The following is a 144,179-nucleotide window of genomic DNA, read 5'->3' as shown; positions in this document are numbered from 1 at the left end:
GCTTAAAGCTCAGTGATGCTTTAACGTATGCTAGCGATTCTGAGATTGTTTTTTCGTCACATATGCCACTTTATATTAGTGGCAAAATTTGGTCACTACTTTGTGTGTTTTTTGTGAAAAACATCAAAATATCATGAAAAATTTAAAAAATTAGCATTTTATGAACTTTGAAATTCTCTGCTTCTAAAAAAAGAAAGTCGTAGCACATAAACTAGTTACTAAGTCACATTACCAATATGTCCTCTTTATTCTGGCTTCATTTCATAAACATATTTTACTTTTTTAGGGTGTTACGGGGCTTAGAAATTTATCAGCAAATTACCACATTTTCGTGAAAGTTTCCAAAACTGATTTTTTTAGGGACCAGTTCTTTTTTTTAAGTTGATTTAGGAGGCTTGTATACTGGAAACCCCCATAAGTGACCCCATTTTGGAAACTACACACCTTAAAGAATTAATCTAGGGGTATAATGAGCATTTTAACCCTACAGGGGCTGGAGCAAAGTATTCACCATTAGGCCGTAAAAAAATGGAAAATTAAAATTTTCCAATAATATATACATTTAGATTAAAGTTTCTCATTTTAAAAAGGAACATGATAGAAAAAGCATCCCAAAATTTGTAACGCAGGTTCTCATGAGTACAACGGTACCCCATATGTGGGCATAAACCACTGCATGGGCACACAGCGGGGCTCAGAAGGAAGGGAGCGCCAATTAGCTTTTTCAATGCAGATTTTGCTGTAGAAGTTTCTGAGCGCCAGGTGCGTTTGCAGAGCCCCTGTAGTGTCAGCGGAGTAAAATCTCTCCTTAAGTCACCCCATTTTGGAAAGAAAACCCCTCAGAGAATTCATCTTGGGGTAAGATGAGCATTTTGACCCCACAGATATTAGAGGAAAGTATTCAAAATTAGACAGTAAAAATGAAAAACTCGAATTTTTCCAATAATATGTTCGTTAAGTTTGAAATTTCTCAATTTCACAAGGAACAAGGAAAAAAAAAGTACCCCAAAATCTGTAACGCAGGTTCTCCTGAGTAGAACGGTACCCCATATGTGGGCATAAACCACTGTATGGGCACACAGCCGGGCTCAGAAGGAAGGGAGCGCCAATTAGCCTTTTCAATGCAGATTTTGCTAAAAAAGTTTCTGAGTGCCAGGTGCGTTTGCAGAGCCCCTGTAGTGCCAGCGGAGTAAAATCTCCCCATAAGTCACCCCATTTTGGAAAGTGCACCCCTCAGAGAATTTATCTTGGGGTGTAATGACCATTTTGACCCCATAGGTATTAGAGGAAAGTATTCAAAAGTAGACAGTAAAAATGAAAAACTCGAATTTTTCCAATAATATGTTCGTTTAGTTTGAAATTTCTCAATTTTACGAGAAACAAGAGAAAAAAATTACCCCAAAATTTATAACGCAGGTTCTCCTGAGTAGAACGGTACATGATATGTGGGTATAAACCACTGCATGGGCACACAGCGGGGCTCAGAAGGGAAGGAGCGCCAATTAGCTTTTTCAATGCAGATTTTGCTAAAGAAGTTTCTGAGCGCCAGGTTCGTTTGCAGCGCCCCTGTAATGCCAGCGGAGTAAAATCTCCCCATAAGTCACCCCATTTTGTAAAGTGCACCCCTCAGAGAATTCATTTTGGGGTGTGGTGACCATTTTGACCCCACAGCTATTAGAGGAAAGTATTCAAAAGTAGACAGTAAAAATAAAAAACACGAATTTTTCCAATAATATATTCCTTTAGTTTGAAATTTCTCAATTTATTGAGGAGCAGGAGAGAAAGTTCACCCCAAAATCTGTAACGCAGGTTCTCCTGAGTACAACGGTACCCCATATGTGGGCATAAACCCCTGTATGGGCACACAGCCGGGCTCAGAAGGAAAGGAGCGCCAATTAGCATTTTCAGTGCAGATTTTTCTGAAGAGGTTTCTGAGAGCCAGGTGCGTTTGCAGAGCCCCTGTAGTGCCAGCGGAGTGAACCCCCCCCCCCCCCCCATAAGACACCCCATTTTGGAAAGTGCACCCCTCAAAGAATTCATCTTGGGGTATGATGAGCATTTTGACCCCACAGGTATTGGAGGAAAGTATTCAAAACTGGCCAGTAAAAATGAAAAACTCGAATTTTTCCAATAATATGTTCATTTAGTTTGAAATTTCAAAATTTCACAAGGAACAGGAGAAAAAATGTACCCCGAAATCTGTAACGCAGGTTCTCCTGAGTAGAACAGTACCCCATATGTGGGCATAAACCACTGTATGGGCACACAGCGGGGCTCAGAAGGGAAGGAGCGCCAATTTGCTGGAGCAAACCGCAGCTAGTAATAGTTATTAGAATAGCGCAGTTACTAAAATACAATAAAGAAAATGAGATTACAGGTAACGTGGGGTGGTTACGGACAGTCTGGGGTGGTTCCGGGTAATCTGGAGGTGGTTACGGGCAACCTGGGGTGGTTACGGGTAATCTGGGGTGGTTACGGTGAACATGGGGTGGTTACGGGTAATCTGGGGTGGATACGGACAACCTGGGGTGGTAACGGTGAACATGGGGTAGTCACAGGCAACCTGGGGTGGCTACGGGCAACGTGGCTTGCATACGGACAACCTGCTGTGGTTACAGACAACCTGCTGTGGTTACAGACAATCTGGGGTGGATATGGTCAACATGGGGTGGTTACGGGCAACGTGGGGTGGATACGGACAACCTGCTGTGGTTACAGACAACCTGGGGTGGTTACGGGCAACGTGGGGTGGATACGGACAACCTGCTGTGGTTACAGACAACCTGGGGTGGTTACAGGCAACCTGGGGTGGTTACAGGCAACGTGGCGTGGATACGGACAACCTGCTGTGGTTACAGACAACCTGGGGTGGTTACAGGCAACCTGACGTGGATACGGACAACCTGGGGTGGTTACAGGCAACCTGGGGTGGTTACAGACAACCTGGGATGGTTACAGGCAACCTGACGTGGATACGGACAACCTGCTGTGGTTACAGGCAACCTGGGGTGGTTACAGCCAACCTGACAAGGATACGGACAAACGGCTGTGGTTACAGGCAACCTGGGGTGGTTACAGGCAACCTGACGTGGATACGGACAACATGCTGTGGTTACAGGCAACCTGGGGTGGTTACAGGCAACCTGACGTGGATACGGACAACCTGGGGTGGTTACAGGCAACCTGGGGTGGTTACAGGCAACGTGACGTGGATACGGACAACCTGCTGTGGTTACAGGCAACCTGACGTGGATACGGACAACCTGGGGTGGTTACAGGCAACCTGACAAGGATACGGACAACCAGATGTGGTTACAGACAACCTGCTGTGGTTACAGGCAATCTAGGGTGGTTACAGGCAACCTGCTGTAGTTACGGTAAACATGAGGTGGTTACGGGCAACGTGGGGTGGTTACGGACAATCTGGGGTGGTTACGGGCAATCTGGGGTGGTTACAGATAAACTGAAATGCTCATAGGTAATCTGAGGTGGGTACCTGTAATCTGGCGTGGTTACGGGCAATCTGGAGGGGGTCATTGGCAATTTGGGGTGGTCAGTGGCAAGGTGCGGTGGTCAGAGGCGACCTGCGGTGGTTGCGTGCAATCTGGGGGGGTTACATGTAATCTGGCATGATTACGGCAACCTGCGGTGGTTAGGGCAACCTGGGGGGGGGGTTACAGACAATCTAGATTTGTTACGGATAAACTGAAGTGCTTATAGGTAATCTGGGGTGGGTACATGTAATTTGGGGTGATTACGGACAATCTGGAGGGAGTCACGGGCAACGTGCGGTGGTTACGGGCAACGTGTGGTGGTTACGGGCAACGTGCGGTGGTTACGTGTAATCTGGGGGGTTACGTGCAATCTGACGTGATTACGGACAACCTGGGGGGGTTACGGGCAACCTGCGGTAGTTACGGGTAATCTGGGGGGTTAGGGGTAATTTAGGAGTAAACTGCAATTATTACTATAATAAAAAGTGTGTGTTTTATTTTTTTGTATGTTTGTCACTTTTTGTACTTTACACATTCATTTTCACTGTATTACTATGATTACTGTGATATTTTCTATCACGGTAATCATAGTTCAGTGACAGAGACCAAATTGGTCTCTGTCACTTAAAATTTTCAGAGTTGGCTGGTTATGTAGCGCATGCGCACTTCATAACCAGCCAGGACGTCGAGGAGGAAGGAGCTCCAGGATCAGGTAACGTATAAGGGGTAGGGGGGGTGACTGGGGGACGGGGGGTTACTGGGGGGCGACTTGGGGGACGGACCCTGACACTTTTTATCCCCTGTCACCAATCATTGATGGTGACAGGGGATAAAAAGTGCATCCCTGCACTGTGACCAGGCGATCGGCGGTATATAGTATATACCGCCGATCGCCTGTTCCGGGACCCCACAGGGGGGTCCCCGATTACTGCCCCATGCTCTCCGCTACCTCCGGTGGCGGAGAGCATGGGTGTTTCATTCATTTTTATTTTCTGATCACTGTGAACAGACATTAGTCTGTTCACAGTGATTGCGGCGGCCATCTTGGATCCGATGGCCGCCGCGGGGAGGGAGAGGGTTAGTGACCAGCCCACTAGGGGGGCTGATCTGGGGTCTGATTGACTTATTTCATCTCCCCCCGCCGTGGATTCACGGTGGGGGGAGATGAAATGCAGTACAGCGCGGTCACTAAGGGGTTAACTGCCGGGATCCGGGCTCGGCGCGGATCTCGGCAGTTGCGGCGGGTGCCCGGCTATCACTGATAGCCGGGCCCCGCCGGGGATGACAGGAGTGCAGCTCCTGCGCCCCTGTCATCCCGTGGACGTACCGGCACGTCCATTTGCAGGAACTGTATGCAGATTTGGACGTGCCGGTACGTCCATATGCGGCAAGGGGTTAATGTAGCCAGCATTAAGTCAGATACGGCTAGATTTGCGGCCTATGATTATTTTGCCCACGTTAATGCTGACATTTTCTTTTTGCAGGAGACCAGGCTAACAGACATGTCATCTATATTTAAAGCCAGAAGAGAATGGAGGAATGGGCCCTCCTACTGGTCTCTTGTGGCCGAGCCGTATAGCGGGGTGGCGGTACTTTTTGCCGCACCGGTAGAATGCCGATGGGTTATTGAGTTAGAAATGGGGAGGTGCCTGATTCTAGATGTCCTCATGAAGGGACAAGAACTTCGCCTTATTAACATCTATGGTCCACAGTCCAAGTGGGATCGGAAGTGTCTCTTTATGAGGATCAAGCCCTATCTTTTTACAAGTCGGCAGGTGGTCTTTGGAGGGGACTTCAATGCTGTCACGAGGCCCCAGGATAGGGGAGGTTCCAGAGACAAGCTGACTTATGATTGCGTCGCCCTAAATAGTATAGCTAGTGAGGCTCGCCTGGTGGATGTTCACATCCGGCATACACCAGACCACGCGGAATTCACCTATCATAGGGGTAGTTGTAGGTCCAGGATAGACAGGTTTTATTTAAAGGAGGAAGCCGTCTCTTCAGCGGTGTCCGTTGTTGAGGTGGAGTTCTCCGACCACTGTTTAATTTTGTTTTCTCTGAATGTTACAGAGACCCCTCGGATAGGTAGAGGCTACTGGAAGCTCAATTCGTCTCTCTTGGAAGAAGCGGAAATAAGACAGTCCTTTGAGGATTTTCTTCAGAGCCAGGTACCATTGCTGGGCCTTTGTAGCAGTAAGTCAGAGTGGTGGGAGATGTTCAAAAAAAGGGTTGCGAGATTCTTCCGCCAGCTCTCGAGCCTCAGGAGTCTGGACAGGTATCGCCTGTACCAGGGCCTGAGGAAGAAACTTGAACGTCTTGTCTCGACTGGAGGTAGTCGTGATGATATCTCCAGAGTGAAAGCCTTGCTAATGAAGTGCCAGTACGATAGACACGCATCTTTGGTTTTTGAAAGGGACTACGGGAAGTACCGCTCGCCCGACCCCTACAGAAACTGCAAGATGTCAGTGAATAGTAAAATCGTCTCAGGACTGATTGATAGTACAGGATCCCTGAAAAGGTCCAGATCAGGGATCCTGGAGGTCGTCAGATCCTTTTACTCACACCTCTTGGGGAGGAAGGATCTAGATCGGGATAGGGCCTCAGCTTTCTTGACTGAAACCGTCCCTGAACCAGGGGTAGACCCCTCTCTTGACGTTTTGACAGAGATGATCCAAGAAGAGGAAGTCAGGGTGGCTATTGATGGCCTTGCCCTCAAGAAGTCACCCGGTCCAGATGGCTTAACATCTGAGTTCTATAAGACCTTTAAGGACACTTTGGTACCCCTCTTGACTGAGGTATTTAATGAGTGTCTCTCCTCGGGCACTCTGCCGAGGTCAATGAGGAGGTCAGCCTTGATCATCTTGTCAAAGGGTAAAGACCCGTCCCGCATTGAGAATTGGCGTCCCATAGGGCTTCTCAATGTCAGGTAGAGTAGTGTGTGTGTGGAAGGGTCAGGTAGGGTAGTGTATGGGGAGGGATGGGGGTCAAGTGGGGTAATGTGTGTGTGTGGAACGGTCAGGTAGGGTAGTGTATGGGGAGGGATGGGGGTCAGGTGAAGTAATGTGTGTGTGTGGGGGGTGGGGAACGGTCAGGTAGGGTAGTGTATGGGGAGGGATGGGGGTCAGGTGGCGTATTTGTGTGTGTATGTGGAACGGACAGGTAGGGTCGTGAATGGGGAGGGATGGGGGTCAGGTGGGGTAGTGTGTGTTTGTGGTTTTTAGTTTACTTGACACAATAAAAGTTTCTTTGTACATAAGTACAGTTATGTATTACAGTTACGTATTTTTGTTATTTAAACTACAAATAATGCAAAATTATGGTGTTTTTTCTCGAAGTGACACACCACTCGAATTATACTCGAGAACATTCCTTCCCGACTCCAATGGCGACCAGAACAATCCCTGGATCAACGTAAATCTAATGCCCATAACTTGTAATATATTTATAGAGAGAAGCATTGAGGCCTCCCTTGTACTTATATAATTAATCGGCCATGACAGCATCATGTGGCAGAGAGTTCCACAGTCTCACTGCTCTGACAGTAAAAAATCTGCATCTGTGCTGATGGTGAAACCTTTTTTCCCCTAGACGTAGAGGATGCCCCCTTGTCATGTTTACAGACCTAGGAGTAAGGAGACCACTAGAAAGATCTCTGTACTGTCCATTTATATATTTGTACATTGTAATCAAATCGCCCCTAAGACGTCTTTTTTCTAGCGTAAATAACCCCAAGCTTGATAACCTGTCCTGGTACTGTAACCCACCCATTCCCTTAATGACCTTTGTTGCCCTCCTCTGCACCCGCTACAGTTCAGCTGTGTCCTTCTTATATACCAGTGCCCAAAACTGTACACCGCAAAACTATGTTCTTCCTTAGCAGCTGAGGTTACTGTCCACCAATACCCCCAGGTCCTTTTCGGAAGTGGTTTTACCCAGTGTTATATTATTTAGCACATAACTGTATTTATTATTTCTACAGCCCAAATTAATAACTTACATTTATCCACATTAAACTTCATTTGCCATTTCACTGCCCAAGCCTCCAGCTTCTCCAAATCCCTCTGTAATTTGATATTATCCTCTTCTGTGGCAATTACTTTACCCAATTAAGTATCATCTGCAAAAATGGACATTCTACTCTGTAGCCCCTCTACTAGTCAGTGTTAGTCAGAGCAAGCACCAGTGGTTCCTGCTAGAAGACTTTCCTGGGCCTGGCCAGCCAGCCAGCCAGCCAGCCAAGGCCCCATGCCAGGTTGCTTTACAATCCAAGTGCCTTTTCCAGAGTGTTCCTGTATGGTAGCCATGCTGGGCTAGTAAACCTCTGGGGAGGCTACAAAGGGGACTATAACATCCTATTAATGTCAAGGGGTTATCTTGATTCTTCTCTTCAAAGCCCTGCAACGTCACCAGGAGATAGTCTAGTCAGTGGTCTGGGAAAGAGTAACTAAAGCCGACTTACCTCACTGCAACTGGCCAGGACCTATCGGAACCCCAGTGGCTGGACAACCCTTAAAGGGGTTGTCTGGGCTAAAATAACATTTTACAATGCTGCCGGGCTGCGGAGGACATGTGAGTGTTTTGAAATCATTGACAGTGGTGGGGCCTGTACGCCTGTTTGTGCCACTCAGTGTTCTCATCCAACAATAGGCAGATTCATCAAAGCTGTGAGTACAGGTTGTTTTTCAAGTATAGCGCTATTGACTCCAAAGTGGTTAGAGCCCCTCCAGCGGAGCACAGTACTTTATGGATAGGACCAGGGCCGTTTTTACCACTAGGCACCCGTGGTCCGGTGCCTAGGGCAGCACCTTGCAGGGGGCAGCACCAGGGAGCAGGGGGACATAATTTTTTTTTATTTTGTTTTTATTTTTTTAGTTTCCCTCCTCCCGTTCAGACTTGCCAGTAAATCTGGTATCTTTTCCAGGGGGTGGGGGGTATGGTGGTATTGGTCAGGTCTGGTATCGCCAATAGGTGCGTGAAGGTGGGGTGTCTTCAGGTTTAGTGCCTAGGGCAGCAGCAGCTGTTAATACAGCCCTAGATAGGACCCCAACCTCACAGTAGCATTACTAGTTCTTAAGTCAAGTCTTAACTAAACCGATAACCCTCCTCTAAGAGAATTTGTAAAACTCCAAATTCTCCCTAAAACCCAGTATTACAGGGATCTTGCCAAGCCAACTCTCCTGCTACTAGCTATAACTGGCTTAGGCTGGGTTTTTGTTTTTGCAATCAGTTTTTTTCATTTGTTTATGCAAAAAACTTCCCCTGTAAAAAAAAATGGATCAAAGCACATCCTTTTTTTTTAAAATGAGTTCCTTGTACGTTAAATAAAAAGGATGCGTTTTGATCCTTCTTTTATAAAGGAAGTCAATGGAAAAATAGATCAAAACAGATGCACACAAATGCATTCATTTGAAAAAAAAAATGGATTGCAAAAGTGTAGTGTGAACCCAGCCAAGGAATTATATATTTACTGTACTGCAGCTTTCAGAGAGTTATCAGTAAACCTGTTAACCTGTCTAAGTCCCTGGACCTGCACACCACAGGGACACAGAGACTACACCTTTAACGGGTGTGTGTTGGGATTCAGGGAGGGCATATACCACTATGAGCCCCATGACAAGTACCACAGCGCTACTGCTACACCTCCCCTGCAAGTTCCAAACAGCGACGGTGTAACTCACCAGCGCCAAGTGTGCTAAATACTTACAAACTTTTCTCTTTAGTCTGGGTTCACACTACGTATATTTCAGACAGTATTGTGGTCCTCATATTGCAACCAAAACCAGGAGTGGATTAAAAACACAGAAAGGATCTGGTCACACAATGGTGAAATTGAGTGGATGGCCGCCGTATAACAGTAAATAACGGCCATTATTTCAATATAACAGCCGTTGTTTTAAAATAACAGCAAATATTTGCCATTAAATGGCGGCCATCCACTCAATTACAACATTGTGTGAACAGAGCCTTTGTGTTTTTAATCCACTCCTGGTTTTGGTTGCAATACTGACTAAAATATACGTAGTGTGAACGCAGCCTCAGGCTATGTTCACACTACGTAAGTTTCCGGCCGTAGCGCGTTCCGTGAATAAGCGGCCGGAGACTTACGAAGTTTGCGAATAATGGAAAGTATACGAAGTACGGCTGCACAGTTCACACTACGTACGAACTTACGCCCGGATCGTACGCGGCGGCGTAAAAAATGAACCAGACCATTGTTTGCGTACGAAAATGCCGTAACTTACGCCCGTAGCGTTACATGCGGTCCCGTACGTAGTGGTGATTTCTTCATTTTTGCAGCTTTTTGTGCCGATCCAAAAGGTTCTGTCGGGTGTCCGGGGCTAGGCGAAGATTTCCAAGTAAAAGACCGCTGTCAGATCGCTACGTAGGGGCTCGTAAGTAGAGTTCGGGCGTAAGTTCTCGGTCTGTACGTAGCCGGCCGCAAGTAGCGTAAATCTCCGGACGGAGTTTACCGCGTATATGTCCGGCCGTGAAAATATGCGGCCGGACATATACGCAGTGTGAACATAGCCTTAGGCTGCGTTCACACTAGGTATATTTCAGTCAGTATTGTGGTCCTCATATTGCAACCAAAACCAGGAGTAGATTGAAAACACAGAAAGGATCTGTTCACACAATGTTGAAATTGAGTAGATGGCCGCCATATAACAGTAAATAACGGCCATTATTTCAATAATGTTTTAAAATAACAGCAAATATTTGCCATTATATGGCGGCCATCCACTCAATTACAACATTGTGTGAACAGAGCCTTTCTGTGTTTTCAATCAACTCCTGGTTTTGGTTGCAATATGAGGACCACAATACTGACTGAAATATACGTAGTGTGAACCCAGCCTTATACTTTAACCCCTTGCCTCTAAAGCCTGTTTTGGCCTTAATGACCAGGCTCATTTTTCAAAATCTGACCTGTCTCACTTGCGCTTATAGCTCAGTGATGCTTTAACGTATGCTAGCGATTCTGAGATTGTTTTTTCGTCACATATGACACTTTATATTAGTAGCAAAATTTGGTCACTACTTTGTGTATTTTTTGTGAGAAACATCAAAATATCAAGAAAAATTTGAAAATTTAGCATTTTATGAACTTCTGAAATTCGCTGCTTCTAAAAAAGGAAGTCATAGCACATAAATTAGTTACTAAATCACATTACCAATATGTCCTCTTTATTCTGGCATAATTTGGGAAACATATTTTACTTTTTTAGGCTGTTATGGGGCTTAGAAATTTATTAGCAAATTATCACATTTTGTGAAAATTTCCAAAACTGATTTTTTTAGGGACCAGTTCTTTTTTTAAATGGATTTAGAAGGCTTGTATGCTGGAAACCCCCATAAGTGACCCCATTTTGGAAACTAGACACCTTAAAGAATTAATCTAGGGGTATAATGAGCATTTTAACCCTACAGGGGCTGGAGGAAAGTATTCACAATTAGGCCGTAAAAAAATCTAAAATTTAAATTTTCAAATAATATATATGTTTAGATTAAAGTTTCTCATTTTCAAAAGGAACATGAGAAAAAAGGCATGCCAAAATTTGTAACGCAGGTTCCCCTGAATACAACGGTACCCCATATGTGGGCATAAACCACTGTATGGGCACCCAGCCGGACTCAGAAGGGAAGGAGCGCCAATTAGCTTTTTTAATGCAGATTTTGCTGAAGAAGTTTCTGAGCGCCAGGTGCATTTGCAGAGCCCCTGTAGTGTCCGCAGAATAGAATCCCCCCAAAAGTCACCCCATTTTCGAAAGTACACCCCTCAAAGAAATCATCTTTGGGTAGGATGACCATTTTGACCCCACAGGTATTAGAGGAAAGTATTTAAAATTAGACAGTAAAAATGAAAAACTTGAATTTTTCCTATAATATGTTCGTTTAGTTTGAAATTTCTCAATTTCACAAGGAACAAGAGAGAATCTGCACCCCAAAATTTGTAACGCATGTTCTCCTGAGTACAACGGTACCCCATATTTGGGCATAAACCACTGTATGGGCACACAGGAGGGCTCAGAAGGAAGGGAGCGCCAATTAGCATTTTCAGTTCAGATTTTGCTGAAGAAGTTTCTGAGCGCCAGGTGCGTTTGCAGTGCCCCTGTAGTGTCCGCAGAAGAGAACCCCCCCAAAAGTCACCCCATTTTGGAAAGTACACCCCTCAAAGAATTCATCTTGGGGTGTGGTGACCATTTTGACCGCACAGGTATTAGAGGAAAGTATTTAAAATAAGACAGTAAAATTGAAAAACTAGAATTTTTCCAATAATATGTTTGTTTAGTTTGAAATTTCTCAATTTCACTAGGAACAGGGGAGAAGCTGCATGCCCAAATCTGTAACGCAGGTTCCCCTGAGTAAAACGGTACCCCATATGTGGGCATAAACCACTGTATGGGCACACAGCCGGGCTCAGAAGGAAGGGAGCGCCAATTTGCTGGAGCAAAACCGCAGCTAGTAATAGTTATTAGAATAGCGCAGTTACTAAAATACAATAAAAAATGAGATTACAGGTAATGTGGGGTGGTCACGGGCAACCTGGGGTGGTCACAGGCAACCTGGCGTGGTCACGGGCAACTTGGGGTGGTCACAGGCAACCTGGGGTGGTCACGGGCAACCTGGGGTGGTCACGGGCAACCTGGGGTGGTCACGGGCAACCTGGTGTGGTTATGGTCAACCTGGGGTGGTTATGGGCAACCTGTGGTGGTTACAGAGAATCTGGGGTGGTTACGGGCAACGTGGGGTGGTTACGGGCAACGTGGGGTGGTTACGGGCAACGTGGGGTGGTTACGGGCAACGTGGGGTGGTTACGGATAAACTGAAGTGCTTATAGGTAATCTGGGATGGATATCTGTAATTTGGGGTCGTTACAGGCAATCTGGCGTGGTTACGGGCAATCTGGAGAGGGTCACTGGCAATTTGGGGTGGTTAGAGGCAACATGCGGTGGTCAGAGGCAACGTGCGGTGGTCAGAGGCAACATGCGGTGGTTACGGGCAATCGGGGCTGATTACGCACCATCTGGAGGGGGTCACTGGCAATTCGGGGTGATTACGGTCAACATGTGGTGGTTAGGGGCAACGTGCGGTGGTTAGGGGCAACGTGCGGTGGTTAGGGGCAACGTGCGGTGGTTAGGGGCAACGTGCGGTGGTTAGGGGCAACGTGCGGTGGTCAGGGGCAACCTGCGGTGGTCAGGGGCAACGTGCGGTGGTCAGAGGCAACGTGCGGTGGTCAGAGGCAACGTGCGGTGGTCAGAGGCAACGTGCGGTGGTCAGAGGCAACGTGCGGTGGTCAGAGGCAGCGTGCGGTGGTCAGAGGCAGCGTGCGGTGGTCAATGGCAACGTGCGGTGGTCAGAGGCAGCGTGCGGTGGTCAATGGCAACGTGCGGTGGTCAGGGGCAACGTGCGGTGGTCAGAGGCAGCGTGCGGTAGTTACGGGCAATCTGGAGGGGGTCACTGGCAATTTCGGGTGGTTACGGTCAAGATGTGGTGGTTATGGGCAACGTGCGGTGGTTACATGTAATCTGGCGTGTTTACGGGCAACATGCGGCGGTTTCGGGCAAACTGGGGCGGATACGGGCAACCTGCAGCGGTTTCGGGCAAACTGGGGCGGATACGGGCAACCTGCAGTGGTTAGGGGTAATATGGGAGTAAACCGCAATTATTACTATAATAAAAAGTGTGTTTTATTTTGTTTGTATGTTTTTCACTTTTTCACATTTACACTTTTTCACATTTACACTTTTTCACTTGTACTTTTTTCACTTGTACTTTCACTGTATTACTATGATTACTGTGATATTTTCTATCACAGTAATCATAGTTTAGTGACAGAGACCAAATTGGTCTCTGTCACTTTAAATTTTCAGAGCTAACTGCTTCTGACGCGCATGCGCACATCAGAAGCAGTCAGGAGGTCGAGGAGGACGGAGCTCCAGGATCAGGTAACGTATGTGGGGAAGGGGGGGGGGTGACTGGGGGACGGGGTTGACTGGGGGGTGGGGGGCGACTTGGGGGGGGGGGGCACGGTGACACTTTTTATCCCCTGTCACCAATGATTTATGGTGACAGGGGATAAAAAGTGCCGGCAGCACTGGGAACAGGCGATCGGCGGTATATAGTATATACCGCCGATCGCCTGCTCCGGGACCACACGGGGGGGGGTCCCCGATCACTGCCCCATGCTCTCCGCTACCTCCGGTGGCGGAGAGCATGGGGCTTTGATCATTCTTTCATTTCCATCCCTGCGAACAAACATCGTTTGTTCGCAGGGATGGGGGCGGCCATCTTGGATCTGATGGCCGCCCGGGGAGGGAGCGGGTTAGTGATCGGGGCACTAGGGGGGCTGATCTGGGGTCTGATTATTACATTTTCATCTCCCCCCACCGTGGATTCACGGTGGGGGGAGATGAAAGCTGTCGGCGGCGCCGGTACCGGAGATTGCCGGTATAACGTTGATATCAGCGATCTCCGGTACCGGCGGCAGTGAAAGGGGGGCCGGGGGACACAGTGACAGTGGCGGCGGGAGGAGGCAACGTGCTGCAGCCTCCTCCCGCCGCCCGATCGGCGGAAAACACCACATCTCCCCCATAGACGCTGCGGTCGCATCGACCGCGGCGTTTATGGGGTTAACTGCCCGGGGGGAGCGCGGCTCCCCTCCGGGCAGAGGCAGCGGGAGGATGTGGTGTGATACTGCCTCCTCCCGCTGCCCGATCTCACTTACGGGCTGCGGGGGGAGGCAGGAACAACATGACGTTTGGGGAACGTCATGTTGCATTAACTACCTACTTTACATGACGTTCCCCAAACGTCATTTTGCGGCAAGGGGTTAATATAGTTTTGTTTTGTGTTCTATTCATATATAAATTATACAGAAGTGGACAGAACTGTTTAGGAAGGTTACTTACCTTTTTTCTCCAGTTTCCAAGAAGCAGTGTTTGTGTATTCTCCGTATTTCACCTTGCACTTGAACATTTTCCCATTATTGTCTTCCCCTGTAATAGTGTACTTCAGGATACTTGTATGATCATAGAATCCATTTTCATCTTCTTCAGGTTTAGTATTATCTGATAAAATCACTTTATCACCTTTGTACCATGTCACTTTTATCTCTTCTTTTGTATCTGAATAAAAGGAGTGAATTCTGCACTTCAGCTCCAACTCGTTACCGACACGGAAAGATTGAATGTGATCCATTTCAGGTTTAGCTGCAGAATAATACAGAACATATAAAAAATAAAATATAGCATAATGTGAAAAAGCTTAAATGCATCACAGTCCATCATATATCTATAACCTCTGGTCTCCTAGGATTCATCCTGTACTAAGCTAGTGAATTTAAAAAAAACAAAAAAACTTGTTGGATGCTCAGCTACCTCCGCCCAGCCTCTTTGTGGGTCCCAGCAGTGAGACACCCACTGATCTAATATGTAACACCACCGCTAGGAACATACTGAAAGTAGATTATTAACCCTTTAAGGACCGGGCCTGAAATGGCCTTAAGGACCGGAGCAAATTTTATGAATATAACCAGTTTAACTTTATTCATTAATAACTTCGGGATGCTTTTACCTATCCGGCTGATTCTGAGACTGTTTTCTCGTGACATATTCTACTTTACATTTCCTGTAAATTGGAGTCGATACTTATAACGAATCTTTATGGAAAAAAAACAAAATAACGTGAAAAATTGTGAAAAAATGCATTTTTCCAACGCTAAAACTTTTCTGCTTATACAGAAAATGGTTATACCACATAAATTATATATTAAATAGCATTAGCAACATGTCTACTTTATGTTGGCAGCATTTATTAAACTATATTTCCTTTATTTTAGACAATACAAAGCGTAAAACATTAGCAGCAAATTTCCAAATTTTTTTGTAAAATTTCTAAATCAGATATTTTTAGGGACCTGTTCAGGCTATGTTCACACTATGTATGTGTGCGGCTGTATTTTTTATGCGGCTGTAAATGTGCGGGTGTAACTCCGGCCGTGGGAAAAAATAGACATGCGGCTGAAAACATACGGTCATTTACTTGGAAATCTGGTTCAACTAAAAATAACAAATAAAATCTTTAGAAAGTGATGCAAACACCTCTGGATGCATCTGGGAAAGCAGGGAACACAGTTTACATGAATTGCTATTACCGGGGTTTGCGATCCTCTGCACTATAGCCGATGTCTCTCATGGTTAATATATTTAATTAATAAAACACATTTTCGTTGTAATAAAGTCCCTTTCATTGTTCAATAATTAAATGTAAACGATTCCATCATTTTGCAATTAAATATACTGTTAAAATAAATATATATATAAATAAATGTATATTTATATATATATTTATTTTTTGACAGTATATTTAATTGCACAATGATGGATTCGTTTAAATTAAATTATTGAACAACGAAACTTTTATTACAACGAAAATGTGTTTTATTAATTAAATATTAATTAATACAGGAAGCTCCAGTAAGCCGTTAATTCATATTGCCGGCAATAGAGCTTTCTGTACTAATCATCACTTTACTTTAATTAAAACATCAAATGTTTCTTCTAGTTATGTTATGACAATAGCATTATTAGAAGAAACATTTAGAATTATATGTGCGCTCAGCTGATTGGCTGATCGGCTCAGCGCACATATAATGAGCCGGTCCGCAGTACAGTGACTTCATTGTGCTGCGGACCAGTGAAGAGGTACTGGTGAAGGCTGCATACTGTAAGGAGCACAACACCGCTCACAATGATGGGTGTTGTGCTCCTGTTTGTGTTTTTTTTATGTGTTTCTCCCTTTTTGTTTTTCAGATATCGGTATCCTGGGGATTACGTCGGATTCGGTGGACTACGTCGATGACCAGCGGTTGTTTGGTGTTTTTTTTTATAAAATGGTCAATGAGGGGTGTGGGGGTGTTTTTATTTGAATAAAAAAAAAATTTCACTTGTGTCTTGTCTTTATTTCTTTACTTTATAGACTTAGTAGTGGAAGCCGTCTAATAGACGGAATCCATTACTAAGTCGGGGCCTAATATTAGACGGTATAAAATGGCTAACACTAACCCCCCATTATTACCCCAGTACCCAATGCCACCAGGGGTACTGGGAAGAGCCGGGTGCCAGTGGTCCCGGAGCGTCAAAATTGGCGCTCCTGGACCGGGCGGCAGCAGGCTGGTTATAAAAATAGGGGGGACCCTATGCGGTTTTTTTAAATTATTTATTTATTTTAAAAAAACGCTCCTTACAGTATGCAGCATCTTTACAGATCGCTGCTTATAGTCTGGCCCCCAAGGGGTTAAGGGAGGATTTATTGCTTCCCCCTTAACCCCTTGGGAGCCAGACTGATGTCAGACTGCACCCATCCCAGCAAGGAAGGGGTTAAGTGACCCCCCTTCCTTGCTGGGAGGGGTGCAGTGCTGGGGAAGGGGTGGGGAGAGCTCTATACTCACCCCGATGTGTCCTCTTCGCTGGTCCGCAGCACAATGAAGTCACTGTACTGCGGATCGGCTCTTTATATGTGCGATCAGCCAATCAGCTGAGCGCACATATAATTCTAAATGTTTCTTCTAATAATGCTATTGTCACAACATAATTAGAAGAAACATTTGATGTTTTAATTAAAGTAAAGTGATGATTAGTACAGAAAGCTCTATTGCCGGCAATATGAATTACCGGCTTATAGAGCTTCCTGTACTAATTAATAATTAATTAATAAAATACATTTTCGTTGTAATAAAATTAGTTTCGTTGTTTAATAATTTAATTTAAACGAATCCATTATTGTGCAATTAAATATACTGTCAAAAAATAAATATATATATAAATATACATTTATTTATATATATATATATTTATTTTAACAGTATATTTAATTGCACAATGATGGATTCGTTAGAATTAAATTATTGAACAAAGAAAGGGACTTTATTACAAAGAAAATGTGTTTTATTAATTTAATATATTAACTATTAGAGGCATCGGCATTCGGCATCATTGCCGGCTATTTTTGAAGTACTCTGTACGGACCGCCTGTCAATCCACGGCGGTGAATTTGCACATTTCCAGCCGCAAACAATGGTCTTGTTCAGTTTTTACGGGTCCGTTTACGATAGGGCCGTAGATTCATACATAGTGTGCACTGTGCAGCCGTATATCGTATACTTTCCAGCGTACGCATGAACCGGAAAAATCCAGCCGATGATTTACCGCCCGCAATACAGCCGCACAGATACATAGTGTGAACCTAGCCTCAAAGTGTATTTGAGGGGACTGTTTGTTAGAAAACCCCACAAAGCACCCCATTTCAGAAACTGCATTCCCCAAACTCTGCAAAAGCACATCCAGAAAGTGTTTTAACCCTTTAGGGGAGTCACAGAAATAAAAGCTAAGTGTGTAAGAAATTTGAAAATTTTAATTTTCCGTGCAGAGATTTGACGCAACAAGCCAACCCCCCCCCCCCCCCCCCCCCCCCTACATACACACACATACAGACTACCTCATACTACCAGCTGAGGCTAGGCAGTTAGGGAAGGGCCTAGTGTACCCTCCAGGACTTAGTGGAGCTGGTTCCCTTGCATATCTTGATAGGGTATTCTAGGGCGCATCAGGTTAGGTTCCAGTGTGGGACCGCCCTTTTTAGGGCGGCCACCCCACCTAGACCATAGGGACCCCAACCTAGGGTATACTAGGGAATGATAGAGCCCTATCTGGCAATAAGTGCTTCCATTGGCACTCATTCACCACACTACCCCTTCATCTGCGTGGGGGGGCTAGAAGGGTCTTCACATTACCATTATACACATTATACATTTACATTCATTTAGAGTCTCAAATATGTAGCATATTTATTCAAACTCATTTAATCACTTATTCCTTTATGGTATCGGTACATTATCCCATCCTTTCCTTGCTTCTTAAACACATGACCTTATACAATATAGGTCTCTGCACTAACACCTGCCCAGAATTGCCAGTGTATACCCTCCAGAAGCCGTTAACATGCAGCACAGGATCACATTACTCCTGTGCACTGCATGTATCTCGGGCACGTGGGAGCGCTGACTACCAGGCGCATCACTACTATGTTTACCAACATAGAGTGATCACTCCCCGATAGGCGTGCACGGAGAGGAGCGGCGGCTTGGCGCGCTCCCAAACGGCCCAATGACGTCAGACGCGCCGTGACCGCGCGGCCCTTTAACTTGAGTGCACGGCCGCGAGCACTCCCGTCTATCTGCCACTGCAGGACCGCGGGAGGATAACTTTATACTGACACAGGACAACCATGTAAGTTCCCGACATACTCTGCTACTACTATGCAACTATGATGTTTATGGGGTACTTACTACTGCACAGCATTTTTTTCCTTCGGATAGATACCCGGAGGGATACTGGGCACTCACTAAAAACACATTAGCATAGAGGGAAAACTGTGAGTATACTGATCTTTCAATCTCATATTCCAAAGGTGGCAATAACACACTTATAATGATAGCCACATATTTATTTTCCACAGGGTCTATTGTAGCCACTGCCACTGAAGACCTTCCCTCCCACAAACAGTCCTCCTCTGATATGTGTTTAGTGAATTGACTTGCACTGTCAAAATTATTGATAGCCTCGACGCCCCTGATGAGGTCACGATCACTAGTGACTGAAACGCGTTGGGAGAGGCATATGTTTATGATTTTCTGGACTTACACCACTTAATACGTGACTGGTTGGACTTACTGCCATACTCATCCGTTTTCAATAGATAGAGTAATTTACTGGCATTACCATCACGGTGTAGAGTGGCCTCTGGTTACAGCTAAAATAGACCACTACTGGTTCTGGACTGTACTGGACAATCCCGACATAGGGAAAGAATGGCACAACAACGTGCTTTATTGCCTAAAACGGAACTTCTTTGTAAATATTTGTATATATTGGTGAAGGTGTCACCTGAATAAATACCCTTTGATTAAGCATATCCTTTTCTTGTTATTGTTACGCAAGCCTCAGATACAAAGGAGCGCCTAGGGAATTTCAGCGCCTCCGCTATATTTGGTCATTTCTGACTGTACCACTTCAGGTTGGCAGAGGCTCTGGGGTTCCAAAACCTAAAAAACACCCCTAAAGGGACACCATTTAGAAAACTACACCCCTCAAGGAATGTAACAAGGGGTGCGGTGAGCATCTGGACCCCATAGGTGCTTCACAGATTTTCTGAACAATATGGCGTGAAAAAAGACAAAAGTATTTTTTACACTAAAACGTTGTTCTAGCCTTCAATTTTTCATTTCATTTCAAGAGTGCGGCTGTATGTGCGGCTGTAATTGTGCGGCGGTATTTTTGATGGTTCGTGTGTATGCTGGAAAGTATAGGATATGCGGCTGCACAGTGCACACTATCTCTGAATCTACGGCCCTATCGTAAACGGACCCGTAAAAAATGAACAAGACCATTGTTTGCGGCTGGAAATGCGGCCGAGGATTGACAGGCGGTCCGTACGGAGTACTTCAAAAATAGCCGGCAATGATGCCGAATGCCGATGCCTCTAATAGTTAATATATTAAATTAATCAAAGAGATTTTATTTGTAATCAAGACACTTTCGTTGATCAATAATTTATTTCTAACGAATCCATCATTTTGCAATTAAATATACTGTTAAAAAAAATAGATATATAAATAAATGTATATTTATCTATATATTTATTTTTTAACAGTATATTTAATTGCACAATGATGGATTCGTTAGAATTAAATTATTGACCAACGAAACTGCATTTATTTCCAAGAAAATGTGTTTTATTCATTAAATATTAATTAGTACAGGAAGCTCTATAAGCCGTTAATTCATATGCCGGCAATAGAGCATTCTGTACTAATCATCACTTTACTTTAATGAAAACATCAAATGTTTCTTCTAATTATGTTATGACAATAGCATTATTAGAAGAAACATTTAGAATTATATGTGCGCTCAGCTGATTGGCTGATCGGCTGAGCGCACATATAATGAGCCGGTCCGCAGTACAGTGACTTCATTGTGCTGCGGACCAGCGAAGAGGACACATCGGGGTGAGTATAGAGCTCTCCCCACCCCCTCCCCAGCACTGCACCCCTCCCAGCAAGGAAGGGGGGGGTCAGTTAACCCCTTCCTTGCTGGGATGGGTGCAGTCTGACATCAGTCTGGCCCCCCGGGGGTTAAGGGGGATGCAATACATCCTCCCTTAACCCCTTGGGGGTCAGACTGTAAGCAGCGATCTGTAAAGATGCTGCATACTGTAAGGAGCACAACACCGCTCACAATGATGGGTGTTGTGCTCCTGTTTGTGTGTTTTTTGTGTGTTTCTCCCTTTTTGTTTTTCAGATATCGGTATCCTGGGGATTACGTCGGATTCCATGGACTACGTCGATGACCAGCGGTTGTTCTTTGAATTTTTTAAATAAAATGGTCAATGAGGGGTGTGGGGGTGTTTTTATTTGAATAAAATATTTTTTAAACTTGTGTCTTGTCTTTATTTCTTTACTTTTTAGACTTAGTAGTGGAAGCCGTCTTATAGACGGAATCCATTACTAAGTTGGGGCCTAGTGTTAGCCGGTATAAAATGGCTAACACTAACCCCCTATTATTACCCCAGTACCCAATGCCACCAGGGGTACTGGGAAGAGCCGGGTGCCAGTGGTCCCGGAGCGTCAAAATTGGCGCTCCTGGACCGGGCGGCAGCAGGCTGGTAAGATTTAGGCTGGGGAGGGCCTAAAACAATGGCTCTTCCCACCCTGCTGTTACCAGGCTGCTGTCGTTTGGTTTTTAACCCGGCTGGTTATAAAAATAGGGGGGACCCTATGCGTTTTTTTTTTTAAATAAATAAATAATAAAAAAAAAACGCATAGGGTCCCCCCTATTTTTATAACCAGCCGGGTTAAAAACCAAACGACAGCAGCCTGGTAACACCAGGGTGGGAAGAGCCATTGTTTTAGGCCCTCCCCAGCCTAAATCTTACCAGCCTGCTGCCGCCCGGTCCAGGAGCGCCAATTTTGACGCTCCGGGACCACTGGCACCCGGCTCTTCCCAGTACCCCTGGTGGCATTGGGTACTGGGGTAATAATAGGGGGTTAGTGTTAGCCATTTTATACCGGCTAACACTAGGCCCCAACTTAGTAATGGATTCCGTCTATTAGACGGCTTCCACTACTAAGTCTAAAAAGTAAAGAAATAAAGACAAGACACAAGTTTAAAAAATATTTTATTCAAATAAAAACACCCCCACACCCCTCATTGACCATTTTATTTTAAAAAAATTCAAAGAACAACCGCTGGTCATCGACGTAGTCCATGGAATCCGACGTAATCCCCAGGATACCGATATCTGAAAAACAAAAAAGGGAGAAACACACAAAAAAAACACAAACAGGAGCACAACACCCATCATTGTGAGCGGTGTTGTGCTCCTTACAGTATGCAGCATCTTTACAGATTGCTGCCTACAGTCTGACCCCCAAGGGGTTAAGGGAGGATGTATTGCATCCCCCTTAACCCCCGGGGGGCCAGACTGATGTGAGACTGCACCCATCCCAGCAAGGAAGGGGTTAACTGACCCCCCCTTCCTTGCTGGGAGGGGTGCAGTGCTGGGGAGGGGGTGGGGAGAGCTCTATACTCACCCCGATGTGTCCTCTTCGCTGGTCCGCAGCACAATGAAGTCACTGTACTGCGGACCGGCTCATTATATGTGCGCTCAGCCGAACAGCCAATCAGCTGAGCGCACATATAATTCTAAATGTTTCTTCTAATAATGTTATTGTGATAACATAATTAGAAGAAACATTTGATGTTTTCATTAAAGTAAAGTGATGATTAGTACAGAAAGCTCTATTGCCGGGAATATGAATTACCGGCTTATAGAGCTTCCTGTACTAATTAATATTTAATTAAGAAAACACATTTTCGTTGAAATAAAATCAGTTTCGTTGTTCAATAATTTAATTCTAACGAATCCATCATTGTGCAATTAAATATACTGTCAAAAAATAAATATATATATAAATATACATTTATTTATATATATATTTATTTTAACTGTATATTTAATTGCAAAATGATGGAATCGTTTACATTTAATTATTGAACAATAAAAGGGACTTTATTAGACAGAAAATGTGTTTTAATAATTTTAATAGATTAACCATGAGAGACATCGGCTATAGTGCAGAGGATCGCAAACCCCGGTAGTAGCGATTCATGTAAACTGTTTCCCTGCTTTCCCAGATGCATCCAGAGGTGTTTCCATCACTTTCTTAACATTTTATTTGTTATTTTTAGTTGAACCAGATTTCCAAGTAAATGACCGTATGTTTTGAGCCGCATGTCTACTTTTTCCCACGGCCGGAGTTTCACCCGCACATTTACAGCCGCATAAAAAATACAGCCGCACAGTTACAGCGTGTGAACCCAGCCTAAATCTGTAAGTGTACCCTGAGGTACTGTCACAGAGTTTGTAGAATTTCACGCCATACCGTGATCTCTTATTGGGACGGTACTGGCGGAAAAGACGTGTCTGGGGGGCAGCGTACGCTACGCTACCCCCAGACACGTCACTGGATGATGATGAGGATGATGAGGAATAATGGAGGAAAGAAGGATCCCCCCATTCATTCTCACTGGCTGTTTCGGTGTTGGAGGCAATAATAGCATATGCGTCCGACGCCGAAAACACCCTGGGGGCCATCTTTATACGGGGACTAGTATATGGGGTATGTAAATGTTTATTGTAAAACTTTATTTCATGTAGTGTAATGTAGTGTTTTTTGAGTTTTTTTGACAGTAAGAAAATAATATCCCTACGCCAAGAAAGGAGCTGCTGATAAATGCCGCACTTACGTGCGGCACTTATCAGCAGACAGTGGTGGTAGGATATAGGGGGGAAAAACGCTCCTACGCCAAAAAGGAGTAGTTGCTGATCAGTGGCGCACTTACGTGCGATGCTGATCAGTACTCAGCGGCGTTAGGGCGCAAAAAAGTAAAAAAAAAAAAAATTGGGGGAAAAAAAAAAAAAAAAATCTTTTTAACCCAAAGCAACTGATCAGTGAATGATATTCACTGATCAGCTGCTAGGGGGCAGTAGAGAGAAGATTGCCGGAGATTACCGAGGCCAGCCGAAAATGAAGACCCGAGTGTTTTCGAAGATTTCCGACGCTGGACGAACGAACCCGGAAGCGACGCGAAGAAGACGCAAGGATGGCGCGGACCGCAGATCTTGGCTCCGGACGGCCAGATCAGGTGAGTATGGTACACCTGCACCACACACACCTGTTCTGCACCTCTCAGCTACCTAGCTGGGGGGTGCAGAACACGGCAAAACTGTTTTTTACAGTATGATCGCCGTGATGGGCCGGCCGGTACTGGCCGGCCTATCACGGCAATCGTGGGGGTGGCATCGGCGCCATCTTTGTTGGGGACACTAATGGCGATTGGTGCTATCTCGGACAGCACCAATCGCCATTGCTTTCCGGGCCACCGGGTCACCGATGACCCGGAAAGCTGTTTTCAGCTGCTATATGCTGATCTGTATTGATCAGCATATAGCAGCGATCGTCGGCACGGGAGGGGTTAATCACCCCCCGTGCCGACGAGCAGAGATGGCCTGCTATACATTATAGCAGGCCATCTTCCCCGACCGCTGTGTGTGAACACACAGCGATCGGGGAAACATCGGGCGTACCTATACGCCCGTTTGCGTTAAAGCCCACCCTGCGGGGGCGTATAGGTACGCCCGATGTCGTTAAGGGGTTAATATGCCATGTTTGTATAAAATACAGTTTTTTGCATTTGTTCGGGTGTAAAGCTGCACTGTCAGCAGGTTGAGCCCAATGAACTTGCTGATATGCCACAGAAGATCTTTACCAGCACAGCTTTAGACAGCACAGCTGGTACTGAATCTTCTCTTCTTCCCCGCGTTCTTACGATAGCCCCTAATTGCCCCTAAGCTAAAGAGGGGCTTAGGAGCATTTGTGGTGTCACCCGACGGCCCGGTGCACCAGCTCAGCCCACCCAGTCTGCCCCCTCCCGTGTCGCTCACTATGCATATATGAATATGCATAGTGGGCGATCCGGAGCAACCTCCTCCTGCGCTGCCCATCCCGCCCCCTCCCGTGCCGCTCACTATGCATATATGAATATGCATAGTGGGTGGCATGGGAGGGGGCGTGCTGGGCAGGCCGAGTGGGTTGATCGGGGCCGCCTACTATTCATATATGCACAGTGAGCGGCATGGGAGGGGGTTGCTCCGGGTTGTCACTTGCTAGGTGGTGAGGTGTAACACCACTCTGGTGGTGGTTGGCCGAGATACAGCCGGGCCTTAGGATGTTATGTTGTTATTCCAGTGCCGGTTGGGCACACAGGTATGATGGCACATCTATTTAGTTTATAAGGCCGGTTGTACCCTTTTCCCCTGTGGACAGTGTCCTGCCAGGTTTCTACGGGGTCCCTTGGGTTGATATCACGGTGGGCCGGAGTGGTGTAGTGACCCTCCTAGACTATCAGAACTGCTACCCACAGAAAGGGGAAATGTCCCGAGGCTGTAGTGTACACTGTGTCGGTGTGAGTTGAAGAATAACAGAATCTCTTTATCATAAATAAGTGAATAAAATAAAAAGGAATTAAGGTACTCACTGTCAGCGCTGTCCACATAGAGCAGTGGCCGAAAGCTTAAATAAATGAATTTAATATAGTAAAAAAATATTTAATATAGCAAAAACATGACGCGTTTCGAAGACCTACGTCCTCTTCATCAGATAAAACAGTGCATGAAGAGGACGTAAGTCTTCGAAACGCGTCATGTTTGTGCTATATTATATATATTTTTTTATGTGGACAGCGCTGACCGTGAGTACCTTAATTCCTTTTTATTTTATTCACTCACTCTCTCCACGGGCCCCTTTACTTTGGGAGTATCCTGTGTTTTTGGTACAGTCAGCTTAGCAGTCCCTAGAGGTAGTAGGCCCCTGTACAGTGGACTGTTACCTAACAAGACCCTGGATTCGGATTTGTACCCTATTGAGGGGTGATATGCACAAAGCCCAAGTGGCGTCCAGGTGAGCTCCTTCTCACATAATCCTTATCCTTGGTGTATTGAGGTATCACACGAGGCGCCGGTGCCCGCTTTTTTCTTCTTTTTCTCTCCCTTGTTTATCATAAATAGACTTGTTTTTAAATGAAAAGTACTTGTGTGCAGCAAGTTATACAGTTGTGCCTGGACAGTATAGGTTTCTCTTGAGAAAGCACTCGATAATAAACTTGATAATACTTGTGGACAAACACTTCACAATACAGCAACCAGATCTGTGATAGGAATGTAGTAGAGAGTACAGTCGTGCTAACTGAGTAGGGTGTTGAGAGATACAAGAAGAAGAGTAGCAGAGAGGAGGATGTCGTGAGAGTCCCAACCCAAGTAGTACTGTGCTCTGCCGGGATGTTGGAGGATGAGGTAGAAGAATACGAAGAAGAAGAAGAATATGAAGAAGAAAAATACGAAGAAGACGAAGAAGAGAATCCCTGTGCCCGTGTATTGACCTTTGGGTCTTCGCACTACCTTATGCCCACTAAATGTGGGGGACCAGTCCTTGAGGGTGACACAGGGCCCAGACAATGTTACCTGGGATGAGTGGAATCCTGAGGATTTACTGCTGACAACCGCACTGCGAGATAGAGTTCCTAGGCTTATCGCAACTTTGCTCTATCGGGATCAGTTCCTAGCTTAATACTGTGCTGCTCAGTGCCTCTCCTAGTCCACGGCGTAGGTTGAGGTTATCTCTGATTTGTCCTCTCTTGAAAGGGGTTTAACACTGCATAGCGTTGTGTAGCGTTACTGAAAAGAAACTGTGAGCTGTGTCTTGTCTCCTACCCATACGGGGATCTGACTAAGGGCCCTATTCCACAGTAACGATATTCGGCCGGATCAGCCCCATTTGGCCCGATTCGTCCAATTATCGTTCAGTGAAATAGAGAGAACGATCAGCCGATGATCGTGTCATCGGCTGATCGTTCATTTAGGGCCAGACCTAAAATCATCGTTCCCCCACCGCGCATTGCTACGGTTGAATAGCGGTGCGTGGTGGGCAACCGACGATTTGACAAGCAGCAGCAGCATCATACATTACCTGTCCAGGCTTCTTCTCCGCGCTGTCTTCATCCCCGGGTCCCGCGCACTCTATCTTCAGAATGGCCGGTCAGCTGACGGAGCGTTCAGCCAATCACAGGCCGGGACCGCCGTGCCGAGTGTGGCCTGTCAGCTGACCGGCCATTCTGAAGATAGAGCGCGCGGGACCAAGGGACGAAGACAGCGTGGAGAAGAAGCCTGGACAGGTAATGCATGATGCTGCAAGGACATCGGTAACGATGTCCCTGCAGCCCTCGCTCAACGATCATCGGCCAGTGGAATAGGCCCAGTAAACGAGCGGCGATCTAACAGATCGCTGCTCGTTTACATCGTTGATCGGGCCCTCCTCGGCCCGTGGAATAGGACCCTAAGACTTGAGTAGGGGACCTGGCAGAGGGCCAGGGCCCAGGGAGGATCACTGCAGAGAGCTGTCTAGCTTACGTCCTTCCTCTACAATGTCCAACATGAAAGACCTTTAGGGCAGGTTCACACTACGGAATTCTCGCGGACAATGTCCGCGGAATTCCGTCAGCTGTCTGCCCGCACGGGCACGCGCTTTTCCGCCGGCTCCATAGACACCATTCTATGGGCCGGCGTATACACTTCTTTCAGCGTATAGCGGAATACGCCTGCCCATAGAATGGTGTCTATGGGGCCGGCGGAAAGGCGCCCAGATGTGCGGGCGGACATCTTACGGAATTCCGCGGACATTGTCCGCGAGAATTCCGTAGTGTGAACCCGCCCTTACACTTCTTCTACCCATGTGACTTCCTTCCTCAGCCAACTAAAGTGTGCTGTGAGTAGGTGAAGAGTGCAATCATAGTAAAGAGAGAGAGAGATGATAGTACAGAAGAAGAACAGATTACTATAGATTCACAGATCCATATGTCAAACAAACAAACAAACAATAACCGTTCACACACTTCAGCAGGGCCGTATTAATAGCTGCTGCTGCCCTAGGCACTAAACCCGAAGACGCCCCATCTTCACGCACCAGTTAGCATCATGAAGAAATTGGAGCGTGGTTTTGGCCATATGCATTTTTCTACATGTGAAATTATTGTCTGAATCATGTTTTTCATGATTTTTAACTGCTTAAAACATATGCAAATTTCACCACAGAATTGGTAGATTGGTAGGTGATAGCTCCAGGCATCTTATTTAACACCGCAACACCAGACCTGACCATCACCATACCCCAAACCCCCACCCCCACCCCAGATTTACTGGCAAGTCTCAATGGGAGGTGGAAGACAAAAAAAAAAAAAGTTTTCTTCCCCCTGCTCCCTGGTGCTGCCCCCCTGCAAGGTGCTGCCCTAGGCACCGGACCACGTTTGCCTAGTGGTAAATTACGACACGTTTGCCGTATCGTAAATACGGCCCTGCACTTCAGCTGTGCAGCATCTGAATCACTACCTTCATCACCACTTAAACACATTAAGTACAGGCTTTTACGAAGTGTGTATCCAATAAAAACACTCGTGGTGGGACACCACATATGCATAGTGAGCGGCGCGGGAGGGGTGGATTGGGTGAGCCGAGCTAGTGCTCTGGGCTGTCAGGTGACACCCCATATGCTCTTAAGTCCCTCCATAGCATAAGGGCAATTAGCGGCTATCGTAAGAATGCGGGGGAGAAGAGAAGATTGAGTACCAGCTGTGCTGTCTTCAGGTAAAGATCTTCTGCAGCATATTAGCAGGCAGCAGACCATAGCTCTCTTGAATGGGCCAATGGGCTCCCCGTGGCTCCCCGTTCGCTGCCTGTGCGTGTAATGAGGAAGTGAGAGCTGAGCTGACAGGTCGGCACTTGCTTCCTCCTCTAGATCGTGCCATGTAATACTGCTCTTATTTTAAGACTAAAAAGCTACCTTTAGGAGACTTAACCTGGATAGAAGTAAGTAAAACTTTGTTTTACAGCATGATAACAAAAAAAAATAATGTAAATTGCAAACTTTGTTTATATCACATCTACTGTCGATTGAGATTTTGAAACTTATAATGACAGTAACACTTTAACATTTTAAAAAAATGTTCCAAATACCAAAAAATTTGGCCCATATATATCAGTCTGTAGGACAAAAAAAAAAATCAGCCACATTTTTATCTCAGCTAAATAGCAATCAATCACCGCTCAACTTACATGGACTTTGATTGGTTGCCACCTGTAACAGACAGCGAGTGTGGACCCGCTATGCTACTCAACAGCTTTGGCTTTGGGACACACAAGGTAACAGAGTCTAGGTGCCCTCTATGTCTTCACCCTTTATACCACTCCAGGATGTGGAAGCTGAGCTCCACATGTGTGTTTCCAGTGTGCGCAGTAGCTGGCCCTCAGGGACCAGACAGAGTTGGGACTAGGCACAGAGGAACAGGCTGAGGATTTGAGGTCAGCAGGCTAAGTAGTCAGCGAGAGTCAGAACAGTACCAAGGAAGAGGCAGGAATCATAGTCAGACAGGCAAAGGATTAGGGCAGGCGGCTTCAGAGGTACTGTAGGTCAGACAATCCGAGTCAGCAACAGGAGAGACAAACAATACAGACAGGAGTCAGGCAAAAATTGTAATCCGAAGAACAGACACGGGTCAGGGTACGTGGGAATTCAGCAGAAACAGACAGACACCTTCACTTTATATGCAGGAATGCAACAACGCTCAGGCAGGAAGGGACAGTTGGAGCTGGTTCACATAGGTGCAGCTAGATCTGGATTAACAGACAGAAGTAGCAGGTGGAGACAAACTGCCCCAATAACTCCAGAGCAGTTGGAAGCATGAACAACCTAGTGGTCAAATGTGTCACTACAGCAAGAATCAGAAAGAGGAAGACAATGCTGGAAGACACAAGGATGGACAGCCCCAGAATCATCTAGGAATACAACAGAGGAGTGGAAAGAAGCACTGTGGAGAGTAGGAACTGAACAGCACCACCGGGGGTAAGGCCAGATCAGTACAGTACGGCTATCTTAGTATAGTAGCATGGGGATTAAAAGGAATTGGCCACTTTATAGCAAAATTCTTTTGTATACAGTATTAGTAAGTGTACTCACTGCACTTACTGACAGCAGCTCCCTGTGTACTCACAGTATATACTGACAGTGGCCCCCTGTGTACTCACTGTATATACTGACAGCAGCTCCCTGTACTCACTGTATATACTGACAGCAGCTCCTTGTACTCACTGTATATACACTGACAGCAGCTCCCTGTGTACTCACTGTATATACTGACAGCAGCTCCCTGTACTCACTGTATATACTGACAGCAGCTCCCTGTGTACTCACTGTATATACTGACAGCAGCTCCCCGTACTCACTGTATATACTGACAGCAGCTCCCTGTGTACTCACTGTATATACTGACAGCAGTTCCCCGTACTTTATATACTGACAGCAGCTCCCTGTGTACTCACTGCATATACTGACAGCAGCTCCCTGTGTACTCACTGTATATACTGACAGCAGCTCCCTGTACTCACTGTATATACTGACAGCAACTCCTTGTACTCACTGTATATACTGACAGCAGCTCTCTGTGAACTCACTGTGTATACTGACAGCAGCTCCCTGTGTACTCACTGTATATACTGACAGCAGCTCCCTGTGTACTCACTGTATATACTGACAGCAGCTCCCTGTGTACTCACGATATACACTGACAGCAGCTCCCTGTGTACTCACTGTATATACTGACAGCAGCTCACTGTATATACTGACAGCAGCTCCCTGTGTACTCACTGTACTTAAAATCAGTCAGGTAGGTGCTGTAAGTATATACAGTAAGTAAAGGGAGCTGCTGTCAGTATATACAATGAGTACACAGGGAGCTGCAGTCTGTATATAATGTCAGCAGCTCCCTGTGTACTCACTGTATATACTGACTGCAGCTTCCTGTGTACTCACTGTATATACTGACAGCAGCTCCCTGTGTACTCACTGTATATACTGACAGCAGCTCCTTGTGTACTCACTGTATATACTGACAGCGGCCCCCTGTGTACTCACTGTATATACTGACAGCAGCTCCCTGTACTCACTGTATATACTGACAGCAGCTCCCTGTGTACTCACTGTATATACTGACAGCAGCTCCCTGTGTACTCACTGTATATACTGACAGCAGCTCCCTGTGTATTTACTGTATATACTGACAGCAGCTCCCTATGTACTCACTGTATATACTGACAGCAGCTCCCTGTACTCACTGTATATACTGACAGCAGCTCCCTGTGTACTCCCTGTATATATTGACAGCAGCTCCCTGTGTACTCCCTGTATATACTGATAAAAGCTCCCTGTACTCACTGTATATACTGATAGCAGCTCCCTGTGTACTCACTGTATATACTGACAGCAGCTCCCTGTGTACTCACTGTATATACTGACAGCAGCTCCCTGTACTCACTGTATATACTGACAGCAGCACCCTGTGTACTCACTGTATATACTGACAGCAGCTCCCTGTGTACTCACTGTATATACTGACAGCAGCACCCTGTGTACTCACTGTATATACAGACAGCAGCTCCCTGTACTCACTGTATATACTGACAGCAGCACCCTGTGTACTCACTGTATATACTGACAGCAGCACCCTGTGTACTCACTGTATATACTGACAGCAGCTTCCTGTGTACTCACTGTATATACTGACAGCAGCTCCCTGTACTCACTGTATATACTGACAGCAGCTCCCTGTACTCACTGTATATACTGACAGCAGCTCCCTGTGTACTTACTGTATATACTGACAGCAGCTCTCTGTGTACTCACTGTATATACTGACAACGGCTCCCTGTGTACTCACTGCATATACTGACAGCAGCTCCCTGTGTACTCACTGCATATACTGACAGCAGCTCCCTGTGTACTCACTGTATATATACTGACAGCAGCTCCCTGTGTACTCACTGTATATACACTGACAGCAGCTCCCTGTACTCACTGTATATACACTGACAGCAGCTCCCTGTGTACTCACTGTATATACTGACAGCAGCTCCCTGTACTCACTGTATATACTGACAGCAGCTCCCTGTACTTACTGTATATACTGACAGCAGCTCCCTGTGTACTCACTGTATATACTGAAAGCAGCTTCCCGTACTTACTGTATATACTGACAGCAGCTCCCTGTGTACTCACTGTATATACTGACAGCAGTTCCCCGTACTTTATATACTGACAGCAGCTCCCTGTGTACTCACTGCATATACTGACAGCAGCTCCCTGTGTACTCACTGTATATACTGACAGCAGCTCCCTGTACTCACTGTATATACTGACAGCAGCTCCCTGTACTCACTGTATATACTGACAGCAGCTCCCTCTGTACTCACTGTATATACTGACAGCAGCTCCCCGTACTCACTGTATATACTGACAGTAGCTTCCTGTGTACTCACTGTATATACTGACTGCAGCTCCCTGTACTCACTGTGTATACTGACAGCAGCTCCCTTTACTCACTGTATATACTGACAGCAGCTGCTTGTACTCACTGTATATACTGACAGCAGCTCTCTGTACTCACTGTGTATACTGACAGCAACTCCTTGTACTCACTGTATATACTGACAGCAGCTCTCTGTGTACTCACTGTGTATACTGACAGCAGCTCCCTGTGTACTCACTGTATATACTGACAGCAGCTCCCTGTGTACTCACTGTATACACTGACAGCAGCTCCCTGTGTACTCACTGTATATACTGACAGCAGCTCCCTGTACTCACTGTATATACTGACAGCAGCTCCCTGTGTACTCACTGTACTTAAAATCAGTCAGGTAGGTGCTGTAAGTATATACAGTGAGTAAAGGGAGCTGCTGTCAGTATATACAATGAGTACACAGGGAGCTGCAGTCTGTATATAATGTCAGCAGCTCCCTGTGTACTCACTGTATATACTGACTGCAGCTCCCTGTGTACTCACTGTATATAATGTCAGCAGCTCCCTGTGTACTCACTGTATATACTGTGAGTACACAGGGAGCTGCTGTCAGTGTATACAGTGAGTACACAGGGAGCTGCTGTCAGTATATACAGTGAGTACAGGGAGCTGCTGTCAGTATATACAGTGAGTACACAGGGAGCTGCTGTCAATATATACAGTGAGTACACAGGGAGCTGCTGTTAGTATATACAGTGAGTACAGGGAGCTGCTGTCATTATATACAGTGAGTACACAGGGAGCTGCTGTCAGTATATACAGTGAGTAGACAGGGGGCTGCTGTCAGTATATACAATGAGTAGACAGGGAGCTGCTGTCAGTATATACAGTGAGTACACAGGGAAGCTGCTGTCAGTATATACAGGGAGCTGCCGATAGTATATACAGTGAGTACACAGGAAGCTGCTGTCAGTATATACAGTGAGTAGACAGGGGGCTGCTGTCAGTATATACAGTGAGTACAGGGAGCTGCTGTCAGTATATACCATGAGTACACAGGGAAGCTGCTGTCAGTATATACAGGGAGCTGCCGATAGTATATACAGTGAGTACACAGGAAGCTGCTGTCAGTATATACAGTGAGTACAGGGAGCTGCTGTCAGTATATACAGTGAGTAGAAAGGGAGCTGCTGTCAGTATATACAGTGAGTAGACAGGGGGCTGCTGTCAGTATATACAGTGAGTAGACAGGGAGCTGCTGTCAGTATATACAGTGAGTAGAAAGGGAGCTGCTGTCAGTATATACAGTGAGTACACAGGGAGCTGCTATCAGTATATACAGTGAAGCTGCTGTCAGTATATACAATGAGTAGACAGGCAGCTGCTGTCGGTATACATAGTGAGTACACAGGGAGCTGCTGTCAGTATATACAGTGAGTACAGGGAGCTGCTGTCAGTATATACAGTAAGTACACAGGAAGCTGCTGTCAGTATATACAGTGAGTAGAGGGAGCTGCTGTCAGTATATACAGTAAGTACACAGGAAGCTGCTGTCAGTATATACAGTGAGTAGAGGGAGCTGCTGTCAGTATATACAGTGAGTACACAGGGAGCTGCTGTCAGTATATACAGTGAGTACACAGGGAGCTGCTGTCAGTATATACAGTAAGTACACAGGAAGCTGCTGTCAGTATATACAGTGAGTAGAGGGAGCTGCTGTCAGTATATACAGTGAGTACACAGGGAGCTGCTGTCAGTATATACAGTGAGTACACAGGGAGCTGCTGTCAGTATATACAGTGAGTACACAGGGAGCTGCTGTCAGTATATACAGTGAGTACACAGGGAGCTGCTGTCAGTATATACAGTGAGTACTCAGGGAGCTGCTGTCAGTATATACAGTGAGTACTCAGGGAGCTGCTGTCAGAATATACAGTGAGTATACAGGGAGCTGCTGTCAGTATATACAGTGAGTACTCAGGGAGCTGCTTTCAGTATATACAGTGAGTACACAGGGAGCTGCTGTCAGTATATACAGTGAGTACAGGGAGCTGCTGTCAGTATATACAGTGAGTACACAGGGAGCTTCTGTCAGTATATACAGTGAGTACATAGAGAGGTGTTGTCAGTATATACAGTGAGTACAGGGAGCTGCTTTCAGTCAGTTCACTAAGGCCAACCTCTTTAACAGTTTCAGAGCTCCTGGCATCAGAATGAATATACGGATCGTGCACAGAACATCTGAATCTGGCCCAAGTAACAGATCACCGCCAGTAAACACCATCTAATATGCAAAGGAACACTGCAGAGACAGCATCACATGTCTCGCCGTCAGTGAACTAGCCAGACCTTCCTCCGGGAAGGAACAACCAACCAAGGAATGTCTCCAATCAAGGAAACCACCTGAGCAAGTTATCCACACACTGACAGCTGTTTCGGGCTATTTGCCCCTCATCAGTGTGGAGTAGGAGTCTGACTAGCCGGAGCAATTCTTAGTAAGTGCCTGCAAAAGGACGCTGGTTGACGTTGAGACATGTGATGGTGTTTTGGTTGATCTCCCTGAGGTCAACCAGCATCCTTTTGGTAAACACCATCTGTCTGAGATAAAAATGTTCCAGTTTTTGTCTCCGGCATATTGATAAATCTGGTCCATTTTCTCTGTACTAATAGACATTTTATCAAATGAGTTTCTAAATACAGTGTCCCAGATTTATCAATATGCCTGAGATAAGAATTGGACAGATAGATAGATAGATACATAGATAGATGTGTATGTGCACACAGCCTGGACATCTTACCTCTGACATCTAATGTGTAATCTCTGTAAATCGGCTTGCATAGAGCTGCATGTGTCACTTCCAGAATAAGCCTGGTATCTTTGTATTTGTTAGGAAAAAGGTTTTTGTCTTTTGTTTTCCGTATGTAACAGACACAGCTGAAGGATAATAATTTATCAGATGTTATAACAGGAGACAAATACAGGTCTTTGGATTCATTCTCGGTCTGTAGAGCCATAAGCTGCTCTGCATCTTTCTTTTGTGATACTGTTGGGCGTTTTGCTCGGCTCCAGGAATCTAATTCAGTCTTTTTTCCTGTCTTTTCCTCCAGATATAACTTTACTTCAAAATTCCGAGGTCTAAAGCCAGATATCTGACATTGCAGTTGGTTACTCAAAGGTTCAGTGATCGGTGAAACATCTAGTGTCACTGTAAAGATCCAAAATGATAGATTTTATTTCATTTTTATATACAGATCATCTGCAAACAACAAAAATTTATGTTAAAGGGGTAGTGCGGCGAAAACGTTATTCCCCCATTCCCTCCCCATATGAGAGTTATATAGATCCATAATATACAAACATAGCGAATTCCAGACCCTTACCCGACTTTTCCTGGTCCTGCTGGTACCGGAAGAGGCTGACTTCCGGGTTCGGCCAGGACTGTGTTACAGCCCGGGCACCATCTGGAATCGACATGTAGGGCCCATACGTCACAATCCGGTGCGTTCCTGGGGCTCCCGGGCACTCCCTCGCAGCCTTGGCACGCCTTTTCAGCTGTGCTATTGGTTAATGTCTATCACAGTAATTCCACTACTATTAGAACCGCAAGCCCAGCGCACCCGATGGCCATACACTGAACTGACCAGTGTATCGCCGTTGGGCGCGCTGGGATTTGCAGTTCCACTAGTAGTGACATTGCTGTAGATAGCGCGGCAGGGTAAACAGGTCATGCACTGACTGACAGTGTACAAACTGCTTTACCCTACCGCACATTACCCCATATATACCCACATGTGCCGCCGTTCCCTATACTCTGTACAGTATCACCAGGGGGGAGGGCAGTCCCCGGAGCTGACCCCAGTTTATTGTCCCCAGAGAGGCCAGCAGCGATCACCCCTCCACCCTGCTCCGTTCTCCACCTCCCGGGGATGCCCTGAGTTGTGGCGCCATAATCATTAGGATGCAGAAGCCGGAGGCGGACGGTGAGTCAGCCGCGACCACCCCTCCACCCCGCACCGTTCTCCACCTCCTGCAGTATACCGACCCCGGAGAGCCCAGCAGCGGGAGGTGCAGAGAGCATCACACCTGGCCCGTCTGTCTGGTCGGGACGCCCTGAGCTATCACGGGGGTGCAGTGGCCTGAGGCGGCCGGTGAGCAGCACTGACAGTTTTGGAGCGGCAGTCGGGTTTAGCGTGTCCCGGGGCTTCAAAGCTGTCAGCGCTGCTCACCGGCCTTCTGCATCCTAATGATTGCGGCGCCACAACTCAGGGCATCCCCGAGAGGTGGAGAACAGAGCAGGGTGGAGGGGTGATCGCTGCTGGCCTCTCTGGGGACAATAAACTGCGGGGTCAGCTCCAGGGACTGCCCTCCCCCCTAGAGATACTGTATAATGTAGAACAGCGGCACATGTGGGTGTATATGGGGTAATGAGCGGCAGGGTAAAGCAGGTTGTACACTGTCAGTCAGTGCATGACCTGCTTTACCCTGCCGCGCTATCTACAGCAATGTCACTACTAGTGGAACTGCAAGTCCCAGCGCACCCGACTGTCATACACTTGTCAGTTCAGTGTATGGCCATCGGGTGCGCTGGGACTTGCAGTTCTAATAGTAGTGGAATTACTGTCATAGACGCTGACTAATAGCAGAGCTTAGGAGGCGTGCCAAGGCAGGGAGTGCCCGGGAGCTCCAGGAACGCTCCAGATCGTGACGTATGGGCCCTGCGTGTCGACCCCAGATGGCGGCCCGGGGCTGTAACATGGTCCTGGCCGAACCCGGAAGTCAGCCTCTTCCGGTACCAGCGGGAACAGGAAAAGTCGGGTAAGGGGCTTGAATTCGCTATCAATGTATATTATGGATCTATATAACTTTTCATGTTGGGAGGGAATGGGGGAAAAACATTTTCGCCGCCCTCCCCCTTTAATAGTAATAATTTGACCTTCAGTGGGCCGCGTATCAGGAGGAGGACGCTGTAGGTACTGTATACTGGCTCCATGGCTTGAGGCGGGGGCTTATGTCACATAGCACAGAGGCAGAAGGCAGTACATAGATACAGTGGCATATTATATACAATGAGGAAATAATACTAGATAATATGTCACTATAACATTTTTACATTTTAATGTCCAACAAGCTCTCTGATGCCACCAGGGTAGATTCCCTTTAAGTTCTGTGTTGAGGCCGCTCTAAGAAGCTTCAGTACATGATGGGGAATAAGCCAAGAAAGAACCTCCCCAGAAGTAGAAGGGACCCATCTGTCATACGGTCATCAGTCCGGAGCTGGGTGCTGACTGGCTGCAGAGACATCTGTGTCCAAGGACTGAAGAGGGAAGATTCCTCCCGTATGAGAGCGCCATATACTGTTTGTGGAGATGTATATGTCTGCTTGGATTATTCACAGTCATGTACTGAAGCTTCTTAAAGGAGTATAGACACTGACTGGGAAAGCTACAGCTAAATGGTGGCAGAAGAGAAATGCTTTGTGTATTCCTATTCCAGAATTCTCAGTGGAGCATGAATGGCCTATAAGGGCCCTATTACACCAACAGATCTGACGACAGATTATCTGCCAAAGATTTGAAGCCAAACCCAGGAGTGGATCTGAAAAGAGGAGAAATCCAGTCTTTCCTTTATGACCTGTTCCCTGTTTATAGTCTGTTCCTGGGTTTGGCTTCAAATCTTTGGCAGATAATCTGTTGTCAGATCTGTTGGTGGAATAGGGCCTTTACTATGGGGGCTGCAGATGTGAATTTGTGGATTTAAAGGGGTTATCCAGCGCTACAAAAACATGGCCACTTTCCCCTACTGTTGTCTCCAGTTTGGGTGGGGTTTTGAAACTCAATTCCATTGAAGTAAATGGAGCTTAATTGCAAACCACACCTGAACTGGAGACAACAGTATGGGGAAAAGTGGCCATGTTTTTGTAGTGCTGCATAACCCCTTTTAAAAGGGTTATCCAGCCCTACAAAAACATGGCAACTTTTGCACCAGTTGTGTCTCCAGTTCAGGTGTGGTTTGCAATTGCAATTAAAGAAGTAGTTCACAAAAAAATATTATTGGTCCCCCCGCTAGGCCCTTGCTTGTATACTCACCGCAGGTGATGGGTGTCCCACAGCGTGGCTTCGTTTCGTTCCCACTGAAGAGGAGTCACAACTGAGGCGGACATGAATGCGCGCCGGATTTAAATGGCACTGCGGGATCGGAACGAAGCCGCGCCGCCTGACACCGATCACCTGTGGCGAGTATACGCACCAGCGCCTAACTGGGGGGCAATAATATTTTTTTGTGAACTGCTTCTTTAAGCTCCATTTACTTCAATGGAACTGAGTTTCAAACCCCACCCAATCTGGAGACAAGAGAGGGGGAAAAGTGGCCATGTTTTTGTAGTGCTGTATAACCCCTTTAACCATTGAGTGGTATTTAGCATCAGGCCATTGCATTTCTTTCTCCATAAGAGGCTATGAGGACAGGATAAGAGGATACCCATACTGCAGTAGTCATCTCCAGTCCTGCCGCTATCACACATATGTAACACGTTTTTTAAGTGCTGCGCTATGCAGGTAAATAAATGTTAATATCATCAAGTAGACGCTGTACGGAAAGTTCTTACCTTTACGATAACCGTAGTATATTATTGGTCCAAATATAATTAAAGCCAGAAGCACAGGAATCACAGCTATAATCCAAAAGTTGGGCTCTGTAAGGAATAATAATAAAAGAGAAAAAAAGTTAGTCACAGAGATGGGGATGAGGACTGCTCCATATATTGAGGTTTATACTACTGCTAATAGCTTCTTTAGCATTTGACTGGTTAAACGTAATGTATAGTTATGTACAGTGTAGGACTGCCCCGGTATGAGGCCACCGTAACGTGGTGGGGTAGTTTACACCATTTTCAAATGGTAACCAGGAGCCTCATTATTTTTGTGGAAGTTTTTTTTGGCAGTTGGGGGGGCTGCTTTTAACTATTTTCATGTCTGTAGTGGGCCTATATCTTACCATTGCGGTGAGCTGTTGCATTATTCTGTGTTTTTGTGTGTTTGCAACTTCAGCCATGGCAACGTGCCCCTGCCTAGTGTGAATGGTGTTCTAGGAGAGTCGACCAAATTTGTCTTTTTTTCTGTGTTCCAGATGGGGGAGTGACTGCCTCTACTTGGTTTTAACCTGACTGATTAGGAAGGGTGCATGCAGACTGCATGTGCCAGTCTCCATAGTTATAGTATGTACAGCTTGTTGCCGCCAGGAAAAGGTTAAAGGGGTAGTGCGGCGCTAAACAATTATTCACTAAATAACACACATTACAAAGTTATACAACTTTGTAATGTATGTTATGTTAGTGAATCGCCCCTTTCCCCGTGTTTCCCCCCACCCACATCAGACCCGGAAGTGTAGTGCTCTATACATACCTGCTTCTTGCCGATCCCCGTCCGCCATCTTGTGCCAATGATGTCATCTTCGGACGGACGGCCAAACCGCTCCGACCGTCCCTAGTGCCGGCCGTCCTCTGCTGCGTCATCAGCTACTCTGCCGCGATTGGCTGAGCATAACTGTGCTCAGCCAATCGCGGCAGAGTAGCTGATGACGCGGCAGAGGGCTTGGCACTAGGGACGGTCGTAGCGGTTCGGCTGTTTAGCAGCCAATCCAGTGCCCTCGCGGTCTTTTGAGCCTATTAGGCTAGGGGAGGGTACCTGTTATAGGCTCTGCCTTCCGGTTTTCATGGCTCCATGGCTGCGGCTGATGAGATCCTTGTGGCCGCGCTTCAGGCACGGGTTACTACGGAGGGTGAGGGCTGGCTCAGCAGGTTCCTCACTGGGATCAGCCCCCCTCCGGTTACTCCTCCCTCCTTGCAGGTTGGCATGGTGCCCGCGAGCTCCCGAACGACTCAGCCCCAGCCCTTTATTTCCGGCTTCCGGTCCGGCGCGCGGTAAGTCCCGCCGAGCCAGTGCCTCAGTCTCTGCCCCAGTGCCGCCTCAGCAGCAGTTCATCTCCTGCCCGTCCTCCCTGCAGCGGTGTCCTCCCACCCCCCTTTTAACAACGGCTACCGCTGCTGAGGCTTCTGGGGGTTCCATATGCAGTGTCCCAGAACAGCCCTTCTTATGCTCACACTTTCATTATAAACAGTTCTGTTCTGGAAAGCTATGGTCCACTGCAAACTGCGTGTATTGTGTCCCCCTTCTCAGTATTTAAGTCTGTCATTTCAGTCATTTATTGCATGTGAATTCAGGTATCAGTGTCAAAAGGTATTATGTCGCCTCCTAGTGTTCAAGGATGGTACTCCTCATGTATATTCCTCTGTATATGCCTAATGGTGTGATGATGCAATGGCTGGATGTCACGTGACTGTGCCCTGCTTCCATGGTAACACCAATGGTCATCGAGCTTTTGGCTGGGTAACCATGTGACTTCCTGTGCTACCTCAGTCTATTCCCTGCCACATAGGGGGTAGGTCGTGAGTGGAGTCTATTCCCTACCCTCAAGGGGATAAGTTGTGCTTTTGTCCTCTCTCTCCCTGCTGAGAGAGAGGCCTGGAAGGCACCTGACTGGATATGGAGGGTGCATACTGACTGCACATGCACTCTCCTCTATTTCCTCCTAAGACCTGATCGTCAGCAGCTGCCAGGAAAGGGTTAACAGTTCCTGTGAGGCTGTAACTCCTCCCCACACCCCTCTCAGACACAGCTCCTGTATGTTTCCTATGAGCTCTGTGGCCAATAGGCCGGATTCCCTCCTTGCTCTAACCCCTCCCTCTGCCTTTAGGAACCTGAACTTCCTCTTCCTGCCCTCAGTCTCCACAGGACTGACCTGCAGCCGGTTTGCCCACCCGCCCTCCCTTTTGATCTTGGTTTGTCATGGTGTTTTGTTTCTTTTTGTGCTTTCTTTTTGTAATTATACATAAGTCACAGCTGGCGGAAATTACCTGCTAAGCAGGCGTGTTGGGTTAGTAAGGCGGACTTGCACGGCAGGAGTCTGTCGTCCGGCATACCCCTTTACACCCCTCGGTCTAAGAGTTCGGCACTACGTGCCCGGTTATTGGTTTGGTTTGAGAAATAATTAAAAGCTGTGGCTGAACACCACCCAGCAAAAGTTAAATCGGTGTCTGTGTCTTTATTCCTGGCAGCTATGCTTATTAATTATGGTTTTTGGTTGCTTTGGGTCTATGTGCAGTCTGCGTTTTGCTCTGCTGCTCCAGTCCACTGGCTGTGTTCCTGTCTCAAGTCTCAAGATTCTCATCTGGGTGTCGATTCTTCAGTCATTCTTCAATTCCTCTCATTATCATCTCCTCAAATCATCAACAGCAAATATTCAATTCAAGTCTCATTCCACCCAGCATCTCTGCTTCAGTATCACTACTACTCCCATTATTCAGCACGCTAATCTTACAGCCTATTGCAGCATCACCCATTATTCTGCTTTATTCAAGTCTGCCTTATTCCCGGTTGCATCCGGAGAGACTGTTACTACTAGTTACCGCCGTTACAATAAATACACAACTACCGTTGTTTCTGAACCTTGGCATTGGTGTGATCATTGGTGCCCTGACTAAGGACAACGAAGAATCGCATGCCCAGTAGTCCCGCCTGGTCAGGATTCCGGCTTCCAGCTGTAGCACCCTCGTGCCTAAACCGTGACCACTACTTCCTACAGCTGCCCCCCTGCACCCATCCAACATCTGTATAGCGGAGTGGCCCCTAGGGGCCAGGGCATCGCACATACCTTGCCGACAGTTAGTTCAGCCCGCCAACCCCCTTCCTGTAGTGTCAGCTGCTAGTGCCCCTCAGCTTTCTGCCCAGCATATCTTCAGCAGCCGGGCAGTTACTTACCCCTGGTTTAGCATGGGCAGCCGGGCTAGTGTGCCATCTGATTAATCTCCTCTCCCCTTGGAGCAGCCGGCTTCCATTAACCATTCAGGGGTAGCCCCGGCTAGTCCCAAGCCGGCCAGGAGGCTGCTGCAGCTTCCTCCACTGTCCAGCTTTCCCTCACTGACGCTGGTTCCCCTCCTACTGACCAACCTGCAGCCTTGATCGCGGCTGCCTCACTGCCTGCCTGCAGCTCCATGGCTCCCTCTGAAGAGGCTGTATTGCAGTGCTCTCCTGGTCCCAATTCTGTGACTCGCAAGAGTGTTGTGAGTCAGCACAGGTCCCGCTCCTCCTCTGCTTCTCAGAGTCACCGCATTATCATCGCCGCAGGTCGCCTGGTCACCATCATCGCCGCTCCAGATGACGATACAGGGTCTCTGGTGGCCGCAGGCGTTCCAGATCCTCCCGCTGGCGGTCCCCGTCTACTTCTGACGGTTCTTCGAATGCCTCGGAGGTGTCTGGCCAGAGCCCGTGAGGACAACGTGGACGCAGAGAGCCTTCTCTTTCATCTAGGAGGTCATCCGTTTCTGTCAGAACTTCCGTGTCTACTTCCAACCCGGTTCCTGAATCGGTGGGTCTGAATGTCCATCCACCTGTTCCTGGCAGCGCTCTGGCTGCGTCTGGGAGAGGTGAGTTTAACTTTGCCGGGGCTTGGGGTGCTGGTGAACCAGATAATAATGAGGTTTTATCCGCCCAGCAATCTATTTTAAGTAAGCTATCACCCGCTACCGCGACCGCCCCCAATTGCCCTTCCTGTCAACATTTGTTGTCCACTGTCTAATTCTACATGCAATGCTTTGGGGTTCTATTGTCATTGGAAAAGAAGGAGGGCCCTACCACGGTTCTTACTTTTCTGGGTATTGAAATTGACACCCTGTCTATGGGTCCTATTCCACCAACCGAGGAGGGCACGATCAACGATGTAAACGAGTGGCGATCTGCTAGATCGCCGCTCGTTTACTGGGCCTATTCCACGGCCCGATGATCGTTGAGCAAGGGCTGCAAGGACATCGCTACCGATGTCCTTGCAGCAGCATCATACATTACCTGTCAGGTCTTCTCCACGCTGTCTTCATCCCAGGGTCCAGCGCGCTCTATCTTCTGAATGGCCAGTCAGCTGACAGGCCACACTCAGCTAATCACAGGCGGTCCCGGCCTGTGATTGGCTGAGTGCTCCATCAGCTGACCGGCCATTCAGAAGATAGAGCGAGCGGGACCCTGGGATGAAGACAGCGCGGAGAAGACCTGATAGGTAATGAATGATGCTGCTGCTGTCAAATCGTCGTAGCGATGCGCGGTGGGGGAACGATGATTTTAGGTCTGGCCCTAAATGAACGATCAGCCGATGACACGATCATCGGCTGATTGTTCTCTCTATTTCACTGAACAATAATCGGACGAATCGGGCCAAATGGGGACGATCTGGCCGATTATCGTTACTGTGGAATAGGGCCCTATGGCTTTCCGCTTCCCCCTGATAAGTTGTCTAAGTTGGGTGACTTGATAGATGGTTTCCTAGCTGTTTCTAAGGTTACCCTTAAGCAGATACAATCATTATTGGGCCTTCTAGTTTTTTCCTGCCAAGTAATGCCCATGGGTCGAATTTTTTCTAGACCGCTGTCTTTGGCCATTAAGGGCGTCCGTATGCCGGAACATCGCATACGTGTTACTGGCGTTTTGAAGGCAGACCTCAGAGTATGGAAGGAGTTTTTGGTTTACAATCGTCGCACTTGCTTAATGAGTACGAGAATGACCAACGACGAATTGGCTTTATTTACTGATGCAGCAGGGGCCTCAGGTTTTGGGGCTATGGTGGGAAATGATTGGTGTGCAGACTCTTTGCCGGTGGAGTGGAGCGAACTGGGTCTCTGTAAGAACTAGACCCTTTTAGAGCTTTTCCCCATTGTGGTCGCTGTGGAGATTTGGGTTCCTCTTCTCGTCAACCACCATATATGTTTTTGGACGGATAATTTGGGGGTCGTCCGTTGTATTAACAATTTGTCTTCCTCCGGTCATCAGTTTGCTTAGACACTTGGTTTTAAGTTGTTCGGAATGTAATATATTTTTTAGATACTGGCGTTCATAATTCTGTTGCTGACGCCTTATCCCGATTTCTTTGGCAGGAATTCAGAGCGCTCCTGCCTGGAGCCAAGGAAGTGGGCAGGCCGTGTCCGGAGCTTTTGTGAAATCTCGTGGATCTCAGATGATTGAAATGATATCGTCATCAGTGACGCCTGCTATGTGGAGACTACATGGTAAGGTGTGGGAGGAGTGGTGCTCCTTTGTCCAAAGAAGAGATGCTGTGGGTAATGAGACCGCCAGGTTGGAGATTACGATGGAATTTTTGTTGGCTATTAGGGCAGCTGGTGGATTTCAGGATTTGTTGCGCAGTGTAAGCTTGCGGGGGTTTCCTGTTATTTTAAGCTTTTGGGTTGGGGGGACGTTACCCGGGCCTTTCTCATCAGGCAGGCTATTAAGGGATGGAAGAAGGAAGGGGTGAAGGTTGACCAGCGATGCCCGGTTTCATATCAGCAGTTAGTGCAGATGATTTGTTTTTGCCCGGCGGCGGCGTGTAGCTCTCCTTGCGAGAGCGTGTTATTCGCCATAGCTTTCGGTGTGCTACAAATAGGCAAACTTCTCCCTCCTTCTAAATCTAAGCCAGGAGGCCTGTGCAGCGTTGAGGTGGTTCCTTGGGATGGGTTAGTTAGGATTAGGATCAGGTGGTTGAAGACTGATCAGTATGGTCGGGGTGTGGCTGCCATTGTGGTTCGTCGCTGGCGGAATGCCAGATGAGTTTGGTGAGGGAGTACTTGAGAGTCAGAACCAACAATTTTTGGTTCATCAGGAAGGCTCTCCGCTGACGATTTTTCAATTAAAAGCCATGGTTTGTAAATTGCTGGTTGCGCTGGGCTTATCGCCAAGAGTATGGGACGCATTCCTTTCGCATCAGGGCGGCGACGGAGGCAGCGAGAGCGGGTTTGCCCAAATCGGCGGTTATGAGGATCGGTCGCTGGTGTTCCGCTTGTTACGCCCATTATGTTAGGCCTGAGTTGCTTTTGTGAGTGGCTAATTGTTTTTCTTTTTCAGAAGTGGTGCCTCCAACAATATGGATACTGGGCCATTAATACATCATTCGGGCTGGACAACGGGCAGAAATCCGTCCTGGAGGCAGGAGTCTTGGCTTCCGACATATTGTGGTGTTTTGGAGGGGAATCCGGGGGCTCCGTTGGCCCCAAGTCCTGTCTTAAGTGATGTCTATAGCTGGTGTGACCACAGGCCTGGTGGTCCTGGTGGTGCACGCGGGGGGAAATTACCTGTGTTACATCAAGATTAGTGAGCTAATGGCGCTTATGCGCGCCGACATTTTAAGATTCGGTCCGCTTTTTCCGGAATATGTCTTGGTGTGGTCGGAGGTCGTCCCCCCAGGCAATTGAACGTTCGAGGCAGACGCTTAATGCTAGAATGTCCCGGTTTGTGCGATCCCGCTCGAGGGTAGTTGTTCGCCATCGCCAATTAGAGGCCGATAACAGAGGTCTCATGTCATCGAATGGAGTGCATTTAAGTGAAATAGGGACTGACATCTTCCTATCTGGCCTGCAAGATGGGATTGAACAGGCCCTCTTTCTTCTGGGTGGAGGTTGTAGCTCTGTGTAGGGGTCACAGGGCTCCTTCTTGGCCTGAGTATTCCTGATTGATGGTGTTGGTAGCAGCCAGACATGTACGGCAGGAGTCCGTCGGTGGCAAACCACGGCAGTTGGACCGGTTTGAGTTGGCACTGGAGAATGCTGGTTACACAAAGTTAGATATCGTTAATAAAAGCTGTGGCCGATCTCCACCTAGCAAAGAAAGACCTTGTCTAGTGTTTTATTTCCTGGCGGAAGATTGTTATTGTTAGGCTATTTAAATAAAGATTTTTTTCTTGATGTGCTACCTACTTGTGCATATGCTTTTTCTTCATAGTCCTTCAGTGTTTCTTATATGCATTGGTTTAGCACTCAGGTTTTAGGTGGTGCCCACTATACTCTTTGGTTTGGCACATTTGAGGGTCACGTGGGCAATGTATGGATCATAACCAGATGTAACTACGTGTCCAGCTTGGCCAATCCACTTGGAGCTTTGCCAGAATACCATTTTTGGGATATAAGTTGTACTGGGTGTAACCATATTTGGTTCTATACACTATACTCTTTGGTTTGGCACACTTGAGGGTCACGTGGGCAATGTATGGATCATAACCAGATGTAACTACGTGTCCAGCTTGACCAATCCACTTAGAGCTTTGGCAGAATACCATTTTTGGGATATAAGTTGTACTGGGTGTAACCATATTTGGTCATCAAAATGTACATATTCACGTCCAAAAGGGTATATAAGGCGAGGGATTTAGGAAGTTGGGGGGGGGGCATTGCTCAGTTTACCATCTACAAGGAACTTCTATGCTGGAAATCTGAGACTCATCTACCCCCACCTCAGGAGTTCACCCAAAGTCCTCCTTTGTTCTTCAGTCTACTTTTACCACCATTGGAACCTACTACTCCCATCAACATTTTGGGACTCCAAAGATTTGCAACCTAAAAGACATTCATGCCTCTCTTGCCTTATTCTTATTATTATTGCTATCCTGCTCATATGATTTTTGTTCCTATTTTTGTGAAGAATTAAAGGGGTACTCCAGTGGGGGGGGGGGCACTTTTTTTCTGGGACCGGGGAGGAGGTGGCTGAGGGAAAAGACGTCCACTCACCTCCCCGACTCCAGTGGCAGGTCCCGCATCGCGGCGCTCCGGTGCCCGGTTCCCGGCCGCTTCCGGGTGTCTGAAGCGGGCCCGAGACGTGACGTCTCAAGTCCGCTCAGCCAGTCAGTGAAGGAGGCGGGATCCGTTTCAAGTCCGCTCAGATCCCGCTGAAACCGGGGAGGTGAGTGGACGTCTTTTCCCTCAGCCGCCTCCTCCCCGGTCCCAGCAAAAATGTGCCCCCCCCCGCTGGAGTACCCCTTTAAATCCACCATATTTTGCCTACAAGAGATTGGAATCCTTATTCTGGGTAACTTGATATTCTCCTGCAACTACATTCTCTTGCTGACCCCGTAATAACATTTATTTTACTTTATGAATACAAAATATTGCCAGTTTTGGCACATCCAAGTGGGTGTGGCTTGCAAAAGGGGCATGTCATACTTATCGTTCAATTATCGTTACCGAGGCTACGTGTATGATTAACCGTGATACTGATTTAGGCCATTATCTCTCAGCCCTAGCTGCCTGTCAAGCATCCCCTACGAGCGCATTGACAGGCAAAGAGGGGTGACTAGAGACGGGCGGGGAGCCGCCCAGATCACTACCTCCCCGTCTCTGCCTGTCACACCCCCAGGTTATTAAACTCGTTTTTCGCCAGTAAGAAGCTCCTGCAGCAGCCGTGGCCGGTACCAGGAACCATATCAGCCCAATTGCTATGATTGGTTCCCTTTAACTAAACTAAGTCTTGCCTGGTTGGAGGTGAGCCCACCCGAGTCAGTCATGTTCTCTATATAAACGCTACTCAGATGTTTTGTCTCATCCCCATAAGTTAGAAGAATATTACAGCCACATCAATGTCCAGAGACCATAGACGAACAAGGTTTATGCCTCTTACAAGAACATTACATTTTACTGTATCTATTGGCTTGTACACTTACTTGGTACAGGCTGCACTGATAGAGTAACATCACAGGTAAGAGCATTGTCTCTCAGTGTCCTGTGGGAGATCACACAGGAATATACATCTCCATCCTCCTCCAGGCTCATAGGTCTCACAGACAGCAGACTCTTCATATTGTAGGTTCCATTGGGATTCTGTACTGGAGTTTTTATCCAAGTATCTATATCCAGTAGAGTTGTGCTGGAGGAAGCTTTACTGTGTTTAATCCAATGTATTAGAACATATTGTGGATAGAAGCCATTCACATTACATGTAGCAGATCCCTCAGTGCCGTCAGTCACCTTTAGAGTGGAGTCACTCACTGTACAGGTCGGCTTAGCTGCAGAGAAACAAAGACATAAATATATCACAATATAATCCACATTTCAGATGTATGATGTCTGGTTAAGTGACTTCTACCTTGCTGTGGTGAGCGCAAGACATGGCACTATGGCGCTGTGTTGCTGAGGGGTGGGGGCGATGACAATCTGGTCCCCAGGAGGTTAAGCCAGACTGTGCTCCGTTAGGTGGCCGTCTGTGTCATGAAAGGGTCAACCCCTTAAGGACTCATGACGTACCAGTACATCATGGGAGCCTGTTACTTGAGGACTAGAGATGAGAGAACCGGGTTCGGGTTCGAGTCCATCCGCATTTGATAAGTGGTGGCTGCTGAACTTGGATAAAGCCCTAAGGCTATGTGGAAATCATGGATATAGTCATTGGCTGTATCCATGTTTTCCAGACAACCTTAGAGCTTTATCCAAGTTCAGCAGCCCCAGCTAATCAAATGCCGAACGTTCGGGTTCAGATGGACTTGAACCCGAACCTGGTTCGCTCATTTCTATTGAGGACCCATGACGTACCGGTACATCATGGGAGCCTGGCACTTGAGGACCCATGACGTACTGGTACGCCAGTGGGTCCGGCTGCGCTATGAAGAGAGCTCAAGAGCTGAGATTATTTCATAGCAAGTGGGGACCGGCTGCTATCAGCATATAGCGTACCATTAATGACGGGCCCCCATGATCGCGCGGCCACCCGCCATTAGCCCCTGCAGTGCCACAGCATTTAAATTAATTCAGTCAGTGGCAGGAGTTTTCCTGATCGGGATCAGGATCTGATCGATGTAACTGACTGCCGGAGGTCTCTTACCTTCCTCCCAGCAGTCAGATGGGCAATCAGTGCATAGAGTCTGCCACAGGCAGGCTCTATGCAATGATCGCAGATAACACTGATGAATGCTATGCTATGGCATGGCAATGATCATTGTTACTGATCTAATGTAAAAATGTTAAAGTACCCTAGGGGGGGATGTAATTTAAGTCCTTAGGGGTACTTAAAAAGTGTAAAATAAAAAATATAACCCCTTGCCTCTTCAGCCTGTTTTTGCCTTAAAGGACAACTCCCCCGAAAAATTTTTTGGCTTATTTAACACACATTACAAAGTTATATAACTTTGTAATGTGGTTAAATACCTGGTCTGGCCCCCTTCCCCCACTTTCCGAGCGCATCACATGGCTTCCAGCTTGCTCAGCCCTGATTGGCTGAGCTTGCTGGAAGCCAAGTGATGCACTCCAGCTAATGAAAAGGCTGCCAGTGCGCAAGCGCACTGGCAGCCTTTTCTCTCCCATGGACCCAGAAGTAAGAGACATCGCTGGACGGCGGACGCAGGTGACGGTGAGGCGGACAGCGGGCGAATTGAGTGGTGATCGTCACCGGAGGGATGGTGAGCATGGTGTCTGTGTGTGTCAGTGTTTTTTTTTTTTTTTTTTAGGGGTCCGGCTGGAGTTGTCCTTTCTCTCAAGGGCCTATTTTTCAAATCTGACCTGTCTCTCTTTATGTAGTTATAACTCTGCGATGCTTTTAATTATCGCAGGTATTCTGAGATTGTTTTTTCGTGACATATTCCTCTTTATGTTTGTGGTATACTTTGGTTGATACATTCAGTAGTTTTTTTGTAAAAACATTTGCGCAAAAAATGACAGCTCATTCAAACGATCAGACCCCTTTCCTCTGCTCCCACGCTGCCCAGGTCCTCTTCTCTCCCCTCTAGCCTGTGCCCGTCTTCTCCTGCAGGCGGTGCGCGATGAAATGACGTCATTGCACGCGGCCCATAGGAGAAGGAAGAAGAGCGCCGCTCTGCTGGGGCATTGGACTCACAGCATCCTCCTGTGTCTGGCAGCTGTCACAGACACAGGAAGATGCTGTGTATGCCGGCTCCTGCCCCATCAGAGCACTGCACGTCACAGGGGAGCCGCTGACCGCGGGCCGCATCAGGAGGTCTCAGGGGCCAGATGCGGCCCGCGGGCCGGAGGTTCCCTACCCCTGCTGTACAGTATAGCAATCAGCGTGTGGAGTATAATGCATAGTAAGTGTTTAAACCTGAAAAAACAGCAGCAGTTTGTAGATACGGGATGGAACTGCAGATCCCCATAATGCAGTAGCGTAGTACAACAGACTAGAATAGAGAGGCAGGGCTGCTGTCAGAGGTCTGTGTGGTCACATGACAGTAATGGGGAAGGGGTGTAGGTTCAGCATGGGCCAATCAGGAAGAGAGAATCACGAAGCTGTGCAGGAGGACAGTGTCAGAAACTTTTCTATACAGCAGTGTGTATAGCTGAGTATGAGTGCAGGCACATTATAGCAGCAGTGTGTATAGCGAAGTATGAGTGCAGGCACATTATAGCAGCAGTGTGTACAGCTGAGTGTAAGTGCAGGCAGATTAAAGCAGGAATAGAGAGGATGGGAGACACAAGAGCTGAGAGATCTGCCAGCCATGATTAGGAAGGTGAGGAAGACTTCCTGGGTCAGAGTACAGTGCTGTAGACCACCCTGGGCAGGCCATGCCCCTCACCCACTCGCGCTCCCATCCAGTACAGGGAGTTCTAAAACCAAAGCAGTGCTCTTAACCTCTTAAGAACGGAGCCAATTTTCGTTTTTGCGTTTTCGCTTTTTCCTCCTTGTGTTTTAAAGGCCATAGCAGTTGCATTTTTCCACCTAGAAACCCACATGAGCCCTTATTTTTTGCGTCACTAATTGTACTTTGCAATAACAGGCTGAATTTTTGCATAAAGTACACTGCGAAACCAGAAAAAAATTCAATGTGTGATGAAATTAAACAAAAAAACGCATTTTTTTTATTTAGGGTTTCTTTTGTTTTTACGCCATTCACCCTGGGGTAAAACTCGCTTGTTATATATGTTCCTCAAGTCGTTACAATTACAACGATATATAACACGTGTAACTTTTATATTATCTGATGGCCTGTAAAAAATTCAAACCATTGTTAACAAATATATGTTCCTTAACCCTTTAAGGACCGTGCTAACTTTCGTTTTTGCGTTTTCGTTTTTTCCTCCATGTGCTTAAAAGGCCATAGCACTTGCATTTTACACCTACAGACCCACATGAGCCCTTATTTTTTGCGTCACTAATTGTACTTCGCAATGACAGGCTGAATCTTTCCATAAAATATGCTGCGAAACCAGAAAAAAATTATATGCGCAGTGAAATTGAAAAAAAAAACGCAATTATTTTTCTTTGGGGGGGCTTCATTTTTACGCCGTGTGTCCTATGGAAAAACTTAGTTGTTATATATGTTCCTCAAGTCATTACGATTAAAACGATATGTAACTTGTATAACTTCTATATTATCTGACGGCCTGTAAAAAATTTAAACCATTGTTAACAAATATACGTTCCTTAAAACCGCTCCATTCCCAGGCTTATAGCGCTTTTATCCTTCGGTCTATGGGGCTGTGTCAGGTGTCATTTTTTGCGCCATGATGTGTTCTTTCTATCGGTACCTTGATTGTTATTCCCCTGGGGTTAGGGTTATTCCCCCCTGGGGTTAGGGTTATTCCCCCCTGGGGTTAGGGTTATTCCCCCCTGGGGTTAGGGTTATTCCCCCTGGGGTTAGGGTTATTCCCCCCTGCGGTTAGGGTTATTCCCCCCTGTGGTTAGAGTTATTCCCCCTGGGGGACTTCTAGTATAAGTATACTGATCTCTCATTGAGATCTTTGCTGTATAGTTATACAGCAAAGATCAATGAGATCGGCACTCGGATGCTTTCGGCTGCTGCAGCTGAAACCATCCGAGTCGAGCCGGGATCAGCGCCATTTTGGAGCTGACACCCGGCCGGTAAAGATGTATGGATCGCTTCTCCGGGACAACGTCCTGGAGGAGTGATCCACCCCACTAGACACCAGGGAAGGGCTGGATCCGGTAATCGAACGCAGCTTTCATGTTTGACAGCTGCATCTGATTACTGTATTAGCGGGCACGGCGATCGGACTGTGCCCGCTAATAGCCGCGGTCCTGGGCTACACGTGGCACCGCGACGGTTCAGAGCGGGGTCGCCGCACGGCCCCGCTCTGAACACCTCTTGCGGACGCATGACGTACCGGTACGTCATGCGTCCTTAAGAGGTTAAACCAAGTTACCATTTTGAAAAACTGTGAGCTTTTCTTCAAAACACTCTTCGGGTTCAAACACACACGACGTATCCGCAGCGAGTTTCTCGCGAGGATCCTGGCCCTATACTTTCAATGGCAGACAAACACGCAGCAGGGATGTATATCCCTGCTGCGAGTTTGTCCGCAGCCTGCCCCGTTAACCCCCTGGCCGCTGGACATTACCGGGTCCCCGCTCCTGCTTGCTTCGCAGTTCCCCACATGTCCCGTCCGGCCAATCAGGGCCAACACAAACCGATTAATGTACGGTTAATGTAGGCCGTTTTACAAGGTAACACTAAGGGCCCTATTCCACGAGACGATTATCCTTCAAAAAATCGTTAGAACATTCGGATTTGAACGATAATCGTCCCATGGAATAGGGCCCTTAGTGTTAGCTTGTAAAATGGCCTACATTAACCCCTCACATTTTACCTGGCTGTATTTTATTTTTAGCAAACATATTGCTGGAAGGTTTTTAGCTGCTGTGTTACTGTAATAGAGCCCTTGTGGTGCCAAAACTGTGGGAATTCCCCAAAATGACCCCACTATTAAATTTACACACTCAAAGACTTAAAGGGGTAGTGCGGCGGTAAAAAATTATTCACAGAATAACGCACATTACAAAGTTATACAACTTTGTAATGCATGTTATGTCTGTGAATGGCCCCCTTCCCCGTGTCCCACCACCCCCACCCATGTACTCGGAAGTGTAGTGCATTATACATACCTGATCCGTGCCGACACGCGTCCGCCATCTTGTGCCAAACGTCATCTTCGGCCGGCCGGCCCGAACACCTCCGATCTTCCCGAGTGCCGGCCGCCCTCTGCCGCGTCATCAGCTACTCAGCCGCGATTGGCTGAGCACAACTGTTCGGGCCGGCCGGCCAAAGATGACGTTTGGCACAAGATGGCGGACGGGCGCGACACGGATCAGGTATGTATAATGTACTACACTTCTGGGTACATGTGTGGGGGTGGTGGGACACGGGGAAGGGGGCCATTCACAGACATAACATACATTACAAAGTTGTATAACTTTGTAATGTGTGTTATTCTGTGAATAATTTTTTACCGCCGCACTACCCCTTTAAAACTAGGGGGCAGTGAACATTTTGACCTCACAGTCATTTTAGGAAAGTTATTATTTTTTTTTAATTAACAGGCTTTATAGAAAAATAAGACAGACATATAAAAAACCTTCTGAAAAAAAACTCCTGATACACCTAGAGTCAGACCCAACAATCAAAAATCTACAATATTCGCTCGGAAATCGCTCACCACCGATAAAACCTTCATATAAAAAAAAAATCAAATTTGTGATGCACCATGATATCCATCTAAATTTTATTGCTCAAGGGGCCTACCCCTCTCCACGCCAGAAACCCATCACCATCTGACTAGGGGGCCTACCATCACTTAACTCCATATATTTAAATATGGTTTTTAATTAACCTCTTAAGGACATATGACGTACCCGTACGTCATATGTCCTCAATAGCACTTCAAAGCGGGGCCGGGACAACGTCCCGGAGGAGCGATCTCCCTGTCTGATGCCGGCCGGGGACTCATCCAAGATGGCGCCGTCCCCGGCTCGGCACTCGTTTGTTTCCGGCTGCAGCAGCCGGAAGCAAACGAGTGCCGATCTCATTGATCTTTGCTGTATATCTATACAGCAAAGATCTCAATAAGAGATCAAAGTGTATATACTAGAAGTCCCCCAGGGGGGCTTCTAGTATATGTATAAAAAAAAAAAAGTGTTGTTAATAGTAAAAAGCCCCCTTCCCTAATAAAAGTTTAAATCACCCCCCCCCCCCCCCGTTTCCCAGGTTTTAAATAAAAGTAAACAAATAAATAAATAAACATGTTTTCTATCGCCGCGTGCGTAATCGCCCAAACTATTAATTAATCACATTCCCGATCTCACACGGTAAACGGCGTCAACGCAAAAAAATCCCAAAGTGCAAAATTGCGCATTTTTGGTCGCATCAAATCCAGAAAAAATGTAATAAAAAGCGATCAAAAAGTCGTATATGAACGTATATTTGTTAACAATGGTTTGAATTTTTTACAGGCCATCAGATACAATATAAGTTATAGATGTTACATATCGTTGTAATCGTAACGACTTGAGGAACGTGCATAACAAGTCAATAAAAGAAATAAAAGAAATGCGTTTTTTTTTTTTTTCAATTTCACCACACTGAATTTTTTTCTGGTTTCGCAGTGTACTTTATGCAAAATTTCAGCCTGTCATTGCAAAGTACAATTAGTGACGCAAAAAATAAGGGATCATGTGGGTCTCTAGGTGGAAAAATGCAAGTGCTATGGCCTTTTAAACACAAGGAGGAAAAACCGAAAAACACAAAAACGAAAATGGGCCCGTCCTTAAAGGGTTAAATAAAATGATTAGATTAAAAAAAAAAGTTTGTTTTTTTTCCCCCCCAGAAATATTAATCCCCATTAGTTCACAGGCCATGTCTGGTATTGCAGCTCTGGGCTGTGGAAGCTCTCTAGATATATTGTATGAGCGGGTGTATGTCCTGTGGTGTGTATAGCAGCACTTACCTGATACCCACAAAGTGACTTTACTTTCTGCCCTGTCAGGAGTGACGATAACAGTGCAGGTGTATTCTCCTTCATCACTGGACTGTGGGTTGGGTATATACAGGCTGCCATCTCCTCCCATAAGGCCACTGTCTGGTATATGTGACCCAGGTCTGGTTTGGGTACGATTTCCACCCTTGAACACATAGACAGGTTTCTCTTTATCTTCTGATGTTGCCAGAGTCCAGCGAACAAGAACTCTAGAGAGATCCAGAGGTGAAGCATAGCCGTAGAACTGGCAAGGAATGATGGCATCCTGACCTGGTGATACCTCTAAAGAGGGAGCCACTGTGCGGATTTGTAATATAGCTGAAAAATAAACAAGAATAATCTGTTAAGTAACATGATGTGTTTTAATTACCTTCTATGGTACAAACTATAAAGAAAGACAACTATTTAGATGCAATGAACTTAAAGTCTCCATATACCTTATACATACCTGCCACTCCAAAGGATAGGCCATATGTAGTTGGTCGGCGGGGTGCTACACAACCAGAAGCAGTTGACACTGTGCTCCTTGTAGTGTCGGTGCCACAATATTGCTTCTATTAAATAGCAGCTACATAGAGGTGAATAGGAGTTGAAACCAGGGCTGTTTCTAGGTAATTTTGACTACAGGGTGAATCCTGCTAAAAGCGCCCCCCCTCCCCCCCCCCCCCCAAAAAAAAAAATGCTGTTCAGTGACTCACAGGCGATGTCTTCTTTGATCTGAGGCGTCACTTTCCCTTTTCCTCTTCATCTGGCCCAGTCCGCCATGATGATTTCTTGCAGCAACAATTCATCTCTTGTGAACCTGCCAGACAAACATCTTAGGTTCCGCACTTTTACAACTTCCACTTCTTTTGTGTCTTGTGCAGTAAAGTCAGTAGGTATGTGAGTTGCCCCCTGTATGTAGGATCCCCTGCTGTGCCTCCATATAGTAATAATCCCCCTGTGCCCCCACCCATAGTATTAATCCTCCCTGTGCTCCCCCCATAGTAATAATCCCCCCATGGTTTGTTCACATAGTAATAAACCCACTTGTGCTCCCCCACCCATAGTAATAAGCCCCCCTGTGCTCCCCCACCCATAGTAATAAGCCCCCCTGTGCTCCCCCACCCATAGTAATAAGCCCCCCTGTGCTCCCCCACCCATAGTAATAAGCCCCCCTGTGCTCCCCTACCCATAGTAATAAGCCCCCCTGTGCTCCCCCACCCATAGTAATAAGCCCCCCTGTGCTCCCCCACCCATAGTAGTAAGCACCCCTGTGCTCCCCCACCCATAGTAGTAAGCCCCCCTGTGCTCCCCCACCCATAATAGTAGGCCCCCCTGTGCTCCCCCACCCATAGTAATAAGCCCCCCCTGTGCTCCCCCACCCATAGTAATAAGCCCCCCCTGTGCTCCCCCACCCATAGTAATAAGCCCCCCCTGTGCTCCCCCACCCATAGTAATAACCCCCCTGTGCTCCCCCACCCATAGTAATAAGCCCCCCGTGCTCCCCACCCATAGTAATAAGCCCCCCCGTGCTCCCCCACCCATAGTAATAAGCCCCCCCCCGTGCTCCCCCACCCATAGTAATAAGCCCCCCTGTGCTCCCCCACCCATAGTAATAAACCCTCCTGTGCTCCCCCATAGTAATAAGCCCCCCCTGTGCTCCCCCACCCATAGTAATAAGCCCCCCTGTGCTCCCCCACCCATAGTAATAAGCCCCCCTGTGCTCCCCCACCCATAGTAATAAGCCCCCCTGTGCTCCCCCACCCATAGTACTAGGCCCCCCTGTGCTCCCCCACCCATAGTAATATGCCCCCCTGTGCTCCCCCTCCTCCAGTAGTAACCCCCCCATGCTTTGTTTACACAAAAAAACAAACCATTATACTCACCTTGTTCCAGCATACAGCAGGTCCCTCTCTCCTCTTCTCCAGCCTGCGAGGAGCAGGCCGCCGTCACCCCTGCACACATCTTCTCTCTTCAGCAGGCGCAGTGATATGACGTCATTGCGCCTGCTCAGGGAGAAGATGTCTGAAGCGGCCTGCAGAGTGCTCGGCAGGGTCCGGGTGGTCCATGGGTGGGGGGCGGAGCTATGTTCGGGCGGCGGGGCGGAGCTACGTTCGGGCACCAGGGGTGCGCGCAGCTCAGTGGAGCCACCAGCTCCCCCTAGCTGTCGGCGCCCCATGCGGTCGCCCGGCCCGGCCGCCTCTAGAAACGGCCCTGGTTGAAACTGCAACTAAGCCTATAAGGAGTATGGCGCCAGCTGCTCCCAGCCCTGATTTCTATGTAGTACAGGTGCCAAACAGCTGATGGTGGGTGTGCTGGGTGTTACCACCCCGTCAATCACCTGCAGATGGCCTATTCTGTGCATAAGCCATCAATAGCATTTCCCAGGAAAACCCCTTTTAACCCCTTAAGGACGGAGCCCAAAATGGCCTTAAAGGACAAGTGCCATGAAAAACTTTTTCCCTGTAATTGAAGCACATTACAAAGTTATATAACTCTGTAATATGCTTCAATCACCTATCTGCCTCCCTTCCCTGTCTTTTCCCCCCTCCATCCCCCACCAGGAAGTGTCCTAACTCACACAGACCTGATTACTGTCGTCACCGTCACCAAGCTCTTCTCTCAGCTCCTTCTCCTGTTACACTAGCCTCCCCCTCCCCTGCCTTGTCAGGTGACAGCTTGCTCAGCTCCCATTGGCTGAACAACTGCAAGCCATCCCTTGTCACATCTCACTTGCCTATCTTCCCTCCGACTGACTCCGGCACATAGGCAGCTCCCCCCTCCCCTCATACCCTCTCTCCCCCTCCCCTCATACCCTCTCTCCCCCTCCCCTCATACCCTCTCTCCTGCTGCCGTGGACTCAGTGAAGGAGTCATGTCACTAGAGAAGATAAGCTGAGCAAGGAGAGTCACCTGACAAGGAGGGGAGGGGGGAGGCTAGTGTAACAGGAGCTAGAGCAGCCCTCCTGCTGATGACTCATCCTCACAAGAAGGAGCTGCCTGGTGACGGTGACGACAGTAATCAGGTCTGTGTGAGTCAGGACACTTCCTGGTGGGGGGTAGAGGGGGGAAAAGACAGGGAAGGGGGCAGATAGGTGATTGAAGCACATTACAGAGTTATATAACTTTGTAATGTGCTTCAATTATTGGGAAAAAGTTTTTCATGGCACTTGTCCTTTAAGGACCGAAGCAAATTTCAGGAATATGAAATGTGTCACTTTATCTATCTATTAATAACTTCCGGCTGATTCTGAGACTGTTTTCTCGTGACATGTTATACTTAATTTTTTGGGTAAAATTAAGTCAATACTTGTAGCTTATCTTTATGAAAAAAAACACAAAATAATGTGAAAAATTTAAAAAAATAGCATTTTTCTAGCTTTAAAATTTTGTGCTTGTAAGGAAAATGGTTATGCCACATAAATTAGATATGAAATAGCATTAGCAACATGTCTACTTTATGTTGGCGGCATTTATTAAACTATCGTTCAATTGTTTAAGACAATAGAAAGCTTCAAAGTTTAGCAGCGTTTTTCCAAATTTTCACAAGAATTTAAAAATCGGATTTTTCAAGGGACCAGTTCAAGTTTGAAGTGGATTTGATGGGGCTGTATTTTATCAAGCCCCACAAAGCACCCCATTTCAGAAACTGCACCCCCCAAACTGTTCAAAATCAATTCCAGAAAGTTTTTTAACCCTTTAGGTGAGTCACAGAAATAAAAGCTAAGTGTCTGAGAAAATTGAAAATTTCAATTTTCTTTGCAGAGATTATATTGTGATCCAAAATCTATTTCCAGAGAAATGCACCACAATTTGTATTGCCCCGTTTCTGCAGTTTATAGAAATATATGATATGTGGCCATATTGCGCTATTTGACACAACCACAAGCCTAAAGGAGCGCCTAGTGAATTTTGAAGCCTCGTTACAATTGGCCAATTTTCAAAGTACCACTTCTGGTTGGCAGAGGCTCAGGGGTGCCAAAACCTAACAAACACCCCTAAAGGGACACCATTTAGGAAACTACAACCCTCGAGGAATGTAACAAGGGGTATAGTGAGCACATGGACCCCACTGGTGACAGACACAATGTGCCATGAAATTGGAAAATGTAATTTTTTTACACTAAAACTTGGTCTAGCCTTAAATTCTTCAGGCTGACAAGGGGTTAAAAGGAAAAAGAAACATAAAACTTCAGGACAAAAAAAATCAGGACACACCTCAAAAAAGTAGGAGCACCATTTGCCTTTTGGGAGCTGGATTTGGCCAGAAAGGAGGACGAAGGCCATGTCGGGTTCGCAGAGCCCCCGTGCTGCCAAAACAGTGGAAACCCCCCACAAGTGACCCCATTATGGAAACTACACCCCTCAGGGAATGTAACAAGGGGTATAATGAACATATGGACCCCACTGGTGACAGACACAAATGTGGAACAATGTGTTGTGAAAATGAAAAATTTAATTTTTTACACTAAAACGTTGGTGTAACTTTGAATTTTTCATGTTCACAAGGGGTTAAAAGAAAAAGTAAACCACTCATGTAGAGCAATTTCCCCCGATTACCGGAGTACCCCACATGTGGACACAAAGTGCAAAGTCACTGCACGGAAAGTCGCCAAAGGGAAGGAGCGCAATTTGGATTTTGGAATCTGGATTTGGCCAGAATGGAGGACGAAGGCCATGTTGGGTTTGCAGAGCCCTCGTGCTGCCAAAACAGTGGAAACCCCCCACAAGTGACCCCATTATGGAAACTACACCCCTCAAGGAATGTAGCGAGGGGTATAGTGGGCATATGGACCCCACTGGTGACTGGCACAATGTGCTGTGAAAATGAAAAATTTTATTTTTTACACTAAAACATTGGTGTAACACAACATGTGGACACAAAGTACAAAGCGGGCGCACAGAAAGCCTCCAAAGGGAAGGAGCGCAATTTGGATTTTGGAAGCTGGATTCGGCCAGAATGGAGGAGGAAGGGCTCGCAGAGCCCCTCTGCTGCCAAAACATTGTAAACCCCCACAAGTGACCCCAACAAACTCAGGAATCTGTGGTTCGTACGGGGTGGGGTCACTTGAAAGGGCTTGTGGGGCTTCCTGGGGCGGCGCCTTGGGGGCTTGTCATCACTAAATGATGATTCAGAAGAAGAAGAGGAAGGCAGAAGGAATGAGGGATCTTCCTCTTCTCCCTCACTGGTTGTCTCAGTATCGGAGGCAATCCAGGTGTATGCCTCCTCAGCCGAAAACAACCTGTGGGCATTTTTTTGTTTTTTTCTTTAGGGTGCCTTCACACACACCGGATCTGCAGCGGATTACACGCTGCAGATTCGCAGCGAAATCCGCTGCGGAACCAGTGTATGTCAAGGAACCCTTAGAGGGGTGTGTAAGTGTAAGTGTTATGCTTTTACACGTGTAAGTGTTAGTGTGTGTGTTCTATGTACTGTTTTTTTCATTTTATTTGTGTGTTTTTGACTTTTTTTTTAAACTTTTTTTTTAACACGGAGGGGGAGGCAGAAAAGGGTAAGAGGAGAGAGGAAAAGATGGCAGGACAGAGGAGAGTGTAAGAGGATAGGGTGGCAGGAGAGGTGGCTGGAGAGAGGCTAGAGGGAGGGTGGCAGGAGAGAAGGTGGAGGGAGGGTGGCAGGAGAGAAGGTGGAGGGAGGGTGGCAGGAGAGAAGGTGGAGGGAGGGTGGCAGGAGAGAAGGTGGAGGGAGGGTGGCAGGAGAGAAGGTGGAGGGAGGGTGGCATGAGAGAAGGTGGAGAGAGGGTGGCATGAGAGAGGCTGGAGGGAGGGTGGCAGGAGAGAGGCTGGAGGGAGGGTGGCATGAGAGAAGGTGGAGGGGGGGTGGCATGAGATAGGGTGGAGGGGGGGTGGCATGAGATAGGGTGGAGGGGGGGTGGCATGAGATAGGGTGGAGGGAGGGTGGCAGGAGAGAGGCTGGAGGGAGGGTGGCATGAGAGAAGGTGGAGGGAGGGTGGCAGGGGATAAGGTGGAGGGAGGGTGGCATGAGAGAGGCTAGAGGGAGGGTGGCAGGAGATAGGGTGGAGGGAGAGTGGCATGAGAGGCTGGAGGGAGGGTGGCAGGAGATAGGGTGGCTGGCAGGGAGGCAGAGGGAGGAGGAGGTGGCAGCAGCGAGGGAAACAGCTGCGAGGAGAGCAGCACGGGGGCAGAGGCGAGAAGAGCAGCACGGGGAGGAAGCCTGAAGTGAGCAGAGTGGCGTTGCGGAGGAGGCGGGGGCACACGGGGGAGGTGGAGGATGAGGCCGGGCGAACGGAGGTGGGGGCAGCAGGGGCTCCCAGAGCGGCGGCAGCGGCTGAATCACAAGCTCCTTCTCTGCTCGCCGATTCTCGGCGAGCAGAGAAGGAGATTCGCCCGTGATTGCCCGGCCACTGGCTACCGGCCAATCACGGGCGATCGGGGGCACGCTGATGCTGACAAGTGATCCCCAGGCACTGCGGTGATTGGTGTGTTGTCTCGGACAGCACCAATCACCGCTCAATTCTGGATGCTACAGCACGCCTCCAGAGGACGTCACAGCTTTGCTGGAGTTTGAATCACGCCCCTCCCGCCCAGAGGGGCGTGATTACATCGACGAACCACCCAGGGGACCGTGACTACCTTCCCACAACCCACCGCCCAGATGACTACTTGCCGGTGATTACCAAACAGCTCGCCAATCTATAAAAGTATATGTATGGGAAGTGTGCTGAATGATTTATCAGCACACTTCCTGAGCTTAATAGTGATTTTATACGTGATTGGTTCCCTTTAAGGGTTATCCAGGGAGCAGAAGATGGCTGCAGCAACATCTGGGACATAGTGATGATTGGGGTATACGCTCACCCCCTCCATGTCTCAGAAGGTTTACATCTGAGATGTAGATTTACAGGAAGTGAGCACCAGGGAGCAAAAGACGTCAGCCATCTTCTTGTGCTTGTGCAACAAGAGGGCTGGCTCAGCATGGTCTGCCTTCATAGTAGGCCACCGACAGCACCCAGACACCAGCACCCCGTGGTAAGGTGCCAGGACACGAGCCCCCCCTGGACTGCCTGCGGCTTGTTCTTCAATTCCCACAATGCTCACCTGGCCCAACACGATCTCACGACTTTAGCTCCCTCAGCTCCCGACACACGAGTTACGTGACTTTTGCGCCGGGAGCTAATAAAGCGAAAGACCGCTGGGGGACCACGTTGTACCATGTGAGCATTGGGGGGGGGGGGGGGGAAGCCGCAGGCAGTCCGCGGGAAGGTGAGTCACAGGCGGGGGGGGGGGGGGGGGTGGGGGACATGTACTGGATTTATACAGCTTTTTTGCTATGAATCCTAGCTACACCCCTGATATACCTATAGTGTAAAAGGATATATCTGTACTATAGTGGAATGAGCAGAATATATCTGTAGTGTATAATGGAATGATCGTATATTATGTAAAAACAGGTGTGTGATATTTTTCCTGTGCCAGATAGATCAGGAACACACAGGGTATATCCTTTGTCTATAGTAGAATTAATACATATCCCATAGAAACAGATTTTCCCCAGGTCCCGTCTCAGACCAGAAAGCAGCTGGAGACCGGAAATCGGTGCGGTGGACTGTGGGTATAAGGGCTGGAGCCGTGGAGGTAAGTGGATGTTTTGGTTTTTACCCACCCCCTCCCCAGCCATATTGAAAAAAACTACCCAAGCCAGAGTTCCTTTTTACTTCTATTCATTCTGGATCAGTGATATTGTATTCACCAACCCCCTCCCCCAAACCGCTGGTACCGTCTGTTTAATGACAGTAAGTCCTTTCTGGTCATGTCTTTTAAAATGTGCCCCCTGCCCTGATTAGGGTAAAAAATGATCTTTTACCCTTCAGCTGCTGAGTCAGTGTGGCGTGGCCTAGAGTGCCTGTGCCCTAGGCCTGCGACGCCTCTTATTTCTTCCTCCCCTCCTTCTTCATCATTAGGAATGCCCTTGGCAGGATTTCTCCTATTCATCACTTGTCTAAACTTGTCTGCACATCTGCCTTACCGATCTGAAGCAGCACTTGTGCACTATTTAGACCACCGATGAATAGGAGAAATCCTGCCAGGGGCGTTCCTAATGATGAGGAGGGCAGGGAGGTAGAAACAAGAGGTGGCACAGGCCTAGGGCATAGATACTGTAAGCCACACCACACTGACTCGACTGCTATGTGTGCTACTCTGCAAGGAAATAGCCAGTGCCAAAATAAACTACCACCTCATGGAAAAAAGGGCGGTACCCCTGGAATTGGTGAGAGTTAAACTCAACTGGATAATGGTCAATGACCGGCTGCATGCTCGTCTTCACGATAGGGAAGAAAAATTTCTAAAGGTCTGGCAGCCCTGGATTTCTTATATATCATCCTCTACCTAGGGTTGTTGGCCTTGGACGCCCCTGCGGTTGTACGGGCTTGGGTGGTGCGGGGGCCTTACACTACCTCCTTTCCCCCCTCTTCCCTCCCCCTCTTCCCCTTAATCCCTTTCCTGTTTTTCCTGGTATGTCTTGTCTGACTCTTCTGTTTCTCTCTTATTGCTTCCTCGGCCCCGGTCCCATCGGACGCTGGAACCCAGGGTCTTTGTTTAGTTGAATTTAGCAGACGACGTTTCGGTCTGCCCGGTAGTTCTGACATTGGACTATGGTTAAAAATGATGTGATGTTAGTTACACCCTTTTCTGCTGTCAATGATAGCTTCCACTTTAAACTGTTGGATAGATTTTATTTGATGTATGGTCATACATTGCCGATCGTGGGCTACTTTGTACACTTGATGCTCTTCCATTTGCAATTGTTTGCGGAACAAAACAAAAAAACTTAATAAAACTTTTTGGAAAACAAAATAAACTAGCACTTATACAATCTCATCACGGTGATTGAACAAATAAAACTGTGGTATCCCACCACGGGTGTTACTTTTCTTTACACCCCTCGCAAAAGCCTGTACTTCAAAGTAGTACCTAAGTTTTACCACTAGATGTCGCTAGTATGTATACTGTATGCTTAAAGGGGTAGTGCGGCGGTAAAAAAATTATTCACAGAATAACACACATTACAAAGTTATACAACTTTGTAATGAACAATGAATAAAGGATAAAAGGAGGCACTCACCAGCAGTGTATTCAAACCATCCGGCTTTTATTGCTGTGCGCAGGGGGAGCGGGGGAGACAAGGTGGGTAATGTATGTTATGTCTGTGAATGGCCCCCTTCCCCGTGTCCCACCACCCCCACCCGTGTACCCGGAAGTGTAGTGCATTATACATATCTGATCCGTGCCGACACGCGTCCGCCATCTTGTGCCAAACGTCATCTTCGGCCGGCCGTCCCGAACACCTCCGATCTTCCCGAGTGCCGGCCGCGTCATCAGCTGCTCAGACGCGATTGGCTGAGCATAACTGCCAGCGGCCAATCGGGAAGATCGGAGGTGTTCAGGCCGGCCGAAGATGACGTTTGGCACAAGATGGCGGACGCGTGTTGGCACGGATCAGGTATGTATAATGCACTATACTTCCGGGTACACGGGTGGGGGTGGTGGGACACGGGGAAGGGGGCCATTCACAGACATAACATACATTACTAAGTTGTATAACTTTGTAATGTGTGTTATTCTGTGAATAATTTTTTACCGCCGCACTACCCCTTTAAGTATTACACAACTGTAGGTAACTAAAGGATTATTGTTTCTGGGATTTGTGCACCAATGAGAGCTCTTTCTCTTACCTACCTATCTCTATCATTCTCTTTCTCTTGCACTCTCTTTTCACCCACTCACAGCACATATTACATAATCTGTAGGAAGTTGTCACATGGGGAGAGGAAGTGTAGTCAAACACTTAGTGAGTCTTACTTTGGTTTCTGTAGAGGAAGGCCAGAAAGCCAGAAAGGTCCCTGCAGCAGTCAAGTTGGGCTCTGGCTTATGCCAGGTCCTCTGTCAGAGAACAAGTCCGGTGTAGTCTGAGGTGTGGTAGTGAAGAGAAGCACATGGGAATGGACACTCTTTTCTTGAAAGCAGTACTTCCACGCACTATGCAGTGCTAGACACTCAGAGAGGGCAAGTCAGGGATCATCCCAGCCCATGCCATGAACTAGTCTAAAGATGCAGGACAGTATCCTGAAGAAAGAGGAACTGATCCAGATAGAGTACGTAGGCTTCTAGCAACTTTACTCTATCTCTCAGTGCGGGTGTAACCATAAAATTCTGAACATTCTGCTCAACTTAGGTAACAAGGTCTGGGGCTTGTGTCACCCTCATAGGATGGGTCGCCCGACACTGGGGGGCAATTGGTGATGCAAAGACCAAAGAGTCAAAACACGGGCACAAGTATTGTCTCTACTCTCAAGTGCTCTACTTTCTACTTCTAAGGTTCCGGCAGAGCACAGTACTACATTGGGTTGGGACTCTCTTCCCATCCTCCTCTCTACTACCTCTCAGCATGCAACTCAGCCAGCACGACTGTACTACTTCACAAGCTCTCAGCAGAGAACCTGTCTCTAAAGTCCAAAGTATATTATCAACTCAGAAGTCTATTGTATATCATTGTATTAAGTATTCCTGCAGTAAAGAAGTTATTTATTTTAACCGGATTATTCTCCAAGTACCTACACAGCCATTGCATATTCCTTGGTACATCTCCCCTTTCTGTGGGGGGCGGTACCAATAGTCCGGGTGGGTCACAACTCCACTCCGGACCACTGTGATAAGCGCCCAAGGGACCCCCAAACAGCCTGGCAGGTTACCGACCACAGGGGAAAGGGTATAGCCAGCGTATTTAAAATAAAAGCAGGTGTGCCATCATACCTGTGTGCCCAACCGGCACTGGATTTACGACAACATAACACCTGGCTGAGCTATAGCACAACCAACCACCATAGAAGTGGCGTCACACTTTACCATCTGGCAAGTGACTGGTCGTCCATCACACCGGTGGAGCACCAAAAAACCATGCAGATGTGGACACAATGACAGTATCCAAAGCAAGTGGAAACAAAGCCTTAAGATCACTTGATATCACTCCACCTAGACTTAGAACTCTCGGTGGAAACAGATATATAAGGACCTTCATAGATGACTATTCAAGGTACACAGTTATTTACCTAATAAAAAACAAAAGTGAAGTTTTGGATAAACTACAAGGCTACATAACAAACAAGAAACAAGTTTCAAAGGAAACCTCTGATACTGCGAAGTGATGGTGCGGAATTCACTGGACACAAAATAGAAAGCTATCTAAATCAACATGGCATAGAGGATTTTGTCGCCAAATGGAGGTCGTTTATTTGTGCTTTCCTGAATGATACCGAAATTGTCCAAACCATCTCCCCATTCCGTCAGACAGAATGGTATCTAAAGGCAGACTTGGCGGGCTCGTTGGGAAAGCTTAAAGGGGAACTCCAGGTAGAGGTTAAAAAAAAATTTAACTTCTGCAGAAGCATAAAGCATTACTTACCTGTCTATTCCAGTTTTGAAACTACCAAAAATCCATTTGTTTTGGGGGTTTTTGTTCTGTTTTGTGTTTCTGCACTTCCTGGTTTATCAGTTGTACATAGTACTACAGGTTCCAGAATGCAATGCTTTCCCTCAGCTGTTCCTCATACCTGTCCTCCACCCTGCCTATTCCCCGCCCAAAGCTGTTGTTCACACATTGCAGTTTCATTGTGTTACTGAATTATTTGCAGTAATTTATGATTTCATTGTGGTCCCACCCACACAGCACGCTGTATTCTCTACCTGTAACACCACACAGCACACTGTATTCTCTACCTGTACCACCACATAGCGCTGTATTCTCTACCTGTAACACCACACAGCACACTGTATTCTCTACCTGTAACACCACACAGCACACTGTATTCTCTACCTGTACCACCACATAGCGCTGTATTCTCTACCTGTAACATCACACAGCACACTGTATTCTCTACCTGTAACACCACACAGCACTGTATTCTCTACCTGTAACACCACACAGCACGCTGTATTCTCTACCTGTAACACCACACAGCACTGTATTCTCTACCTGTAACACCACACAGCACGCTGTATTCTCTACCTGTAACACCACACAGCACACTGTATTCTCTACCTGTAACACCACACAGCACTGTATTCTCTACCTGTAACACCACACAGCACGCTTTATTCTCTACCTGTAACACCACACAGCACACTGTATTCTCTACCTGTAACACCACACAGCATGCTCTATTCTCTACCTGTAACACCACACAGCACGCTGTATTCTCTACCTGTAACACCACACAGCACTGTATTCTCTACCTGTAACACCACACAGCACGCTTTATTCTCTACCTGTAACACCACACAGCACGCTGTATTCTCTACCTGTAACACCACACAGCACTGTATTCTCTACCTGTAACACCACACAGCACGCTGTATTCTCTACCTGTAACACCACACAGCACGCTGTATTCTCTACCTGTAACACCACACAGCACATTGTATTCTCTACCTGTAACACCACACAGCACGCTGTATTCTCTACCTGTAACACCACACAGCACGCTGTATTCTCTACCTGTAACACCACACTGTATTCTCTACCTGTAACACCACACAGCACGCTGTATTCTCTACCTGTAACACCACACAGCCAGCTGTATTCTCTACCTGTAACACCACACAGCACTCTGTATTCTCTACCTGTAACACCACACAGGACGCTGTATTCTCTACCTGTAACACCACACAGCACGCTTTATTCTCTACCTGTAACGCCACATAGCGCTGTATTCTCTACCTGTAACACCACACAGCACACTGTATTCTCTACCTGTAACACCACACAGCGCGTTGTATTCTCTACCTGTAACATTACACAGCACGCTGTATTCTCTACCTGTAACACCACACAGCACGCTGTATTATCTACCTGTAACACCACACAGCACACTGTACAGTATTCTCTACCTGTAACACCACACAGCACTCTGTATTCTCTACCTGTAACACCACACAGCACTGTATTCTCTATCTGTAACGCTGATATTGGAATAAAGTAAAGAACTTTTAGAATTTTTTTTCTTTTCATTTCCACGCACATATTATGACCAAGCATCTGTTATCTTTGAAGTTGAGCCCCACAATAAGGCTCTGATCGTCTCTTCCGTTTAGCATCATTTACTGCATCATTTTTGTGAATACGCTGCAGTACTGCAATGACACTCCAACATGTGTGAACACAACCCTAATTTCACTGCACACTTCTGCACAATTTGAGAAATCAGTGCAACACCTGCTTCTGGCGGTCAGAGATGGGGATTGGGGGATCCAGCCGCACCTCCCGAGACATCACCCCCTGCCCCCTGTCTGCATCATCAGCCTGTGCTCAGCAAACACACACAATGTGAGACAGAGGCATGGAAGATTTGTCTCCTAAGGTGGGATAGCAGAAGGAGCAGGAGACAATGTGGATTGGCACAGGGGCCATTATTCTTCACTTCCTGGATTTCTATCAGCTACCAGTGTGGCAGAACCGTACAGGTATGGTAATACATTGTATAGACACATATACTTAACTTTTAATGTACTTTTAATAGAAAACAAGGTTTTCTTATCCGGAGTTCCCCTTTAAAATCCAATATGGTAACCATTCATGGATCGTGGATTCCACAGCTCGCACCGGCTCGCAAACTCTGGCGGACGCACGCATCTCCGCTGCTACCATAGACTCCATTCTATGGTTTACCAGATTCCGCCATCCGTTCAAAGAATGAACCCGCTCATTCTTCGGGTGGACAGCGGAATATGGCAAACCATAGAATGAAGCCTATGGTAGCAGCGCAGATGCGTGCGTCCGCCAGAGTTTGCGAGCACGTGCGAGCTGTGGAATCTGCAACGGGTGTTCCGTCGGGATTCCGTACTGTGCACATACCCAAACGGTGGAAGTTAGTACAAAGCAAGGATTCTGTTACCTCAGCATCAAACAAATAGAACGGTGACTGACATGAGGTGAAGTATCATCTCTTCTCTCCATATTACACAGCAAGAGCAGCACTGCCCTAACACTGTACAATAGTAACACTATAGGGCGAGATGTATCACAGCCTGTGCAGAGGAGCAGGGGGGCAGTCGCCCACAGCAACCAATCAGATTGCTTTTTTTTTTTTTTTTTCATTTTTAAAAAGGCCTCTAAAAATGAAACCTAGAATCTGATTGGTCGCTATAAGCGACTGTTTCCTTGTTCCTCTACACAAGTTCTGATAAATCACGCCCCCATAGTACCTTTATTTATATAGCTCCAACCTATTCTGCAGTTCTGTACAGAGATTGTAGATGCTCATATTGGTCCCTGTCCCCAGTGGAGCTCACAATGTTATGGAGAGTGTGAAAAATTCCATGCAAACATTGGGGGGCATACATGTAGCTGTTATCCAAGACCCCAACACTACAAAGCAGCATGGCTAACCTCTGTGCCTCCCCCCACAACATGGCTAACCTCTGTGCCCCCCACACAACATGGCTAACCTCTGTGCCTCCCCCCCACAACATAGCTAACCTCTGTGCCTCCTCCCCACAACATGGCTAACCTCTGTGCCTCCTCCCCACAACATGGCTAACCTCTGTACCTCCCCCTCCCCACAACATGGCTAACCTCTGTGCCTCCCCCTCCCCACACCATGGCTAACCTCTGTGCCTCCCCCTCCCCACACCATGGCTAACCTCTGTGCATACCCCCCCCCCCCCACAACATGGCTAACCTCTGTGCCTCCCCCCACAACATGGCTAACCTCTATGCCTACCCCCCCCCCCCCCACAACATGGCTAACCTCTGTGCCTCCCCCCCCACAACATGGCTAACCTCTGTGCCTACTCCTCCCGCCCCACAACATGGCTAACCTCTGTGCCCCCCCCCCACAACATGGCTAACCTCTGTGCCTCCCCCCCACAACATGGCTAACCTCTGTGCCTCCCCCCCCCCACAAACATGGCTAACCTCTGTGCCTCCCCCCCCCACAACATGGCTAACCTCTGTGCCTCCCCCCCACAACATGGCTAACCTCTGTGCCTCCCCCCACAACATGGCTAACTTCTGTGCCTCCCCCCACAACATGGCTAACCTCTGTGCCTCCCCCCCACAACATGGCTAACCTCTGTGCCTCCCACAACATGGCTAACCTCTGTGCCTCCCCCCCACAACATGGCTAACCTCTGTGCCCCCACAACATGGCCATAACCTCTGTGCCTCCCCCCACAACATGGCTAACCTCTGTGCCTCCCACAACATGGCTAACCTCTGTGCCCCCTACAACATCAGCTCCTAGTCCTCTCCATGTCATACTGCCCTTACTGCTGAGGTTTCTACTGGGCTCAGAAGTTAGCTCCTTCTACAGGGGTGTGGCTAAGGAAATATGAATGTATGCCCCGCCCACCTGATGACTCTCTGTTCCCTCACTGGCAGGAACAGGAAACAGAAAGGCAGAAATGGCACTGGATCCGCAGCGGATTTTGCTGCGAATTCGCAGTGTGAAATCCGCTGCGTATCCGTTATGTGTGAAGGCACCCTTAGGGTCTGTTCACACGTATAGACTCGCTGCGTAAAACTCGCACAGAACTCGCATGAAAGTAGCTGCGTTTTTTTGTGGTGTTGAACTTGCCTGTGAAAAGCATGTGAAAATCAAAACTCGCATGTAAAAATCGCAACAAACACGCAGCGAGAATACACATACATTGACTTGATAGCAATCAGTATCGCAGTGAATTTATGTGCGAGAGACTCACAGAGATAAATACGCAGCGAGTCTGTACATGTGAACAGACCCTTAAAGGGAACCAATCAGCCCAATCGTGCTGATATGGTTCCCTGAACTGCTGCATACAGCTCCTGCAGCGGCAGCACGTACCGCAGGAGCTGTATACCCGAAAAAAAGAACTTTAATCCCCCGGGTGCGTGACAGGCAGCAGCGGGGAAGTAGTCATCTGGGCGGCTCCCTGCCCGTATCGAGTCATCGCTCTCTGCCTGTCAGGGCGCTCGGAGGGATGATTGACAGGCAGAGAGGCCAGTAAAGGACCTCTCTGTCTGTCATTCATCCTCTCCAAGCGTGCTGACAGAGAGCAGAGAGCGCTGACTAGATACGGGCAGGGAGCCGCCCAGGGGGGCTGTCTGTCACGCGCCCGGGGGATTAAAGTCCTTTTTTCGGGTATACAGCTCCTGCTGCAGCCGCGGCCATTATGTGCCGCAGCTGCTGCAGGAACTGTATACAGCAGTTCAGGGAACCATATCAGCCCGATTGGGCTGATTGGTTTCCTTTAAATGCAGCTGTCTGCTTTAAAAGCTGCATCTAAACAGCTAATTAACTGCCGCGGTCCCAGGCTACTTATAGCAGCCGGGATTGCCACACAATCCCTCTCTGAACCCCCTCTGTACAGTTAGGTTCTGGGTTTTGAAGGGGTTAAACACAAAAGCGCAAAAACAAAATTTGTCCCGGTCATCAATATATATATATATATATATATATATATATATATTCCTATTGCACGAGCATCTGTAGTAGGAATATATATATATAGAGACTGGTGACATGAAGGGGTTAAAGATAAACACTTTAATTGGCTATTGTGTTTAAGGGGTTAACCCTTCCAAGATCTTTTCACGTTCACACGCCCCAGTACATGACATGTATGTTGCACTAACACTTTCCTGCCACCAGGGTCCGAAAAATTTACAGCAACATCTATATGTGTTATCTTGTGTTTGGCCTGAATGTAACTACGGGTGTCACCCCCAGTGTCGGACTGACCACCAGAGGACCGGAGAATCCTCCAAATTGCCCCCAGCTTTAGAACCTGCACGGACACTGACTGACATGTTGTTTCTCACTGGTTCTTCATTGGCGGGCCCCCAGGATCATTTCCTCTGGTGGGCCCCAGATACCCCAGTCGGACACTGGTCACCCTACTGAGTAACGTATAAGACGGGAGCTGCCGCATAGAGGGAGTTTTCTATACAGGATACTAATAGCATTTATATAAGTCCTATAAACTTGTATGGAATACATGAGAACTCGCTCTGAAACATGCCAAACTTCTCCTAGCTAAGGGGCTTCCCATGCTAGCCCCTGCTTCTTCCTATAAGCAGCATGAGGAAGCCATAATGACCCAGCACCCCTGTTAACCCTTCAGTAACAGCAGCCCTATCCACACAATGTCAGGAGAACACCATACAGTGTGCACAGAAATGTATCCCCAGATGCAGGGGAGTCAGTCGGGGCGGGTGCGGTGTACTCAGGGCCGGCCATGAACTTCTCATGTCTCCTCTTCTCTTTCTTGCAGCTGCAGCCGACACAACGATAGAAGGAAAACAACGCTGAGACTTACCACCCAAGCAGTGATGGTCAAGGAGGCCGAAGATTATAACCAGGGTCTTCAGGGGGGTCAGCAGATGTAGATATTGTGTGATCTCCATCTTATGTATCTAACGGACAAGACTGCAGAACAATAGTCTGGTATTTTCCGGCCCTGCCCTGTTCTCTATCTACTTTCACTTTCACATTACATATCAGGGAGGGAGGGGGGAGTGCGGAGTCTCATCTAAGAAGAAATCCCTCTGTGTCGTCTCTATTAGTCACACACTGATATTATGTATTTCAGGGTTTCTACAAGAAACTAAATGTGCTGGGAGCGGCCGCCATCCCCGACAAAGAAGGTTCTGTCACAGAGTTTTCCTGAGTCTTCTCCATTTTGTGTGGAGGCTGAATACACAAGATGTAAGTCCGGCCGTATACTCTGCAGTCACCTGTCCGGCCGTATACTCTGCAGTCAGTTGTCCGGCCGTATACTCTGCAGTCAGCTGTGTGGCTGTATACTCTGCAGTCAGCTGTCCGGCCGTATACTCTGCAGTCACCTGTCCGGTCGTATACTCTGCAGTCAGCTGTGTGGCTGTATACTCTGCAGTCAGCTGTCCGGCCGTATACTCTGCAGTCAGCTGTGTGGCCGTATACTCTGCAGTCAGATGTCCGGCTGTATACTCTGCAGTCAGCTGTGTGGCCGTATACTCTGCAGTCAGATGTCCGGCTGTATACTCTGCAGTCAGCTGTGTGGCTGTATACTCTGCAGTCAGCTGTCCGGCCGTATACTCTGCAGTCAAATGTCCGGCTGTATACTCTGCAGTCAGATGTCCGGCTGTATACTCTGCAGTCAGATGTCCGGCTGTATACTCTGCAGTCAGATGTCCGGCTGTATACTCTGCAGTCAGATGTCCGGCTGTATACTCTGCAGTCGGCTGTATACTCTGCAGTCAGCTGTCCGGCCGTATATTCTTCACTCACCTGTCCGGCCGTGTACTCTGCAGTTAGCTATGCGGCTGTATACTCTGCAATCAACTATGCGGCTGTATACTCTGCAGTCAGCTATGCGGCTGTATACTCTGCAATCAGCTGTCTGGCCGTATACTCTGCAATCAGCTGTCCGGCCGTATACTCTGCAATTAGCTGTCCGGCCGTATACTCTGCAATCAGCTGTCCGGCTGTATACTCTGCAGTCAGCTGTCCGGCCGTATACTCTGCAGTCAGCTGTTCGGCCGTATACTCTGCAGTCAGCTGTCCGGTCGTATACTCTGCAATCAGCTGTCTGGCTGTATACTCTGCAGTCAGCTGTGTGGCCGTATACTCTGCAATCAGCTGTGCGGCTGTATACTCTGCAGTCAGTTGTGCGGCCATATACTCTGCAATCAGCTGTGCGGCCGTATACTCTACAGTCACCTGTCCGGCCGTATACTCTGCAATCAGCTGTGCGGCCGTATACTCTGCAGTCAGCTGTCCGGCTGTATACTCTACAGTCACCTGTCCAGCCGTATACTCTGCAATCAGCTGTGCGGCCGTATACTCTGCAATCAGCTGTCTGGCTGTATACTCTACAGTCACCTGTCCGGCCGTATACTCTGCAATCAGCTGTCCGGCTGTATACTCTACAGTCTGCTGTGCGGCCGTATACTCTGCAATCAGCTGTGCGGCTGTATACTCTGCAGTCAGCTGTCTGGCTGTATACTCTGCAGTCAGCTGTGCGGCTGTATACTCTGCAGCCATCTGTCCGGCCGTATACTCTGCAATCAGCTGTCTGGTTGTATGTGGTGTCCCAGCACGGGTGTTTCGTATGCCACACCTGTCAGCAAAGCTGTTTTACTCCAAGCTAAAGGCCCTATTACACGGAACAATTATCGGCCGTATTCGGCCAATAATTGTTTTGTGTAATGGTGCGTTTACACAGGCAGATTTATCTGTCAGATTTTTTAAGCTAAAGCCAGGAACAGGCCATAAACAGGGAACTGGTCATAAAGGAAAGACTGAGATTTCTCCCTTTTTCAAATCCATTCCGGGGTTTGGATTCCAAAATCTGTCAGATAAATCTGCCTGGGTAAATGCACCATAAGAGAACACAACAATCAGCTGTCATGAACGATGTCAGCTGATTGCTGTAGTCTTTTGTCTTTCAACAAAGCGATCTGCTGCCGTTGCTCCGTGGAATAGTAGTGGCGGAAGCAGGCCGCTGCTATCTGCTATGGGCTGCCTGGACAATCTAGCGATCACCTGGACAGCCCACTCGCAGCTCCCCGCACCTCTCTTCGACCCCCCCCCCCCCCCCCTGCCTCTCACTGGCTCGCTGCTGATGCATGTAATAGCGGCGGCAGGGAATGAGGAACAAACCAGGGCTGACAGCTCATTTGCTCCTCAATGTCGTTCCATGTAATAGGGGCTTAAGTGGTGATGAAGGTAGTTTATTATTTCACCACTAGATGTCAGTGTTTTGTATTTAAGCTTTTATCTATTGCAGAGCTGTAGTGAACATGGGGTTACTGTCCTTTACATATGATGTATTTTATTGTCCAATAGAGATATTCTTCTAACCAATCACTTTCCTTCTCTTTTTTTGCACACATTCCTTTCCACCACTCACAGGGTCTTTTACACACCCCTGTAGGAAGTAGTCATTTGGTGGGAGGAAGTGTAGCTTCAGTCTTACTCAGATTCTCGTGGGAGAAAGACACACAGAGCGGACGTCCCTACTGTAGTGGAGCCAGGGCCTGGCTTTGCCAGGACCCCTGTCTGAGACAGTTGAGTTGTGTTAGTGATTTGGTTGAGAAACACATGTATGTACCAGCCAGAGATACTCAGTTCCTCTAGTCTATCCACTATAGTCACTATGCAGTGTTAGACTCTACAAGGAGGACAAGTCGGAGATTAACCCAGCCCACAGCAAGAACTACTCTACAAAGTGCAGGGCAGTATTTTACAACACAAAGGAACTAGCCTGTAGATATGCACGATGCACCGAAATATCGATACTACGAACCATATTTCAGACAAAAATACGGTTCGGTACCAGGATTTCCTAGTATTCGATAGTTTGTTAAGCTGCCCAATAACGCAGCTTAACATAAGGTATAGTGCACAAACGGGCGTAACTACCACTGTAGCAGCCATAGCGGCCGCTATGGGGCCCACTGCATCTGGGGGCTCCATTGCCCACGCCTGCAATACACTGGGCCCCTGAGATATCATCATTTGCAGCACCAGGTGGCCAAGCAGACCTCCCGGGTTCTGCAAATGTCCCTTTAACCGAAAGCAATCCAGCAAAGCGCTTGCAGTTATGACTAGACATGGGGGCTTAGTGGTCAGTCGGTAAGGGGTGGGGGAATCAAAAGTTTTCTGTGGGGCCCAGCCATTTCTAGTTAGAACCCTGTGCAGAGAACATGGCCGGGGTCTAGTTGAGCGCTGGCCATGTTCTAGCATCACCTCCTTGACCCGCCCCTCACTCCGCTCACCGCTATACATAAGTGTGTATACATAAATGTGTGTGTCTGTATATATATATATACATAAAAATATATACAACTGGGGGCAGCACACAGGGGAAATATATACAACTGGGGGCAGCACACGGGATATATAAACAACTGGGGGCAGCACACAGGGGGTATATTGGGAGTCTATATACTACTGGGGGCAGCACACAGAGGGTCTATAGGGGGTCTATATACTACTGGGGCAGCAAACAAGGGTCTATATACTACTGGGGGCACATAAAGGGGTCTATATACTACTGGGGGAGCAAACAGGGTCGATATACTACTAAGGGCAGCACACAAGGGGTGTATGTACTACTAGGGGAGCACACAGGGGGTCTATATACAACTGGGAGCAGCACACAAGGGTCTATATACTACTGGGGGCAGCACACAGGGGTCTATATACTACTAAAGGGCAGCACACAGGGGTCTATATACTACTGGGGGCAGCACACAGGGGTCTATATACTACTGGGGGCAGCTTACAGGGGTCTATACCACATTGGGACTGCACAGAGGGGCCTTACTACTATACTGGGGCACAGAGCATATCTAATTATTTAGTGGGGGCACAGGGACACCTCAAAACTATGGGGGCACAGAGGGGTGTAACTACTATATAGGGGTACAGGGGACCTAACTACTGTATGTGCTGCTGGAGACCCTCAGGAGGACCCTCAGTCCTATTCCTGGTCTATTCCTGGCCTATTCCTGGCTTTGTATTCGGTAATTGAACCCACCCATATACTGTACGGTGCAAGTGTATTAGTCAGGAGTGGGAAATGCTGCACAGTAAAAAGCTTTTAGAAATCATCTAGGAGGTTCTGGCTGAGATGGAGACATTGAGGACACTATAACACATGTATTTCCAGTGGATGGGGGGGGGGGGCGGGGATCACATGACCGCAGCTGAAGGGAAGGATTCCAGGAATTTTGAGATAGGCTGGTTTGCTGCATAAACAATATTAACCCGTCAGTGATCGCCAATACGCCTTTTTATGGTGGTCATTAGTGGGCCTTATGAGGTTGGAATAGGGTAATGCAGGGCTCCCACTGTAGTTACCCGGGTAGTTTAACCTGTTACATGCTGCTATGAAATCATGACCATGGAATGTAACATAATGTATAGGGCTACAAATTTTTAGTTTGTAACTGGGGAGGGGGATGGTGACACACCAATCTGCCAGGGGGGGGGGACACATCGGGGGAGATGGAGACTCATCGATCTGCAGCAGGGGGGGGGGGGGGAGGGGTACACAGTGAGGGAGACTGAGACAGATGGACCTGCAACAGCGGTGGGGATGGGATTGAGCTGTCAGAGAGGGCAGGGGGGTGGGGGTGCGGTGGGGTGGTTGTTTGCTGTCAGAGACGGAGAGTGCCACACAGTGATCATCTGTGGCCACACGGTAAGAGGAGGAGGACACGTGATCCCCAACACAGAAGGTGGGGGCCAGAAGGCCGGAGAGTGTCGGAGAGGACTCAGTTTTGATGATTTTATGCATACAGATGGGCCGAGTGAACCTAAAAAGCAGCAAAACTGTGCAGAATCCATAATGAGGTGATATTAGAAAGATGGAAAGCTATGGATGGGATATTTATTAATGCAAAATCATTTTATGGGGAAAAAATTAATGTCTGTCTGTCCTCTATAGACTTCCAAGGGCCTGAACCTCTTCAAAAATTTGGCAGGCAGACAGTACACACACAGTACAGGACACAGTGGGTGCTCGGAAAGGTTAGAGTGAATGTCCTGTCCTTGCCCGATGTACAGGAGGGAAGGGGCAGGGGGAAGAGCACCCCAAGAAGGGAGAATCTCCAGCACATCATTAGATCTGTGTGTCTCCCCAGCAATGCACAGGTGAGGGGATCAGCCTCAGCCACAGCTATAGAGACATGAATGTACAGATCCAAAGCATCACAGTCAGAATCAGCTTATTGAATTGCGCACATACAAGGAAATGCTGTGTCAGTATTCAAGCATATGGATAACAACAGGAAATATGAGAGCCGGGCCAGCCTGGGGAAAAATAGACCCATAGAAATCCATCTGTTATCCCAGGACCCCAGCACTACAAAGCAACATGGCTAATCTCTGCGCCCCCCACAACATGGCTAACCTCTGTGCCACCCACAACATGGCTAACCTCTATGCCCTCTTAAACATGGCTAACCTCTGTGCCACCCACAACATGGCTAACCTCTGTGCCACCCACAACATGGCTAACCTCTGTGCCACCCGCAACATGGCTAACCTCTGCGCCCCCCACAACATGGCTAACCTATGTGCCACCCGCAACATGGCTAACCTCTGCGCCCCCCACAACATGGCTAACCTCTGCGCCCCCCACAACATGGCTAACCTCTGCGCCCCCCACAACATGGCTAACCTCTGCGCCCCCCCACAACATGGCTAACCTCTGCGCCTCCCACATGGCTAACCTATGTGCCACCCACAAACTAGCTAACCTCTGTGCCTCCCCCCACAACATGGCTAACCTTTGTGTCTCCCCCACAACATGGCTAACCTCTGTGCCCCCACGACATGGCTAACCTCTATGCCCTCTTAAACATGGCTAACATCTGTGCCCCCTACAACATGGCTAACCTCTGTGCCTCCCACAAACTAGCTAACCTTTGTGCCTCCCCCCACAACATGGCTAACCTCTGTGCCTCCCCCCACAACATGGCTAACCTCTGTGCCTACCCCCCCCCCCACAACATGGCTAACCTCTGTGCCTCCCCCCACAACATGGCTAACCTCTGTGCCTCCCCCCACAACATGGCTAACCTCTGTGCCTCCCCCTACAACATGGCTAACCTCTGTGCCTCCCCCCCACAACATGGCTAACCTCTGTGCCTCCCCCCACAACATGGCTAACCTCTGTGCCTACCCCCCCCCCCCCCACACAACATGGCTAACCTCTGTGCCTCCCCCCCACAACATGGCTAACCTCTGTGCCTCCCCCTACAACACAGCTATCAGCTTCTTATCTCCTCCATGTCATGCTGCCCTTACTGCTGCAGTTTCTACTGGGCTCAGATGTTAGCTCCTCCTACAGGGGTGGGGCTGATGAAATATGAATGCATGTCCCGCCCACCTGATGACTCGCTGTTCCCTCACTGGCAGGAACACGAAACAGTAAGGAAACGTGACATCACAGGAAGTAAAGAAAACACAGGCAGAGTGGTCATGTGACTGAGCCCGAGAACACAAGAAGTTCTAAATAAAAAACAGAAGTGTATGTGGAATATGCAACAACCACAGAGGTCAGTGGTGGCGGGTCTGGTGAACTATCAACTAAAGCAAATGGAGACCTTACGCAGGACAAGTGGCTGGTCAGAAGGACTGCAGGCCCCTTTCACACATCCGTTTAGGGCTATGTTCACACGTAGTATGAGACCGGCCATTCCGTGACCCGGCTGGTCTCAGAAAAGATCATTCCGGCCAGTACTACAGTAAAGGCTGGATGATCTTTAGCACCACCGAGTTCTGATGCAGGCGCATCTCTGCGCGCCCACATCAGGACTTCCCACAGTACACAATGGAGCGTGCGGCCGGAGCCGGTCGCTAAAGTCCTTCCATCAGACCTGATGTTTTTTTTTTTTTTAGAGGTGAAACAGACTTTACATTAACCCAACAAAATATTGGGCTATCCTCTAAAATACTGTATTTAATCTCAACTGATGGTGAAGCTATTCGTGAGCGCCAGCTCTGGAGGTGTCCTGCCTCAGTCACTGATGGGCTGAACGGGCAGGTCCTGCTGAGACAACAAGAAACAGGAAGAAGCAGTGATGACCAGGGGACTCGATGATATCACATGGCAAGTTGTAGTGTTAACTTTTTGTTTTATTTAGCTTGGTCCATATCTACATTCGCCCACTCGTCGTCTTCCATCAGATTCTAGGGTCTCTGTTTTTCCTGATGTATGAAATGTATGGTTATGCCATCTTACCTCACTGTTCACACTGTTGTGACTCTCCCAACGGAAATTCTCTTCTATAATGCCTTTCTTGGTTTAAAGGGAATCTGCCAATAGGTTAATGCCGCCTTAAATGAGGGCAACATAAACTAGTGACAGAAATGCTGAACAGATCGGTGTACTACTTACATCATTCTGTTAAGCCGTTCTCCTAATATGCAGGAGAATAGGATGCCACACCCCTCTCCCCGCCCCCCGCTGCTGATTGACTGTTGACTGGCTATACATCTGGTGGGCGGAGCTTTCTGCATCTCATAAATATCCAGGACTACTGGGCTCATGCACATAATGGAGAAGACTACTTATTGTCCATGTTATTCAGGAGGATATCTTTGGATCAGCTGCACAGAACAATGTGAGTGATACATCATTCTGTTCAGCTTCTCTGTCACTAGTTAATGCTACCCTGAGATAGGACAGAATAAACCTACTCACTGAGTCTCTTTAAGTATTATTATAATTTTTTTTACATTATACAAAACCACAGGGCGACATTGATAGTAATATATATATATATAATAATCTTTATTTAGTATATTTTTGTTCTGTGTGATGTATAAAGAGACGAGACAAACAATCTGAAAATAGATGGATTTGAATATTTTTGACTACACAAAATACATGAAATATGTCCTGCCCTACCCCCCCCAAATAAATATATATTAGATTTTATTCCCCTGATGCTAAAATAATTGCTGAAGTCTACAGAAATGGTTTTTCACTTTGTAAATGCATTACTGATCCCGAGTTACATCCTGTATTATACTCCAGAGCTGCACTCACTATTCTGCTGGTGAGGTCACTGTGTACATACATTACTGATCCTGAGTTACATCCTGTATTATACTCCAGAGCTGCACTCACTATTCTGCTGGTGAGGTCACTGTGTATATACATTACATTACTTATCCTGAGTTCCATCCTGTATTATACTCCAGAGCTGCACTCATTATTCTGCTGGTGGGGTCACTGTGTATATACATTACATTACTGATCCTGAGTTACATCCTGTATTATACTCCAGAGCTGCACTCATTATTCTGCTGGTGGGGTCACTGTGTATATACATTACATTATCTTATACTGATCAGTGGATTACAGGAAACACTGAGCTTTTGAATAAAATTAATACCGTAACTGCTTAGCTAAGCTCCTGTATTGCAGAAGTTAGTCTTTTCGACATCAGAAGTCTTTACAGAGAATTGTCAAGGCAGCAATTTCGAGTAGGAAACTCAGCAAAGTTCTGTACATGATGAGGAATGCTATAACATTTTAGCTCTGAGGCCTGCCGAATAATGAGTGCAGCTCTGGGGTATAATACAGGATGGAACTCAGGATCAGTAATGTAATGTATGTACATAGTGACCCCACCAGCAGAATAGTGAGTGCAGCTCTGGAGTATAATACAGGATGTAACTCAGGATCAGTAATGTAATGTATGTACACAGTGACCCCACCAGCAGAATAGTGAGTGATGCTCTGGAGTATAATACAGGATGTAACTCAGGATCAGTACAGTAACTTGTTTACAAAGTGACAACCTTTCATGTAGATTATCTCCATATATAAAACGGTGAGATGGACGTGGTTAGGTATTATCTTATATACCACACAGGGTAATGGTAACTAGAGATAAGAGCAACTCCAAATGTGCAAATCTTGGCATTTGATTACCGGTGGCTGAAGGAAGTTGGATGGAACCCTAGGGAGTCCTGGAAAACATGGATCCAGACACAGGCCACAGGCGGTCTCCATGTTTTCCTAGGGCTGCATCCTACTTCTACAGCCACCGATAATGAAATGCCCAGACTTCCGCGTTCGGGCAGCGTGCTCGGGTTGAGCTCATCCCTAATGGTAACTAATAAGAAGCGTAGATATGGAAAGACATAACGGATAAAACATCAGTCTGGGATGAAACATCTTGTCGCTTTCTGGATGCAGATTAAAGTGCTAGGCATGCTCTAGAATCAGAGACTGGTGGCAGGCTAAGGAGAAGGGGCGGTGGCGTGCCGGGACACGTACAGTCTCCGTCCATAGACAGTATAGAAGCCGTAAAAAAACAAACATCAAAAATACAAAAGGACGATACATCGATGACGGACGGGGGTGAAGGGGTTTGTGCCTCTTTATACCTGTGGATTTTGTGCTGTTTGATTGACTGAAATAACGAGACGTAATCAGTGCCGGACTGGCCCACGGGAGCACCGGACAATCTTCCGGTGGGCCCCCAGCTTTACAACCTGACATGTTGTTTCTCGCTGGTTCTCCATTAGTGGGTCCCAGGTTCATTTCCTCTGGCGGGCCCCAGATACCCCAGTCCGACACTGTATGTAATCAACGAAGTTTCGGAGCTTAGCAAGATTGTGATCGAAGAATTTCCGCCTTAAAGGAGCCTTACACTTCTATAAAAAGTCGCCCTATTAGCAGCAATCAAGATGGGGGCAACTCTTTATACACCAAGTCCGGATCTTCTTCATCATTCCTCCTACGATCACGTGGCTTAACGGTAGAGTGGAAGATATCGGTGATGATGTAGGAACATCCATCTTATCGACTTGAGAAAAGAAGAAGATGATGAGGGTTAATGTTTACCGGAGAAGTTTGATTTAAGGTGGAATTGCCCTTTAAGGTAGACGATCTGCAGTCAGGCGAGGACTGGGCGCTGCATACAGAACACGGTATGACATCTGCATAATTCTATCGCTTCCTGTGTGATATAACCGCACGATATTCTGTAGGTCATGCTTGCTTGTTAACCCTGTGTTCAACCCATCACCTGCTAGGAAGGTGCTGAGGTCGCACATAGGGACAATATATGGAAGCAACCTCCACCCCCTCAATGTCCAACTACTGGGGTGGGGGCGAAGTTCTTGTTGGAGGTGACAACAATTGTGTCGTCCGTGATTCGAGTTTATTTAAACACAAAGTTGATGAAGAGCTGACAGGCGAGGAAAAGGCAGAGAAGGAGCCAATGGCGGGAATTCAGCAAGGAGGCCCTGGATGGCGAGCATGCAGAAAGCGAGCGATGACCGGACAGAGAGCTGAGGCTCCTATAAAGAGAGAGACGAGAGGGACGTATTACAGCAACGCTACAGTAAGAGGAAGGAGGCGAGAGAACAGATAGAAAGAACGAGAAGTATCAATGTCATCTATAATAGTAACCAGGAAACTCCACCCAGGACTCTATTACTTATACACAATCATATACATAGGGGGCAGTGTTATAGTAGTTATATTGTTGTATATAGGAGCAGTATTATAGTAGTTATATTCCTGTATATAGGAGCAGTGTTATAGTAGTTATATTCCTGTATATAGGGGCAGTATTATAGTAGTTATATTCTTGTATAGAGGAGCAGTATTATAGTAGTTATATTCTTGTATATATGAGCGGTATTATAGTAGTTATATTCTTGTATATAAGAGTAGTATTATAGTAGTTATATTCCTGTATATAGGGGCAGTATTATAGTAGTTATATTCCTCTATATAGGAGCAGTATTATAGTAGTTATATTCTTGTATATAGGAGCAGTATTATAGTAGTTATATTCTTGTATATAGGAGCAGTATTATAGTAGTTATGTTCCTGTATATAGGGGGCAGTATTATAGTATTCTTGTATTATAGGAGCAGTATTATAGTAGTTATATTCCTGTATATAGGGGCAGTATTATAGTAGTTATATTCCTGTATATAGGAGCAGTATTATAGTAGTTATATTCCTGTATATAGGAGCAGTATTATAGTAGTTATATTCCTGTATATAGGGGCAGTATTATAGTAGTTATATTCCTGTATATAGGAGCAGTATTATAGTAGTTATATTCCTGTATATAGGGGCAGTATTATAGTAGTTATATTCCTGTATATAGGAGCAGTATTATAGTAGTTATATTCCTGTATATAGGAGCAGTATTATAGTAGTTATATTCCTGTATATAGGGGGCAGTATTATAGTAGTTATATTGCTGTATATAGGGGGCTGTATTATAGTAGTTATATTCCTGTATATAGTAGCAGTATTATAGTGGTTATAGTCTTGTATTATAGGAGCAGTATTATAGTAGTATAGTATAGTATATTATAGTAGTTATACTGTATATTCTTGTACACAGGAAACAGTATAAGGCCATGTTCACATGTCGTAAGAGATCGGCCGTTCCGTGACCCGGCCGGGTCACAAAACAGCCGGTCTCTGCAAAGATCATCTGGCCGCAGTATTCTGATGCAGGTGCATCAGAGCACGCCCACATTAGAACTCATAGAACAGAATGCCGTTTGCTTCATTGTGTGAACTATCAGGTCTTTCTGCGGCCGCAATTCAGTGAATTGCGGACGCAGAAAACTGACATGTCACTTGTTTGCAGCGCCGAATGGGATCCCGACCGGAGCGTATACTATGTGTATACGCTCCAGCCGGGATCCTATAGAAGAGCATGCTGTGTTCCTAGGCATGCAAAGTACGGCCATTGTTACCGATGGCAACAACGGGCGTACTTTACGCTGTGTGAACATAGCCTTATAGTTGTAAGGGTTAAAGAAAGAACAGGAAGCAGTGTCAGGCAGAGGAAAACACACCTCCCAGGCATGGTATGAAGCATGTAAGAACATTAGACAGCTTGAATAGTACACGATAGTTGACGTGGAGCAGAGTAGTAATTCTGCATTCTTTTTACTGTAAAGGAGCACTCGTTTTTAGTTTTTTTCATTATTAACTCCCCGGCTGCAGGCTCCTCCGTATACTCATTCGTGATGATTGCAGAAGTCAGACCCTCTCTATGCATTTATATGAGAGCGCCTCCATATTGCTGCATTAAAGACACTTACTTCCAGTCTTCAAAACCCCTGAGGATAGAAGAGGGGTCAGAAGAGATTCCAGACTGACTCTCCCTATGCCTCTCCAGCGCTGGATAGCCGATCCAGGACCCCCCGCCGAACTCTGGGATCTCTTGCACTGCTGACGTCACAAATTGGTTGATGGACAGCTAGCTCAGCCAGTCAGTGATTGGCTGAGCGGCCAGTCCATCAGCCAGGATGGGCATTTTGGCCACTAGTTGTGACATCATCACGGGGTCCCAGGGCAGGTCAGATGGCGTTTTGTAAGCACGTGGAGAGGTTAGCAATGCTTCATTGCTGTTTTCCCCCCTGCCGACTGTCAAATATTGAAATTGCTCAGACTTCTCCTTTAATGGCTGCACAAACAATATAGCAATTGTTTGTGCAGCCCAGATGAGCAATTTATTGTACCTTCTAAAGACACTGTAAGAGAGTGCCAATTTTGCTGATCGGTGCTCATTTGGGCGTCTAAAAGGACCCTTAGACATCAGAGGACGTTCCGTGCAGTGTACTGTAGTTCATATAATAATGATTATTACCGATTAATATCCTGCTGTGTTTTCTGCAGAGATAAAACTGCCGCCTGGATTTCTTTCAGTTCATGTTTCTCTTTTCCGCACTGAGAACACGGCCCCCGAAATCCTATAACAACAAACAACACAGAACAATGTCATGGCTCTATGTCTCCACCTGCTGGCAGCTAATGGAATGACAACGGATGTATTCTAAATAAAAATTCTGTAAAAAAAAATTATAAATGTAAATTCTACCGGAAACCGGAAATGTAAGACCCGCCCTGAAACACTTATTATAGTTGAGAGCCTGCTACTAGGCAGAGTATTACCATATGCACGATACAGCCGCTGTATACACTCAACAGTCACTGGGACTCAATCGCTGGTTGACTTGCCAACGCTGGAGAACGGGTTTCACAAGGTGGTGAACATCCACTGTACCCAACCCAACCCATGCCCACCATGGTGGCTCCATCAGGTAGTGCACAGGGGTGGGAGCAGAACTCACCCGCTCCAACATATTGCAAACATGGTTACAGTGCAGTAGGTAGTTATTACTGATTATATACATATATATATATATATATATATATATATATATATACACATGTGTGTGTATATATATATATATATATATATATATATAATGTGTGTTCATTGTGGATGAGGTAGGAACGTTCTAAACAAACCATCATCATCGGAGGATTCGTGTCTGGGCTCGGGAGTGGAGCAGCTGCTCTCGGTGGTCTGGCTGCTGATGGACGGCTGCTCGCTGGCTTTCCGGTGTCTTCCTTCTTTGTTTCCTCTCTAGTATAGTGAATAGGAAATGAAAAATAATTCCTTAACAACGTCACACCTTAAAATAGACACAATGGGGGAGATTTAGCAAACATGGTGTAAAGTGAAACTGGCTCTGTTGCCCATAGCAACCAATCAGATTCCACCTTTCATTCCTTACAGACTCATTGGAAACAACTGGTGTCAGAAAGTTATATATATTCATAATTTAATTCTATTTCCGATTTTTAAGCCTCCCAGTACTTATCAGCTGCTGTATGTCCTGCAGGAAGTGGTGTATTCTCTCCAGTCTGACACATTGCTCTCTGCTGCCATCTCTGTCCATGTCAGGAACTGTCCAGAGCAGGAGAGGTTTTTTAAGGGGATTTGCTCCAGCTCTGCACAGTTCCTGACATGGACAGAGGTGGCAGCAGAGAGCACTGTGTCAGACAGGAAATAATCCACCACTTCCTGCAGGACATACAGCAGCTGATAAGTACTGGAAGACTGGAGATTTTTAAATAGAAGTAAATTACAAATATAGATGACTTTCTGACACCAGTTGATATGACAGAAACAATTTTTCGCTGGAGTTCCCCTTTAAATTCCTTCCTCACCCTGCGGCAGTCTCGCACCCACTCCTAAAATTGAAGGCCAGGAACAAGAGAGGGTTGGAGAGGGTTGGAGAGGGTTTATGTGAGACTTGTAATAGACCACAGCCAGTCAGGATATTCATTAAAACTTCTTGGCAAGTTTGTAGCAGTATAACGGTATATGGAATTATCAAAAGTCTCATAGACTTGAATTGCAATACAAGTTTATTCAATGTAAGTTTTTGTGACTTCTGGCAATTCCATATACCGCTGGACACAGATTTTCTGGGAAGTTACTCTTTAAGGCTATGTTCACACAATGTATTTTTTCGTATTTCTACGGCTGTTGTTGCCGATTGCAACAACGGCCATCGTTTATATGAGAAAATACGTTGGCCGGGTGTCTATGGGATCCCATTTGGAGCGTTTACACATAGTATACGCTCCGGCCGGGACCCCTAGCGGCGCTGCAAGCAACTGAAGAGTCAGTTTTCTGCGGCCGCTATTCACTGCAAGCTTTATAGCGTGCAGTGGGGGCCGAAAGATCATCCGGCCGGTACTGCAGTACAGTCCGGGATGATCTTTTCTGAGACCAGCCGTTCCGTGACCTGGCCGGGTCATGGAACAGCCGGTCTCTTACGCCATGTGAACATGGCCTAAGTGTTTAGGTTATAACAGTGCAGCGAGACGCTAAATTTTCACATGTATCTTCAGACCTATATCTGTTAGTGGAGGTTCTCAGCAAGGGAGAAGGGACAGAGAGTAGTCATACATGAAGATAACATTGATGATCGCTGGTCAGCCTTCCCCCCCATGCTAATATGGCTGATAACAGAGAACAATAAAAAAAGACTCATCTATATAGCCAATCTGGATACAGTTACAAATCACTAGGATCTGCTTTGTAAGTGTCCGGATGAATTGCTGATTTATAGCATAACTGTTAGTGCCTGTTCCATTCATCTAAATGGGGCTTACAGAATTCCACATGCCATTTAGATGAATAGTACTGCACATCTGCTTAATGTGAACAGGACTTTATATAAGTGAGACGTCTGTACCTTGTACTGGGGGTCTCCACGCGGGGCCAGCATGCTGGTCAGGTTCCTCTTCACGGTTTGCAGAATTCCATCCTTCTCGTATTGCGCGATGTCAGTCAGCGGATGCCAGGGGCGGGTGCTGCAGGGGTCGGGACATGTAACTGGTTAGTCAGATGCAGCAGAGGGGGAGGGGGGGAACAGCTTAGGTAATAGATGGCAATACATTACTAGCCAAGGGCTTATTATGTCATCCACAAATGGGCTGCAAAAGGGGAGGAGTTCATGTAAACCCCGCCCACCTGTGGGCATTTTGGGGAAGTTTCTGGTCAGGGCTGTAATGTTCGGATCTAAAACAGGGATGGGGAACCTTCGGCCCTCCAGCTGTTGCAAAACTACAATTCCCATCATGCCTGGGCAGCCAAAGCTAAAGCTTTGGCTGCCCAGGCATGATGGGAATTGTAGTTTTGCAACAGCTGGAGGGCCGAAGGTTCCATGGTTTGATGGGAGTGCATCACACCTCCACCTTTATGTGTTGCTGCGGCTTTAGGGCCCGTTTACACTATGGAATTGGAGTGGAGATTCCACACGGCGCCGATTCTGTAGTGTGAATGTGCCCTTAGATGGAATCAGCTTCCTTCCACATCAATGTTCACAATGTAATTTGTATGACGATTAACAAGTAGGATTGGGGCAAAGATCTGGATGGTTGTTTGGGTCTATTATCAACACATCTATTGACTATAAAGGTTTTCCTACAGAATTGATGGTAGTTCCCCTTTAAGAAGTTACTCACTCCTCATACTTATAGCGCCATTCTGCCAGCATCTCGTCATACATAAAGAGCTGTGGACTCCACTCTTCTCCCTTCTCCTTCCTCTCCTTTGCCGCCTTCCGCTGAGCTTCCTCTATAATATACTTTTCATCGGTGGCCTGGCGCTGGTTTCCTTCGTTGATGGCGCTGGTCACATGCTGCCAGAGTCTGTAACAGGGACAGTCAGTCAGCCATGATGGCAGCGCCGGAACCATTCAACTACAGACGTCCTGTTCCTGACTGACCCCATTGGCTTATAATGGGTTGCAGTATGGCGCCTATTGATCTGATGGGAATAATAGAGCTGTGATTTTTCTTCCTGTCAAATCTGACAGAACTATTGATGTATGTTCCGAATGGAACCTCTGATGGTTCTGTGCATCGATAATATGTTCTTACACACTGTATTGATTATTAAAGGGGTACTCCAATCAACTGGTATCAGAAAGTTATAGAGATTTGTAAATTAATTCTATTACAAAATCCCCAGTCTTCGAGTACTTATCAGCTGCTGCATGTCCTGCAGGAGGTGTTGTATTCTCTCCAGTTTGACACAGTGCTCTCTGCTGCCACCTCTGTCCATGTCAGGAACTGTCCAGAGCAGGAGAGGTTTTCTATGGGGATTTGCTCCTGTTTTGGACAGTTCCTGACATGGACAGAGGTGGCAGTAAAGAGCACTTAGTCAGACTGGAAAGAATACACCACTTCCTACAGGACATACGGCAGCTGATAATTACTGGAAGACTATTTCAAATGTTTAAGTCTTTCAGTACTTATCAGCTGCTGTATGTCCTGCAGGAAGTGGTGTATTCCCCCCAGTCTGAGACAGTGCTCTCTGCTGCCACCACTGTCCATGTCAGGAACTGTCCAGAGCAGCAGCAAATCCCCATAGAAAACCTCTCCTACTCTGGACAGTTCTTGACATGGACAGAGGTGGCAGCAGAGAGCACTGTGTCAGACTGTAAAGAATACATCACTTCCTACACGACATACAGCGGCTGATAAGTACTGGAAGACTGGAGATTTTTTAAAAAGAAGTAAATTACAACTCTATATAACTTTCTGACACCAGTCGAGTACCCGGGAGAGTATATAGTGGATGTGGCATTACTGCAGGTTACTGTCTAGACCAGGGGTAGGGAACCTTGGCTCTCCGGCTGTTGCAAAACTACAACTCCCATCATGCCTGGACAGCCAAAGCTTTAGCTTTGGCTGTCCAGGCATGATGGGAGTTGTAGTTTTGCAACAGCCGGAGAGCCAAGGTTCCCTAGCCCTGCTCTAGAGGCTTGCCGGTCATCATCACCTCTCAGACTCCATCTCCGTCTGCTCCTCGAACAGCACGATGTGACGCTTGAGTCTTTGCCTTCGGATCTCGGCTGTGGGATTCCAGAATATGTCCCTGTGGCCGTTGTGGACGTCATTCAGATAAACCTCCCGATCCTGTAATAAGAGCACAGTGCTATGGTTTAAAGGGGCTCTCTACAATCTGCTAGTTATAGGAGGGCCTTATTGATAAACAGATCCCAAAGTCTTCCTATTCTGAAACCCCCATTGATCAACCTGTCAGCAAGTGCTCAGCTTTCCTGCAGCGCCACCACAGGATGAATGAGGCATTACACCGCGTCTATTCATCATCACCATCACTCCATCCCAGTATGAGAGACTGGAGGCACAAGTATCAGGTTGATGGCCGGCAAGGTGGATAACCCTACATAGGTTGCGGCACCATGGTTGACATCACCTATAGGGAATATCCTATTTTGACATGTCGTACAGCACTATAACTATGGACAAACCCAGAATTCCCATTATCCCTTTATATAAGGATTCACAACCCCCTCCCATTACCTAGAATGACGTCCTACTTTACATAGGATTCTCACCCAGTGTCCGTCCAGGTTTGCCAGAACTTCGCTGCCGGTTTTGATCTTCCCACAGATCTGGTTTAATGTGTCGCTGCCCCCGAAGAACGGCTGAAAGATAAACGTGAGAGCCATTAGCATACAGAGTAGCAGGGTGTACAATGGGGACCACTCAGGAGTTGTATATAAAGACTGTTGGGTTGAGTTGAGGGCCGACCTGCACCATATTTACCCAAACATACATGTGGGATGGTAAAACCGATAAGCCGATAAAAAAAAAATTGACTATTCGAGTCTGGCTTGATATTCTAGTTCCATCAACATGTACCTAGTTGGTAAATCTGGCGCACGCTTCATGGGGGAGAGATACCTAGAGATCACATGAAGTGCCAATATTATTAGGGAATCCATCCGCTCTATTTCGTGCTCAGTCATGGGCAGATAGCCAATAGGGAGATGGAACGAGTGATATCTGTTTCTTAGCTGGTGGTATAAAATGATGTTTTACCTCTAAGCTCAAGAGTTGTTTAGGCCATGCTGAGCTGCAGCATGCATGCCCCCCCCACCTTCTCTGTCCTACGTGACTGATGTACAAGAATCATTGCTGGAAGCCAAGCCCTGTACATCAATCATGCATAGCAGGGAGGGTGGAGGAGAGAGGTGGCATGCATGCTGCAGCTTGGCATGGCCTAGAGAACTCTTGAGCTCAAAAGTCCTGGTCATCGAGCAGGTCATGTAGGCAGTGCTGAGCTGCAGCATGCATGCCCCCTCCCCCACCCTTCTCTGTCCTACAAGACTGATGTACAAGAATCATTGCTGGAAGCCATGTCCTGTACATCAATCATGCAGAGCAGAGAGTGTGGAGGAGGGAGGAGGCATGCATGCTGCAGCTCAGCACGGCCCAGACAACTCTTCAGCTTAAAATTCCTAGTCATGTGATGGGCACACAGCTGAATAGCTCAGATTACAGCACTGTAACTAACCAAGAACCTGTATATCCAGTATATGGGGCAGAATAAGATCTATGCCCCTGCTCAAGAGTCGTGGAGGCAATGCTGAGCTGCAGCATAAACTCCTCCTCCCCACCCGTCTCTGTCCTCCATGACTGATGTACAAAACAAATTGCTGGAAACCCCGCCCTGTACATCAATCATGGAGAACCGAGAGGGTGGAGGAGGGAGGAGGAATGCATGCTGCAGCTCAGCACGGCCTAGACAACTCTTGAGCTTAGAATTCCTAGTCATGTGATGGGCACACAGCTGAATAGCTCAGATCACTGCACCGTCCAGTATATAGGACAGAATATCAGTAGGTGTATACCCCTGTTCAAGATATCAAGGAAGGAGGAGGCGGACACTGATTTCCTAGTGATTTCCCAGTCCCAGAATCTTGTTAGGGGACATGACTGGTTCTGGTTCCTTGGTGTATGTGAATGAGGAAGAATCATATACATATAGAGAGAGAAATATTTCATTCTAGCCACTGAGGTCCTGACAGAAATACAGACTGAATGTTATATTCCGTTTCCTCACTATTTTTAGTTTTGACAGCTACAGCTTATTTATGCATCTGTTGTGTTGCTGTCGCTTCATTCCGCAGCTTTACGATCTCCTTGAGAAAATCATTTCCCGTAAAACGATATACTGCGGGGTCCCAGGTCGCTGCTTAGAGACACCACCATTCCCAGATTAATATATTCCTGGATCCGCTGCTGCCAAATATGAATCAGCCCTGCTGCTGCTTATACTCAATGACTTTTACACCTGAGGAAGCACTGACTATTAGGCTACATTTACATTTACCTCTTCTGTTCCAGTTATTGTTATTTTCGCCTGGATCAGCAAAACCAAATAGTAAAAACCAGGCAGGCTGAAACCTCCTATTCTGACTAAGAAATCATGAATTAACTTATAGGGTGCAATCAGTCATGTTGGACTTACGAAGTATGAAATATAGAAGTACAGATGTTAATGTAGATTTTTTTTTCTCCCGAGAAGACAACAGGGAAATTCTGCAAAAAATACTTTGCTAATCTTAAACAGAATGAGCATGTAATGGATTCTAAATTACACTCTGCAATACCAGAAAAAGGGCAATCCATCAGCCATGGTTTACCAAGAGGTTTCCTCCACAGGGGGTTTTACCTTTACTAAAGTGCTGGAAGATGACTCATTGTTAGACAAGGATTTGCTGTGTTTAGCACAATTTTTGATGTATTAATATTTCTTACCTTTAACTTAAACTCCAGCTCTGTTGTGTATCCGGTTTTCTCACATTCAATTGTAACTTTTCCTCCAAGTTCCATAGTCATGGTGCCGTACAGAAGTCCTGTCAGAAAATATTTTGATTGATTCTGATCAAAATTAGATGTGTAACAAAATATACAGATATCAATTACCCCTTCCCCATAAATCTTAGTTTTTCTTACCGTAGCTAACTAGACACTACCAAATGTACTGTGTGATGGCTGGTAAACAATGAAGGGGATCTAGTACTCACCAAAGCACAAAGAATCAGAGCCCCACTAATAATAGTGGTCTATTAGGATTTGGGACTCTATGCTAAGTCTATGGAGCCCCTGCCTCCTGCCGGGAGACAGTGGGAGACGCGTTCATACAAGTGCTTCTCCTTGCTTCTCCTAGGGATCAATGGGGTCTGATCATCCTCAACTGATCAAAATGTTATACACGTCTATATGACATGTCCAAAGTTTAGTGGCTAAACTTTTGTCCTTAGCCAGTAGTTAACCCTATCAATCGTAGCACTTTCTCATACCTTTACAGTGAGCGTATGGCATGGTGATGATGTAATCCTCGTCGCGGGTCATAAATGTCAGCCTTGCTTTTCCATCTAGTATTGCAGACAGCGAGTTTCCTATGAAAGAAATGCTGAATAGTTTTAAGCATACCCAAAATCTGCTAGGTTTTGCCTTGGTGAGGTCACAGCACACCACATACTCCTCTCTGCTATATCATGACATTGCGCTGGACGAGAGGGAAGCCTTGATTTACCTCTAAGGAACGGTGTGGGTCATCTGTAGCAGACAGACTCGTTCAGCATCCAGTTACACAGCCCAGGCTTGCTTAGTCTCTCTCCCTCTCCTGCCCATAGCACATGCTAAACCCCGCCCCCAGTTCCTGTAATTTGTCCTGATCAGTCTGTTACTAGAGACAGACTTCCCGCGACAACAGTCAGTGGACAGCAAATTGCACAGACATGAGACACCTAGTAGCTAAGGCTTACACCCTGTTTTTGGATGTCCCTTAGGATCTTTGCATTAGAGAGGATATACAGCCATAGCTATCTTCCCACTTTTGAAGTGGGTACGGCTGCTGCGCCCATGCAATATACATCACAACATCATCACACAGCATCCTGTCAGCCATTTCCAGGTAGCTACAAATTATCTTTATACACAGCGTGGAGTAAGAATGCGCCAAAGATTTAGTGGAAGCGTAAAAGCAGGTAATGAAGATAAATGGGGCGGCTTTACATCTGCTTAGTGTCTTGTTTCTGCTCAGTATATAATGATAGAGCGGGAACAATAAATCAGACTTAATACAATGCTCCATTAGGCTGTTGTGATGCATCATCTTTCTTTGTGACAATCCAGGTGGCTCGGGAATAATGCTGACAAGACAGTCCTGATGTTATATATAGGACAAGGCTCCCTATTGTTTCCCAGAGTCACGTACCCTGTAATATTCATGATTATCTGCAGGATATCTTACAAGGGTGGGGGCTCTGCAGTTACCAGGATTAGACAAACATCCCCGCTTTCTTATATGAACAGCGCCACCCTTTCCCTTAGGTTGTGTGAGGTATTACAACTCAGCTCCATGCACTTCAATAGAACAGAGCTGCAATACCATACCTAACCTGATCACAAGAGTGGTGCTGTTTGGGGGAAGAAATGCAGCTGTTTGTATAATAATCCTTTAATTCTGTGCTGTGTTAAAGGGGTTATCCTAGAAATAAAAAAAATATTCTAAACGATCCCCCTTCCCAATACCAATACCACCCTATGTCTAATATACACATATAACCTATCGCCCTTTGTCTGTGTTTTTTTTTTTTTTTAATACTAACCTGCTCTGGACGTCTAAAATCCTCTTCTCTGTGTCCACTCTGACAACACACTGCTCCCTCTTCCCCCCTCCCTTTGTAGATGCAGAACATGTGATCTCTTCTTTGGAGGCTGGGTTAGCTGTCTATTGACTTGGATACAACATCCGGGATCATCTCCATGCACCTGTGCTGCTTCCATAGACTTACATATGTCCCTGAGCCTAGGTCTCTGTAATATGAAACGTTATAGTTCTATCTCTGCTTGCTGTCAGTGAATGCAGGCATATGTACCTGTCTTTGTGTCTCAGCTCTGTATATTGTAAGTGTTTTGGATGTTCTTAGAGTCTGGATGGAACTACAATGTTTTCATTTACAGCAAGCAGAGATCTAAACCTACACTACCCCCCTGGTAAACAGATGGCCGTTATGCAGCACATAGCTACACCACGCGCGCGTCAGCTCTGCTACACTATGTGCACGTCAGGTCTGCTACACAATGCGCGCATCAGCTCTGCTACACCATCAGCTAGTATAGAATACATATTGGGGTGATGTGAGGCAGAATCAGTAAAAAAAAAAAAAACAGTCCTGTGTTACTGTGCAATAGTAATGAGAGCAGTGGGCAGGAAAAAAAGCTAAGGGGGCGACTACGCAAACGGACCAATCAGGGAGATGCATGATGGGAAATGTAGCTTCCTGGCCGGCGCCATCTTGGATATAGATCAGCTTTCAGAAAAACTTGTAACTCAGGAACAGTGTCAGCTAGAGAGACAAGAGACGGCTCAAAATACTCAGGGGGACTTGGCGAGTAACACCAGCTAGGTTTGGGAGCATTTCAGTTTTAGTTTTTAGGTGGAATACCCCTTTAACATCCTGTATATGCAGAAAGAATCCGAAGATCTCCTTACCATAGAATTTGGATCTGGCCAGGATACTCCCTGTGATACAGAATCCGTCCTTCCTGTTACTGACATGAAAGGCCGACACTGGGGGATGATGGCTAACCTGCAAGAAATATGGAGAATAATGGAGACTAAAGGAAGAGAACACTGAATCCACATGTAAAGAAAACGGCAAATAATAATCTATAGCAGCTGTCTGCAACTTGTGTATCTCCACTACAACTCCCAGCATGCCCTACAATCCCTCTATAAGACTCCCAGTCCCTGATCATTCCCTTATAATAACACCCAGTCCCTTACCTGTTCTGCTATATAAAAGGTGTGACTATTGGTCTGAGGGTGAAACCAGCAGCAGCGGAATTTCTCCCCCAGGATGGAGTTATACGGCTTCTTTATTCCCTGTCAGGTTAATGGAGAGAATTAGGAGAAATCTTCATATTATATCACATTCCCTTATAATAATATAAGGAGACGTATAGTTACCTTTGGCTTCTTATAGAATCCGGACAGATACCACTTCAGAACCTGCTTCATGCGACAGTAAGGGTCGTCCTCCACCGCTGCCCTGAAGAAGAAAGGAACGTTACCTGTATAATCTGGTATATTTTCTCCAGTCTGACACAGTGCTCTCTGCTGCCGCCTCTGTCCATGTCAGGAACTGTCCAGAGCAGCAGCAAATCCCCATAGAAAACCTCTCCTGCTATGGACAGTTCCTGACATGGACAGAGGTGGCAGCAGAGAGCACTGTGTCAGACTGGAAAGAATACACCACTTCCTGCAGGACATACAGCAGCTGATAAGTACTGGAAGACTGGACATTTTTTAAATAGAAGTAATGTACAAATCGGTCTAACTAATTTAACTTTAATACTCAAACTTTTTGAACTTATTGAAGTGCTGCCCCCCTTAACACTGTCGCTATAGGCACAGGACTACCTAATAGCAAATACAGCCCTGTATATAGTGTATGTGGAATGTAAGTAGGACACAGTTGCTGCCTTAAATGATGTTGTTTGTTAACAGCATTTAGTGACATGCTTTATGGCAATAAAAATTACCCAATCATAAATGACTGTACCTATGAATAAAAACAAATAGTTCTGTGTGTATGTGTGTCAGCTGTGTGACTATATAACACCCCAAAAAAGAAACTGTACACAAACTACAACGTTATAGTGTAAGTAATTATATACTAATCCTAATGGTGTAAGTAATTATAAGCGAATTGGACACTGCTGGGACAATTTAAGGGCAACAGTGACATCTAGTGGTCGCAAGGTGGAATTACCTTATGTTATATAGTATGTAGTACGTATATGTCACCGTGCAGTACTAATGTAATGTACTAATGAAGTAACATATACAGTTTGCACAAGTGACCAATATCACTGTGGCACTGGAAAATATAACGTGTTTTGCATGAGCAGTATGAATCGCGTGACAGGCAGTGTGACAGTGGTATTGGTAACTTGTGCAAGCGGTAAATGTTACTATTCTATCATAGTCCATTGAGTTGGCTTTATTTTTCTACATTTGGCTGACTACATAAATCGACTTTCTTGCAAAAACAGCGCCACCCCTGTCCTCATGTTGTGTGTGGTATTACGCTTAAGTTCCATTCACTTTAATGAAATTGAGCTGCAAAAGCCACATCCAAACTGAGGGCAGGAGAGGTGTCGTTTCTGGAAGAAAGTGTCCATGTTTTTCTAAGCCTGGACAACCCCTTTAAGCTTAAAGGGAACCTGTCACCAAGACAATGCTATCTAATCTATCACCATCATGGTATAGAGCAGGAAGAGCTGAGCAGATTGATATATAACTCTATGGGGAAAGATTCTGTATAACTTGTAACTTGTTGATTGAAATCCTTGTGTTAAGGAGTCCAGTGGGCGGTGTCACTCAATCGACAGGACTCTTTAGCATGGAACATCAGAGATTTCAATCAAAAAATTACAAGTTATATTAATTATTTTCCCATAAAGTTATATATCAATCCACTCAGCTCTTCCTGCTCTATAACATGATGGCGATAGATTAGATAGTATTTTCATGGTGACGCATTTCCTTTAAGATGTAGAAAACTGAAAACCAATAGGGTCCTGTAACCACGAAGATCCCATACACCCAGACCAGGTTTAATGATAATGTTGCTTTGTCCTTAAAGGCGGCCGCCACTGTATGTAATCCTACTTTATATGAGTGGAGAAGCCCTGTAAGCCCTATAGCTGACATCTAGTAATGTATACAGCTCTATGGTATATGCAGGCGCCATAGAAGCAAATAGGTGGCCACAAACATCTTCCCGCTTCCAGACTATTGACCCTTGTATTGATTCTTTAGCGTCGCCTTCCCGCGTTCTGTTCTAGCATGTTCTGATGACTCGGGATCATCTCGTCTCATTTACATTTTTACGACACAAAGCGAATGACAATGCGGCCAGATATAGAAGCCGTATAACCCCGAGTGCAATTGTTTCTACCAGACAAGCAGAAAAACTGCAAGACTGGTCCTTTGGCTGCCAGGAGCGCCGCGTTCTGTCCAGGAAAAGACTTCAATCCGGGGTCATTGTGGGAATATTACCGCACAGCACGTACAATAAAACCTCCGCCATGTAGTAAGTGCGGAGAGATCCCCGGAGGATTCACGGTTCACAGCAATCCTCTCAGTAAAGTGGATCAGACCTGTTTTCTGCCTGACGGATCTGTCACAGGACATCGGTCTGATGGAGGAGATGAGGCGTGGAGCGTTCCTTGAAGGTTGAGTGGTTCTCCGTTAATAAGATGTATGGAAACATATAGGATATAATTATAAGAATATCAGGCTCTACAACCTGTCTAAGAGAGTTCTGCTGTGTGCTGTACATTACTTGGGCACTACATGCAGTAGAATGGCAGACGGTATAATACACAGTACAGTATGGCACTATTATATGAGCTCTGTATTGAAGTAGAACAGTATATCTTATAGTGAAGCGTAGAGTACAGTGACATTATTTGGGCACAGTTTGGCGCCAATATTGTATATAGCATGTGCCCATTATTTGGCATGATATATAGTGTATAGCCTTTGAGCCTTACATTTCAGTAGTATAGGTATATAGCTTATAGCACTGAATGGTGCTAGTACTTTTTACTCATATAGTATGCCATACGATATACAGTATTATATATATAACATGCTGTACTATTATTTGAGTGTTGGGTAGGCCAGTATACGGTTTATAGCATTGTATGATATATATATAGTGTATAGCACTGTTATTTGAGCTCTGTATGTAAGTAGTACGTAGTATGTAGGTATACGGTATATAAAACTGAATAGCGTTATAATCTGGACACTATATTGCAGCAGTATAATATCTAGTATCTATAACTATTTTTTGAGCACCATGTACGTTGGTAAGGTATATAGTGTATATAGCCAACAGCAAATGGCACAATTATTAGGACGTCTGTATGATGGTAGTATAATTTACCGTATAGCTCTATTAGTGCACTGTATATCGGTAGTAAGGTATATGGTATATAGCACTGAATGGTTTTGTTATTTGGGCACTGTATGATGGTTCTATCATATATACTGTATAAACTCTTTTTAAAGACCTGTGTAAGCACTATTTGGTCACTGTATGGCGGTCCTATGATATATACTTTATAGGTCTACTACTTGAACCCTGTATATGGGTAATAAGGGACAAGGTATATAGCACTGTATGGTGATGTTATGATATATAGTACTAATTGAGACCGATATATAGGTAGCAAACTATATGGCGTACAGCACTATTATTTGGGCACTATATGATGGTACTATAATATTTAGTGTATAGTACTGCTACTGCACAGCATTATCTATTGATAGGTGCTGGTAGGGGGGCACTTACTTTTTTAATGAATAACCCTGAATTATATAAAAAATAAGTCAGGTAAGGATAGGGGAGGGTAAATACTTTCTCACACCACAATTCTGTATGTCAGGGACAGATAAGCTGCCTTCCACCAGGTGGCGCAAGAGTCCAGGCAATATCTCCATCCAGGCACATTGCTGTCTTTGTAAATCTTTCTCTTTCGCTCTTTATATTTCAGTATAATACATTTCGGTTCCATTTGTGGAGACATAAGAGTCACTCATCACGGAGCTGCCGCCGCCGCCATGCCGTGCGGTCTGACGTCAGCGCCTTTGCTTTTGATCAGGGTGATGGGTCCATAATTGAATGACTCTTCTCAAGATAATCAAATAGACAAAAGACAATGCGGTAAGACATCTGCTATTCATCATCCCGCTTTTAATGGACTGCTAGAATGTAATCCGGAGAAGCCTTAGAGAGCCGACCCTCCATCGTCATAAGGTCAGAGAATAATGAACAAACCCCGGCTCTCCTTAATGGATGCCCGGAGGAGGAGAGCGATACCGACCCTTCTGCTGCCGATATACCGGACAGGACGGATGACACCAGACAAATACACAACTTGTGTCCTGCAGACATGAGATAACCCTGACGTACTGTTCTCCACCAACCCCACTGCCGCCGGCACTAAAACCGATCAGCTAGAGCTGTCATGGCCGCCTTATATATGGAAGCAATACCGCTAATAGGAGCAGAGGCTTATGGGACCAGATAAGACTATCAGAGGCGTAATGTGAAGTCATTTTATAAATACTGATCCTGAGTAACATGCTGTATTATACTCCAGAGCTGCACTTACTATTCTGCTGGTGGGGTCACTGTGTACATACATTACATTACTGATCCTGAGTAACATGCTGTATTATACTCCAGAGCTGCACTCACTATTCTGCTGGTGGGGTCACTGTGTACATACATTACTGATCCTGTACTGATCCTGAGTTACATCCTGTATTATACTCCAGAGCTGAACTCACTATTCTGCTGGTGGGGTTGGCACTGACTTTACCAGCAGAATAGTGAATTCAGCTCCTGGTTATATAATGTTCTATGAGATCTGTACATTTTCTGATAACAGCCTTGCGCACTCACTGTGAGAGGATGTCCGCGTGATAGTAATAATCCGACAACTTGTTCAGAAAAGATCGCGGCTCCAGGATAAACGTTGGCAGAACGACTCTGGACAGGTCCATGCCGGGTCTCATTTGTTTTAGTAACGTCCACATTAAGCTTTTGTTTTCATCCGAGACAGTTTCCATCTGTGACGCTTCTCCGATCTGAAGGCACAGAGGACAAAGGATATGAGTTCCTATATGAACAATCTGTAACAATCCTTACTTACCATATGGCATGACCCACAACATTGTTAGCTCAAGTGCCAAGGAGGTGTGGCCTGACTCCTCTTGCAACGCCTCCTCCCTCCCTCAACCAGCCCTGTCTTGACTCATTGATGTACAGGGCTCAGCTCTGGAAGCCGAGCCCTGTACATTAACCATACAGGGCAGAAAATTAAGTAAACCAACAGAGAACAATAGAGAACAATAGATACCAGTTATATTTAGGGTTCTAAGCGTCCTCTCCTACCTCTCCAAATTCTTCATATAGTTCCTCCATGTAGGTGGTTCCTTCTCGATCCAGAGAGATCTCTCCGTGTAATTCAGATTGGTCGCTCTCACTTGTTTTTCGACTCAGCTCGTTTTCAGACTCTTCTATGTTGTCTTTTTCTGACTTGTCGGACAGGGTGTCGTTTTCTGGCGCACCTTCATGAAGCCTAAAAAAAAAAAAAAAAAAAAGTTGGACAAGTTCCAAACTAATATTCAAGGTCCATGTTGATATTCTAGGTTAAATCCTACTACTTTTATCCCCCAAAACTTTAAAGATTAAGATTGGGTTGTAAGTTTTTGGGGATCTTACAGAAAAAGTTCTTGCTCCGAGATGGTGGATGCCTGGAGTAATGTGTACAGCCCATTGTGGGTCATATCGGGTGGGGTGATGACATCTCCTTCCTTTCCTTGCTTGGGCAAATTAATCTTGAAGAGACTGGAGCAGCGAAGAGCCAATTCAAGAGCGTCCATCCAACAGCGTCCTGAAACAAAAGGAATATGAAGGTGGACGTCTCCGAAGAAATACAGCTAATAGTAATATTATACCACGCATCACCATGGGGTCAAAGGTGTCGAGACCTGGCCAGGCTTATACTTGGTGCCAGTTTTAGACAGTTTTGGTAGGATCTACCAATAAACCATTGTCCATGGTGGTATTAAGCCCTGCCAACCAACATCTCATGTTAGTTGTTGCCAGTTATAGGCAATTTTGGTAGGATCTACTGATAATTCATTGTCCATGGTGGCCTTCAGACCTGTCTACCAACATATCATCTTAGATGTTGACAGTTTTAGACCATTTTGGTAGGATCTACCGATAAGCTATAGGCCATGGTGGTCTTCAGACCTGCCAACCAACATCTCGTGTTAGATATGGGTATTCCATCCACCTTGGCCAACTCCACCAAAAGCTTCACCAAAGATGCATATCATTATTACAGGTAAGGGAAGAGAAATGTCTACCAGACGTGTCTGGTGCTTCTTATCTTTGGAGGAAACAAAGGATTGATTGGGGATGAAATCTAATCTGTCCAAACACTGAAGATGTTGAAGAGTAATAAAGCAATTGTTGATGGATCCTGAAGAATTTTTTAAAATCTGACAACCTAGAAGCCCCTTAAGGCCCCATAAACATTGTGGAGAAGTCAGACGACTTTGCTGACTTTGGTGGGACTGGCCAACTCTCTAATGTCTACGTAGACCTCTGGAGTCTCTCTACAGGGTCTATCATCTATCTATTTGAGCAAACAATGAGATCTTACCATCAGATTCGGAAGCTGCCCTGAATATTAAGTAGCTGCTGGGAAGAGGTAGAGTAATGGATCCAACATTTTCACCTTTAGGACCCTACAATACAAAAACCATATGGTCAGTCTATGTCAGGGATGGAAATATTCTTATAACTCTTATACCAACAGAGAACAAGCGACTCTAGAACATGTAGAAGTTTCACCAGTTTAACTTACCTTAACTGCCCAAATGGACTGATCCAGCGGGTGATAAAGTTTAAAACAAAAGCCGTCTTTCTTAGTGGGTCTCTCTATAAGCTCGCAGGAGTGAAGCATTAATGTTCCCACCCACTGTCCGATCTTTGGTGTTTTGTATATCAGTAGTAATCCTGGCTTCAGAACACACCACAGCTTAGTCCAGCTCTTCAATGTGCCCCGAATCTGATAAATAACAACAATGACTTAGAGGAAGAATACAAAAATACAACAAACACTATATACAAGAATATAACTACAATAATACTGCTCCTATATACAAGAATATAACTACAATAATACTGCCTCCTAAATACAGGAATATAACTACTATAATACTGCTCCTATATACAGGAATATAACTACTATAATACTGCTCCTATATACAAGAATATAACTACAATAATACTGCCTCCTAAATACAGGGATATAACTACTATAATACTGCTCCTATATACAGGAATATAACTACTATAATACTGCTCCTATATACAAGAATATAACTACTATAATACTGTCCCTATATACAAGAATATAACTACTATAATACTGCTCCTATATACAGGAATATAACTACTATAATACTGCTCCTATATACAGGAATATAACTACTATAATACTGCCCCCTATATACAGGAATATAACTACTATAATACTGCCCCTATATACAGGAATATAACTACTATAATACTGCTCCTATATACAGGAATATAACTACTATAATACTGCCCCCTATATACAGGGATATAACTACTATAATACTGCCCCTATATACAAGAATATTACTACTATAATACTGCTCCTATATACAAGAATATAACTACAATAATACTGCCTCCTAAATACAGGAATATAACTACTATAATACTGCTCCTATATACAAGAATATAACTACAATAATACTGCCTCCTAAATACAGGAATATAACTACTATAATACTGCTCCTATATACAGGAATATAACTACAATAATACTGCCTCCTAAATACAGGAATATAACTACTATAATACTGCTCCTATATACAGGAATATAACTACAATAATACTGCCTCCTAAATACAGGAATATAACTACTATAATACTGCTCCTATATACAGGAATATAACTACTATAATACTGCTCCTATATACAAGAATATAACTACAATAATACTGCCTCCTAAATACAGGAATATAACTACTATAATACTGCTCCTATATACAGGAATATAACTACTATAATACTGCTCCTATATACAGGAATATAACTACTATAATACTGCCTCCTATATACAGGGATATAACTACTATAATACTGCTCCTATATACAAGAATATAACTACTATAATACTGCTCCTATATACAGGAATATAACTACTATAATACTGCTCCTATATACAAGAATATAACTACAATAATACTGCCTCCTAAATACAGGAATATAACTACTATAATACTGCTCCTATATACAGGAATATAACTACTATAATACTGCTCCTATATACAGGAATATAACTACTATAATACTGCTCCTATATACAGGAATATAACTACTATAATACTGCTCCCATATACAGGAATATAACTACTATAATACTGTCCCCTATATACAGGAATATAACTACTATAATACTGCCCCCTATATACAGGGATATAACTACTATAATACTGCTCCTATATACAGGAATATAACTACTATAATACTGCTCCTATATACAGGAATATAACTACTATAATACTGCTCCCTATATACAAGAATATAACTATTATAATACTGCTCCCTTAATACAGGAATATAACTACTATAATACTGCTCCTATATACAAGAATATAACTACTATAATACTGCCTCCTATATACAGGAATATAACTACTATAATACTGCTCCTATATACAAGAATATAACTACTATAGTACTGCTCCTATATACAAGAATATAACTACTATAATACTGCTCCTATATACAAGAATATAACTACTATAATACTGCTCCCTTAATACAGGAATATAACTACTATAATACTGCCCACACACAGAAGAGCGAATAGAAATAATAATGTTGTTTCCCAGCAGTTACTGTTCGGTTATAATAACTGAGCCGCTTTGCCTTATAGGAACATTACAGGATTTATGGCCGGGATCTTTATGAATTACCTTCAGCCAGTCGGCCACAATCACCACAGTGGGGTCTTTCAGGGCACTGAAGAGCTGTTTAGTGGCTCTCTTCTTCTCCTGTCTATAATTCTTCTTCTGTACCTGAGGAACGATAGAGAAGATGACGATTCATCACTTTCCTCTGGACTGCGAGTCTGGGGTCTGACCTTCAGGGGGCCCTATTTTTATATTGGATGTGTTACTCTCTTTCATCTACCTCCTCTTCTATTGTCTTTAGGTTATAGTATCAAGAAGAGAAGGCAAAGGGAGTGGAGTATTATATGATGACACAGAGGAACGGTATTTTAGATGCACTGGAGTGGAGTGCAGAAAGTGGTGGATTCTTTCCAGTCTGACACAGTGCTCTCTGCTGCCACCTCTGTCCATGTCAGGAACTGTCCAGAGCAGCAGCAAATCCCCATAGAAAACCTCTCCTGCTCTGGACAGTTCCTGACATGGACAGAGGTGGCAGCAGAGAGCACTGTGTCAGACTGGAAAAAATATACCACCTCCTGCAGGACGTATAGCAGATGATAAGTACTGGAAGACTGGAGATTTTTTAATAGAAGTAAATTACAAATCTCTGTTACTTTCTGAAACCAGTTCATTTGCAAGAATTTTTTTTTGGGTGAACAACCCCTTTAATGCCGAGAGCCTGATCCAGGGCAGATATTGTAGACTCCTCCCCTTGTAACACGGCGCCTCTTACCTTGAGGGTGTCCATCCTGGCTGACTTAGAAGTGGGTGACACGCATTCCTTGTCTGTCCCATTGCAGAGTTTAATGTCATTCTATAAGAAAAGAGTTGGATGTTAGTTTTTCGGCATTACAGTAAAGTGTATAGAGCTGTAGCGTTATAACCCGCCATGATCATCCCTGTAGCTGTTACGTTATATAACCCCCTGTATTTCCTACATGATAACAGAAATAGATTGGAAGAGAATTCTCTTTGCCGCGGTGTCATCTGTGTCTTCCATAAAAAGAAAAATAATCGTACAAATTGTTCAAATGTCACAATGAATTTCTCTGACTTTCCGAGGACACGTCCAGAAAATCAACCTGTTCTGTCCTTGTTTATAGCAGTAGTCGTATACACAGTATGTATCGCTATTTGGAGGTTATACCAGGACAGCGCGGTAACGTCACGTTCTGTACAGCACAGCCGCTCCTCCTCACAGAAGAGCTGGATTACCGTGACATCTCGCTTCTTGTATTCAGTATACGTATCATGGATGACAACGTGCACAATGAGGGAGATTTATTAAACATGGTGTAAAGTGAAACTGGCCCAGTTGCCCCTAGCAACCAATCAGATTCCACCTTTCATTTTCCAAAGAGTCTGTGAGGAATGGAAGGTGGAATCTGATTGGTTGCTAGGGGCGACTGAGCCAGTTTCACTTTACACCAGTTTGATAAATCTCCCCCATTTTTAACGTATTGTTTGTCCCCAAAGTGGAGTTGAGTGTATTTGATGTATATATTCATGGTTATACTTAGCACAGTGCCCGAAACACCAACACCAGGGTCCATACAATACATCCATTGGCCACGACCACACAACGTCCTCTACTGGCTGTTTTCCAGGCGTTTTTTGGATGGCCGCCACTTTGAGGCAAAATAGCGCCCGTACAAAAGAAAAATGTTCGTCAAACAACCAAGAAAGGATGTGTGGCTGTAGCCATATTAAGTAACTCCCCCATATAGTACCAAAATAATACAGCCATAGAGCACCTATGTAACACCACCTCATAGAACCATACAGCCCCATACAGTGCCAATATAATATAGCCACATATAGTGCCAAAATAATACAGCCCCATACAGTGCAAACATAATACAGCCCCATATAGTGCCAATATAATATAGCCACATATAGTGCCAAAATAATACAGCCCCATACAGTGCAAACATAATACAGCCCCATATAGTGCCAATATAATATAGCCACATATAGTGCCAAAATAATACAGCCCCATACAGTGCAAACATAATACAACCCCATATAGTGCCAACATATTACAGCCCTATATAGTGCAAACATAATACAGCCCAATATAGTGCAAACATAATACAGTCCCATATAGTGCCAACATATTACAGCCCTATATAGTGCAAACATAATACAGCCCAATATAGTGCCAAAATAATACAGTCCCATATAGTGCCAACATAATACAGCCCCATATAGTGCAAGCATAATACAGCCCCATATAGTGCCAACATAATACAGCGGCATATAGTGCCAACATAATACAGCCTTATATAGTGCAAACATAATACAGCCCCATATAGTGCAAGCATAATACAGCCCCATATAGTGCCAACATAATACAGCGGCATATAGTGCCAACATAATACAGCCTTATATAGTGCAAACATAATACAGCCACATATAGTGCCAACATAACACAGCCCCATATAGTGCCAACATAATACAGCGGCATATAGTGCCAACATAATACAGCCTTATATAGTGCAAACATAATACAGCCCCATATAGTGCAAGCATAATACAGCCCCATATAGTGCCAACATGATACAGCCCTATATAGTGCCAACATAATACAGCCTTATATAGTGCAAACATAATACAGCCACATATAGTGCCAACATAACACAGCCCCATATAGTGCCAACATAATACAGCGGCATATAGTGCCAACATAATACAGCCCCATATAGTGCAAGCATAATACAGCCCCATATAGTGCCAACATAATACAGCGGCATATAGTGCCAACATAATACAGCCCCATATAGTGAAAGCATAATACAGCGGCATATAGTGACAACATAATACAGCGGCATATAGTGCCAACATAATACAGCCCCATATAGTGCAAGCATAATACAGCCCCATATAGTGCCAACATAATACAGCGGCATATAGTGCCAACATAATACAGCCCCATATAGTGCCAAAATAATACAGTCCCATATAGTGCCAACATAATACAGCCCCATATAGTGCAAGCATAATACAGCCACATATAGTGCCAAAATAATACAGCCCCATATAGTGCCAACATAATACAGCCCCATATAGTGCCAACATAACACAGCCCCATATAGTGCCAACATAAAACAGCGGCATATAGTGCCAACATAATACAGCCTTATATAGTGCAAACATAATACAGCCCCATATAGTGCCAAAATAACACAGCCCCATATAGTGCCAACATAACACAGCCCCATATAGTGCCAACATAATACAGCGGCATATAGTGCCAACATAATTCAGCCCCATATAGTGCCAAACTAATACAGCCCCATACAGTGCCAACATAATACAGCCCCATATAGTGCAAGCATAATCCAGCCCTATATAGTGCCAACATAATCCAGCCCCATATAGTGCCAACATAATTCAGACCCATATAGTTCCAACATAATACAGCCCCATATAGTGCCAACATAATCCAGCCCTATACAGTGCCAACATAATACAGCCCCATATAGTGCAAACATAATCCAGCCCCATATAGTGCCAACATAATACAGCCCTATATAGTGCCAACATAATACAGTCCCATATAGTGCCAACATAATACAGCCCCATATAGTGCCAACATAATACAGCCCCATATAGTGCCAACATAACACAGCCCCCATATAGTGCCAACATAATACAGCCCCATATAGTGCCAACATAATACAGCCCCATATAGTGCCAACATAATACAGCCCCATATAGTGCCAACATAATACAGCCCCATATAGTGCCAACATAATACAGCCGTGATATACTTAAGTAACACCACTTTATATACCCAAAATAATACAGCCCTGCAGTACGCACAGTAACTTCAACATATAGTGCCAAAATATTAGTGTTATAATGTGTTTAAGTAACACTATTTTTTACAGCCAAAATAAGAGAAGAGAAATCTCAGTCTTTCCTTCATGTCCTGTTCTCTGTTTATATTCTGTTCCTGGCTTTGGTTGCAAAAATCTGTCAGATATCTCTTGGTGTAATACGGTAAATTGCAAAACCTGCACCCAAACTAGAGACAAAAATGGTGCTGTCTCTAGAAGAAAGTGGCCATGGTTATGTAGCGCTAGATAACCCCTTTAAGTGACTCCACCATATAGTACCAAAATAATACAGCCATAATGTACAATAAATAACTCCACCATATAGAGCCAAAATAATACCGCCATATAGTCCCCTTTATGAAGCCAATATAGTACAGCCATACAGTGCTAAAATAATGCATCCAGACAGTGCTCTACACAGTATTAAAATATACACATATAGCAAAACCAAATGTTATGGCCATATAGTACTTATATAATACCGCCATGCAGCAAGCAGACAAACATTGCAGGTATAAAGTGCTTAAGTATTGCTGAGCAGTGCCTAAATAATACAGCCATGCAGTGCTTATGTAATACCGTCATGTAGTGCCCAGCACAATATAATACCGCCATGATACAGTATTCACATAAAATCACCATACAGCGCCCAGATACTGCTGCCATACAAGCTCCTCAGCATGTCAGTGTATGGAGAACTGATAGAGAATAAAACAATGATAAAGTATGGGAACCATAAGTAAGAAAAGACGATAATGGTGCCCCATATGGCGGTGGAATCTGAAGATCCCAGTATGAAAACATTCCATGTATTACACAGCAGTGACCTGACCTTCCTCCCTCAGACCAGTAGGGGGCACTATTGTTATAACCTAGAAATAATGGTGTGAAAGCTTCTTCCCCCGCACTAAAGATGTCAATAGTCTGTGACAAGGTGGGGACACGTAGTGCGGCACATGGTGAGGGGATGGCGGTGTGAGTCCTGGCAGCCTGGGATTTAGCTGCGGAGGATTCTGCTGTCCTCAACAGATAGAAAGAAATTAAGTGCGACGCGTCCCGGCTGGTGAAATGTCACGGGGGAAATGTATACAGACGCTCCTGCTTCCCTCAGCACAAAAGGCTCCGCCATGCAGATCCTTCGCAGAGCCATCCATAAAAGATGCTACAACACGTTACAGGACTGAACAATCGATCTCGTGTTATACACCGTGTATATCGTACAGAGTCAGGCGAAAGGCTGCGCATTAAAGGGAATCTGTCAGCTCGGTGTCACGGGCAGAAGCACAGACGGGGCAGGTAACGGAAAGGGGGATAAAACAAGTGACACTTGTCTCTTAGATGATGGAAAGTTGTAAAATTATGTTTTCCTTCTAAGCTCAAGAGTCATAGAAGCTGGGCTGAGCTGCAGCATGCATACCTCCTCTCTCCTCCACCCCTCCCTGCTTTGCTTCCAGTACTGACTCCTGATCAGGCTGTTTGTGCACTTTTAGACTGTCTGCTCTATATTTAGATCAACTATTAGTTGGCTTAAAGGGGTTATCCAGGATTAGAAAAACATAGCTGCTTTCTGACAAAAACAGCGCCACCTCTGTCCTCAGGTTGTGTGTGGTATTACACTTCAATGGAACAGGGTTATAATAGCACATACACAGTAAGGGCAGCATTGGCGCTGTGTTTTTCTAACTTTGCGTCAGAATCTTGCAACCGAATTCCAGAACAATTTTGGCCCACAATGTTGCATTATAAGCAAGGCCGGCCCCAGTATCCAGCTTGCCCGGGCAAGTGCCGGGGCCCACAGCATCTCTAGGGGCCCAGAGAGAGAGAGGAGCCTGATGCTCTAATGTTCAGCCTGCTCATTGTGGTATAGGGTGAGCGCTGAACAGCAGAAGGCACAGGAGACAGAGCAGGACCTGCACAGAGAGAGAAAAGGGTGAAGGACCTGATCACATGACCCGCAGGTCCTCAACTTTAGAGTGTGGAGAGCAGCCTTAGAGAGAGAAAGAGGGAGAAGTAACTGTGTGTCAGTGTCTAAGTGTGTCAGTGTCTGTGTCAGTCAGTGTGTGTCAGTCAGTGTTTGTGTCAGTCAGTGTCTGTGTTAATAATGTGTGTTTGTGTATGTTAGTGGTACGGCAAGTGATTGTGCATAGGGTGTGGATGATGGGTGAATAGTAGATGGATGGCCCACAAAAGCCTGGAGCCGGCCCTGATTATAAGCCACACCCCCTTGTCAGAAAAGGCTAATAAAACACATAACAATAGTGGTGCCCAGCATGTAATGCAGTGAATCTGGGTCACTTCTGGCGGATCATACATAATTCAGCTCTCAGGTTGCATGACCGCACATCTCAGATGGACGAGTCTCTGGGTCTACACAATTAATGAAGCGACGGTGCACAAGCACGACTACTGCTCGAAACCATCAGGAGCCTGGGGAATCTGTTCCCAAGTACATGGGGCATGCTGGGAGTTGTAGTTTTGCAATATCCGGGCAGTCACAGGTTGGGGATCAGCTACATAGACCATACAATTTTGACCACTATATATATATATATATATATATATATATATATACACGTATATGGTATATAGCAGAGGATTTGGAGCTGTGTGTCAGTATATTGGACCTAAAATAGATGTGGAGACAATGAGGAACCTGGAACAAGCCCGAAATACGGGTGACGTATCTATAATGATGGGAGTAACATAATTCTGGAGCTCACGGGCATTTATCTGCAGGTTTTCATTAGTCTCCCATTGTAAAGTGGCGGTATAATGTGCCGCCATCCGCCTGGCTCATCACAGTGAATGCTCATCACTTAGCTGTTCACAATGCGCTCCCAGGTGCAGTCGCCCAGACAGATGCAATTACCCTCAAATTAAAGGAATTTTTCAAAACAGTTTCGAATTTATTGTGAAATTCTAATTGGAAACGTTTAATGAAATCGCTTTCTTTATGTTGCCGGGAATTTCAGGTATGTAGTTTTGCTTGGTTTTCTATATATTTTACCAGTTTTAAAAGAGAAAACTGAGAATCTTTTATATATGAGAAGGAAGAAGGTATGGGCAAGCCCTAATAATAAGCAGTGGACTTAAGAAAATGAGGGAAAGACTCCTCTGAAGCTCTAAGCAAAGATGGACATGACTTTGGGATGAGGAACCTATAATCCAAAAGGTTCTGCCTGTATAGTGATATAGATTGAGGCACAGGTAACCCTGCTTTAACAGGAAGAAGTATATACCTACCTCCTTCCCCAAGCCCAAAGAAGGGCAATTCTTCAGCCATGACTCCCTAAAGGTTTCCTCCACAGTGGGTTTTTCCTTTCCTTAGTACTGGAGAATTGTCAAGGTTTTGGGCACCATTTGTAGCTATTGCCTGGACATGTAATTTTTCAGTTACACAACCATGGCATTAAATAATGGTCTAATTTAGCTTCAATGTTTATTACACGTGAGTTTAATTTATATTGGTTTTCCAATTATGATACCGGGTAATTATGAACACATCAAAGGACATTTTTGAAGGTTGTGCAGCCCCTGGTATATGCAGACTCTTACCTTCTCCGCGGCATATGCCAGCTGTAAACCCTGCTCACTTGATGAGCGGGTGGAGGTATGGGTTGGGGGCGTGGCCTGATTTGCCATGATTTATACCTGGTAGCAGCAGCAGGTGTAGATTTCTGTGCATGCCTCTTAGTAAATCCAGCGAGGTATATGGGGGCGTGAAAAACCTCTGCACAGATTGAAGAGATTAACAGGTCTGGCGACTTTTCCCTCTACAGATCGGATGCTCTCACAAAGAAAAGCTACTTGTGGTTACTCAGTTTCCCTGCAGTGGCCTCTGCAGGAGAAACGTAGTATTACATCCCGCCCTTTCAAATGAATAGGTGACCCTGTAAATGCATGGCTGGGCTGAGGAATACAAGGGTCTCAAGCAGAAGTTTTCCTAACAGGCTTCACATTCACATTTATGTGGTCACGTGATATAGTCATCACAAGGATTATAAACCACAGCAGGGGAGACATAAAAGAAACATAAAAAGAACTCCTATTTAGTTTACCAGCCATAGGGGAAAAGAAAACAAAGTGAAATCAGAACATGGAGTCTATGACACTTGTATATGAGCGCTGTGCCCACCACCTCACCCATGGCTATCAATATTTTATCCGTACAAGTAAGCCGCAATAATAATACTATGTAGCGTTTATTGACAATCTGGCTCATTAGCATATTTCCCAGGCTGGAGGTTGTGGCTATGAATAATGCATGGGCGCGGCGCTGGGTTATGTACAGTATGTTTACTGCAGAGCTGCCGACATGAATTATTTACACCCAGGACCTGGAACACTCCGTGCTAGGACGGATTCTGCTGCAGCCCCCCCGGCCGGACCCCGACTCCACATCTCCATTAAACCATAGTGACGATCATGGCGCACTTAACATTCGGGGGGCATATTTGATCTATTCCAGTTGCCAGGACACGGAGGGGGCAGCAAGATATTCTGGGCTAAACTGATGCCTGTGATAATGCTTGCCAGCCATTAAAGAGACTCTGTCAGCAGGTTTAGGCCGTCCTATCTCAGGGTAGCATAAACTAGTGACAGAGAAGCTGAACAGAATGATGTATCACTTACAATGTTCTGTGCAGCTGATCTAGAAATATCCTGCTGAACAACATTATGTGCATGAGCCCAGTAGTCCTGGATATTCATGAGAAGCAGAAAACTCCGCCCACCAGCTGCTGATTGGCAGTTATCTATCCATGCTGTGTATAGACAGTCACCTGTCAATCAGCAGCTGGAGGGCGGGGGAGGTGTGTGGCAAGAATCCTTGTCTAGGTCAGTCAGTAAACATCAGTCAGTAAACATCAGTCAGTAAACATCAGTCAGTCTAGGTCAACTTGGATCCATGTAAATCTGGTACCTTACTAGCAGCATTTGGAGTCAGCGGAGCGTCGTCCTTCACAGGACTGTGGGGTTCTGTATCTTTTCCTGTAGAAGAACAATAAAAGAACATGTATATATACAATAATAAGACAGTGATAATAAAGCTATGATGGGATCCGTCAGCAGTACTGAGGCTGCTTGTTGCCGGTCTCCAGGTAGTAACATTGATCTTCTATATCACATTAGTGGCTTAAGGAAACCAGCTACATACTGTATATAGCACCAGGACCGAACCCACCTGTGTATACTATTGGACCCCTCCCCCCAGTACCAGGACCGCCCCCACCTGTGTATAGTATTGGACTCCCCCCCAGTACCAGGACCGCCCCCACCTGTGTATAGTATTGGAGACCCCCAGTACCAGGACCGCCCCCACCTGTATATAGTATTGGAGCCCCCCAGTACCAGGACCGCCCCCACCTGTATATAGTATTGGAGCCCCCCAGTACCAGGACCGCCCCCACCTGTATATAGTATTGGACCCCTCCCCCCAGTACCAGCATCCCCCCCGCCTGTATATAGTATTGGAGCCCCCGAGTACCAGGACCCCACCCCCCTGTATATAGTATCGGAGCCCCCCAGTACCAGCATCCCACCCACCTGTATATAGTATTGGAGCCCCCCAGTACCAGGACCACCCCCGCCTGTATATAGTATTGGAGCCCCCAGTACCAGCATCCTACCCCCACCTGTATATAGTATTGGAGCCCCCCAGTACCAGGACTGCCCCCACCTGTATATAGTATTGGAGCCCCCCAGTACCAGGACCGCCCCCGTCTGTATATAATATTGGACTCCCCAGTACCAGGACCCCACCCACCTGTATATAGTATTAGAGCCCCCCAGTACCAGGACCGCCCCCGCCTGTATATAGTATTGGACCCCCCAGTACCAGGACCACCCTCGCCTGTATATAGTATTGGAGCCCCCCAGTACCAGGACCGCCCCCGCCTGTATATAGTATTGGACCCCCCAGTACCAGGACCGCCCTCGCCTGTATATAGTATTGGAGCCCCCCAGTACCAGCATCCCACCCACCTGTATATAGTATCGGAGCCCCCCAGTACCAGCATCCACCAACCTGTATATAGTATTGGAGCCCCCCAGTACCAGCATCCCACCCACCTGTATATAGTATTGGAGCCCCCCAGTACCAGCATCCCCCCCCACCTGTATATAGTATTGGAGCCCCCCAGTACCAGCATCCCACCCACCTGTATATAGTATTGGAGCCCCCCAGTACCAGCATCCGATTCCCACCCACCTGTATATAGTATTGGAGCCCCCCAGTACCAGCATCCCACCCACCTGTATATAGTAGTGGAGCCCCCCAGTACCAGCATCCCACCCACCTGTATATAGTATTGGAGCCCCCCAGTACCAGCATCCCACCCACCTGTATATAGTATTGGAGCCCCCCAGTACCAGCATCCCACCCCCACCTGTATATAGTATTGGAGCCCCCCAGTACCAGCATGCCACCCCCACGTGTATATAGTATTGGAGCCCCCCAGTACCAGGACCGCCCCCGCCTGTATATAGTATTGGAGCCCCCCAGTACCAGCATCCCACCCACCTGTATATAGTATTGGAGCCCCCCAGTACCAGCATCCCACCCACCTGTATATAGTATTGGACCTCCAGTACCAGCATCCCACCCACCTGTATATAGTATTGGAGCCCCCCAGTACCAGCATCCCCCACCTGTATATAGTATTGGAGCCCCCAGTACCAGCATCCCCCACCTGTATATAGTATTGGAGCCCCCAGTATCAGCATCCCACCCACCTGTATATAGTATTGGAGCCCCCAGTACCAGCATCCCACCCACCTGTATATAGTATTGGAGACCCCCAGTACCAGCATCCCACCCACCTGTATATAGTATTGGAGCCCCCCAGTACCAGCATCCCACCCACCTGTATATAGTATCGGACCCCCCAGTACCAGGACCCCACCCACCTGTATATAGTATTGGAGCCCCCCAGTACCAGCATCCCACCCACCTGTATATAGTATCGGACCCCCCAGTACCAGGACCCCACCCACCTGTATATAGTATTGGAGACCCCCAGTACCAGCATCCCACCCACCTGTATATAGTATCGGACCCCCCAGTACCAGCATCCCACCCACCTGTATATAGTATTGGAGCCCCCCATTACCAGCATCCCACCCACCTGTATATAGTATTGGACCCCCAGTACCAGCATCCCACCCACCTGTATATAGTATTGGAGCCCCCCAGTACCAGCATCCCACCCACCTGTATATAGTATTGGACCCCCAGTACCAGCATCCCACCCACCTGTATATAGTATTGGAGCCCCCCAGTACCAGCATCCCACCCACCTGTATATAGTATTGGACCCCCAGTACCAGCATCCCACCCACCTGTATATAGTATTGGACCCCCAGTACCAGGACCGCACCCACCTGTATATAGTATCGGACCCCCCAGTACCAGGACCCCACCCACCTGTATATAGTATTGGAGCCCCCCAGTACCAGCATCCCACCCACCTGTATATAGTATTGGACCCCCCAGTACCAGCATCCTCCCCACCTGTATATAGTATCAGACCCCCCAGTACCAGGACCCCACCCACCTGTATATAGTATTGGAGCCCCCCAGTACCAGGACCGCACCCACCTGTATATAGTATCGGACCCCCCAGTACCAGGACCGCACCCACCTGTATTAATCGCATTCAAGTCATGATCGGCGCCAAATGACAGGTTCCGCGCCAGCTTGTTGTCGTTCTTCGGGGGAGTGATGGCGGTGGGACACAAGGAGAATCTGCGCCGGAGGAAATTCTCCTCCTTCATGTTGTGCGCCGGAGAGGTTTTCTGAGAAGAGAAAGTAAAAATAAAAATAAATGTAAAACTATATAGATCAGCAATACAGTCCGGTGAACGTTATAAAATATTTTCTGATATGTGACACATTGTATTTCGCGAAGCAAGTTGACGTTTTTATAGGAACCATTTTGGGCTAAATACATTGAATTGAATAATTATTTATATTTCTGGACAAAAATACAATAAAAATCAGTCATCTTTATTTCCTTTTCCTGCACTTTTACATTGTCTCTTTATTCTATCGGTCGGTATGAACGCAGCAAAACCAAATATGTGTATATGTATATATATATATATATATATATATATGCGCCACAAATATAGAAAAAGAGAGTTGTATTATATCAAATATGGATAGTTTTTGTGTATTTTTTAGAAATTTTTTAGAAATAGGAGATAAAGCCGCACATCCAGATGAGTATGAAGCAGGTGCTGTATCGAGTCCTTCCCCCGGCCTGGGGATCCCCAAAGTATGCAAAAAACGTTCAGCAGCACACCAGCATAAAGGTGAAAAAGGTGATTTATTCCAAAAATACAAAGAAGTACAAGAGATGCGACGTTTCGACCTCCTCACGAGATCGATAATGCTTGATATGCTTGATGCTTGATAATGATCTCGTGAGGAGGTCGAAACGTCGCATCTCTTGTACTTCTTTGTATTTTTGGAATAAATCACCTTTTTCACCTTTATGCTGGTGTGCTGCTGAACGTTTTTTGCATACTTAGAAATTTTTTAGAAATATTTTTCTCTCAATGTAGCCATTATGTTTGTTTTATGTGGCATAAGTTTATAAAATATTATATATATATAAAAAAAGAATTGCTGATATTTAATTTATTTATTTTTTTTTTTCATTTTTACAAAAAAGCTATTTTTTAATTAATTTATTTCAGTATAATTTTTTACGCTTACAAAATAAAAATCACTGATTAAAAAAAAAAAGTTCAATTTTTTTACGTTTACTTTTATATTTTTCCTCCTATTTTTTTTCTCTTACATTATTATTATTATTATTAATAATATTATTATTATTATTTTTAAAGGGGCACTCAGATTTTCAGATTAACTGTTGTCAGACAGTTATACAGATTTTTAAATTACTTCTGTTTTAAAATCTCCAGTCTTCAAGTACTTATCAGCTGCTATATGTGCTGCAGGAAGTGGTGTAATCTTTCCAATCTGACACAGTGCTCTCTGCTGCCACCTCTGTCCATGTCAGGAACTGTCCAGAGCAGTAGCAAATCCCCATAGAAAACCTCTCCTGCTCTGGACGGTTCCTGACATGGACAGAGGTGGCAGCAGAGAGCACGGTATCAAACAGGAGAGAAAACACCACTTCCTGCAGGGCATACAGCAGCTGAAAAGTACTTTATGACTGGAGATTTCTAAACAATAGTCATTTACAAATCTGTATAAGTTTCTGACACCATTTGATCTAAAAACATTTTTTTCCTATCGGAGTGCCCCTTTAATCACAAATTCTTAGTACAGTACTATTGCTGGTCGGTGTTCCTCTGACAGGCAGTGTACAGTAACCATAGTTATGCAGTGGCAGCCGTCATTATATGCTGCGGTCGCTATATATATGTTATATTTTTAAATTTTCTGAAAAATATTATAATTTCTGTAGCGCGACCGCCCTGGTCTTTCTATAGAGATCGCTATACGCCAGACTCGCCCCTCAGCGCCATTCATCGCTGCAGTACCCGGTGATTATATTGTTCTGGAGATTATATTTGCAGCTCGGAACATTTCGACCCAAGAGCTGAATATAGTAACAACTCCAGTATGTGCGATGACTAATAGAGATGACTGCGCACAGTATTGCTGAGGAAACCTCCCCCCTATATAACCAAACCTACAGAGCCCGGCCGGTCAGGAGCGGTCAGCACCATGTCAGCAGGGGGCAGCGAGGAGCTGACGGACCCCCATCTCTCACTGACCCCCAGGGAACGTGTAGGTGTCTGATGAGGGACGCCACCGGCCGTCGTCGTCACACAAGTCAGTGCTGGCAGAGGTGCATTATGGGAATAAGGATTAAGGCTGAGAGAAATTTCTCAAATGAGTCACAATCATTATTTCATGAAATGTCCGGAAATCTCCTTTTCCCAAGGATTCTCAGCTAAATGTTCTCATACAAACAATGGGTAATATCATCATTGACTTAATAGATTACTGATCCTGTACTGATCCTGAGTTACATGATGTGCTATACTCCAGAGCTGCACTCACTATTCTGCTGGTGGGGTCACTGTGTACATACATTACTGATCCTGAGTTACATCCTGTATTTCTTTTATTAAAATTTTAAACATAACAATAAATAAATACAGAAATAACACACCATATACCATATCTGACCAGAACAAGACAATAAAATAGAAAAATGAAACCATAACATAAAGCACCGGTCCATCCCCGCACTCATTCTTCCACACATACAACCCATATACCTATATACAATATATACACCCATATACAATATATACACCCATATACCCATATACAATATATACACCCATATACCTATATACAATATATACACAATATAAACTATTTAGCTAAACATATTAATAAACTATATACACTACTATATACAAACCTATATATACACTACTATATACTATACACCTATAAACACACCTATATACACCACTATATATACACCTATATAACTAACTAATTGTGAACCCCCTGGCCCAGTTGCATTGTGCACAACCTAATATACCACCGACATAACTCTACTCAACCCAACACCAACTAAACAAGTCATCACTACACAAATAAACTAAAACTAAACAAGACACAATGCAAAATAATAACCTACAACTAAACAATACATATGATATTTTTAAATTTTTTTTTTTTTTTTTTTTTTTTTTTTGGCCCTGAACTGGTCCCGCATCCCATGCCCCCAGTACATGATCACGGACGTCCATGAACCAGCCCAGGATTTTATATATATGTAAAAGTCCCAACAAAGTCCCACAGAAGCCCCCTCCCCCCTTTTACCCACCACCCAACCTATCACTAAACCCGAACCCCAGGTGCAAACAAAACATATATAATATATACAGTATATACAATTTATACAAACATACAAAGATAATCACAAAGACAATCACAATACACAAACTTTTGAAAAAAAATATATAACATACTAAACCCAACAATAATGAGACTTCTCAGCCCCACACACAGCCCGAAAGCCCAAGTTCAGCGCCTGCAAGCCCTATACTCCAGTATCTCTACAGCACAAAACAAAAGACTAATGTGCCAGCATCAGCCCACCACCAGGAGAGGAGACGCAGGCTAAGGAACCTTATAGGCAAAGCCCCTCCAAAGACAAGAGGCCCTACCAGCCCCCAGCCTCTCGTACTCCAGAGAGCGCACCTTCACCAGGTCACCGAGTGTGCCCCTAACCACCTCATCCACAGGGAGGATTTTACGCTGCGTCGACACTAAAAACCGTGCACTCCACGTGTGGTACCTGACCACTATGCTGACTAGGAATAAAGTGCTCCGGTCCCAGCCACCAAGGTTTCTGAATGCTCCATAGGCCCATTCCGCATAGGAGAGGCGGACCAACCTGGGCCACCCGATGGAAGCGCCCACCCTGTTGTAAACCTCTGTATTAAAGGGACAATGAAGCAGAAAATGCTCCATGCTTTCCAGCATGCCTCCACACTCCTCCCGGGGACATCCCCGATCCTCAGAGCTCCTGCACTTCAGATTGTCCCTCACATACAGTTTCCCATGGAAGCAGCGCCAAGCCAAGTCCCAAAACTTCAAGGGGATCCTGATGGAATTCAATAGGCCCAACCCAACCTCCAGATCCCGACTTGGGCAATCCTTGAGCGCCAGCGGTTTTCGGAAATGGGACGACAGGACCCTATTGTCAAGGAATTTCCTCGACAGAGTCCTAATCTCCCACATCCCCAAACCCCACCGACGAATGACCTTCAGAACCAGGGTAGCATAAGCCGGAAGATGCCCGTGTGGTGTGCGGAGATCCTTCACTTGCCCTCCTGTCTCCCATTCCTGGAAGAAAGGCTGAAACCATCCCCTACAGGAGAATACCCACGGAGGAGCCCTCTCTTTCCAGAGGTTTGCAATGTTGGTCTTAAGAAAGGTATTCACCAGGAACACCACGGGGTTGACCATACACAACCCCCCTTGTCTCCTCGTACGGTAAGTAACCTCCCTCTTGACTAGGTTCAGTCTATTCCCCCATAACAGTTGGAAGAACACACTGTAGACCCGAGTCCAGAGAGGTTCTGGCAAAATGCAAACACTGCCCAGATATATCAGCAAAGGGAGCAGGAAAGTTTTGATCAGGTTAACCCTTTCCCTGAGGGTCAAAGACCAACCCTTCCACTGATCCACCCTCTGAGCGGCGATCTTAAGCCTGCTGTCCCAGTTTTGTTTGGGGTAATCCCCTTGGCCGAATTCGATGCCGAGAACTTTTGCAAACTCCTGGGGCTCTGGAAGGGTGTCCGGGAGATCAAATCCAGGATCTCCACCTCCCAGCCAGAGACTCTCACACTTATCCTGGTTGATCTTGGACCCAGATGCCTCTGAGTAGCGCTCCACCTCTGACATCACACACCGCACCTCCTCTTGCGAGGAGACGAATATGGTGACATCATCGGCGTACGCTACCACCCTCAGAGTGGAATCCGGCACCGCAGGGTCCATTCTCACCCCTGCCAACGGTCCACAATCAATCCTCCTAAGGAAAGGATCAATTGCAAACACGTACAACAGTGGGCTCAAAGGGCAACCCTGACGGACACCAGACCCAACCTCAAAAGAGCGGCCAATCCAACCATTCACAAGCGGGAAACTCTCTGCCCCTGTATACAAGGTCTTAAGCCAATCAACAAAAACCCCCGGCAGGCCATATCTCAGAAGGACAGACCAGAGGTACTCGTGGTTAACCCGATCAAACGCTTTTGCCTGATCCAAGGACAGCAAGTACCCCTTCCAATGACCCGCCCTACCCTGCTCCACAGCCTCCCGGACACCGAGCACAGCACTAAAGGTACTGCGGCCTGGAACAGAGCAATGCTGGGCCCTCGAAAGGAGCTGGGGTGCAAACTTCACCAGCCGATTAAACAGCACTTTTGCCAGAATCTTTCTGTCCGCATTGAGAAGCGCTATGGGACGCCAATTCTCAATGCGGGACGGGTCTTTACCCTTTGACAAGATGATCAAGGCTGACCTCCTCATTGACCTCGGCAGAGTGCCCGAGGAGAGACACTCATTGAATACCTCAGTCAAGAGGGGAACCAAAGTGTCCTTAAAGGTCTTATAGAACTCAGATGTTAAGCCATCTGGACCGGGTGACTTCTTGAGGGCAAGACCATCAATAGCCACCCTGACTTCCTCTTCTTGGATCATCTCTGTCAAAACGTCAAGAGAGGGGTCTACCCCTGGTTCAGGGACGGTTTCAGTCAAGAAAGCTGAGGCCTTATCCCGATCTAGATCTTTCCTCCCCAAGAGGTGCGAGTAAAAGGATCTGACGACCTCCAGGATCCCCGATCTGGACCTTTTCAGGGATCCTGTACTATCAATCAGTCCTGAGACGATTTTACTATTCACTGACATCTTGCAGTTTCTGTAAGGGTCGGGCGAGCGGTACTTCCCGTAATCCCTCTCAAAAACCAAAGATGCGTGTCTATCATACTGGCACCTCAGTAGCAAGGCTTTCACTCTGGAGATATCATCACGACTACCTCCAGTCGAGACAAGACGTTCAAGTTTCTTCCTCAGGCCCTGGTACAGGCGATACCTGTCCAGACTCCTGAGGCTCGAGAGCTGGCGGAAGAATCCCGCAACCCTTTTTTTGAACATCTCCCACCACTCTGACTTACTGCTACAAAGGCCCAGCAATGGTACCTGGCTCTGAAGAAAATCCTCAAAGGACTGTCTTATTTCCGCTTCTTCCAAGAGAGACGAATTGAGCTTCCAGTAGCCTCTACCCATCCGGGGGGTCTCTGTAACATTCAGAGAAAACAAAATTAAACAGTGGTCGGAGAACTCCACCTCAACAACGGACACCGCTGAAGAGACGGCTTCCTCCTTTAAATAAAACCTGTCTATCCTGGACCTACAACTACCCCTATGATAGGTGAATCCCGCGTGGCCTGGTGTATGCCGTATGTGAACATCCACCAGGCGAGCCTCACTAGCTATACTATTCAGGGCGACGCCATCATAAGTCAGCTTGTCTCTGGAACCTCCCCTATCCTGGGGCCTCGTGACAGCATTGAAGTCCCCTCCAAAGACCACCTGCCGACTTGTAAAAAGATAGGGCTTGATCCTCATAAAGAGACACTTCCGATCCCACTTGGACTGTGGACCATAGATGTTAATAAGGCGAAGTTCTTGTCCCTTCATGAGGACATCTAGAATCAGGCACCTCCCCATTTCTAACTCAATAACCCGTCGGCATTCTACCGGTGCGGCAAAAAGTACCGCCACCCCGCTATACGGCTCGGCCGCAAGAGACCAGTAGGAGGGCCCATTCCTCCATTCCCTTCTGGCTTTAAATATAGATGACATGTCTGTTAGCCTGGTCTCCTGCAAAAAGAAAATATCAGCATTAATGTGGGCAAAATAATCATAGGCCGCAAATCTAGCCGTATCTGACTTAATGCTGGCTACATTAATGGAAGCCAGCGTCAACGGAGAGGGTGCCGCCATCATGGGTGATTGAGTTAGACAGCTTTCTTTTTCCCACTATCCTTTGCATCCTGCCCGCCACCTTCCTCATCTGACGATGGTTTACCTCTCTTTAGTGAAACGGATGTATCCATGTCCCCTTTATTTACATTTTCCTCGTCCCCCGACTCTGGGCAGATCCTCCCCCCAAAGGAAATACGTTCCCCAGGGAGAGAGGATTCGACGTCCCCTGCAGGCCCCTCCGTCACCGCGACAACCAGAACCTCACCCTGCGCCTCCTGCACCTCTGAGGAGGAAACATCTTGGAGGGTTTGGAACCGGTTTGAGAGACCAATCAGAGGGAGGATGGTTGTACCTTCCTTTGGCATCTGGGGGGTGGGAGAAGATCTTACATCTCCCCTTTTCTTATTCTTTTTAGTACCCCGCTTGTGCTCCACCCATCTCCCACTATCCTCATCCGCGCTCTCACCATGGGAGGACAGTGGAGAGATGGCACCTTCTTCTTTCCGAATCCTCCAAATCTCCTCATCCAGATCACTGTCCCTCAGAGCCTCAGCAGTAAGATTGGCCTCAGGGATGAGATCAGAGGTCACCACAGTTGCGCAAGGCTCCTGAGACTCCCCCATCTCCCTCTCCCTTTGGCGCTTATCCCGACGTCTCAGTTGGGCTGGCGTCTTTTGCTTACTTTTCTTCCCTGGCTCTTTTACTCCTTCACCTCCTCCAGCTGCCCCCCCAGTAGATTCCTCCTCACGACCTTTCTCCACCGGGGTAACAACTGCATTGGCAAAGGAACGAGGGCAGCGACTGAATGGGTGACCTAAGTCACCACACAGGTGACACCTAATCTCCACACAGGATGCAGCGAGATGGCCTATTTCCCCACACAATGAGCACTTCATCACTGTGCACCTAGCACTGAAATGTGTGGGGTCACCGCACCTGTGACAGAGCTTAGGCTGACCCTGGTAGAAGACCTGGATTCGATCCCTTCCTAGGAAGGTGGCAGATGGTATGTGGGTAACGGTGTTTCCTGAATATCTAAGTTTGACCATAAAGGTCCAAGCCCCTGACCAGATGCCATATTCGTCCCTGTTCTTTTTTGGGACTTCCACCACCTCTCCATACCGGCCAAGCCACGTCATGATGTCAATACAAGAGAGTGATTCATTACGGGTTAAAACGGTCACTCTCTTGATGTTATTTTGGCGAGACACCGCCTGAATGGCAAAGTCTCGCCAGCCGGGCTCATCCTTTATCAGCTCATAGTTCGACCAAAAAAGCTCAAGCCCCTCCGGCCGAACAAAGCTGATATCGAATTCAGGGGTACCAAAGGGATGTATCAAGGCAAAGATGTCGGCTGCCTTGAAGCTCATCCTCAGCAGGAGCTCAACAACTTTAGATCTTGGGGGACATGTATCACTGCCTCTCCACCTCAGACGGACCACATTCCTTCGGACACCACCCGGCCCGGCTGTTGGGAGAGACCACACAGTTTCCCTACCCCTTTCCTCTCGGAAGGCTGCAAGGCCATGCCTTTCTATCAAGAAAGACAGATCAACCTCCCTACCCGCTACATTGATTGTTCTCTCCCCTCTCTTTAAGGCCTGCAGGACACGTCGATGCAAGTCACCATCCCCAGGGCCCGAGGACGAGGAAAGCACCCCACTTCCCCCAGCGGCAACATTTGCATAGCTGCGTACCGCTGCTGCAGCCGCTGGGGGTGCAACTGGACCAGGCCCTATGCTCCCACCACTAGTCTGTGCCCCTTCACCACCCTCCTCCACATAATCCATACCCACACCAATACCACCTGTCACACTGCCCCGACCACCCTCCAAAGCCCCAGACAGATTCCTCCCCACATTCACTCCTGCTTTCCCCCCCACATTAATTCCCCCATTCACACTGGGTGGACCGGTGTGTTCTGGGACAGAAAGAGATTTTGTACCATCAGCGTCATTGGGTACCAGGACCGGAGCCACCTCCACAGGACAGGCCACTGGTCCCTTTAGAAAGGACCGAACAGCCTGCCTGGACTGTTTAGAGGCAGCCCCTGCCCTATTTCTGCTGGTACCCTCTGCCTCATCAGTACTAGACTCCTCCGCACGATCTGGTCCAGCAGCACCAATACAAAATAAAGGCTTAAGTCCAGTCTTTCTTTTGGGAGGTGAAGGCATCCTAGCCCCGGCAGCATCCCGACGACGACACCGCTGCCCCAAAGGAACAGCAGCGCCAAGAGCCACCGGAGCTCCCGCAGCTGACACCGGCACACACCCGCTCCCCCCTCCCGTCAGGGAGCGAGCTGATGCACCAGTGCCTTTAACGTTACTGCCCACCGCTGGGCCACCTCTCCTGCCACTGCCCGCCACTGGGCCAATATCACTGTCCGACCTTACGGCCGGTTCCTCACCTGCTCCACCTCTGCTACTGCAAACAGAGATGGAGCTTACCGCCATACTAGACTCCATACTCTCCCCATTCTCCTGCACTGAGTCCACAACAGAACTCAGGCTGGGCTGAGATATGGGGTTCACACAGTGAGCTGACCCTGAGGCCAGTCCGGGGGGCACAGGGAGGGGGGAATAAACAAATGTTACCTGCTCCTGAAGCTTGGTGGTCTTTACCTTAGTCTTTCTCCCAGGCGCCTCCTCTGGTAACTCCTCTCCGAATACGAAGTCCTGGAGGCGCCCTGGTGACTCCAGGAGCTGGATCTGGGCCATCAGCGCCCCTCCCTGGTAACTGGTGTTGCTTTCATCCCCCGAACCGCGGCTAGATGACAATGCTGCTTGCCCTGCAGGGAGCCCACTGTATGGGGTCTGTTGTTGGGGACCCCCGGGTGGATTCGGCTCAACATCACGTACCTCCGCAGCGTCTCCTTCCTCCTCCACCCGGCTCTCTGGCTGGAGCCCTCTCAGCCTTCTCTGCCTTTCTCTCTCTGTTTGAGCAAAACGATCATCATTCTGAAGTTTCTCTTTAAATGGCCCACTGTTCTCCAAAATAAAAGTTCTCTTTTTCACAATCTTTTTGATGTCAACTTTCAGACATTTCATTTTCGCTGTTAGCTCAGCCTTTTGCTGCTTAGCAGCAGTGTCCATCAATGCTTTTACAGCACATACCTCCTCCTGGAGCTTGTACAGCTGGTTTCTGGCTTCCTCATACCCACAGAGGCTTGCAGCAATCCGTAGGCCATAGGTCTGCCCCGTCTCTTGGGACCGCTGCACCCCCCAATCTTCCTCCACACCTTCATGGGCAGACAGCCTTGCTCCAGGAGGAGTGTCACTGCACAGATTTTCCTGGCTGGTTTCCACAGTTGTTCCAGAACTTCTGGCACTTGTAGTTCCACAACTTGCTGTAGCCTTGCGGCTACCCTTTGTTACCTCAGGTTCAGGGGCGGCTGGAGAAGCATCGCTGCACCTCCTAGTAGAACGCCTCAGCCCTGGGACCTCTGATGGTATTCCCTCTGTTGGTCGCTGGATTCCTCTGCCCCCCACGGACCTGGTTCGGGGGGCAGGAGTTGGGACTCTCCTTGGCTCGCTCATGCCTGAAAACCTGCTCCCTCCCTGGGGAGGAGAGAGCAGGCCCAGGGGCAGATCTTGCTTGCCTGGAGCTCAGGAGCAGCAGCCTCGCACAGCCTCACACAGCAGGACCACACCCAAAACTAATTGGATCACCACTGCAGAGCTGCACTCAGTATTCTGCTGGTGGGGTCAGTGTGTACATAAATTACATTACTGATCCTGAGTTACATTCTGTATTATACCCCAGAGCTGCACTCACTATACTGCTGGTGGGGTCACTGTGTACATAAATTACATTACTGATCCTGAGTTACATTCTGTATTATACCCCAGAGCTGCACTCACTATTCTGCTGGTGGGGTCACTGTGTACATACATTACATTACTGATCCTGAGTTACATCGAGTATTATACTCCAGAGCTGCACTCACTATTCTGCTGGTGGGGTCACTGTGTACATACATTACTGATCCTGAGTTACATCCTGTATTATACTCCAGAGCTGCACTCACTATTCTGCTGGTGGGGTCACTGTGTACATACATTACATTACTGATCCTGAGTTACATCCTGTAATATACCCCAGAGCTGCAGTCACTATTCTGCTGGTGGGGTCACTGTGTACATGCATTACTGATCCTGAGTTACATCCTCTATTATACTCCAGAGCTGCACTCACTATTCTGCTGGTGGGGTCACTGTGTACATACATTACATTACTAACCCTGAGTTACATCCTGTATTATACTCCAGAGCTGCACTCACTATTCTGCTGGTGGGGTCACTGTGTATATACATTACATTACTGATCCTGAGTTACATCCTGTATTATACTGCAGAGCTGCACTCACTATTCTGCTGGTGGGGTCACTGTGTACATACATTACATTACTGATCCTGAGTTACATCGAGTATTATACTCCAGAGCTGCACTCACTATTCTGCTGGTGGGGTCACTGTGTACATACATTACTGATCCTGAGTTACATCCTGTATTATACTCCAGAGCTGCACTCACTATTCTGCTGGTGGGGTCACTGTGTACATACATTACATTACTGATCCTGAGTTACATCCTGTAATATACCCCAGAGCTGCAGTCACTATTCTGCTGGTGGGGTCACTGTGTACATGCATTACTGATCCTGAGTTACATCCTCTATTATACTCCAGAGCTGCACTCACTATTCTGCTGGTGGGGTCACTGTGTACATACATTACATTACTAACCCTGAGTTACATCCTGTATTATACTCCAGAGCTGCACTCACTATTCTGCTGGTGGGGTCACTGTGTACATACATTACTGATCCTGAGTTACATCCAGTATTATGCTCCAGAGCTGCACTCACTATTCTGCTGGTGGGGTCACTGTGTACATACATTACATTACTGATCCTGAGTTACATCCTGTAATATACCCCAGAGCTGCAGTCACTATTCTGCTGGTGGGGTCACTGTGTACATACATTACTGATCCTGAGTTACATCCAGTATTATGCTCCAGAGCTGCACTCACTATTCTGCTGGTGGGGTCACTGTGTACATACATTACTGATCCTGAGTTACATCCTGTATTATGCTCCAGAGCTGCACTCACTATTCTGCTGGTGGGGTCACTGTGTATATACATTACATTACTGATCCTGAGTTACATCCTGTATTATATACTCCAGAGCTGCGCTCACTATTCTGCTGGTCACTGTACATAGATGACATTCCTCCTGTATATATCTGCCGCCCCCTCTGGGGTGATACGCGGGATACGGTGTCAGTGCTGGAGTCATCAGTTCTATAAATGTTTTTTTCTTCTTCTTCTTCTCATATAAATAACTCTGAATAATAGAAGATAGATGGATCTCCATATGGGCCCCGGTCCCGGCCCGGCTGCTACATGACGATACAACATATGTCGGGTATAACTAGATTCACTATTTTTTCCTGCATCCTGTACAAATTTAAGAATCAGCAGCGATGGCGACGGGAAAACCTCCGCAACAGCGTCATGTCTGACCTATAAAAGAGACTGCGGAGGTATAGATATTACCAGACAATGGGATAGATAGAGAGATAGATAGATAGATAGATAGATAGATAGATAGATAGATAGATAGGAGATAGATAGATAGGAGATAGATAGGAGATAGATAGGAGATAGATAGATAGATAGATAGATAGATAGATAGATAGATAGATAGGAGATAGATAGATAGGAGATAGATAGATAGGAGATAGATAGATAGATAGATAGATAGGAGATAGATAGATAGATAGATAGATAGGAGATAGATAGATAGATAGATAGATAGATAGGTAGGAGATAGATAGGAGGTAGATAGATAGGAGATAGATAGATAGATAGATAGATAGATAGATAGATAGGAGATAGATAGAGAGATAGATAGATAGATAGATAGATAGATAGATAGATAGGAGATAGATAGATAGATAGATAGATAGGAGATAGATAGATAGATAGATAGATAGATAGATAGATAGATAGGAGATAGATAGATAGATAGATAGATAGATAGATAGATAGGAGATAGATAGATAGATAGGAGATAGATAGATAGATAGATAGATAGATAGATAGATAGATAGGAGATAGATAGATAGATAGATAGGAGATAGATAGATAGATAGGAGATAGATAGATAGGAGATAGATAGATAGATAGGAGATAGATAGATAGATAGGAGATAGGAGATAGATAGATAGGAGATAGATAGATAGATAGGAGATAGATAGATAGATAGGAGATAGGAGATAGATAGATAGGAGATAGATAGATAGATAGATAGATAGGAGATAGATAGGAGATAGATAGATAGATAGATAGGAGATAGATAGATAGATAGGAGATAGATAGATAGGAGATAGATAGATAGGAGATAGATAGATAGATAGGAGATAGATAGGAGATAGATAGATAGATAGATAGATAGATAGATAGATAGATAGGAGATAGATAGATAGGAGATAGATAGATAGATAGATAGATAGATAGATAGGAGATAGATAGATAGGAGATAGATAGATAGATAGATAGGAGATAGATAGATAGATAGATAGATAGATAGATAGATAGATAGATAGATAGATAGATAGGAGATAGATAGGAGATAGATAGATAGATAGATAGATAGGAGATAGATAGATAGATAGGAGATAGATAGATAGATAGGAGATAGATAGATAGATAGGAGATAGATAGGAGATAGATAGATAGATAGATAGATAGATAGATAGATAGATAGGAGATAGATAGATAGGAGATAGATAGATAGGAGATAGATAGATAGATAGATAGATAGATAGATAGATAGATAGATAGGAGATAGATAGATAGATAGATAGATAGATAGATAGATAGATAGAAGATAGATAGATAGATAGATAGATAGATAGATAGATAGATAGATAGGAGATAGATAGGAGATAGATAGATAGATAGATAGATAGATAGATAGGAGATGGATAGATAGATAGGAGATAGATAGATAGATAGATAGGAGATAGATAGATAGATAGATAGATAGATAGATAGGAGATAGATAGATAGATAGGAGATAGATAGATAGATAGATAGATAGATAGATAGATAGGAGATAGATAGATAGATAGATAGATAGATAGGAGATAGATAGATAGATAGATAGATAGGAGATAGATAGATAGATAGATAGGAGATAGATAGATAGATAGATAGATAGATAGATAGATAGATAGATAGGAGATAGATAGATAGATAGGAGATAGATAGATAGATAGATAGATAGATAGATAGATAGATAGGAGATAGATAGATAGATAGATAGATAGATAGGAGATAGATAGATAGATAGATAGATAGATAGATAGGAGATAGATAGATAGATAGATAGATAGGAGATAGATAGATAGATAGATAGATAGATAGATAGATAGATAGATAGATAGATGGGAGATAGGAGATAGATAGAAGATAGATAGATAGATAGATAGATAGATAGATAGATAGGAGATAGATAGATAGGAGATAGATAGATAGATAGGAGATAGATAGATAGATAGATAGATAGATAGATAGATAGATAGATAGATAGGAGATAGATAGATAGATAGATAGATAGGAGATAGATAGATAGATAGATAGATAGATAGGAGATAGATAGATAGATAGATAGATAGATAGATAGATAGATAGGAGATAGATAGATAGATAGATAGGAGATAGATAGATAGATAGATAGATAGATAGATAGATAGATAGATAGAAGATAGATAGATAGATAGGAGATAGATAGATAGATAGATAGATAGATAGATAGATAGATAGATAGGAGATAGATAGATAGATAGATAGATAGATAGGAGATAGATAGATAGATAGATAGATAGATAGGAGATAGATAGATAGATAGGAAATAGATAGGAGATAGATAGGAGATAGATAGATAGATAGATAGATAGATAGATAAATGATAGATAGGAGATAGATAGATAGGAGATAGATAGATAGATAGATAGATAGATAGATAGATAGATAGATAGGAGATAGATAGATAGGAGATAGATAGATAGATAGATAGATAGATAGATAGATAGATAGATAGATAGATAGGAGATAGATAGATAGGAGATAGATAGATAGGAGATAGATAGGAGATAGATAGGAGATAGATAGGAGATAGATAGGAGATAGATAGATAGATAGATAGATAGATAGGAGATAGATAGATAGATAGATAGATAGGAGATAGATAGATAGATAGATAGATAGTAGATAGATAGATAGATAGATAGATAGATAGGAGATAGATAGATAGATAGATAGATAGATAGATAGATAGATAGATAGATAGATAGATAGATGATAGATAGATAGATAGATAGATAGATAGATAGATAGATGATAGATAGATAGATAGATAGATAGATAGATAGATAGATAGATAGATAGATATTTTATGCTGGGTATTATTACATAGTCTGCAGGTTCTCAGTGAATATAACACAGAATTGTTACTTTTATTATTACCGTAATTAGATCTTCGGTTCCATATAATATGATTATGTAATGTTATATATATATATATATATATATATATATATATATATATATACACATACACACACACTCTTTAATCTATAAGCATGAGATGTATGTGACCGTGCACAGCACGTCTCTATGCTCCAGCCCAGCACATGGCTACAGGGAGATGTGAGACACAGGACAGGGGAGCAGCATCCCGCCGATCTCTGAAAGGAGGAGGGCGCCATCTTATTGTATATCTGATATGCAAAATAACATGTGTAAATTGCACCCCCTAAGAGGAGGGGGTGCAGGGGGTTCACCCCCGGCATCTGCTGGTCCCTTATTGTTGTTGGGGAATTTCTGTCTCTAGTAACAGCTAGATCAGGACAAATTACACTAAGTGGGGTGGGGCTTAGCATGTGCTATGTGCAAGAGATAGTACTGTAAGCTGAGCTGTATGTTTGCTGAAGATGATCCAAACTGTTCCTCAAAGGTAAATCAAGTGTTCTCTCTCTCATGAGATGAAGCTGGAAAAAAACTGTCCCATGTTTAAATAACCGCATATCGAAGGCTGTATGACTGTATGGCGGTATGCTGCTGTATCTTTCCTTTCTGCTCACACACTTGTAAGCCTAGTGCATCAGTAACCCCTTCTCTGGCCACATACCATCTATAGTGCTGTACTGTGGAGATCCACCACTAGGGCATAGTAGTAAGGACTGAGTGCTGTGCTGTGATTGGCCAGACAGGTAAGGGAGGGAGTAACTGTGTGTGCACTACAGCAAACTGCACAGCCCTGAAATACAGAGAATGAGAAATATCCCTGCACCCATGGACTCTCCGGGACTCAGTGACAGCAGTGACAGCACTAACATCACCTGTCACCACTCCAAAGGGTTAATGTAATAAAACCAGGCAGGATTATACAATCCTCTGAAATGACAGCTGCACTTTAAGGACCTTTAGGATGGAAGGATTAACGGCCTGTAATAAGCGCCAATCAATACAACAGGTCGATCCGCGCGCCTTTACTTTAATTTCCATGGTCCAACGATGGCAAAAGCCGGTATACACAATCATCTGTACAAATCACATTACTGTGGGCAGCGTATACCCTACCGTACCATAGATAGATAGATAGATAGATAGATAGATAGATAGGAGATAGATAGATAGATAGATAGATAGATAGATAGATAGATAGATAGATAGGAGATAGATAGATAGGAGATAGATAGATAGATAGATAGATAGATAGATAGATAGGAGATAGATAGATAGATAGATAGATAGATAGATAGATAGGAGATAGATAGATAGATAGATAGATAGATAGATAGATAGATAGATAGGAGATAGATAGGAGATAGATAGATAGATAGATAGGAGATAGATAGGAGATAGATAGATAGATACATAGATAGGAGATAGATAGATAGGAGATAGATAGATAGGAGATAGATAGGAGATAGATAGGAGATAGATAGATAGGAGATAGATAGGAGATAGATAGATAGATAGGAGATAGATAGGAGATAGGAGATAGATAGATAGGAGATAGATTGATAGACAGATAGATAGATAGATAGATAGATAGGAGATAGATAAATAGATAGATAGATAGATAGATAGGAGATAGATAGATAGATAGATAGATAGACAGATAGATAGGAGATAGATAGATAGATAGATAGATAGGAGATAGATAGATAGATAGATAGATAGATAGGAGATAGATAGGAGATAGATAGATAGATAGATAGATAGATAGATAGATAGATAGATAGATGATAGATAGGAGATAGATAGATAGGAGATAGATAGGAGATAGATAGATAGATAGATAGATAGATAGATACATAGGAGATAGATAGATAGATAGATAGATAGATAGATAGATACATAGGAGATAGATAGATAGATAGATAGATAGATAGATAGATAGATAGATACATAGGAGATAGATAGATAGATAGATAGATAGGAGATAGATAGATAGATAGATGATAGATAGATAGATAGATAGATAGATAGATAGATAGGAGATAGATAGATAGATAGATAGATAGATAGATAGATAGATAGATAGATAGATAGGAGATAGATAGGAGATAGATAGATAGATAGATAGATAGATAGGAGATAGATAGATAGATAGATAGATAGATAGATAGATAGATAGATAGATAGGAGATAGATAGGAGATAGATAGATAGATAGATAGATAGATAGATAGATAGATAGGAGATAGATAGATAGATAGATAGATAGATAGGAGATAGATAATATATGGGGCTATCCCTTGCTGGCCATCCTTACACTGACAGTGATACATGATTGTGTCTCTTTAAGAAAAAATAAATTCTTATAAGCCAAACATTGTCCTCAGTGTTCCCACCGGGCGGTGATACCCCAGGGGGCTGATGGTTCCAGTAAGCCGCAGTCCCCGGTGTATCTGCGTATCCTCCCCTCCCCCGTGGAGCTGGTTACATTGTTGGCTTTTTTAGAATGAGATTATACGATGTACGGTGGAATAGAGAGACGTGTAACAAGTGGTAATTGCACCGCTGGGAGACGGATTCCTGTACGGACAAGACTGAGATCTGCAGAGACCGGGAAACTATCACATCAACAAGCTCGGCCGTAAACAGCCAGAAATGTCTCCTCCGGAGGTAGAAAGACTCCAGCAATGAGACAAAGCCAGAAGATTGTATCCACCACCATGTACAAGATGGATACCTCCCTCCATCCATCACTCTTCTGGGAAGGACCTCTAACCAAGCAAGTCCTCCAATGTCGGCGGGTCTAAAGCTTACGCTGCCACGCTGTAGGACGCCATTTTATAGCACAAGGAAACTTTGGCGTCCAAAGCCGGAGATGCGACCAGAGCCCATTAATCACGCTCCACCATAGCTGACATTATACAATGGCGCAGGACGCGTTCTCCCCGGTGCAGCTAAACCTAGTTATGTCCATCAGACCCTAAGGGTGAAAACACGTCAGCTGTCGGCCGGCTACAAATGTGTTTGCTGAGTACGGAAATTTTTTTTAACGCTTTTTCGACAATTCCGAGCACTTCTGGTCTGCGCTGTTACTCTTAGGGTACTATTACACAAAGCGATTTTTCAACGTTCAATGATCTCAAACGACCGTTATTGCGAACGACCTGAAATCGTTCGCCCAATTACACGGAACGATAGTTTCTTATGATCATTCTTGCGGTCGTCTTGTTGTCGCTACTGCGAACGACGTCTTATTCCATACGACCGATCAATGATTAAAAACAGGTCCAAATTCTACCAAACGACTAACGATTTCTCGTTGGTCGTTTAATCGTTGTCTGCTAATACACTTAACGATCGTCATTCAAATCCCAACGATCTAACGATTTTTCGAACGATAATCGGTCCGTGTAACAAGGCCCTTACTGTTTCAGTCAGTATCTCCCACCGCTCTTCTTCTCCACATTCAAGGAGATCATCTTCTTCGTCTTCTTACACAACTCTGGTCAACCTGAGAACGTCCTTTATGGAGACATTGAGGAACATTGATGATCTGTGCTTGGACAAAGGACGTTTTTTTGTAGTTTTTTTTTTTTAACGGTTAATGAACCAAGAGTAACAAAAAGTTCGCGAGCTTAAAAGTAAAGTTCCGGAAGTTCTGGGATTATGGGGCCGAATTTTCTTCCTCTACTCTTCATGTATCTTCTTCTCTTCTATATTCTAATGTTTAGGACATCGACCCGTCTCTGGGCCCTATTACACATAGCGATTATCGGCCGTACTTTGCTGATCACCGACCGTTCTGGCCGATAATCGCTTGGTGTGAAAGGTCACAATCAGCCGGCATGCACAATGTCAGCTGATAATGGTCTTTCAACAAGCTGAAACAAAACAGTCCGCCGCGTGTCGCTCCGTGTAAGGCTGGGTTCACACTACGTTTTTGCAATCCGTTTTTTTTCATCCATTTTTTTTGCAAAAAATGGATGAAAAACTGATGAAAAAAACGGATGCAATTGTGTGCATCAGTTCTGATCCACTTTTCCATTGACTTCCAGTATTAGAAAGACGTATCAAAACAGATCCGTTTTTTTTTTCTATGTACACAAAAACGTAGTCGACCTCGTTTTTGTGTCCGTAAAAAAAAAAAACGGATTTGTTTTGATCTGTTTTTTTCTTTATAATGGAAGTCAATGGAAAAACGGATCAAAGCGAATACACACAATTTAATATTTTTTTTCATCCGTTTTTTGCAAAAAAACAGATGAAAAAAACGGATTGCATAAATGTAGTGTGAACCCAGCCTAAAGCAGACCACCGCTTTCTCCTTAGGGCCATCTAAAGATCCGGCCAGCCCTCCGCAGCTCCCCCGCTTGATGTCTGTGGGTGTAAGAGCACAAACAGCGAGCGGTGAGCTGATATCGGCCCGTGTAATACGGCCCTTAAAGGCCTTTTACACAGGCCGATTATCGTGCAAAAAAACGTTAAATGGTTCGAATGTAAGTGATAATCTTCTGGTGCAAACGTGGCAACGATAAAGCGGTGAACAAAAAATCATTGTTTATCGTTCTAAAGTGTAAATACTCATGGCTCACAGTATATAGATAGAAATGCAATATACAGAATATATACGGACGCAATTACAATCGCATTAATGACCTTTCATAGCAATTTATCTTCCGGTCCAAATGTCTGTTTTTTTAAAGGAAAAAAAATGCGGAAAATGGTTATACCATTCAAATTAAAACGATAATCGTTTTGTGTAATTGCAGGCAAAGATCAAAAACGTAGCATCTGAGAACAGGTGGGGGTGGGGGCGCCACACATTGCTAGCAGTTACAGCTGTTTCACGCGCATACGTGCTCTTCCTCAGACGACACCCCTCCCGCATGTCCCAGGCTTTGAAGCAGACTCCTCCTGTGACTCACTGAGTAAAATCGGGAGGAATTCCATGGTGGTGAGTTCCCGTCTGCCGTCTGTCTTAATGGAATGGCTTGCACCCCTCCGCTTCTGTGGCTCTCCGCTCAAAGAACTGACATGTCCGTTCTTTGAGTGGAGAGCGGCAGAAGTGTAGTTGCGCGAGCCATCTCATTGAAACAAGGTGGCAGGCGGGAACTCACCACCACAGAATTCCTACAATTTTACTCTTTGAGAACTGGCCCATACATGGAACAACGGCCAACAACGGCCGAAGCTTTAGCATGATGGGAATTGTAGTTTTGCAACAGCTGGGGGGCAGGGTTCCCCATCCCTGACCTAGGGCGACGCATAGTGTAGTCAGGTAGACCAAGATACCTCAAAGCTGCCAAAAGGAAAAGACCCTGATTAACCCCCGAATGACATCCAATCTACTGACTGCACAACTGCTCTAAGTAAAGGAAGCCGCCGCCGCTCCTATCTAGAACTTTTTACCATTTCTCTCTTTATCTAACAGAAATGGAGAATGTGACAGGACAATTTATTAGCGACTACTTGGCGCGCTCCTATAGGAAATGTATTGGGAGCAGGGGCCGGCGGCCTCCCGGGACGTGTAACCTGCTAATTAAAAACCCCATCTATTTGCTTTAAGCTGAAGATCCAGGAGAGGCGGTCAGGGAGCGGAATCCATCCAGATTTATGGAGTGTGACGTACATGATCCCTGGGCCGGGGCTTGGCAGGAGGGTGACATTATATCAGCTGCTGGATGCAATTTGTCAAGTTAATGAAGCAGAGCCGAACCAGCGCCAGAGACAGTGATGGGGGGGGGGCCCGGGATTTTTCCCTCTCTTTGTAAATCCCACTTCCAATTATTATGACATCGGGATAGGAATCTCAGGCCGCCGCAGTCTCACCGCACCAAGTCGCTATGTAGACGGCAGAGCAAAGATTAAGCACTAATCCGGGGGCAGCGAGAGAGCGGAGGGGGGTGGGGGGGGGGGGCGGCTAGGAAGGCGGCTATTGTTGTTGTTGTTGTTTATGGCTCCACCACAAAGATATAATCAGCGTCATCAGTGTAATAGTAATATATGTGTGATGTAATAGTAATATATGTGTGATGTAATGGTGATATATGTGTGATGTAATGATATATGTGTGGTCATGGTGATATATGTGTGATGTAATAGTAATATATGTGTGATGTAATGGTGATATATGTGTGATGTAATGGTGATATATGTGTGATGTAATAGTAATATATGTGTGATGTAATAGTAATATATGTGTGATGTAATGGTGATATATGTGTGATGTAATAGTAATATATGTGTGATGTAATGATATATGTGATGTAATGGTGATATATGTGTGATGTAATGATGATATATGTGTGATGTAATGGTGATATATGTGTGATGTAATAGTAATATATGTGTGATGTAATAGTAATATATGTGTGATGTAATGGTGATATATGTGTGATGTTATAGTAATATATGTGTGATGTAATAGTAATATATGTGTGATGTAATAGTAATATATGTGTGATGTAATGGTGATATATGTGTGATGTAATAGTAATATATGTGTGATGTAATGATATATGTGATGTAATAGTGATATATGTGTGATGTAATGATGATGTATGTGTGGTGATGATGATATGTGTGATGGAATGATATATGTGTGATGTAATGGTGATATATGTTTGGTGTAATGATATATGTGTGATGTAATGGTAATATATGTGTGATGTAATTGTGAGATATGTGTGATGTAATGGTGAGATATGTGTGATGTAATGATGATGTATGTATGATGTGATGATATGTGTTGTTTAATGATATATGTGTGATGTGATGATGATTTCTGTAAATGATTACAATATTAGGCTATGTTCACACTACGTATATGTCCGGCCGCATATTTTTCGCGGCCGGACATATACGTGTGAAACTCCGGCCGGGGATTTACGTAAGTTGTGGCCGGCTACGTACGGTCCGTGAACTTACGCCTGCAGTCTACTTACGCTTCCCGAGCGCCCTACGTAGCGATCTGACAGCGGTCTTTTACTTGGAAATCTTCGCCGCGCCCCGGACACCCCACAGAACCTTTTGGATCAGCAATTCAAAGTGCAAAAATGAAGAAATCACCACTCCGTACGGGAGCGCATGTTACGCTACGGGCGTAAGTTACAGCATTTTCGTCCTCAAACAATGGTCTGGTTCATTTTTTACGCCGGCGCATACGATCTGGGCGTAAGTTCTTACGTAGTGTGAACTGTGCAGCTGTAGATCGTATACTTTCCATTGTACGCAAACTACGTAAATCTCCAGCCGCTTATTCACGGAACGCGCTACGGCCGGAAACTTACATAGTGTGAACATAGCCTAACAGTGAAACAATGTTTATTGGGAAACACTCAGGGCCACATGTATCATCCGGCGAATGGATGATTTTCGGCGGAAAGTGCCGATTTGCGTCTTTTTTTAAGCAAAAATGGCGGATTTGCGAATAAAATATTCGCAAATCGGCACTTTCCGCCGAGTACGCCAGGGGGCGGAAAGGGGGTGGAAAAGGGGCGGAGAGTGGGCGGAACGGAGGGCGCGGACTCAGAGTCCGCGCGATTTATCATCCGTTCCGCCAAAATGTACGCAGAAAACCTACTCCAGTCCTCAGCTGGCGTAGGTTTTCGGCGGTGCGCAACGGCGTGCACGGGATTTATGTAGAGGCAGTCCGCCTCTACATAAATCTCCGTAGCGCCGGAGCTGCGGGGGCATTTTTACGTCCGGCGTAAAAAACGCCGGACTTAATAAATGCCTCCCTTAAAGTGTTGGGTACATCTAGCCTGGATACTAGATTAGACACAGCTGGACATGGAGGTTCCCTATGACATCCTGACGCACATTGCCCATTGATGTTACAGTTGGACCAGTAGATCCTGCACACTAGTAGGGTGTGATGGTTGGTGATGGGGCAGTGTATCCTCCACATCAACACACCAGCAGGGGGGCAGTGTGCCCCCCCCCCCCCATCATCATACCAGCAGGGGGCAATGTGTCCTCCCCATATCATCACACCCGCAGGGAGCAGTATTTCCTCCACATCATCACACCAGCAGGGGGCAGTATGTCCTCCCCATCATCATAGCAGCAGAGGGGCAGTGTGTCCTCCACATCATCATAGCAGCAGAGGGGCAGTGTGCCCCCCCCATCATCATACCAGCAGGGGGCAATGTGTCCTCCCCATATCATCACACCCGCAGGGAGCAGTATTTCCTCCACATCATCACACCAGCAGGGGGGCAGTGTGCCCCCCCATCATCACACCAGCAGGGGCAGTATGTCCTCCCCATCATCATAACAGCAGAGGGGCAGTGTGTCCTCCACATCATCACACCAGCAGGGAGCAGTATTTCCTCCACATCATCACACCAGCAGGGGGCAGTATGTCCTCCCCATCATCATAGCAGCAGAGGGGCAGTTTGCCCCCCCCCCATCATCATACCAGCAGGGGGGCAGTGTGTCCTCCACATCATCACACCAGCAGGGTGAGGAGGTTAGGGAGCCCTGATACAATGGATCCTCTTCCTTATTGTGACTGACGTCCTGGGAGCCGCTGTAAGTCGGCGGCACAGATGAAAAGTGTTTTATTCAGTTGTTAAATCGTAGGGCAGAAAATCCTTTAATCTTTTCATATACGGTAAAAAGTAGAGGGTTCCTTCCTGATGTTATAATCCCCCAACTCCAGGATGGAAATCCTTTAATCTTCTGATATAGCATAAAGGGGATGGACAGACTTTCACTATGTAGAGAAAAGCAGCTTCACTGTCCACAAGTCCATGCACAGCGCCCTAGGGGGGACATGGTAATAGGGCAGGGCGGGCTGGTACTTTTATGTAGATTTGTAATTTACTTCTATTTAAAAATCTCCAGTCTTCCAGTACTTATCAGCCGCTGTATGTCCTGCAGGAAGTGGTGTATTTTTTCTAGTCTGACACAGTGCTCTCTGCTGCCACCTCTGTCCATGTCAGGAACTGTCCAGAGCAGCAGCAAATCCCCATAGAAAACCTCTCCTGCTCTGGACAGTTCCTGACATAGACAGAGGTGGCAGCAGAGAGCACTGTGTCAGACTAGAGAGAATACACCACTTCCTGTAGGGCATACAGCATCTGCTAAGTACTGGAGATTTTTAATAGAAGTTACAAATCTCTGCCACTTTCTTACACCAGTTGATTTGAAAGAATTTTTTATTTTTATTTTTTGCAGAATTTCCCCGGTGGGGGTCCATGTGCTGAGAGCCAAGCCAATGGCTAGAAGGAAGGAGTTAAAACAACGACCAATCTTGTCATAGAGAAATGTGTTGCATTGAAGTCAATGCAAACAACGGCCGTTGTCTGTACCTAGCGTGAAAACAGCCTAAAAGTAAAATTTACATAAAATAAATACATTACTCAGGTGATGCTTCATCAGATCAAACAAGAACCTTTAGTGGGACACTGCACATCATGACTTAAAGGGGTTCTCTACTTTGGACTAGGCCTTTTAGTTGGAAGATGCCCTAGGAAATCAGATGATGATTGTCTCACTGCTAGGATCCCCAGTGATCATCTGTATTATAGGAGATCACCTATCACAGATTGTTTAATTTCCCTACAGCACTCCCGCAGGACAAGTAGAGTATTACACAGTTTTCAATGTTTGGTCCTCCAAAGAAAGACAATGATCCCCTTAGTCTTCCAAACAAGTACATGGTCTCCAATCACTTGGATACAACCCAAGGACCATAGGGGCCTTTCTGTAAGTGAAACTCATACAGATCTCCCTGTAATTGGTGCTGAAAGGTTTAACATACACCGATACATTGAAACAAATTACAGCTGCAGTAGTTACATGACGGCCTCAATCGTCTGATCGCTCGGCCCTTGTCAGCAAAGCTCCATCTCAATAACAAGGCGGCTATAAGAGGGGGGGGAGGGGAGCGGCCCCCACAGTCTTCTCATTACTGCTCCGCGGCCTCCTCTCTATTTGTCGCCCAGATCTTCCCGGCTCTTTATAATGAATCTCCTGACAGCCGGCGACAGTCTCTCCAGCTCCGACGCATTTCTCTTCTTGGAGAATTTGCTGTCAGGAGGACGAGGACTTTCCAGATATTTACAGAAAGAATTGAGATAAGGACACTTCACCGATACGGGACACGTCAGCCTGTCGTTGATTACTGCTACCGGAGCCGACGGGTTTCTACCAAATTCCTTCATCTAAGCAGGGAACAAGACATCAGTCGCTCGCTCACAAACCGGACAGAATCAGTGTGATATAGCTGATGCGCCATTGACTCAATGTACCAGAATCTCCCCTTTAAAATTACCAGTGTAGTCACTTAAAGGGATTATTTAGAATTTTTAAAAAAAACTATGGCCGCTTCCTTCCAGAAACAGCGCCACTCTTGTCTTCAATTTGTGTGCGGTATTGCAGCTCAGATCCATTGAAGTAAAAGGAGTTGTAATACCACACACAACCTGAGGACAGGGGTGGCGCTGTTTTGGAAGAAAGCAGCTGCTTTTTTTTTACTCCGGCGAAAATCGCTTTCTTTCAAATCATCTGGTTTTGAAAAGTTATATTGATTTGTAACTTACTTCTATTTAAAAATCTCCAGTCTTCCAGTACTTATCAGCTGCTGCATGTCCTGCAGGAAGTGGTGTACTCTTTCCAGTCTGACACAGTGCTCTCTGCTGCCACCTCTGTCCATGTCAGGAACTGTCCAGAGCAGGAGAGGTTTTCTATGGGGATTTGCTGCTGCTCTGGACAGTTCCTAACATGAACAGAGAGCACTGTGTCATACTGGAAAGCATACAACACTTCCTGCAGGACATACAGCAGCTGATAAGTACAGGAAGAGTAGAGATTTTGAAATAGAAGTAAATAACAAATCTATAGAACTTTTTGGCAGGAGTTGATTTGAAAGATTTAGTACCCCTTTAATAATCTCAGACCTATAACAAGTATGGACCTTCCCTTTAAGTGAAGCAATGCTGTATAACAGAGAAGGTGACATTATACGACGCGCAGACAATGTAAAGCTTCCTCCGCCGACGTCTGACATAGGATCAGAGGAATATCCGGTGGTGTAAGATAAAATGAGGAGAATAGATGGGACTCTGGTGATAGATAATGCTGCGCCACAGTCTGTAACACAGTATGGCGGTATATATAACAGTATATATAACAGTACATAGACAGGACGGTAGATTACACAGCCGGATGTCACTGCACTCATTATAGTGAAGGGCAGTTACCCCGTCGGTACACACTCACCCGGTAGATGGTAAAGTTACCGATCCTCATCTATGGCGCCTTCTCTGCTCGATCTCCGGGGTACGAATGGCAAAATCCTCAAAAGTGTCAACAACCTGCGAGAGCGATGACTGCTCCCTATGGGGTTGTCACCTGCGGTACTAGGATCCCTCTGCCCCCTGGAGACCGCTCACAGCTTCTCCTGTACTGACTATAGCGGGGGTAGGGAACCTTGGCTCGCCAGCTGGTGCAAAACTACAACTCCCATCATGCCTGGACAGCCAAAGCTTTAGCTGAACTACACTTGTTTCCAATCTATGGCTCTCCAGCTGTTGGAAAACTACAACTCCCAGCATACCTAGTCACTTCTCTAACATATAGTAAAACAGCGCCACTCCTATCCTCAATTTTGATGCTGTATTGCGGCTCAATCCCTTTGAAGTGAATGAAGCTAAACTGTAATACCACACACAACCTGAGGACAGGGGTGGCGCTGTTACTGCAAGAAGATACTGGTGTATATGTTCTTATGGCTGAATGTGACAGAATATGGAGGGAAGCTGTGATCTTAGGGTACAGATGTAGCAGAGCTGGACTTGGCACTGCACGTATTTATAGACTATTTGGATACGGCAATAAATCTGCCGCACGCGGTGTTAATGGAGCAAGCAAATGCTATAATGTTATATGTAGCAGAGCTGGATTTGTCATGTGCTTTGTTGTGTCTCTAGGGAAGCGATCGGGTTGCGCTGGTCTCAGCTCTGCTACATCCATTATACATAGAACACAGAAGGTCTATGGCAGATGTCGCCTCATCCAGACAGATGCTTTACATGGAAATCAAGTCTCTACCAGTCCAGGACTGAGCAGATCAATGTCCTATATATTCCCGGACATGGAGGCGCTACCAGAAAGGTCACTCCATCCCGGAGGCTTCACTATGAATGTCTGCTCTGAAGCAAACAGACAGATCTTGTGCTGTCATTGATCTCTGCACTTGCTTGTTCAGCTGTAAACACGGAGGATGCGATGTGCTGCTGCACGCTCCATTAGCCGCCCACCAGGGCTAACATAAGTGTGTATATATATATATATATATATATATATATATATATATATATATATATACACACACAGTGGGGGAGATTTATTCAACATGGTGTAAAGTTAAACTGGCTCAGTTGCCCCTAGCAACCAATCAGATTCCACCTTTCATTCCTCACAGACTCTTTGGAAAATGAAAGGTGGAATCTGATTGGTTGCTAGGGGCAACTGAGCCAGTTTCACTTTACACCATGTTGGATAAATCTCCCCCAACTGCTGCAAAACTACAATTCCCATTATGGCTGCCCAGGGGCATGATGGGAATTAGTCTTGCAACAGCTGGAGGGCGGCAGGTTCCCTATCCCTGCTTTAACCCCATCCTGACATTACAGCTATAATAAATATACGCTTTGTGTGGAGTTTCGTGAATCACCTTCCTGAGGCTGTACAATCACACCCCGGAGGTAGACTGTTGCCCCCTGTGTGGATAGTTGCCCCCACAGTAAATATTTGCCCCTTGGTACCCCAGTAGGTAGATACAGATCCCCTAGAAAGGAGATAGGTGCCTCCAAAGTAGTCAGGTACCCCAAGTAGATGTCCACAGTGTGAATAGCCCCCCCCCCCCCCAATGTACAGAGGTTTCTCCTAGCAGATAGATAGATAGATGTCCCCTTACATAGACAGCTCCCTCCAGTAGGTAGATAAGTGCCCCGAGTGTGATTAGGTGCCCCCAGTAGGTACATAGGTTCCCACGGTAGGTAGAAAGGTGCCCCCAGTAGATAGATAGGTTCCCCCAATGTAAATAGGTGCCCCCAGTAGGTAGATTCTCCCAGTAGGTAGATAGGTGCCCCCAATAAGTAGATAAGGGCCCCAGTGTGAGTAGGTTCCCCCAGTAGGTAGATAAGTGCTCCCAGTGTGAGTAGGCAGGCTTCCCCAGTTAGTAGATAGGTGCCCCCTGTAGATGTCCCCAGTGTAAATAGGTTGCCCTAATGTACCGAGGTTTCTCCTAGTAGATAGATAGATGCCCCCTACTGTAGACAGCTCCCTCCAGTAGGTAGAGGTAAGTGCCTCCAGGAGATAGATAAGTGCCCCCTATGTGAATAGGTGCCCCAGTAGGTAGATTGCTTTCCCAAGTAAGTAGATATGTGCCCCCAGTGTAAGTAGGCTCCCCCAGTAGGTAGGTTTCCCCAGTTGGTA

General features: G+C 45.8%; 1 protein-coding gene across 1 annotated transcript; it reads right to left on the bottom strand.

The window, feature by feature from the left end:
- Positions 1-80,755: 80,755 nt before the first annotated feature.
- On the bottom strand, positions 80,756-142,078 carry OSBPL5 (oxysterol binding protein like 5). The gene is made up of 22 exons (XM_069968070.1): positions 141,960-142,078; positions 115,337-115,490; positions 112,618-112,685; positions 104,588-104,668; positions 103,879-103,980; positions 101,730-101,933; positions 101,526-101,610; positions 100,574-100,745; positions 100,244-100,430; positions 99,752-99,936; positions 95,236-95,317; positions 95,053-95,151; positions 94,759-94,855; positions 92,558-92,656; positions 92,013-92,110; positions 89,804-89,893; positions 89,224-89,360; positions 87,903-88,088; positions 87,131-87,248; positions 85,389-85,506; positions 84,724-84,826; positions 80,756-82,396 (listed from the first exon to the last, which is right to left on the bottom strand). Exons 1-22 carry the CDS (start codon positions 141,987-141,989, stop codon positions 82,258-82,260), a joined length of 2,634 nt encoding a protein of 877 aa, XP_069824171.1. The 5' UTR covers positions 141,990-142,078; the 3' UTR covers positions 80,756-82,257.
- Between the last annotated feature and the right edge of the window lie 2,101 nt (positions 142,079-144,179).

This window comes from Dendropsophus ebraccatus, chromosome 4 (assembly GCF_027789765.1).
Source record: "Dendropsophus ebraccatus isolate aDenEbr1 chromosome 4, aDenEbr1.pat, whole genome shotgun sequence".
Classification (NCBI taxonomy): Eukaryota; Metazoa; Chordata; class Amphibia; order Anura; family Hylidae; genus Dendropsophus; species Dendropsophus ebraccatus.
This window is presented reverse-complemented; position numbering and strand designations above follow the sequence as displayed.

What these genes read in the sequence shown, in the direction of transcription:
- OSBPL5 (XM_069968070.1), bottom strand. Translation starts at nt 141,989, where the DNA reads ATGAGGATCGGTAACTTTACCATCTACCGG. An exon ending in TATATGAAGAATTTGGAGAG is followed by an intron (nt 99,937 to 100,243) that starts GTAGGAGAGGAC and finishes CTGTGCCTTCAG; the next exon opens with ATCGGAGAAGCGTCACAGAT. An exon ending in CAAACCTGGACGGACACTGG is followed by an intron (nt 89,361 to 89,803) that starts GTGAGAATCCTA and finishes CTCTTATTACAG; the next exon opens with GATCGGGAGGTTTATCTGAA.